Below are 121,724 nucleotides of genomic sequence, written 5' to 3'. Positions count from 1 at the left end.
TCAACCCATTTTATTTCCACCTAGCTCCACTATCCATTTTTTTATAGCCTTTTTAAACATTTTCTCATTACTAATAGCTTTAATAGATAGTGGAAGTAGGTTATAGATTTCAATTGAATAATACTCAAAATCCCTTTGTCCGAAAGTGGTATTAGTTTGTATTTGTTTAAGTTGTTTATGTGTTGAGGATCTAGTGATTATATTATTTGTATGTGATGTATTAGGGGGTTATGTCTTTCATTTGAGTAAGAGTAGTTTTTGAATCTATAAGCGAGTATTGTTTTGGCGTATAATTGTTTTGGTGTCATAAGTTGTGATTTATGGAATATTTCTTCAGTAGATGTCTGTATCGGGACTCTGAGTATTATTTTAATGATGGATTTTTGTGCGAGGGGATATTTTAAATAATAACACAATAGTTTAAATAAAAATTCAATAAAATCACTCGTCACACGGGCTGTAAGAACTGTTTTATTTAGGTGTTTTTTAAGTACGTACATGTTTTGTATATTTTTTAGATCATTAGAAAGTGAATTGTAAAAATTTATTGCTGTATACCAAAAACTGTTTCTTTTTCTGTTGGTCCTAGGTTATTCGCAAGGTAAATTATTTGATGCTCTGGTATTTATTTTATGTATGTTGTAGTTAAAATTAAATTTAATATTTGTCTTTATTTTATTCTTTTTCATCTTAAATATCATTTTTATTTTTTCTGTGTAGATCAATTCCTCTAGATTGAGCATTTTTGTTATTCTATATAAATCTGTGGTTCTAGTATATTTATTAAAATGAAATATTAATTAAATTTTTATATTTAAAACAGTTCATAAAGCTTGCATAAATCTTAATAGCTATAAATAGATATGGTAGATTAAAATATTTAATTGTTTTTTCATAGATATTTAGAACCTATCGGTCTGTGAAGCATCATCTGTATTTATTTGTAACTCGGTGTTAATAATAATATTTAGCTGATTTATATGGCGCCATTTTTGTAAAAAATCACCTCAAGGGCGCTTTACAGTTGCATACCTAAACTTACATTCTAACTAAACTAAAGTGATATATTTCCAGATTTAAAATTGAGGGTATGATAGTCTAAAGAAGTGGGATTTTAGTTGGGGTCTGAACTGACTGGGACTGTCGATGATTCGTAAGTTTGAAGGGAATTGGTTCCAGGCAGAGAGGCCGGCGGCGGCAAAAGCACGATCTCCAAATCTAGTGTTTGGGAAGCGCTGGATTTCGACAAGTTTTCCTCTTCCTGAATCAAATGCTGACCTAAGAGTAGATTTTCTTTGACATGTATTTTTCCTAACACAAAGGTCCGATAGGTATTTTGGAGCCATTTCATGAAGGGATTTGAATACTGTCCAGCACAGCTTGTATTTTATTTTCTCTGGGCTTTTTAACCAGTGCAAATCTCGAAGATGTTGTCAGAATATTTTTTACTCCCGTAATACTTTACTCCTTTTGATTGAAAAAAAATCTCTTATTGTTTTTATGTATATTTCATTTTTACTTTCTATGTTTATTTATTTACATATGTTTTATTTTTCTTTTTAATACTAGTATTTTACACGTATCTTATTTAAAATTATAAATGGTATATTCTGTAATTTATTTTTGTTCTTCAATTTTTAATTACTAACGATATATTTTCGAATTTGTATTTAAGCTTCAATTTTTATCAATATTATGTATCTTTTTTGGGTGATACCGTGTATGTTGGATTTAATTAATTTAATTACTAGTACATAAACACATACATTTCTCTATAAAACACACAGTTTTCTCTGAAGATGGCTCCTGCAATGGTAGCCGAAACGTCGGATCAAATCCAACATACACGGTATCACCCAAAAAAGATACATAATATTGATAACAGTGACCGTGAAAACCTTCGCACCTATTCAATTTTTATTATTAACGGTATGTTTTCCAATTTATATTTTTGTTTAATTTCTTTATTACTAATTTTATGTTTTATAATGTGTATTTGTGGTTCAATTTTTATTATTATCGGTATGTTTAATAATTTATAATAATTACGTCTCATTTATTTACAATGGCATATTTTCTGATTTATTTTTATGATTCAATTATTATTATTATTACTTGCATGTTTTCTAATTTATATTTATGTTGATTTTTTCTGATGTTATTATTATTCTTTGAATTTATTAAGCATCATTTAATGAAATTAAAAATTAAAAAAAACACATGAAAAAAATAAGGTCCTTCCTAAACACAGGAATTTCCTAGCTAGTCCGGACCTGAAACAAATAAACTCTGTACATTTTAAAACTGTGAAATACGTAAATAAATAAATAAGTCTTGCTGCTGCATTGAAAACAGATTGAAGTTTATTAGTTTGATATTTTGAAATTGTGTTGTGCGCAGGATCCAGGTTGCCGTGTTGCTTTGCGCATATTTACATTTTTTTTTTGTATTTAAATCTGGTCAGATACTTTTTAAACAAAATGCTAAACGAGAAAGAAATTAGTTTTAAAAATACCACTAATCGAAAATTAATGAGAAGCCGATTTGTGGATTTTCCACAGATTATTCACCTGTGGGAAATCCACAAACTTATCAACAACATTATTTTTAAAGTATTTTTGTAAAACAAATGACAATACATATTTTAGTCACTACATAATAATATTTATAAGAATATACAATTAGGGTGTGTCAAGTTCCATACAAAAAATATACAATTTTTGTTTTTGGTGTAATAGGTCTCAAAAGTTGTATTACGCGTATGGCAATAAAAAAATCTTTTAATGAAAATCGTCTTTGGCTCGCTAAAATGTATTGAAAGGTCTAAAAAAAAAAAAATATTGCTTTGAAAGAAAAAAAATATATGAAAAAAACGAGAATTTTCAAGTTTTTTTCAATATATAAACATTATTGATTGATTGACTCGTTAAAAAATAAAAATGATTAAGAAGTTCGATTAGACGAAGATAAAAAATACTAAAAATAGCATTCAAAAATTATTTGCAATTACATAACGACCTAAATAAACTAGCGGATTACTGTTACCATAACCAGCTGTTCTTACACACTGATAAATGTTTCGTTATTTCGTTCACTAGAAACATAAATAAAATTATTTTCAACTATGAAATTAACGGTAATTGTCTTGTCCGGATAAACGAGCCGAGAGATTTAGGTGTGATTATGGATGAAAAACTTTTATTTGATTCCCATATTCAAGCGTCTATAAATAAGGCTTACAAAAATCTGAGCTTTATTATACGCACCACTCAACCATTTAAAACAACCGGATCCCTCAAAATATTATTAAATGCATACGTTCACAGCCATCTTGAGTTTGCATCTGTTGTTTGGAATCCTCGATGTACAATTTATACATCACAACTAGATAAAATACAGAATAGATTCCTCAAACTTATGGATCGTAAATCTCTTACATATGTTGACTCGTATGAAGACTCTTCTTGCTTTCATAGTTTAACTTCCCTTACTAAACTTAGAAGCATTTCTGATCTGTCTTTCCTTTTCAAAATTTTAAACAATTTTATCGATAGTCCATATCTCTTGAAGCGTATTTTAATAAATTGTCCCGTAAAGTCAACACAAGTTCATTTTTTTATAATTCATTGTCCAAAAAAAATTATGTTCAAAACTCGTTTATTTATGCTTGTTATTACTGCTCCAAATTTAATTTACTTTGTCCCTATTTAGAAATTTTTAATACAAATTTTTGTGACTTCAAAAAAAAAACTTTTAAAAAAACGTCAAATGAAACATTTGTCGGTGTAATAAGTTTATGTTCTTTTTTTTTTAAAGTTTTATTCATTTAAACAAATAAGTAACATACATAATTGTATTTTTGTTCCCGCAAAGCCGAAGCTTGTCTGCGGGTTACATTACATTAAAAAAAAAATTATAAGTAAGTACTCGTACATAGTTTAATAATAATTGAAGAATAAAATATATTTATACACTTAAGTTTCACTTGCTGTTTAATAATTTTTTGACTATTTTTTAAAAATGAAATTAAGTTTTTTTCTTCACGATTTTTAGCTGGTATTAAATTGTACAGTTTTGGTACTACACTACCCATTGTTCTGTCGCCATAGTAGTTTTTCTGTCGTGGTACCATCAGCTGCTGAGCCGATACTTGTCGGGTCATGATCTGGTGGTTTATTTTGGATTTAAAATTGCAATCGAGGAAATGATCTGTCATTATCTTATATTGACACTGTTTGTTAATTGGCAAAACGTTATCAAAATCAAATAATATTTTTTTGTTGTCTTTTGCCTCAATCTTTATTTTTACAGGAACGATAGTTTTTAAGATTTGTACCTGTAAGTTCAAGACTCTATCCGCTAATAGCAGGCAAGCCAACGTTTGGGCAGGACAACGTTTGTCGGGTCTTCCAGTAGTATATAAATCTATCCAGTATCTCAAAACAGTCTCCAGCATTATTATTAGAACTAATGTTCATAATAATAATAATATTTGGCAAGAATATTTGACCACAAGTTCTGTATAGCAGCTAGGGCAGGCACAAACTCTTCCAGGGGTGGCTCTGCGTGTACTCAAGGCTACAACCCTCAGACGAAAGAGCCCCACAGCCACCAGCAAGCCAAACATCAGCTCATTTTTTAAATAAAATAATTAGATGTTAAGATAATAAAATAATAATCAAAATATTGTACGGATATAAACAGAAATGATTAGTACTAAGCATGCATGCAACAATAATTTTAAATTTAACAGACTACTGCCATGTACATGTAGATGATAGAACCATCTAGCGACATTTTAATCAAACTGTAGTTGTAGCTTAGACGCAAACCAATTCAAAGCAGTAAACACGATTGATACAAAAGTATATTTCATTTCGTGAATCCAAATGGAAAAAATATTGTAACCCTTTGGCTGCTGAGCAGTTTTTCAAAAATCTAAAATGTTTGATTATGTCCAAATGCTTGCAGACTGGCTGGATTTCCTCCCTAGGGAGTTGTTCGTATTTAAATTTATTTCAACAGAGAATGAACAAGTTTTTGAGAAGGGAATATGGAAGTCTAGGCATTTACAGGGCTTATGACCTGTCATCGGCTGGTTTAAGTGGCCACTTTACACACTGTGTAACATTCACCATTCTGCCCATGTTTGAACATCCACATTTCCTCAACTCTTCCATCTGTTGACTTTTGTGAAGTAAAAGAGCTGAAACCTTTATCACGTGGGTGAGATTCATCCGGCTGAACCAAATCACCTACTAGGCAACGCCTGGAAACAATTTTCCAATTTTTATACTTCTTCTTTTACCAGGTAGTAATACAAAAATGTTTGATTATGTCCAAATGCTTGCAGACTGGCTGGAATGGCCACTTAAACCAGCCGATGACAGGTCATAAGCCCTGTAAATACCTAGACTTCCATATTCTCTTCTCAAAAACTTTTTCATTCTGTGTTGAAATAAATTTAAATTCCAAAAATCTAATCAGAAAATCTGATATTTGATCGAATACGTTGTTTTCTGTTACAAGTATTGCTAGTTCACGTCCAATGGAAATGGAAGTCAAGATAGACTACACTTCGTCCTAGCAAGATACACTTGCCGAATACACTTGCCGAAATAAATAAAATAATTATCGTAAAAAGGTTTTAAACCCTTTCTTCTTTAGAAATAAAAACAAACCCTTTAAAATACGATCGCGCACAGCGAAGATACGAGTATATGAATATGAATATTTTTTATTTAACTGTTTTTGCAATGTACAGAAAATCATTGCTTTAAGTCCCCACTACCTGTTTCCTGTGTTGTTTATATTTTATTTTATAAGTAAATTTATAAATTGTACAGTAAAACATAAACGAAACGTTAAAAAATAAGCATAAGTACTATAGTTCACATTTGGTGTTACACAGTGTGTAAAATGTCCACTTAAACCAGCCAATGAGAGGTCATAATCCCTGTAAATGCCCAGATATCCATATTCCCTTCTCAAAAATGATTGCCCTCTCTGTTCAGCTCAAATTTGTTAATTTTTTAAAATTTGAATAAAATAGTTTATTTAAAGTCTACAGCATGAACTTAAATTAATATAGATTTTCTGAATTAAATGTTGGGCGTTTCTTAAAAAATACTTTGATAATTAATCTTTGTTCTATTTTAAGGGGTTTAATTAAAAAGGCATATGCACCACACCCCATCCAACAATACTGTAACGTACGCGTTACCACGTTGTGTTCGCCAGTTCGAGAGCCTAGCACTCAGTTCTGTACATTTACCGGGGATTCTATCTAGTTATTTACATTTTCTATCGTCCTATTTACGCGTCCGGAACAACCCTACTTTGCTCATCTAATGAGTGAACTAATAAAAATTGGATCTCGGTTTAAACAACTCTGTAGTGAACATTTGACCGACAATATCTTTAAAACATCAAATATTATTTAACATGATATAAAAATATCCGTTTTATGTAAAATAAAATTTGTTTTATATTTTAAGATTAAAGTTCATTAATTCAATTACTCTTATTAAATGACCCTTTACTTATCTACCCTGTTGTGTCAATCAATATTTCCGCATGCACAAAAAAATTTTAGAGAAATTAACTGATTGATTTTTTTAAGCTTACATTTGTCCTATGATTATTTTTTTCCCATCAAGCAACATTACGCTGAGACCTCACGAATATAATTATTGGACACAGTCCGATGTATTCAAATATGATTCTACGCTCGTTCTGGGCTATTCTTAATTCTATGATAATGGCATTGGCTACTAAATTTACTGTGTTCCAGTTAATTCCCTCAAATAGTTATAGAACAATCGTTTCATCGGCATATGATATCATTTTTAATTATACATTTTAATAAAATATGTCATTGACATGGAAAACAAATGGATGCAAATAAAGACATGTCAGTGACGGAGCAATATATTATTAATATATTAATGTATCATTTGTAATCTATAAACTTCTGCAAAAGATGAGAACGGTGAATGTTATTAGCCATTATGCGACTTAGACAATCTGTAAAAATGAATAAAACAAAATCAAGTTATCCAACAAGACAACAAGTAATAAGTTATTGCTTTTTATAGCGGCGTCAAACATTATGGTAAAAAACAATATAGGTTAGACCAAAACGAAAGAGAAAATAAAGAAAATGTGCAAGTCCAACAGAGATGCAGTATTTTGTTGTCTTGCAGTTTGGTACGCAATAAAATACGAGTGTCATTGAACGTGCGTACATTTTATTTTTTGCATAAAAAACACACAAAAACATCATCATTTTCATCATTCCCTTTCCGCACCTAATGGTGCATAGAGCACTGCATTGGTAAACAAATCGCAGCGTATCTCGATCATTTTTGTTACAAGAAGGTAAGATGATCAGTCTTACGCTTCTGATACCAGTCCAGGGACTATGAAATATTCTGGTGTAAAAAAAAAATCATATCAACCATTTATTTATTTTTTTAGGATTATTTATAAAGCTCTGTTTTTGTGGAAACCATCTCAAGGGCGCTGTACAATAAGCATCCCAACACGCTTTGCAGCTACAGAGCGCATAGGCGGCTGGGATTCTAGTTCCCTATTTCCATTTAAGAGTTAGATTACAATACGTCTTGCAGCTACATAGCGCATGGACGTTTAAAAATCTAGCTCCCATTTACGCTGTACAAAAAAAATTGTAGGAAGTGTTTTTGATTTATCAAATAGAATCTTGGTTATGGCGCATGGGCGGTTAAAAATCTAGACCCCGTTTACAATCAAAGTTAATTTTGATATAATATGAAAGCTTACATTACAAAAAGTCTTGCAGCTACAAAGCGTATCGACGAGTGGAATTTCAGCAACATAAGAATGATTTTTAAAGAATTACAACAAAAAAAACACAATAATAATACTTGGAGTAAAGAATTAGTAAGTATGACAATTTAGTGAATATGTAACAGCACAAAAAGTAAACGATAAAAAACTAAACAAAGATAGCTTTCCTATACTTATTATTAAGGTTGACAAAATGACGTAAGCGGTGACCGATACTCGAAGCCGAAGGGTCCCTGTTTTAGGTATACAGTATACAGGGTCTAGTGTCCTTTTCCTAGTACATAACTGTAAAAACATTTGGTTCACATTTGGTTGTTCCCTGGGAGATAGTAGATCACAACACATTGTCTGTCAAATACCAACCACGCTTTTAAAATAGGCAAAAGTTGACAGATTAACCATCAACATTGTCCTGCTTCTGTGTCCAGGGGGTTGAATAATACAATCCTGCGGTGAAAAGGGACGAGTGCTTTCAACTCGATAGCTGCTCTCAGGTATAAATCCCAAAGAAACCGAGTTGAAATAAGTCATTTTAATGAAAAGTTGATTTTAATGATTTTTTAAATTGAAATATTTCATTACTTCTGCCGCTGCGCCGCTTAAAACCTATCACTGATCACGTTACCTTTATGTAACAAATTATCGGATTACGCTGCATTTGGTTCACAAATGCAGCTCCCTATGCTCCATCAGATGCGGACAAGGATAGGGATAGGGCGTTTTAATAACGAATAATATTGGGCGTAACATTAGTTATACCCGTTTTTTTTAATGAAGATAACAGAGGACGCAAAAACAATACAACAATAATTTGGCAAATGCCAACAATGCATTCTCCTTCATTATTTAACTCTTGCGTAGCTGTGATGTCACACTAGTCGACATAGGATACAAGACTAGATATATCTCTCTTATTTTTTTAAATGATGAACTCGTATTTTTTGTTATCTTCAAATGGACATGTTCACACCGGATTTGGAAAGTAAAATTTATATAACTATGCTGGATGTTGATACAAAAAATATTTATCCTTGCTACGCAAAGAATGAATGTCAGCTAATTTAGCAACATCTTCGAGATTTGCACTGGTTAAAAAGCCCAGAGAGAAAAAAATACAAGCTGTGGTGGACAGTATTTAAATCCCTTCACGAAATGGCTCCAAAATACCTATTGGACCCTTGTATTAGGGAAAATACATGTCAAAGAAAATCTACTCTTAGGTCAGCATTTGATTCAGGAAGAGGAAAACTTGTCGAAATCCGGCGCTCCCCAAACACTAGATTTGGAGATCGTGCTTTTGCCGCCGCCGGCCCCTCTGCCTGGAACCAATTGCTTCAAACTTACGAATCTTTGACAGTCCCAGTCAGTTCAGACCCCAACTAAAATCCCACTTCTTTAGACTATCATACCCTGAATTTTAAATCTGGAAATATAATATATCACTTTAGTTTAGTTAGAATGTAAGTTTAGGTATACAACTGTAAAGCGCCCTTGAGGTGATTTTTCACAAAAATGGCGCCATATAAATCAGCCAAATATTATAATTATCTGTATAAGAGAGAGCAAAAAGATAAAACTCCTAAAAAGGAAGACGAAGACGCTGTTTTGTAGTGGATGTGACAGTGATGGGGTACACACGTGCGTAATATGAGCGGTGTATTTATAATTTTTAATGATTATTTTACACAGCCTTTTAAGAGTTAACAAAAAAGTCAAAATATTATAACAGAGATGAAGAACATTTTATAGAGATAACATAGAATTCTAGGCATCTAAAGGGCTTCTGACCTGTCATTGGCTGATTTAAGTGGCCACTTTACACACTGTGTAACATTCACTCTGTTGTATTCATTCTTCATCTCTGTTGTAATATGTAAATATTAACAGCTCCCTAGGGAGTTGAATCCAGTCCTTGCCTACAAAAATTTGGACAAACTCAAAATGTTGTTAAGAAATAATTTAATAATGTATTCTCCTTATTTGTTTTCTCCTTTACACTTCGATTGAACGCGAACAGAAGAAGATTTCGAAAACGCCCACTTTCGTCTGCTTGACGTTCCTTTGAAGGCTTGTAATAAAATAAAATAATAGATGCATCGTTAAAGCAAGCACAATATCTTGCAGAGCATAATTTCGTTTCGAATGTCGTATAACTTTTACAATTTTGTTTTACATTTGGTGTTCATTTTCATATTTGAAAGAAATCGGGCACAGCTTATGTTAACGCCATATGTAATCATATTATTACTATTACAATTTTTTTTTTTTATTAATCCAAATATGTAGTATTATAAATGTTTGTAAAAGGCAGATTTGCCGTTTATGTTAATAAAATTAAATAAAAAATTACACATTGTTAAAAAATCATGTTTGGCCGCCTTGATTACTCCGCATTTTCTCTCAAATTAAAGAGTAGTGACATTGAAAAGGTGGACAAATTTAAATACCTCGGCAGCATTCTAACAGAGACCCTCGACCCAGATAAAGGAATCAAATGCTGAATTGAAACAGCAAGAGCTGCTTTTAATAAAATAAAGTCCCTCTTCTGCAATGATAATCTCAACTTGAAAATGAGGCAAAGATTTGTAAAATGTCATGTGTGGTCTGTATTGTTGTACGGCTGTGAGATTTGGACTCTGAAAGTGAACATTATGAATAGGCTGGAGGCTTTTGAGATGTGGTTGCATCGCAGAATGCTTAAGATATCTTGGACAGACCTGATAACGAACTCCGAAGTCTTAAGTCGACCTAGAACGAACAGAGAACTCTAAACCACCATAAAAATTCGCAAAATTTCATATCTGGAGCATATAATGCGCGGAGAAAAGTACCACTTGCTTAATTTAATTTTGAAAGGCAAGATTGAGGGTCACAGAGGGGCTGGAAGAAGATAGATGTCCTGGCTGCGAAATATACGAGACTGGACTGGCTTCAGGACTGTGGAGCAAATTTTCCGGACAGCACAGGACAGAGAGACTTTTGCCAGAGTGATTGCCAAAGTTGGGGATACCTGACAGGGCACTAAGAGAAGAAGAAGAGAAATTAATCGTCTAAAATATTTCATTTCATTATCATTATTGCCTTTTCGCACTTGGTGGTATAGTGGTTTGCGCGTTTGGTTGCCGTGCATGAGGTTAATGTGAAATATTTATACACCGACTGCATTTAGAATAGCTTTTTTTTTACGAGAAAAATATTACAAAATTATCAGTGATTACTAAGACCCGGATGGTTTGTAGCAACGCGGTTTTTTCTAGTGCCGCGTCGTAGTGAATGTATTACTTTAAAATAAATTATGACTATTTTGTATAATTCTACTGTGTCCATTAAATACATTAATAGGTACGATAAAGACTCATTTAACTATGATTATCTGCAACTTATTTCGATGACAGAAAACATTTATTTGACATAAACGTTTTCTTAGAATTAAAAAAACCCACGATATCATAATATCTGATAATGTTACATTAATCTCCAAAGAATTCAAAAGAACTTTTTTATCCACAGAAGTTAATTCAAGCCTTAAAAGGTTAATTGATCAATCAATTAAAATTCAAATCAATCTCCTATTCAAATTGGGAATCAGATTCTTTTGACAACGTGATTAAAACTTGTATTAAAATATCTGCAAATGAAATGATACCTATAAATGAATTTTTATCATACAAATTAATAATGATACCTTGTGACATTTGATTACGCCGGATCTGACCGGGGTCGAATAAGTACGACAGACGGCACCTAATGTTGCCGACCTCGCTTACGAAAACATAACAGATAGTTTTCACGATAACTGGGACTCAATTAAGGTGCTGTTCTGTAGTTATTTCATTTGACCCCAACGTGTATACACTCTAGATGTGAGTAATTCGCGAACATTGAACTGGAGATATGTTTCTCTCATCTCGGTCAGTTAGTTCACGAACGAAAAGAGCGCCGAACTAAATGGATCTTCGTGTCATTCGCATCTTTTATATCTTCGTGTCATTTGGATCTTTAGTTCATTTAGTTAATTCATTGAACGAGATTTTGTCCTTATCTCTGTGGTTAGTAGGTAGATTAGGTATCTACATAATATACGATCTGTATCCAGTAGCGGCGTTAGGGTAGGGAGCGGTTGGGCGACCGCCCAGGGTGCCAGATATAAAGGGGCGCTTTGGCGCCCCATTTTATCCACTCGCTCATCGAGCGAGTCCAACTTACTACTCCAAAAAAGTCATTTGAAGTTGAATTTCTCTTCAGCTTTTTGGACACTACCTTAATTTCACTCCATGAAAGATTGGAAAAATTAAATGAGTACTCAAAATCTTGGTTCAATATAAAAAAGATTCCGGAAAAACCAGACCTCCTCAAACTCTGTGGTAATTTCCAATTGAAATTAACAGTAGATTCTAAATCCGATATAGATGGTTGTATGTTGTGTGATGAACTCATAAGTCTGAAATCATTTTTGCCTGATCAGAATGTGGTTAATCCTGTCATTGTTTTGAATTTTATCAAAGATCGTAACTTACAAGAACTGTACGGAAATTTACGGATAGCGTTGCGAATATTGTTTACATACCTACTTGTAACGATTACTATTGGGGAAAGGAGTAATTTTTAGGTTAAACTGATAAAAACTTATCTACGATCGACAATATCTCAATCTAGATTCACAAACCTGTAGCGCAATCACGAATAATTATCGACGTGCTTAAAAACATGCTAAGCATTTAAGCGATCACAATGAACAATAATGAACATGCTTAAGCTATCGCTGTCGTAAGTCAACGCGTGTGTAATCTCTAAGTCAACACTCGTGTCGGCTTGTTTTTTGTTTTCCTAGTAAATAAATACAGTTCACTGGTAAAATAATACAATATATTGCAATTGCAAAATAGTAAGGAGTATCTAATACAAAAAAAAGTGAAAATTAAATTACAATTACTATGGCGAGTGCTTTTCTTGACGTTTGGCTTGCCAACCGCCGGCTAAATGCAATGAGTACCATGATAAATAATAACTATATAAAAATAGCAGTTTTGGAATATTTTTTATATTCACACCGGCGAAATTCAAATATGTGATTGCGCAGCAGGATTATACGTCGCGAAACGTAAATATTTTGACATTTAATATTAGGTGTTCATGGATGTTCCATTGTGATCGCGAATACGATAAACAGCCATGGTGAGAAATTGTTGTCACGTCGCTTATTACCACGTCGATAGCTATTTGTGATTAAGCTACTGGCATCTTTGTCAATCGAAAATGAAATTGTGGAAAACATAAACTTAAGTACGTATAAAAGAATTCATTGAAATAAAGGCTAGAAAAGTAAAATTTTATTAGTATTTTTTTATTATCTGGTTATTTCATTATAAACCTTGCCTTTTTCCGTATGGGTCTGAAGGGGTGGAAGATAGGGGGCGCCGTAGAAATCCCGCCCAAAGCGTTGGTAGTGCTAAAACCCTGTCTGTATCTATAGTAGGTACCTAAATGCCTATACTGGCTGCTTGGTTCTTTTTCTTTATCGCACGCGCGCCGTGTCGGTGCCGGCCAGTAAAGGAATGGCTCTAATGAATTTGATTGAAACTCATTATGAATGCTATTTTATGAATTATTGAGAAGTAAACATTAGGTATTCATTTATCATTAATGCCCACAAATGTGAACAAGAGGTTAGTTTGTTCGCTCGAGTCTATATATTTTTCTGTTCAATATTTAAAGAAACACTTTTATTAATTTATTTATTTATAAATTCACTATAAAAACATTCATATTCACTAACCTATTATGGCCTTTTAGGCTGTGTCCGTGTTAAGCTATAATAATTAACATAACTAAGAAAAGTAACTAAAAAAAAATAGTGACGAAAATATCACAATTACAGAATAACAATCCAATCAGTAGATATAGCATTAAAAAATAATTACAAATAAAACGATGTTAAAAAGAACAATCTTATTGTGGAAAAACTTATTGGGTCAGTTATCTATTTTGTGCTAGAGACCAATTATTGTTTTTTTTTAAATTTTACATTTTTTTACCATCTGCATTTGTTTATTTTATATTATATTGTAACTGTACACGTTACAAATATTAAAACCTTATTTTTTAAAAAGTAAACCTAAATAAAAAAGTAAGGTGATTTAAAATACTTATAATTTAAAAAAATAAACAAAACATGAATTGTAAAAGTAAATAAACCTCGCATAAAATAAAACTTCTGTGTTCATTTGTTCCATGAAAAATGCCTTATGGTATAAACGTTCTTTTAGTAAATAAAATAATTTATCTGTTTTCTACAGGTTTGTGATATTATAATATCTTAAGAACAATTTTATAAAATCTATAAAGAAAATCATGCTGACAAACCAGCCAAAGGTAAGATTAGAATTATTTGATTTGTTCACCGATCAAACAAAAGAACGAAACGAACTAGAGACATGAAGATTTGAAGACACAAATGGTACCAAGATGTGAAAGATACGGTGATATGATGGCCTAAATGAGCCGAATTAGCAAAAGATACATTCGTTCAATTAAACAACTTAAAAGATTCGGTCACTTAGTGATGCAGATCAAGTGATACGTATCCTCTCGGTGACAGAGTCTTACCCACGTCTAATACACTCCATACAAAATGAGACATTTAGTGAAATATGTATGAGTTTTTTTAATGTACTCGTATCATAACAAAGTAATTAATATTTTTTCTATGCTTCTTAATGCGCAGTAGTGCATACATTAGGGTCTTTTCAAGTTTTTGTGATATTTTTTTAAAAAGCAAAAAATTACGATGGCAAAATTACGATTATTTTTTAAGTGACTTTTTTAAATAAGTTAAGTCACTTTAAAATAAAATGGAACCTTACAAGTTCATTGATATAAGCGTTAAATAAAATACCCAATGAGTGAATTTGTTTATTTTAAGGGATTTTTGTCAACTTATTTAAATAATTTGAGTTTGTCCAAATTTTTGTAGACAATGACTGGATTCGACCCCCTGGGGAGCTGTTAACATTAACATATTACAACAGCTCCCCAGGGAGTTGAATCCAGTCCTTGTCTACAAAAATTTGGACCAACTCAAAATACTGTTGATAAATACACCTGGTCCATGAAGAAGTATAGAAATTAAAATATAAAAATTTCAGGCGTTGCCTAGTATGTAGGTGAAATAATTCACCCATGAATCTCACCCGCATAAATAAAGGTTTCAGCTCTTTAACTTCACAAACATCAACAGATGAAAGAATTGAAGTAATATAGATGTTCAAATATGGGCAGAACGGTGAATGTTACACAGTGTGTAAAGTGGCCACTTAAACCAGCCAATGACAGGTCATAAGCCCTGTAGATGCCTTGACTTCTATATTACCTTCTTTAAAATTTTCTTCATCTCTGTTGTAATATGTTTATTTAAATAAGTTAAAAGTATGAATTTGTTGCAACAGAGAGGGAAAACATTTTCGAGAAGGGAGTGTGGAAGTCTAGGCATTTACAGGGCTTATGGCCTGTCATTGGCTGGTTTAAGCGCCACTTTACACACTGTAACAGTAGGCGAATGGGTTCAGCCGGTTGAATCTCACCCACGTGATAAAAGTTTCAGCTCTTCAACTTTAGAAAAGTCAACAGATGGAAGAGTTACGGAAATGCGGTGTGGAAAATTCACATGTTCATTCAGACATAATAATAGATGCAACATAAAAGCAAACAAAATATCTTGGAGAGCATAATTTTGTTTCGAATGCCGTGTAACCTTTGACATTTTGTTTTACTTTCGATGTTCATTTTCATATTTGGAAAAAGTGGACACAACTTATGTTAACGCCATATGTAATCATATTATTACTATTACACATTGTTAAAAAATAATGGTAGAAAATATAAAATTTGATTATCATCATTACCTTTACGCACCTACTGGTGCATAGGGCACTGCATTGGTACACCAATCGCAGCGTTTCTTGATAATTTATGTTACACAAAGGTAAGATGATGAGTCTTAGGCTTCAGGTGCCAGTCGAGGGTCTTTGAAATATTTTTGTGAAAAAAAAAATATTTTCATATCGGGAATCGAACCCGAGACCTCTTGCATGGTAGGCAAACGCGCTGACCACTTCACCACGAGGACGAAATGAATTATTGTACCGTGTTTTTGTTGACTTGGCTTTTTTAATTGGCTCGAGTATTGTTAAAATATTTCTACTTATTTTTTATGTAATAGCTGTAAAAACCCCGAATAAAATAAAATAAATAAATTCATGGTTTAGATGAATGTAAAATCTGAAGAACTACACATTTATTTATTTATTTACGGGCATTGTTCATTTATACAATTTATACGGATGAATTTAACTGTATAAGAATAGTTGAAAACATTATAAAATAATGAAAGGAGCATATGGTAATTTTAAAATATAATAATACCTGTATATTTAAGTTTTAAAAAAACGTACCCGTTCGATTCTTATTGGATTCTTGCTTAGCTAAAATAAACTTCTAAAGTAACGTCACAGCAATGTTGTTGGAACAGGTTTTTGTGAAGAAAGAGAACGCGATATCTACACGTTCTGTCACACGAGTCCAAACTTATAAGCTTCCCCTCAGAACCATGTTACTCAAAACTTCAGAAGATTTTCGTCCGGCGTATGGTGTGAGCGTGCGTATTGTGGTTAACGCGAGAATAGTGTTAGAGAGGCCTTGTTTTTTTTTTGTCCTGGCCCAATTCTACACTGTTAATATATATTTATTACAAACCGAAAGTATTAGTGGTCTTGTCTGTCAGAAGTTTGAAGTTCGCGACGCAAAATGGCTTCCATAATTCGATTCGGCCGCGCTTCCTTCGGCGCCGCCTTTGAAAGAACTACCGCTGTCACCGGCGTGATGGCCAACGCGGGACCTGCCGAAACTCCACTAAAGGTATATTTAAAACAAATAACTGAAAAATACATTAACACTTATTTACTCTATTCGACCGGTCATCTTTCTTTACACGTCAAATTTGAATTTAAACGCGCCGCCACGCGCATGTCGTAACAAGTAAAAGTTGTTTGACTTTTTATCGGTACGTGTCGAGCGGTTGAACAATACAATTAATTACGTTTTCTTTAACTACAAAAATATTATTTTTATACTGTTTTGTATGCAAACTCTTACAGCATATTTATTTAAAATATGTGAAGACAAACTTATTGACCATCTTGTTATTATTAATCAATCATTGTCACAGGTTATTTTTCCAGAAAAATTAAAGATCGCGAAAATAATACCAATTTACAAAGATGACTGTCGTAAAAATTACCAAAATTATAGGCCGATATCAGTCTGTTTTAAATTGTTTGAATATGTTATTAAAGATAGGCTCACAAAGTATCTAAACGCAAATGGCATCCCATCGAATCATCAATACGTCTTTAGGCATTAGATTTTGTTTCATCCCTTCAGAGTTATCTCGGTATTTTTATAGATCTCAAAAGGGCTTCGATACAGTCAACCACAGAATTTAATTGGAGAAATTAGAACATACTGGAGTGTGTGGTACTTCTCTTAATTTGCTGACCTCGTATTTTGAAAATCGAAAATGTTTTGCTGAAGTGGGAGGTGAGCGTAGTGAAATGGAGGATATTACATGTGGTGTCCCACACGGCTCCATTCTTGGCCCACTACTCTTCCTGATCTATATAAATGACCCACCACACTTGAAATTCATGGGAACAATACAACTCTATGCTGATGATACGATTATTTACTTTAACAGTCCAAACCTTTTGGATTTACAAAATCAAATGGAACATTGCGTTTCTCAGCTTATGACATGGTTAAAAATCAATAAACTTACATTAAATGCAAAAAACCCCACTATTTCATATTTGGAAATAAACTTAATATAAACTTGAATATTGCAATCGGTTCAGATCGGCTGGAAATAAAATATGTTACTTAATATTTAGTCCTAACCATAGATTCTTAACTAACCCGGGCTGGTGTTCCAAATTGGTTCAGAATAGCACCTCTGGAATGATCAGTTTGACCATGTCAAATCTAAACCTGCGCCAATTGCTGGAATCCTGTAGAGACTTCAGAACATGCTTCCAACAACACTACTTCGGGCCGTATATTTTGCCATGTTTCACTCTCATCTATCCTATGTTACCTGTATCTGGGGATTTGCGACGAAAAAGAGGATTGCGGAAATACAGGCTCTACAAAATAGAGCAATAAGAAATGTATTTCGTTTTCAAAAAGATAAAAGCGTAAAATAAATATATTCTGATACAAATATAATTCCATTTAGTGTTTCACCTTTATATGAAATAACTTGCACCTTTTTACAAATATTGCAAAATATATTAAACTCAAATTTAACGCTTATATTCAACAGAGATATACATAACCATCGTACACGATCTCATAACTGTGTACATGTACCCCCTGTACACTCTAAATGCGGATTGGGGTCTCTCCTTTACATTGCCTCTACTCAATATAACCTTCTGCCCATTCACCTTAAATCTATTTCTTACCCGTCTACGAATAATAATCAAATAATACTAAAAAATAATTTTGTAAAATTGTTTCTCGATAACCCTTGACTTATGTAAGTTAATGTTGAATAATATATTATAATTTGTTTTTTAAAAGGTGTCCGAGATTTGTCAAATTTTGTTTTAATTATGTTTAACTAAATATAATTTTATCTGATAATCTGCTGGTATTATGGGGGGTAAGATAGTTAAATTTAGGTACTTTCGAGTCACAGATTATTACATTCTCAAATGTTTTTAATGGATCCATATACTTTTAAAGTAACAGGCGCACTGTTTGAAAGTTTGTGTTATTCACTGTTTGTCATAAAATTGTTAGAATAAAGTAAAAAACTTATTTTCGAATTTTGAGTTACGATTTTTAGTTTTTTTTTTATAGAGTCTTTATTCAATAAAATACACAATATTAAAATATTAATACATTATTAAAAGAAAACAAAGTATTAAAACATATTTTGGTCCGATGAACTATTAAATAATAGTTTGTCATCGGGTGCTCAGACATTAGTTTTAATTAATAATGAAATAAAAGAGTACAGACATAATAATGTATCTTCTTCTTCTTCTTTCTGTGCCATATCAGGTCTCCCCGACGTTGGCGATCACTCTAGAGTAGGCATTCCGGTCCTGCGCCAACTGGAACAGCGCCTCAACCCCACGCACTCCCGTCCAGTCGCGGATGTTTCTCAGCCAGGACATCTGTCGCCTTCCAACCCCACGCTTTCCCTCGATCTTCATCATAATAAGCTGTTGAAGCGTATATTTGCTTCCGCGCATGATATAACCCAGATATGCGAGTTTTCTCTGTTTTATTGAGGACAGTAGTTCTTTTTTGGCACTGGCTCGTCTCAACACCTCCACGTTGGTCACTAAATCTGTCCACGGGGTTCTCAGCATTCTCCGGTGAAGCCACATTTCAAAAGCCTCTAATCGGTTCATGGAGTTTACCCTGAGAGTCCATGTTTCAACCCCGTAGAGCAGTATTGACCACACATAGCACTTGACCATCCTCTGTCTCAGTTTTAAATTAAGACTATCACTGCAGAAGAATGATTTCATGCCATTGAATTCTGATCGTGCTATTTCTATTCTGCATCTAATTTCCTTATCCGGATCCAGATCAGAAGTGATTTGACTGCCGAGGTATTAAAAGTTAGTCACTCTCTCGATTGTTTGACCATTTATTCGCAATACGGCATTATTGTGAGGGTTTCGGCTAAATACTATCATCTTTGTTTTGGCCACATTGATGTTCAAGCCCATTACTCTACCAGCTTCGTCAATTTTACTAAGAAGTTCCTGAAGGACACATGCGTTTTCAGCCAGGATAACGGTATCGTCAGCATATCGGATGTTATTGATAATTTCGCCGCTAATTCTTATTCCCTTTCTGACATTAGAGAGAGCATTCACGTATAAAATAATGAACATTTATTATTTTGTTTTTGATGCTTTGAAAAATATTATTAAGAAGAAAATAAAAAAATCCAATAAATTATGTTCAAAACTCGTTTATCTATCGTAGCTGCTCCAAATTTAATTTACTTTCCCATTGAGATATTTTTAATACAAAATTTTGTGACTTCAAAAAAAAAACTTTTTGAAACACTGTAAAATGAAACATTTGTCAGTGTAATAAGTTTATGTTCCTTTAAATATGTTTATTTTATTATGATATCAAAATTTAGAATTGGTCAACTATATTATGAGAATCCCTCTCCTCCACTCCTCCACTCCTCCACTCTATTTCCTCATCTCTTAACCTTCTTACGAGCTCTTTTTTTTTCTCATGTCTTATATAATATATTATTTTTCTCTTTACTGTGTAACATGTTCCCTCATTATATTTGTGAAAAACTTTAACTGGATGTATGTCCTATTTTTTATATTTTGTATTCTTATAAAACAACTGTCGTTTTTTCCTTAATAAATAAAAATAAAAACCAGATAAAATGGTTTTAAATTTTTTTTTTTTTTTAAGTAAGAAAATAGAGAAAAATAAAACAATTAAAATGGAAGATTAGCCATTTACTTGAATATATTTTAAACATAGGAAAAATATATATACATCCATAAATAGTGTGTGCCCATAAATGTTATCAAAACAAGATAAAAAATAAAACAAAGTAAATCGAAAATTTCAATTCTTATCTACAGAAAAAAAAAACTTAGAAAATTAAAAGTACTTATTAAAATTAAGATCTCAAAAATGTAATTAAAACAAAGAAATAAAAAAGAAGGTTCTAAGGAAATAACATAAATGTATTCAATGAGAGACAAAAAATTATTTATTTATTTATTTTATTAGGTAAACAAACAGTATGTACACATATATTGCGGCGGCCTCCGTGGTGTAGTGGTCAAGATGCTTGACTCACAGACGGAAGGTTCCGGGTTCGATTCCCGGTGAGAACACAAAAATTAAATGTGATTTTTCTCAAGCCTGGGTGTTCTGTGATGTAATTCACCGCTGTAATTGGGCCTCTTGGTCTGTTGTGGTGCAAAAAATAAAAATAAAATTTCTTTGTATATTAGTGTAAGAAACTCATGCACACACCAAAAAAATTGTTTACACTATTAAGTAATTGTACTAACAATAATTTAAATTATGTTCAATACAATAAACGTAAAAGAAACGAAATGAAAAAATATGAAGTTAAATGTCTGCTTCTCTCAAAATTTCTATAATTTTTGACCTAAATTTACATACATTGTCACAAAAAATATCAGCCTCGGTAAATATATTGTTATATTGGTCGCATATTCTAGGTATTGTAGATTGTTTAAAATAGTTTGTTGACGCGTTTTCAGTGTAAAACAGAAGATTTTGTCTTGTCGGTCTAGATGGCACACGGAATGGAAGTCTCAAGTAGGTTTGGAGAATCAATTTTAGTATTTATTAATTTAAACTGGTCTAACATTACTCTTCGATTTATATTTTACTAAAATACTGAGTTAAATAATGTTTTATAGAAATAATAAATCAATATTGGAAAGACGAACTATATTTTACGCCCAGCCGGTATGGTGTAGATACAACATTATATGAAGTGAAAGCAGGCATAGATACAACAACAACAACAACAACAACAACAAACCATCACGCCGTTTCCCCGTAGGGGTAGGCAGAGAGGATAGAACGCCATAACACTCTATCTTGGCATACAGACCTCGCTTCCTCTACATTCATACATCTTCTTATGCACGCACGCCGATTATTCCTACTTTTGACATGTCCATCTTCAAGTATTTGATGGACTTGATCGTGCCATGTCTTTCTCGGTCTTCCTCGTTTTCTGCATCCATCAACATTTGCATCGTAGATCCTTTTAGCCGTTCTTTCGCTGTCCATTCGCTCTACATGTCCAAACCAACGCAGCACCCCTTTCTTGATTCTGTCAATAATGCATGTCTCAGCCTTACACACTTCACGGATCTCGACATTTGTGCACCTATCATACATCGTTTTACCACACATTCGCCTGAGGGATCGCATTTCGACAGCATTCAACCTACTTTCATCATTATTTTTCCAATTCCATACTTCGCTCCCATACATTAGAGTTGATAAGAATACTAAAATTAAAAATTATTGCATAAACATGTCAAAGACATTTACAAACTTACTGACATTCTCCCATTTTTGGTCATACCGTATTATGAGATTGCAAAAACGGTGCTTCAAGGTTTAAAGATATTGGCCATACCTTCAATCGGGACGTCCACCAGTATAATACGCAACAGAGTCAAAATATTGACGTACCTGGATCACGCACGACGAGGCATGGTCTAAGGTCTCTGTTGTACCTTGCTTGTAGCGAGTACAACAGGCTACCGGAGTCCTATAGAACGCCAAAAAATGACTATTCATTTAAAAATTACTACCTGAGGAGGTATGTGGAAGCTGAAATTTTGTTTTAAGTTCTTCTTTTTCCTCGGATATTTCTTTCTTACAATACGTAAATATTTAATTCAAATTTTTATTATGAATTGTTTTAATTTCTTTGTATTATATATTTGCAAAACCAACAACAACAAACCATCACGCCGTTTCACCGTAAGGGTAGGCAGAGAGGATAGAACGCCACAACACTCTATCTTTGCATACAGGTCTCGCTTCCTCTACATTCATACATCTTCTCATGCACGCGCGCCGATTATTCCGACTTTTGGACATGCCCATCTTTAAGTATTTGTTGGATTTGGTCATGCCATGTCTTTCTCGGTCTTGCTCTATTTCTGCATCTATCAACATTCGCATTGTAAATATTCTTAGCCGTTCTCTCGCTGTCCATTCGTTCTACATGTCCAAACCAGCGCAGAGCTCCTTTCTTGATTTTGTCGATAATGCTTGTCTCAGCCTTACATAATGTACGGATCTCAACATTTGTGCATCTATCGTGCATAGTTTTACCACACATTCGCCTGAGAGATCGCATTTCGACAGCATTCAGCCTACTTTCATCCCTGTTTTTCCAAGTCCATACTTCGCTCCCATACCTCAGGGATGGGACCAGGACTCCTTTGTGAACTGCCAATTTTGCCTCTTGTGACAAGCATTTATTTACCAAGGTCGATTTAAGTGCACCGTTCACTCTGTTCCCGGCACTCACCCTCCTTTCAATATCTTTCTCAGTCATTCCATCCCTAGTGAACATACTTCCCAGATACACAAATTCCTCTACTTGTTTTAGTATAACTCCATTCACAGTGATTTCACATTTAGTCATACTTTCATTTCTTTCAAAAACCATCACATTCGATTTATCGACATTCATCAGCAAATCGCTTCTCTTGCATACATCGTAGACCTTTGTTACCAAGAATTGCAGTTCCTCTTTGTTATTAGCAAGGGGTACAGCATCGTCATTATATATTTGCTTGCTATCTTATTTAAGTTTCATGTACATATGAAGACCTGTAATAAAATAGGGCTTAAATACCAAAAAATAAAAAATGGCGTTGAGTATGAGGAAATGTTCTATATGCCTACGCCAATAACACAAATTAGAATTTATGTACCAGAAAAAAATATTTTATATCAATCTGAAGTCATGTATATGGGATGGAGCCTAAGTACAATACCCATTAACGCATATAAGGGCCTACGTGATTAATCGCAGCGCTAAGCATTTCATACAAAATGGCTGGACGCGAGACTTGTGATCCGGATACGCCTTTTACAACAAAGCGGAAAAGAAGTGGTTTTAATAAGTTAAGTGAAAATAAAAAGTTAAAAGCCCAAGGGAGACAATATTGTTCTACTAAAAATGTGATTGTACCAGCAATAAGTCCTCCGAATACTTCGGTAAGCCGATTTGTTTTTAAAAATCGGTTTTGACAAATTTTTGATAAGTTTTAACTAGCGTTCAGAATCTAGGGGTGTGCAAACGATGTCTGAGGTGCACAGGGGTCAAAGCACGTAGCCTGGGAGGAGAAATCGAGTGAACACGATCACCAAATAGTGAGTGATATTTTCTGCCATTTTTTAAATGAAGAACCGGCTGTCAAAAATTTTATGTTTGTATGGGGAATTCCAAATAATTGTCGGCGAATTTCGTTTTCGAATTGCACGGCGTCTGATATTTCAATTATTTTAGTATGGAAAAATATCGGCTTAAAATACAATCTTTGAGTGAATTACTAAAATTTTAAGAATAGCGGAGTATTTTATGTTCATTTGCATGATACTTAGACTTATTTATCTGAGATTTTAAAAGGATTTTTCTATATTTAAAGCTGTAATAAGTGCTAAATTGACCCCGTTATACCAAATTTTACAAATTTTATTCAAACGTTTTAAATAAAATTCATGTATAATTAAGTATGTATTTCATATATAATTTAGAAGATTAAATAGCTTTATAGCTTAATTTACAAGAAACATTGGGCATTTTCCGAATTACTCCTGCGAAATTATCAGATAGGTGGGTGAATATTTATTTTTTGGCAAGAAAGCGATAAAAATACGGCTTTTCGAAATCCTCACCGAAAAAGGGGTAATAAGAAAAAATATCGAAAATTCGATCTTGAAGACGAAAACCAAGTCATCGGGCATGTTAAATTGTTTCCACGACAAGAAAGCCACTATTCACGAGCTAAGACAAGTAATAAATTAATTAAATTTAAAAATAAATAAATTAATTGGCGATATAAAAACCTATAAACTACGCCAATTAGATTACCAAAGCCGGATCACGGACGAAAAAAAAAAGATTTACTCAACATGATCGAGTATATGCCTTCTGAAGAAAACAAAAATTTCTACAAAAATCTTTTCCAGTAGAGAGTTATGATAGATATTTTTTTCCATTGATTAATAATTATTATTTTTAATTTACATACCTACATTATAAATGATGTATTTTTTTGTTCAAACTTAATAGTTTTACGCATCCTTGAATTAAAAATCAGACATTTTAATGGATGTTGGTGATAGGCCCTATTTTATGTTTTTACGCTAGGCACTTAGGCCTGACTAATGAAATAGCAGTTGGTCTTAAGGCCTTCTCAATTACTTTGTTATTTTATACCCTTTTAAAATAATATTTAACTATATAATTTTCACTAAACTTATTTCTTACACATTTGTACACATTTTAAAGAATTAAAAAATATATGCTGTATACCAAAAAAACTGAGTATATCTTTAAACCCTTGTAACTTTTTTTCACTTTTCTGGTGCTTAGGCCCAATTTTATTACAGGTCTTCATATTATTACTTGTTACTATATTATTATTATTGCCATACCTTTATGTAAATATTATTCTGTCCCAAAATGAGTTTGTTGTAACTCCCGGGAGTACAAAAAAATGTAAGATTTAATAAACATAACTTTTAATAAACATCAGAATATGTCGACAAGAATCTTCATCGTTTTTCTCAGTTTGACTCATTTAGACTTGTGGCACTCTGGACGGGTGCGACATAAACACACACCGGCTATGTATGAAAAAAAAATCGTACTTCGCTCAGTCGTTTCATATGATGCGGCAGTTTTATATGGCTATGCAAATTAATTTATTGGCCAAGTCCATTTTATTATCGCGGTTAGTATATGAATATACAATACTTTCGCGTACGTACTAGTCTTCCCATACTGCGGGTGGCTTCCTTCGCCTTACGGTGCTGTGTAATCTTTACACACGAGAGCACAGGTGAACGAGCAAGAGCCGCAACTTGTAAAAGAACGGCACCTTTCTTCTCAGATTTCCCCCTCAGCTTTGCTAAACGCTGTATCAAACGAAATACGCAGCAGCGCTGGGAGGATCATTGACGCGCTTCTTCTACAGGCTACGGGTAAAATCACTAAACCCAACGCTGGCTGATGCAGCAAACTTCCGTCGTCATCACCAACGTACTTTCGAAACAACCATTCAAAAGAAATTTATAAGGAGCCTGGAATATCGCTTTGGAATTCGAAACAACATTGACAATGATTACGGCGCATCTTTGATTAATTTTCATATAGAATCACTACAAAAAAGGCGCCTTACATGTGATTTAATTTTTCTTTTCAAAATTCTAAATAATATAGTTATCTTTTACAAAATATTGGTTTCCGTTGTCCTCTTCGCCATACCAGATTAAATTCCCCTTTTTATGTAACAACTTGTAAAAACAATTATACCTCGAATTCATTCATTAGACGTACCTGTAGAAATTATAATGGACTCGGTATTGATGTAGACATTTTTAACCGCACGTTGCATTTATACAGAAAATTTCTTTATGGGGTCGATTATTTGGGATAGTTGCTGAATGTGCATCTCGAGTGGTTTATGCTATGTATATGTGCCGCATGTAATGTATATGTTTGTGTATGTTTTATATAATATATGCATTCATGTGTGTGCGTGGATAGCTCGGAGTGTAGATTCGGTATTTTTATTTATTCTAATTTAAGACCTCCATGGAAAACGAAAATGTTAACAATTATTCTTTTCTCACTTGAAATTCTTATTTATTTAATTTTTTTGTCACATTTAATGTTTATATCTTTTGCATAATTTATGAAAACTTAATTTGTCTTTTTATGTAAAAAAAATGTTGTTTTTAATACTTATTATGTAGGACTGTATGTTTTCTAAATAAAATTAAATAAAAAAAAAAATAATAAAAACCAAATTTTTACCGGACACGGAGCTATGGGAAGTTACCCATATGGATTTAAATTAAGGAATGATGACCATTGTCCATGCGATGATATTTCTTCACAGAGTATCGAACATCTGTTATTTCAGTGCCCATTTTTAGTTTGCAACGCCATAATCTTGAAGCAGAATGCAGGATAGATGGAATATCTTTAAAAGATATCCACACTGTCTTTAAAAGTAATTATTAAGCGCCATTGTTCTTAGGCTTTGCAACAATGGTGATTGGACTCATAAAGGTAATAAACCAAAATCAGTGATCGAACCTCCCATTTCCAGTTCCTTAGCCTTGTACATGACACGTAAGGCTACTAAAATACACGGGTTCAAATATATTAAAAAAAAAAAAAAACATCACATACGAAAAAAATGAAAATTTTTAAATCGGAATGTTATATTCATATGCAATTGCTTTAATTATAAATAAGTTTAAGTCAAAAGTGATAATGATGTAATAACTTATATTTCCATATAAGTTATTAATTTAAAAAATACTTGGTACACTTCCACTTATTTATTTTGACCAATTAGCGCTTTCACCCTCTAATGGGCATCTTATTTATTTATTTGACACTTTATATACATATACAATAAATATACATATAAGGGCGGGCATATTGCCTTAAGGCAATTTCTTCCTACCTACCCAAATCGTTCAGTTTGAGAAAATTATAAATACATGGACATATTGAATCTTACAATTTTATACAAAAATTAAATGCAAAGATGTTAATCTTGATGTTAATATTGTAAAAATAAATATTTATATAAAAAAAAATAACACTCTACTATGAAGAGAGGAGAGGGGATGGGAAGGAAAGAAGAAGGATAAAGGAACAATTTAAATATTTAGATAGTGACATTTTAATCTTGACTTAAATGTAAATAATGAAGGGGCGTCTCTAACATTAGTGGGTAGATTATTCCACAATCGAGCAGCTACTACTGTGAAAGAGGAGGCAAGAAAATTAAAGCGATGAAAAGGTATTAAAAGGGTTCTCTCGTCACTAGAACGAAGAGATAGTCCATGCTGTGATAGAGGTTGGAAAAGCTCTCTCAGGTAAACAGGCGGAGTGGGATTATTTAAAATATTGTGAAGAAGTGATAGAATGTGAATGTTTCTTCTATGCCTGATACTGAGCCAGTGTAGTTGCGTGCGATACTCGGTTATGTGGTCAAATTTGCGAAGGTTAAAGATATAACGAATACAAATATTCTGCAATCGTTCTAACTTATCAAGCAATTCAGAGTTAGCATCTGGATAACATACATCCGCGTAGTCAAGGAGTGGATGAAGTAAGCTCTGGACTAATGTTTGCTTAACATTAATTGGCAAGAAATTCTGTAATCTTTTAAGTGAGTGCAAACTGCTATAAAGTTTACGACTAACTTCATTAACCTGATGGTGCCACTCTAAATGCTTATGAATGATAATACCTAAGTTTTTGACTGAAGTCATGAATGGAATTTCTGTACCATCTATTTTGAAAAGAGGAAGTGTGGAAAAACTCATTTTTTAATACATTTGTTTACTACCAACAAGTACAATTTGGGTTTTTGTTGGATTTATGAGAAGTCCATGTTTTTTTGTCCACGAAGAGATATGGTCGAGTGCAAGTGACATTACTCTATGTGTTCAACAATGTCGACGGGCTCGAAATGAATATACAATTGCAAATCATCGGCATATAAATGGTACGAACAGGGGAGGTCATCTTCAGACTGGTCAATAAATAATTTAAATCAAAAGTGATAATATTTTAAATCTAATTGCTAAAAGTGGGTAAAAGAACGGCCCCTGACAAAAGTATAACGGAGGAATAGGTACTGGATATCTTAACCCATAATTGGTTATATTTATAGAGATATTAAAGTTATTGTTTATTTATTTATTCACATAAACACCCGGAGGGCTTTTACAATTACGGTTAGTACATAGATAAAATATATAAAGTAAGAAATAAAATATAGCATTTGGTACATTCAAATACATATTCCTACATATAATTAGTAAGAAAATAAAATAATATGATATAATATGTAAATACTGTAAGAAAAATGAACCAATCAATATGGAGTAAGAAAAACTTTTTTTTAAGGATACGCTAGTTAAAAATAAAAATCCTAATTGTTTTTTATACACAGTTGTAAGCGGAAATTAAACCATAAATGATTTAAGTCCTTAAAATATAGCTTGATTAAAATGACAGCTGCCAAACGAATGCCACTAGTGATGGGAAATTACTGATCACTGATCATGTACCGATCAAATAGATTTAGAACTGCGGAACTGGCGTCGCGGGTTGGATTCCCGCCAGTTGCAAGAAAAAAATCCCCATAGGGCGGCGCTGCATTGGTACACCAATCGCAGCGTATCTTAAACATTTTTGTTACATGAAGGTAAGATGATCAGTCCTACGCTTCAGGTACCAGTCCAGGGACTATGAAATATTCTGGTGTGAAAACACCCTTTTTAATAAATGTTTCATGTCAACCGTGAGACCTCTCGCGTGGTAGGCAAACGCGCTGACCATTACACCACGAGGCCGACAAATTTAATCTTTGAAAAGACTACAACCTCGTCCTTAATAATAACTACATTTTGCTCGACTCGAACGTCCTTCATTTTCCCCGAAAAATTTTCATTTAGTATTCAAAACGCATGCTTTTGTTTTGACAACAAAAATAACACACAAGGTTTTTGCGATAGCGGTTTTGCAGAGATAGGCGGGTTTATGATCGTTTGCCAACATTACATGTTTATCACGACAATTGCTATAAAATGTAATCATGAATATTTATTAAACTAGCCGACCCGACAGACGTTGTCCTTCCCGAACGTTGGCTTGCCTGCCATTAGCTTGGAAAAATACTTTTCATCTAGGTACTTATTTGTGATTAAATTCCAAAACTAAAAATTGTTAATATTCAAATACTGAATTTAAATAGGAACCTAGGTACTTGTTTTTTTTTGTTTTTGGAAACGTCAAACTCCGGTCTTCTCACCAAGAGAGGGGTGTACTTATGTAGGAATACGATTTTTAAAAATATATTGAATTTAATATTATTTTAGTATTACCGAAAATCCAGTAAAAAGAAATGAATGGGTGGAAATTATAAGGAATTTAAGAAAAGAATCTGATTGACATCACAAAAAAATGCTGTTTGTAAATATTTAAAAACAAACATTTTTTACACTTAAAAAACAACATCTTACAATTTTTTTGTAAATGCATTCTCCTCGAACGCAACCGATAAATAAAGCATTTATACTTATTTATTACATTTTATATTGCAGATTTAAAATCTACGAACACGCGCAGCGCTAAGATATATATTTCTCTGAAAACCGCACGTCAATCGGTTAATCCGTTAAGGAGGAATATAGTGACATCACATGCGCATAGGAATTTATATATAAAAAAAATGAGGTGATGTTTCGGAAAAAACTTAAAACCCACTTGTTCTCTAAATCATTTGAATAAATCCGTAGCATGTGACAACAAAATAAATTGTATTAATTAAATTACAAATTTAAAAGTTTCAATTAAATTTATTTAACTATAGAATCACTATGTAAAGCACCCTTGAGGTATTATATTACGAAAATGGCGCTATAAAAGTTATTATTAATAATAATAATTATTAAAGCAATTTCTGACAACACGAACATTTTGGATTTCTCTGCAGAGGACAACGACATTTTGATACTTAAGAGGATATGCTGTGGATGTACAAAATTATAATATTTTTCCTGTAACTCTATCGCATATGCCGCCCTGTAGCTCAATCACTAACAACTATCGACGTGCTTAAAAATATGGTAAGCATTTGAGCGATCACAATGAACATGCTTAAGTTATCGCAGTCATAAGTCAACGCGTGTGTAATCTCTAAGTCAACGCTCGTGTCGGTTTGCTTTTTGTTTCCACGAGGCCGACAAATATAACACGACTTGATAATATATTAACCGAGGCGTTTTTATTGATATTTTTATAAATGTCATTAACTATAATGTTTTATAAAAAAAAACGTAAAATACAAATCAATATTATCAAATTTAAATATGTGCTAACGAATCTAATAAATGTCAATCCACTAATTTTACCGTGCCGTTTAGGGTAAGATGATATGTGTGAAATAAGCCATTCTCCATTCTCGGTATCGCGCGGCTGGTTTGTTTATTTGGAAATTCTTGTAATGATGAACAGACTTGAGAAAGTATGCCTGTAGCTTAATCACAAACAACTATCGACGTGCTTAAAAATATGCTAAGCATTTGAGCGATCACAATGATGAACAATAATGAACATGCTTAAGTTATCGCAGTCATAAGTCAACGCGTGTGTAATCTCTAAGTAACGCTCGTGTCGGTTTGTTTTTTGTTTTCCTCGTAAATAAATACATTTCACTGGCGAAATATCGGCGTTTACTATAAAAAAATAATACAATATATTGCATTTGCAAAATAGTAAGGAGTATCTGATACAAAAAAGTGAAAATTAAATTACAATTACTATGGCGACTGCTTTTCTTGACCTTTGGCTGGCCAAACGCCGGCTAAATGCAATAAATTGCATGATAAATACATAAATGAAAATAGCAGTTTTGGAATATTTCCCATATTTGCACCGCTAAAATTTGGTCGGCCTTGTGGTGTAATGGTCAGCGCGTTAGCCTGCCATGCAAGAGGTCTCGATTCGATATTGAAATATTAATTTAAAAGGGTGTTTTCCCACTAGAACATTTGATAGTCCCTGGACTGGTACCTGAAGCGCAAGACTGATCATCTTATGAATGATCGTTCAACAAAAATGATCAAGATACGCTGCGATTGGTGTACCAATGCAGTGCCCTATGCACCATTAGGTGTGGAAAGGGAACGATAATGATGATGATGATGATGAAATTCAAATATGTGATTGCGCAGCAGGATTATACGTCGCGAAACGTAAATATTTTGACATTTAATATTAGGTGTTTACGGATGTTGCATTGTGATCGCGAGTACGATAAAAAACCGTGGTGAGAAATTGTTATCACGTCGCTTATTAGCACGTCGATAGTTATTTGTGATTGTGCTACTGATAATGTGCGAAAACAACCACCGCACGTCAGACCGACTATGCCTAACTAAAATCGTCGAAACTAAATCGATATTTTACATCTTGTTTAACTCTTAAAAGACTGTGGTAAATAATCCCTTTGCGCACGGTGATGTAACATCGTGTTACCACTAGTAAAAGACGGTATATTCTAAAGTTCAGACATTTGAAAAAAAATAAAAACACGGAGACATACTGCTTAATAATTCCTTTTCCATAATTAATGCAAAAAAACATATAATTTAGCCCTGTTACAGCAAAATAAATTAAAAATCACAAATACGCCGCTCATGTTACGCGCGTGCGTCCCCCATCATTGTCATTAACCGACTCATGACTAAATCTGTTTAAGACGACACCTGCCGCAGAACAGCGTCTCTGTCTTGCTTGATATGACTTATATCTTCGTGCTCTCCCTTGTATAAGGTATCTGTATAGATGTGTTGCTGAATTAGCAGACATTCATTCTTCGCGTTGCAAGGATAAATATTTTTTGTATTAACATTATCATAGTTATACAAATGTTACTTCCCAAATCGAGTGTGAAAATAACTATTTGAGGATTACAAAAAATATGAATTCACTATTTTTTTAAATAAGAGAGATATATCAAGTCTTGTGTCCTTTGTCGACTAGTGTGACATCACAGCCACACAAGGGTTAATAAAATAATCAGATTTTTTTTTTTTACTTTTGCGTTTTTCAAAATATTTTTTCAGTTTTGTATACCGTACATTAATTGATTAACCAATAAATATTAAAATCAATCTGCTATTCAAATCGGGAATCAGATTATTTTGCATATGCGGACAACGTGATTAAAACTTGTGTTGAAATATCTGCGGATGAACTGATGCCAATATAAGTATTTTTTTATCATACTACTTAATAAATGATACCCTGCGACATTTGATTACGCCGGATACGACTGGGGTCGAATTAGTACGACAGACAGCATCTAAAGTTGCCGCCTCCGCTTACGAAAACATGACAGATAGTTTTCACAAATACTGAGACTCAATTAAGGTGCTGTTCTGTAGTTATTTCATTTGACCCCAACGTGAATACGCTCCATACAAAATGATAAATTTAGTGAAATATGTATTGGAGTTGTTTTTAATGTACTTACTTGTATCATAACATAATATTTTTTATGTTTCTTAATGCGCAGTAGTGCATACATTGGGGTCTTTTCAAGTTTTTTATGGAATTATTTTATTTTATTCATTTTATTCATTTTATTCATTTTATTCATTTTATTCATTTTATTCATTTTATTCATTTTATTCATTTTATTCATTTTATTCATTTTATTCATTTTATTCATTTTATTCATTTTATTCATTTTATTCACTTTATTCATTGTATTCATTGTATTCATTTTATTTAATTTTTTTATATTTTTTAAATATTTTTTACTTATTTTATTCATTTTATTCATTTTATTCATTTTATTCATTTTATTCATTTTATTCATTTTATTCATTTTATTCATTTTATTCATTTTATTCATTTTATTCATTTTATTCATTTTATTCATTTTATTCATTTTATTCATTTTATTCATTTTATTCATTGTATTCATTGTATTCATTTTATTTATTTTATTCATTTTATTTAATTTTTTTATATATTTTTTTATTTTTTTTATTTATTTTATTTATTTTATTTATTTTATCTATTTTATTGACATAAACGGCAAAACTGCCAATTATTAACATCATATTTGGCTTAATATATATATTTTTTTTAAACATAAATTTCCTTATACCCAAGATTTATAAAAAAAAATTAAACCTAAAAATTATACAATATTTATATTTAAAAAATTAACCTAAAAATTCAGTAGAAAGTTTAAAAAATAAAACATTCTACAGTAATAAATCAACAAAATCATAAGTACTGTTTCATACAGCTGGGAAAAGTGAACAAAAAACTGTTTATATTATAAAATGCATGAATAAATAAATATAATTACCATTCACCATATTTGAAAAAGTTCGAAAGGTTTGTTCTATAGAAACAATACCCTACACTAAATATATCAGATACGTGGGAATAACCATTGCCGAGTTCATGAAGTCTATTTAATACGGCATTACAAGTATACACTGTCCGTGAATTGTTGCTACAAAACGGTGGCACCTGTCTAGTCATTCTTCCAGGCACCCTGAAATTTATGAGACATAATAGTTCAGGGCAATCCTATATTGAATTTACAATTTTGAAGAAATTTAAATGTTCTGTAATTTTTCTTCTATCGTTAAGTTTTTAAAAATTTAATATTTTTAGTAAAATCCTTTTAATAGGCAAAAAGTTACGATGGTAACAGTATTATTATTTTTTAGTGACCTTTAAGCTAAAAGTCATCTAAAAATCAATTGAAACATTACGAGTTCATTAAAATACGCTTTAAATAAAACACCCAATGAAATAAAAGGCATAAAAATTAATGAGAAAATTAGTTTAGTTTTAGAGCTTTTTAGTTCGCTGTTACGTTTAACATATAGCTCATATTATATAACAGTTCTACACTGTATTGGGCCGCGATTATGAACGGCTATCTTCATCGGTATACTGAGACGGTAAAAACTAATATCGATATTTATGTACGATGGTGTATATATTTGTATGAAAATTCATAGTATCTTTGTCGGTAACCGGTATTGAACATGTTTAGAAATTGTAGATATATTCTATTTTTCATACAGAAAACTTAATTTTACTTTGTAGATAAAATTGAAGATAAATTTTAACTTCTCATCATAATCGAGGCCCTGGTTGTTTAACTAAAGCTGGCGCGATCGCAAAACTCACACAAACGCATTTCAATATAAAGATGTTTTTTTAAAAGAAAGCCATATTAAATTTTAACAAAATGTGCTATCTTTATTATTTATCCATAAGTGTGCACGCACATTTTTTCCAATATAATTGGTACTGTGCATTTTAATAACACTGCATTAATTATTATTAAAATGAACACAATATCTTTATATAATCACTTTGTAAAGCGCCCTTGAGGTATTATATTACGAAAATGGCGCTATATAAGTAAGCCATAATTATTATTATTATTTAAATATCAAATAAAAAACATGCTTATTTAAATATAAATAAATACAGTCGAACTCGGTTAAAACGATCACTGAAATAGCGAGATTTCGGATGTAACGGGAAAACATTAGTTGTCATTTTAGTTCATGGTTTTCTCCATACAATTATTCACTGTTATAACGAGCTACTTCTTGGACGTACCGAGCAAAAATATTGTCAAAAAATACACAAAAAATCTTCAATTGTTAAAAACATCTTTCTCGAAATAAGAACCAAAGTAATAAAATCCAAACTGTCGGCTAACGTAAAAGATAAATACTGCCGGGCGTTGGGATCTGATTATGTTTATGATAGACAATATTGAAAAATGGACACACATGGTTTTAAAAAAATCCAAGCTTTGTGAACTAAGCAAGTGCCGGTTCGGCGCATTGTTACAATTTACAGCTGCTTTTGTAGTTTATGAATGACATGCTTGTTTTGGTTTTTTTTTTTAGATTTTTAATGTTCTATGCTTATTTTAATACACAATAAACATTACAAGTGGGTGATATCAAATGAGTTCTAGACCAGATCAGTTTCAACTTAACCACTGTAAAAAAATTCTGTATGAATTATATGTACACATATGTATTTACTTAGTGACAATGTGCAAAAGCGATTGTATAGAAAAACCTTTCTCTGAAATAACGAGTAACGCTTATAACGAGCAAATTCAAGTGGTCCCATCTTCCTCGTAATAACCAAGTTCCACTGAAGTGATAGTTTTTTTTACTCTAATCCACGTGAAGATACGTGGAGAAGTCTGTTGCCTACCTATTTTGTTATGGAATCTGGAGGTCGATGGACCTTACACAACGTAAACAAACTTGGCCCTGCCGCTAATGTTTGGTAGACTCGAGACGTGACGCGCCAGTTCGTTTCTGGGTCATGAAAACAACACTTTCAAAATGGCCGACGTAAACAACAACAAACTGTTGCATCATGCATTTTCCTGCTTATTCTTCTTCTTAATCTAAGAGGTGGGGGTCAGTGCTATAGTTTAAGCTCCTGACGTCACTGCGACCTGTGAAGATCTATTGTGACGGGTCTCCTTGAATAGCTTTCACCCTCCAAGCCCAGGGCCCGATTACAATAGAAAGTTAACATTTATCTACAAAGTAAAATGAGGAACTTCAGCCCTACGGGAAATTGGATACAATTTTTTTTTCTTACGCGGGGTAAAAATTAGAGCATTAAATTTTACTGCAAAGTTTCTTGAAAATGTACAGAAAAAATAATAAAAAATATTTTGATAAAAACGCACTATTTTTAATGACGTCACTGGTTCACGCGAATCAACCTATGATCTGAGAGCTATGGAAGATTTCCGGTCTGCTTGTCGCTTCTGGACCAATGGGAAGAACTGAATGAGAATAAGCGGAAATGAACCTCTGACGTTACACGCGGAGTTATTTCAGAAATACAAAACTTTGAAAAATCGTAACGCCGATAATACGATGTATAAAAATTTAATTTTTTTTTTACTTAGTTTAACAGTCTATTAACAAATATTTTTTTTTTAAAAAACTACTGAACTTCCTCATTCAGTTTTCTGGATGAAAAGCAGAATAGACATACATTTTTCCTTCTAAATATGTTCAAATATAGCTTACCGATGAAGATACTTAAAATGTTCGTGCAAATACACTTATTTTCGTACACAAATATCGATTTTTCTTTATAAACAATCGAAGATAACTTTGTTAACACTTTGAGCGCCGGCCAAATACACATAGAATTTACCCTGTGCCCGGCCCATTTTTGTGAAATTTCATACTTTGTGAAGGGTTTCTTAAAAGTGTCATAGTTATAAAAAATACTGGGTTAAATCAATTCAAACTTCTCATATTTTTTTGAAACAATTAAATAAGTCATTTTTGTATGATAGTTTTGCCAACATTGGACTTCATGGAGAGCCACATTGCGCATTGCAATGTTCGCACATATACAGGGCCTCACTCCATTTTTTGGGCTTTGTATCCCGGAGTCGTGTAAACACGTAATTATAATAACCATGTGTAGTGTCCCGGTCCCGTGTTTTCACGTGGTTTACCAGCAGCGAAAAAGTATTAATAAAAGTCACTAGATGTCAATAAAATACACTTTTTTAGATTATGGTTATATAATCACGTGTTTACACGGCTCCGGGATACAAAGTGTTAACTTTCCATTTTAATCGGGGCCCTGGCTATTTTATGCATTTTCAAACAAACTAACCATCTCGCCGTTTCCCCATAAGAGTAGGCAGAGAGGATAGAACTCCATATCACTCTGTCTTTGCATACAGACCTCGCTCCCTTCATCTTTATTCATACCCAAAACCCGGACGACTTTTAGAGACAACTCTCCTTTATCGCATCAAGAGTGTTCAATATTTTGGGAGAGCGTATTGAGCTCTCAAGGACTAAAACCATTTTCAGGAGAGGAGTTAAGAACTGGATTTTCCTTAGTGGGAAACTCCTTGATGATTTTCCGAATGTTTGGGTTTACTGTTTACCACATTGATGTGCCTTATGTTATGTTTGTTTTTTATTGTTATTATTGTGTTTCAAATCCTATAAAATATTTGTGATGATATACTCGTGTCTGTGTCAACTAATCGCTCGTCTCAACTCAAAACAGGACTTTTATTCCCATGGAGTTGGGACTTATGTCTCAAATAATGTAAAATAAACTGTCTTTAAGTAAATACATAAATAGAACCATTTATTTTCTCGCTATATCTCAGTATTGTGTATCAATAATTATCTAGCGTTCAATTTTTATTACTTTTAGTTTTGAGCATTGAAGGCCACCACTATACAATTCGATGTTAAATTTTTAAAATAATGACTATTTCGGCTAATAAAATGCCTCGCGGTTATAATTAACGGGTAACCGTGGTACATTCCGAGCGCCGAGCGGCGTCGGCAGTGCGGAGGAATATCTTTATATTATTTGTACGCGTTAAACGTCGAAAAACATGGCTACCCCGGAAACCGGAAAACTGTTGCTGGTTGTCACAACAACAAAACAACACTATAAATAATTCGACAATGTTTTGAGTATGTCCAAGTGCTTGCAGACTAGCTGGATTTTCTCCCTAGGGAGTTGTTCATTTTTATTTATTAACGGACATTGTCCATTTATACAATTTAAAGGGTTTTAATATTACAATAAAAAAATAATTAAAAACTTTTTTTTTAAATAAAAAGAAGCATTGACAATCATAAGGGACATCAAGACAAGATTTGGACTATTTATTTAGTGCTCGTTTAAACCGTTGTATACTTAATCCAATATATAATTATTCTGTACGTGTTCTGTCACTGATCTACTCCCAAACGGCTTAACCGATTTACGTGCGGTTTTCAGCGAAATGTAGATATTTGCGCTGCGCGAGTTCGTATATATTAAAATGTTTAATTATTAATCTAATTTAATTAATTAATCTTTCATTTAATTAATCTTTTTTTCATCGACCTACAAGGGTTGCATTCGACGAGAAACATGTACAAAAAAATTTAAGGATTTTGTTTTTTGTCTTTAAAAATAAGTTAGTTTTTGCACAATATTTTGAGTTTGTCCAAATTTTTGTAGACAAGGACTGGATTCAACAGGACTGGATCAATATTTGACAACAGAGATGAAGAACATTTAAGAGAAGGTAATATGGAAGTCCAGGCATCTACAGGGTTTATGACCTGTCAATGGCTGGTTTAAGTGGCCACTTTACCCACTGTGTAACATTCACCATTCTGCCTATATTTAAACATTAAGAATTGAAGGAATATAGATGTTTAAATATGGGCAGAATGGCGAATGTTACACAGTGTGTAAAGTGGCCACTTAAACCAGCCATTGACAGGTCATAAGCCCTGTAGATGCCTGGACTTCTATATTATCTTCTCTTAAATGTTCTTCATCTCTGTTGTAATATGTTTAGTTTTTGCATGTTTACAAACAACATACGCTTTTTATGAATCCCAATCAGATTTTTTCCTTACATTCATTATAATTTTTTCCCGTTTACTTCCTTTTACTGGATTTTCGGTAAAACTTAAATAATAATAACTGACATTCAATACATTTTAGAAAATCGCATTCATGTATAAAGTGCACCCCCGTTGTGAGAAGAGCCGAGTTTGTCATTTGCAAAAAGAAACTGAAATTTAATATTTAAATAATAATAATTTTTAGTTTTGGAATTCAATCGTAAACAAGAACCTAGATACCTACTTACCAATGAAAAGTATTTTTCCAAGCTAATAGCAGGCAAGCCAACGTTCCGGCAGGACAACGTCTGTCGGGTCCGCTAGTCAAAGCTGAAAGGATCAAATGCAGTCATTGCAATACAAAAATGTGCCCGCCCTAAAAATACCGTTGTTAATAGAAAAGTCGTACTATAGTGGAATAAATCCTTTGCTTGTTTACAAATGTTTAAACATACACAAAACAATGTCAGTTTGTACCTATCGTAGTAGTACGAGTAAGTGGTTTTATTTGTTTATCGATATTTATTGAGAAATATCGTCAGATGTGTTTTTGAATCAAGGTAAAGTATTGAAACAGTATTATAGTAAACACTTCTGAAGGTTATTTTCTGTAAATTACATTTATATTACACTATCTGAGTTTGTCCAAATGTTTGTAGACAAAAGACTGGATTTCACCCCCTCGGGAGTCATTAAGATTAACAAATTACAACAGGGATGGAAAATACCTTAAATAAGGCAATATGGAAGTCCAGGCATTTACAACACATTTACATATGACCTGTCATTGGCCGGTTTAAGTGGCCACTTAACACACATTCACCATTTTGCCTATGTTTGAACATACATATTTCTTCGATTCGTCCATCTGTTGATTTAAGTAAAGTTAAAGAGCTGAAACCTTTTTTTGTCGCGAAGAGATTCATCTGACTGAATTATTTTACATACTAGGCAACGCCTGAAAACAATTTATACTAGTGATTTAAATAATTTATTAGTCTACAATATTTTGAGTTTGTCCAAATTTTTGTAGACAAGGACTGGGTTCAACTCCCTGGGGAGCTGTTTATATTAACATATTACAACAGAGATGAAGAACATTTAAGAAAAGGTAATATAGAAGTCCAGGCATCTACAGGGCTTATGACCTGTCAATGGCCGGTTTAAATGGTGTAGGTGAAATAATTCAATTTGATGAATCTCACCCGCATAAATAAAGGTTTCAGCTCCTTAACTTCACAAACATCAACAGATGAAAGAATTGAATTAATATAGATGTTCAAATATAGGCAGAATGGTGCATGTTACACAGTGTGTAAAGTGGCCACTTAAACCAGCCATTGACAGGTCATAAGCCCTGTAGATGCCTGGACTTCTATATTACCTTCTCTTAAATGTTCTTCATCTCTGTTGTAATTTATTAGTAATTATGTACATAAATTTATTAGTGATTATAAGTTAAGTCATTTGTATTAGTGATTTTACGCAACCTAATACTTAATTAAAATATAAAAACCCTAACACAAGCCTATTATTAAGTGTTTCAGACAATTATTTACTAAAAAGTAAACATCATATACTTTCATTCATGAACAACAATAAATTAAGTATTTTTTATTCAATCGATTTACATTGATCAATTTGTCCCATCTCTGACATTTTTGCAAAATGACGTAACCTTGTAAGAACGTCGTTAATAATTAGGTTTATTTTAGTTTTAAAGCTGATTTTAAATGATTATGTTGATTTATATGTCAATCATTGTATAAAAAAATAAATTGACATGCCAGATACGAATGATTTTTCGTGTGTCAGTATAAATCACTCCTTAGACGTTACTACAAAGGTATGTCGTAACTTTTGGTTTTATTTTATTTTATTAATTTTTCACGCCTATAAGGCTTTCACATACATGAAAGTTATATAAAATATGAGCATATAAACAACATTAAATTAAAAAAATATAATATAAAGCAACAAAAGATAGAACAGTGTTTAGAAGTAAAGTTGGTATAAAAAAAAAGAAGATGAGTATATACTCATAACAACTTAAATTTAAAACAATACAATGTAAATGATAAAATATAGAACTTTGTTTAGAAGTTAAGTTGGTTTAAAAAAAAAGAAGCTAAAGAAATGCAGTTAAAGATTTAAACCAGCTAGGTACATAATGTTAAAAAATACAATATGAACAGAATATTAAGTTATATTTTATATGGAACATATGAACCTAACAACACTTTCTGAAAGAAGAACTATTAATGATCTCATTGTACTGTATAAAATTGTAAACTCTTTTTTTGACGCATCAAAAATACTTGAATTGATTAATTTTAGAGTACCTGCTGTCAACACTAGGAGTATTGTTTCATTGCTCCAGTACTTCTTCCAACCAACAAAATAATTCATTGATACCGAGACTGCATAAGTTAGGTAACACTTATGGAACGGCTGTCCAATTCTTTACCATCTTATAAGTCCACAATATCAAGTTTATTTGTAGCTGCTCGTCAAACTATTATTGACAATTCAATTTCATAAATTAAAAAAAAATACTTACTTGTTTATTTTTATTACCTTATACTTGTTTTTTTATTTTTTACTATTATATCAAATTGCATTGTAGTATTGGCAAATACGCATTTCATAGATACATATTTTTATTTCTTATTTTTTCGTGATAATATATGTTTGCTTGTTTATTAATTTAACTTAAAAGTGTCTTTCTTGCTTACCGCAACACTTTATTTATTGTTTGCTTTACAGAATTTATGTCATAAGCTGTGAATTTTTTGTTTATATGCTTACTGTTTTTTCTTGCATACCTTTGTTATTATTTTTTTTTTTTTTTTACTTTATAAAACTTTTTTTTTTTTTTTTTTTTATATTTGATTTAATAGCATAATTATACATTTTTACAATTTAAAAAAATTTCACTTGTTATATTTTTACTAAAACTAAAATCCCACCAAGCCACTTTTTGTAGCTTGTTGGTGAAGATTATATTTATACTGACTTAATAATATTATTTACATTTATAAAAACAATGAATAACATATCAAAATTAAAAGCCGGAAAGATCAGAATAAACATGTTTATACAAATAATAATATATAAATTTATTTTTTATATACAAGAAAATACATGAAAAAATAAAATATTTACACCTAAGCTACTATTCATATATAAACTCTTGATCGAGTAGCCACTCTCTTATTTTGCTCTTGTTACAATGTGAGTTAAATTTAAGTTCTTTTGGTAATAAATTAAAAATTCTAGGTACTAAATATTTGAGAGTTCTATTTCCATATTTATTACATACTTTTGGTACTACCAAGCCATCATTAGACGTGAAGCGTGTATTATGGTTATGTTTGAGAGGAAACTTGAATGTATTACTATTAAATTGTTCCAAAATGATGCAAAGCCACAGTAGTCCTCGAACAGGCAAAGTTTTGATTGTTTTGTACAGGAGATCATTATTATCATGTCCTTTTTAACTTATTTCACAATTTTTTTCTGTATATTCTGTATATTATTTAGTATGTTAGCATGTATTTCATTTTTATTTTTTGTAAATGCCTTTTGGGCGTCAATGAACAAAATAAATAAATAAATAAATATACATTGATATTTAAAATTTACAAGACTCACGTTAAAGACATCGATGTTGTTAGCATATTGGTTCGCGAGTACATGCATCCGTATTACTGGTGAATTTGCGCTGTAATTGGTCGATGATGGACCGCAGTAGAACAGAGTATTACATCGGGTAACTCGACCAGGCACTCGCACATTTGTGATCACATAAATGATCATTTAAGTGTGTGTTATTCATGTATTCAATCGGTATACTTAATTTATAATTGATAAAACGCAAACATTTATGCTGAACTCTTTCGATGTACTTAACCTGTAATACGGTGACCATATAACTGAGTTATACTCGAGTTGACTACGCACTAGGGCAAGATACAATGTTTAATATACAGTATCTAGTGTTTATACAATATACAGTGTTTTCTGACAACTGTCATTCTAATCAAGCTATATTTTAAGGACTCTTGTGTCTGGAGAGAAACTTACACAGTTATGTACACAGGTTACATAGTTATTAAGTAATTTGAAGTTAAATAATTTCGAATGTACACGAGAATAAAAAAATGCAGTAATATTACTCGTATTTATGAAAATTTAAATATTTCACATTCAAATTTCATTCACAATAAATATTATTTATATTCTTGAATTTATTCACCATTGAAAAAATCTGTATATCACAGAAAAACCGTTAAAAGTTAATTTTTAAGACATTTGAAATATTTGATTTTTTTGTTCGACAGGGTGTTCGTAGCAGGGGGGTAAATCTTTACTCTATGTTCTTTAGAAGCCATTCTGGATCGCCCTGTAGCTTCGTGGGGCCTATTTATGGAATGGTAAATACTTGAAAATAAAGAAAAAATTCGAAAGAAAAAATCAGAACATAGGAACTACACATTTAAAACAATTATATATGTCAACAATATTTTGAGTTGGTCCAAATTTTTGTAGACAAGGACTGGATTCAACTCCCTGGGGAGCTGTTTATATTAACATTTTACAACAGAGATGAAGAACATTTAAGAGAAGGTAATATAGTCTAGAATGTTACACAGTGTGTAAAGTGGCCACTTAAACCAGCCATTGACAGGTCATAAGCCCTGTAGATGCCTAGACTTCTATTTTAGCCCTCCGTGGTGTAGTGGTCAAGACGCTTGACTCACGCACGGAAGGTTCCGGGTTCGATTCCCGGTGAGAACACAAAAATTAAAAATGTGATTTTTCTCAAGCCTGGGTGCTCTGTGATGTAATTCACCACTGCAATTAGGCCTCCTGGCCTGTTGTGGTGCAAAAAAAAATGTAAATGTAAAATGTAAAAAAATTACCTTCTCTTAAATGTTCTTCATCTCTGTTGTAAAATGTTAATTATATATGTTTTAAGAAGATTTCTCAGTAACGAGAAAATGCATTTGTGATAAAATACTCTAAGAGTAAAATCCATATGTCAAACAAAAAATTGTATACACAAGTATTACCTATTGATTTTACTAATTCGAAGTTTTTCGTAGTCATTTTTGTTTTATTTTTGTTTTGATTAATGAATTTTTGTAGGTAGATTGGAATATTAGAGTGTAGAGCTGTACAAACTTTGTTATTTATTTATTTATTAACATAAGTCCCATGATGCCAAAAGTCTTCTATGTTCTTTGCTAATTTTTGCCATCTTGACGCCAACACAGAACTCATAGATCGTCTAGAGCGTTTGCAGAATCAAGCATCCGCTTTATTTTCAATCTCAAAAAGTATGACCATGTATCACCCCTTCGCTCATAACTCAAGTGGCTTCATTTTTATCAGCGCATAAACTTTCAATCTCTCTCAAAACTTCTTTATAATATTCTTCACAACCCTTGCGCTCCAAAATATCTTCACGATAATTTCATTTACCTGTCTGATCATGGTCTTTTGCTTCGCTCTTCTCAGGAAAGAGCACTTTCCATTCCTCGAGATACCACATCATTTTTCAGCTATTCCTTTTCTCTTGAAGGTGCTAGACTTTGGAATGAGCTACCTCTTCATATAAAAAATGTTCTTTCTCTAGCCAACTTCAAGAAACGCCCGAAACATTACTATATATCCTCAGAATCCCGAATTTCCTGTATTTTATTGTTTTTTAAAATATAGATTTTCATCCCTTTTTTCCCTTGGTTCCTCTTTCACTCTCCTTCAAAACTTATTATCTGATTCCACATTCCTCATCCTTTAATATGTAGATGTAGATGGTATTTATTTAAATATTAATAAATACGCCCAATGGGCATTTTTGAGGACATATTTATACATAGAATTTTTTTATAAAGGAAAGTAGATATATATATATATATATATATATATATATATAGTAGACTTGGTGGGAGTGAGGTGTTTATAATGAGGAAATTCACTGTCTTTTTTAAAAAAAAAAACATTTGTTTATAGAGTATTAAACTATACCATTTTTGAAAAAAAAAATATACATCGTATTATCAGCGCTATGATTTTTTAAAATTTTGTGTTTCTGAAATAACTCTGCGTGCGCCGTCAGCGGTTGTTCTATGATAGTTCTTCTTTATTTATATGTCAAGCATTGTATTAAAAAAATTAACTAACATGCCAGATACGAATGATTTTTTGTTTGCCAATATAAATCACTTCTTAGACGTTACTACACAGTTATATCCTCACTTTTTCTGACAACTGTCAATCAAGCTATATTTTAAGGACTATAGTAGCAAATTTCGTAGACTTCACAGATCCAAAATAGATATTATTTTTTGATCGAGTACTGTACTCTCTATTTATAGCGTGCTTTATGTTACTGTGCATTGAGTCGAGAGTTGTATTTAGAATGATCATCGCCAATAAAGACATCAATAGATTCATTGCTCTTCTTTCCAAATAAAAGGTAGTGAGTCTTTTTTGCATTCAAGCTCAATTTATTTCTTTTAAATTTATTTCAACAGAGAGGGAAAACATTTTTGAGAAAGGAATATGGCAGTCTAGGCATTTACAGGGCTTATGACCTGCCATTGGCTGGTTTAAGTGGCCACTTTACACACTGTGTAACATTCCCAACCCTGTAAACGCCTAGACTTCCATATTCCCTTCTCAAAAATGTTTTTTTAAAATTATTTTTTTAAATATTTTTTTTTTGTTTTTTTACAATAAACATAAGTGATACAGAGTATTAAAAAAATAAAGCATAATAACAAAGCAATGAAATACATATTAATAGTAAACAAAAAAATCCCACAAAGGCATGTCCTGTTCGTGGGTATACAAGAAAATGTTATTGAATTTTTGCTCCCATAATAAATAATGGACAGTTATAATATTTTTGTGTAACTTATGTTATGTTTCTTATGAAAGAAAAAATAAAATATTCTGTAAAAGATAACATGGTATTTTTTTGTACTAATTAAAAAAGGAAATAAAAAATATTTTTAAAAAACACAAAAATATTCCTTATTATTAAAGCGCTACAAAATAAATCATAAACAAAAAGAGTTCATATCTTTAGTTTGAATCCAGGATAGTGCATGCTTTTTAAAAGAAGTAAAATTTTGAAAGTTTGGAATCGATGAAATATCAATAAAAAAATAATTTTAAATTTTGGGCCTGTAAAATATGCAAGTCTCTGTGCGAGCCTCGTTTTACAATGTGGTATTTCCCTCTCTGTTGAAATAAATTTAAATATGAATAACTCCCTAGGGAGGAAATCCAGCCAGCCTGCAAGCATTTGGACATACTCAAACATTGTTATTTTTTTTAGTTAACCGATGGCTCTCTGCGTGAAATTATTCCAAAGTATTCCGTACCCGCAGTCCTTGCACAACGCACCTTTTCGTCACTATGCGTCTACGTTCTCTTGGTCACGCTGGCGCTGGTCTCTCCTCTCTTACTTTCTCATTAACACACGTGCGTTCGTCGTTCGTCTGCGCCGTCTAGACTTTCGCGTCCACACATGCACACACTGCATGCATGTTCATTCACACGATCGCGAAGAAAGTAGAAACATTATTATTATTAAGCAATACACCGGTAATATGTAGATATTATCGTTGTTATGTAATAGAATGATACCTCAGTATCCCAGATACCTAAGTTTATTCTAAATTTGAAATGGCGTAATCTGCCGGTCTGAAAGTAATTATATTTTAGTAACATAAAACTATAAGCATATTTTTAACAGAAATACCCTTAAAAAATATTGTTTATGTCTAATTCGTGTCTTTTTATTTTTTTATTATTGCGCGGTTAAAAAAAACATTTGTTTTAAAATGGCAAAATCGTATGATTTCCTCTTTTGCGTGCGTTTTACCCGACTACAGCCTTAAGAAATTTAATTTATGGACGACTGCGTATACAGGGTGTTCTTTAAACCCTGTCACATCCGAAACCAGGATGATCAGTATGAGCAAGAAGACATATTAGCACATTAAAATAAATTTTTAGAACGAATAAAATTTACAAAAATAAAATATTAAAAAAAACAAATGGTTGCGTACTTCTGCAAGGGAGGAGAGGGGAGGGGGGAGTCTGATACACCATCAACCACATGGACACGTTCCCCACACTTCTCCCCTGCAGAAGTAAGCAACTATTTGTTTTTTTAAATATTTTATTTTTAAAAAAATTCTGCGTTCTAAATATTTTTTTGAATATGCTAATATGTCTTCTTGGCCATACTGATCATCGTGGTTTCGGATGTGACAGGGTTTAAAGAACACCCTGTATATCATAAAGGTACGCATTATAGAGCAACGGACCTAAGTGTGACCCTCGAGGGTTATATATTTGCTTAGAGCATTTTTGTATGAAATTTTGAGGGTATTTTCATCGGAAAATACATGTTTAAAAATGGTAAAAAATATTTTTTCATGAAGCAAATTCTCTTTTACTTTGTGGACAACTTATTGAAGATAACTCTTGTCAACTTCCCATTACGATCGGAGCCCAGGAGCTCAATCACAGATGGCTATCGACATGCTAAAAAACGTGCTAAGTATTTGAGCGATCACCACGAACAATCATGAACACGCTGAAGTTAAAGCGGTCGCGTTGCAAAACGCCATAGATAAGTTCCTGTGCGAGATTCAACCAATCCTCTTGAACTGACCGAAGTTGAATTTCGTTTTGCAACGCGACCGCTTTAACTTCAGCGTGTTCATGATTGTTCGTGGTGATCGCTCAAATACTTAGCACGTTTTTTAGCATGTCGATAGCCATCTGTGATTGAGCTCCAGGGCCAGGTAGACAGCCAGTGGACACGTGCGGGTTCCACCGTTTCACGTGGCCCTTTGCACGTACGTAATTCATTGAACTGGCAACTTTGCTATCAACAACACAGTCTGTCTAACTGCCTAAATTAGGTCTGTGTAGGTGTGTAGGTAGGAGGTATGCGGTAAACATGTGTATGTGAACCTTGTACTAACTAGAATAGTGAGCATGGCGACCTAACTGCCTTGACGAAAATCATCAACATATTTTTGTTTACAGTTTTTGTTGTAAAATCAGTAAACAAACCGTTCTTAAGATTACACGATTATATTATAACTTAAAATTAAATCACACACTTATTTTTTTCCTTACAAATAGGGCATTTGCAAACGATTGTCAATGAGGAAGTTCAGTGGTTTATTTATTTATTAATATACTGTTAAACTAAGCTAAAAAAATATTTTTTTAATTTTATGTATCGTATTATCAGCGCCATGATTTTTTAAAGTTTTGTGTTTCTGAAATTACTCCACGTGTGACGCCACAAGTTCTCTTTTACTTATTTTCATTCAGTTCTGCCGATTGTTCCGTTGACGGTAAGTAAACCGGAAATCTTTCACAACTCTCTTATTATTGGTTGATTTATATGAACTAGTGACGTCGTTCAAAGTAGTTCGTTTATATTTTTTCTCACTAAGCATTTAAAAATTACACATGATCCGAACTGGGGGACCAAACGACCCCAGCGCCTACTTGTATATGACATCAGGAGAATAAAACGTTGGAAGTGTTTATGACCGTGCATTAATTTATTCATGTTTTCGCGTACACATATTTTACTCATTTGTGTATTTTATTCATTTACCTTAGTTTGCCGAATGCTTATGTACATACAGTGAAATTGACAAACTCGGTCTATGGGGGATTCGAATCCCCCCTTCGGTCCGGCTAGGTTAAAATATTTTTTAATTTAATCCTCTAATTTTTACTACGCGTAAGAAAACATTTTTAGTGTCAAATTTCCCGTAGAGCAGAAGATCCTTATTGTTCGGCTTATAAGGGCATTTTCAAACCATTGCCAGTTGTCCGATTTTGAAAAAAAAAATGTATTCACTCATGTTTTGAGTTTATCCAAATGTTCGTAGACGCGGGTAGGATTTCCCCCGATTTTATTTTCACCTCTTTGAGAGTTTTATTAAGATTAACGCATTACAATAGAGATGGAGATCATTTAAGAAAATGAAATATAAAAGTCTAGGCATTTACAAGGCTTGCAATCAGTCATTGGGTGGTGTAAAATTCACCATTCTGCCATATTTGAATCTCACCCGCATTAATAAAGGTTTCAGTTCTTTAACTTCACTAAAATTAACAGATGGAAAATATGTAAATAAAAAAACATTTAAGATTAACACTCTTTGTTTTTTTTTTTTCACAATTACATTTGGATTGTAAATTCTCAATTTCAACAGCGTGTTTTTAGCCAAATTTTAATTGCGTTGAATGGCCTATACGAAATACAAAAATTTGGTTAGTTGAAATATTCACAACTAAAATATTTTAAATAAAAATGTAAATCGATAAAAAAAGGGGTTTGAACTAAAAAAACTGTTAAAAGTATGACTTTAACTTACGAATTTAAGTTTATTCTTTAGTAAAATTCCTGTTGCAAAAAATCATTAACAAATTTTACGTAAATACTTTTTTTATATGAATACCAATGTACCTAAGATTAGCCTAAATTTCAAGAGGCGTAATCTGCCGGTCGAAAAGTAATTATATTTTAGTTATAAATTTTAAGTATATTTTTTTTATCAAAAATACCTTAAAAAGTCATTGTTTTTGTTTGGCCGTTTTGAAAAAACTTCATTATAAATTTTGGTTTTATTACTTTTTTTTAAAGAGGAATACGTGAGTTCTTATTATTTACTGAAATATTCAACTTTTCAGACCATTTCCTACAAGTTGTAAATAAGTTGTGCTGGAAAATGGAAATCGAATTGTTGTAGAGTGGGATTCGAACCTGGGACCTTTGGTCTGTAAGTCCACAATACTACCACGGGACTACAACCCGGTTGAAAATAGACAATCGTATTATTTTCGTACTTAATTGCGTTCAATATAATACTGCAATACTCATCAAAATTTTAGGTAGCCACATAACTCTTTCATTTGAGTAAGTAATTATAGACATTTTATATTAATTAGGTAACCAATATTATTATTCATTAAAATCTTGCGGTAGGTATGTAAAACTATAGACATGTATGTTTTTTGAAATTTGTTTATTTATTTATTTGGAAGTTCAACAAGAATACATACATTTTTAAAGTAAGCATTACTAACGTTCTTTATATATATTCTCAATTATAGAACTCCACCATCTTTCATAAATTATATAAAATAAGCGTGTAAAATCAATTGTAATGATAAAGATTAAGTTTAGTGAAAGATAAGAATAAAGATTGAGTTAAAGAAATAAAACTGAGTTAAAAAAACATAAAAAACTATTTATTTTTATTAAGAAAAGAAAAGAGTAAATAAAAACATATAAGACGTAATAAAATAGACTAAAATTAATTTACAAACACAAAAATAAGGATTAGGCATTTGATTTAAGACATATAGTAATATTTTTTTATAATCATTTGCTCTATCATGATAAATGTCAATGTTAACTTTTTTAAATATTTTGTTATAGAGTCTTAACTTGCATATTGCAATTCTATTTCTCATAAAATATAATTGGGCTGTGGTCCCGTGGCTAGTGTCGCGGACTCAAGGATCAGAGGTCCGGGGTTCGAACCCAAATCCCAACACAACCCCAACTTGATTCCAATTTTATGATAATGAGGTTACAACTCGTTAAAAATGCCCCCATAAAAACGTAAATATTCTTATTTTGAATGGGAAAATAAATAAATAAAACTTTTATTTGTTGGTTGGTTGTGAATCACTCGATTATTTGAGTAAATAATTGATTCAATTGTGCCTATCGTTTCGATCAGGAATTAATAAACTTAAACATAATGAGACCAATAACCTTCTATTCTGACGAATGTGGAGATCTCGAGTACTCTATAAATAGCTTTTAAAAATGTAGATAAAAATCGTTTGATATCATTATTAATATTGTTTACGGAATTACTTGCTGATCGTACTTCCGTTTAACACTACTAACGTTTAACGGTACTAAATTAACTGGAATACTAGAAGGTGTCGCCGACTTTTAAATGCTAACATAATTGGCCCTTTGTAAGGACAACGCAATTTTTGTTGCTCGGAGCGATCGAAATAAAATAGAAAAGAATCTATCAATCGAAGTGATAATTTAATTATATACCTGTCTAATACCAACTAAAATAAGAAAACCATATTTTTTGTCGGCATCTCTACAGATGGATATAGACTCGGATGATTATACCCACCGCTCACGCCTGGAAGGTACATAAAATAATAAAATGACTAATCAGTAAAATAGGTCATGGCATCCTAATCGAACCTGAACAACTTTTGAACCTTTCGACTTGATAGTTTTATATTACTGTCTTATTAGAGTCAAATCCCGGAGCAGTAAGAAGGCCGCGGTGTACGCAAATGAAAGCAAACACAGGAACAAATCATACAAAAAATGGACCCTTTGAATACGTGTCCCCATTTATGGTGTTCAACGGGACCTCCGTTGAAAACAATATTTAGAAAGTTGAAAGGATTTTTTTTCTTTTTTATTTGTTAAAAGATTAAGTTAAAAAAATATTTATTTTTATGTATTGTATTAAAGGCGCTATGATTTTTTAAAGTTTCGCAATAAGTTTTAGCCGGTGAGTTTTGCTGATTGGGAAATTGGCTTCCCGTATAACGAAAATCTATCACAACACTATCATTGGTTGGTTTTCAAGAACTCGTGACGTCATTCAAGGTAGTCAATTTTTATGAATTTTTCCGTACATTTTCGAGGAACTTCGCCGTACGATTTGATTAAATGCCTTAATTTTTGCGGCGCGGAAGAAAAAATTTTATATTTCCAATTTCCCGTGGCACTGAACTTCCTCATTGTAATATTGATATACCCGTATTTTCGTCATCATGTAATAATATATCATCATGTAGTAATATGAAAAAGTACATTATTTTTCTTAAATTAAAAATTAAATTTATATCTTCACATAATCACTTGAGGTATTATATTACGAAAATGGCGCTAAATAAGTTATCCATAACTATTATTATTATTATTATATCATCATCATTCCCTTTCCGCACCTAATGGTGCATAAGGCATTGCATTGGTACAACAATTGTAGCGTATCTTGATAATTTTTGTTACATGAAGGTAAGATGATCAGGCCTACGCTTCAGGTACCAGTCCAGGGACTACCTTTATTTTAACGGTATGTAAAGTATTCGGTTCACCGCATATAATTAATTTACCTCTCCGGTTTTGGGTCGATGGATCCGTCTTCAGGACAAAATAATAACCGACTCATTAAAGATTACAATTATTCAGTCAAATGATTCATAATAGCAGTGATTGTAAGGATCTTGGTTTGCGGTTACTCTGGCTTTGTTTACTAAGTTATTTTTAGACTAGCTAAGAGCGCATGCTATACGTGTAGGTATATCATATTTGTCAAGTCTGGAACTGCATCATTGCAATCAATGCATATTGCATTTGAAGTACACGATGGACGATGGCATACTTAATCATGTTCAGTTGCACTTCGTACGTGCATGCACATGAAAACATTGTGACAAGTGACAAACTCTTATGGAATTAGATTAGAAACATGCTTTTTTATTCATTTAAAATTATATTTGTTTACAAATTCACGAACGTACTGTGGATTTTTAGGGTATGCATGCGTTAAGCCGTACTAATTCACAAGAAAAAATATGTACAATAATGACTCGAAGTAAATATTAATTACACGTGATTACCCACTGTCCGAGTGTAAAATATCTGGGTTCTAGATCTAGACATGGAATTATGAATAGTCCAGAAGGAGCGTAGAATCACATTTAAATACATCGAACTCCGCCCAATAACGAGGAACTTCAGCCCTACGGGAAATTGGATACAAAAAATGTTTTCTTACGCGGGGTAAAAATTAGAGCATTAAATTGTACGGCAAAGTTTCTTGAAAATGTACAGAAAAAATAATAAAAAATATTTTGATAAAAACGCACTACTTTAAATGACGTCACTGGTTCATGTGGATCAACCTATGATCTGAGAGCTATGGAAGATTTCCGGTCTGCTTGTCGCTTCTGGACCAATAGGAAGAACTGAATGAGAATAAGCGGGAATGAACCTCTGACGTCACACGCGGAGTTATTTCAGAAATACAAAACTTTAAAAAATCGTAGCGCCGATAATACGATATGTAAAAATTAAAAAAAAATAATTTTGACTTAGTTTAACAGTCTATTAACAAATAAAAAAATTGAAAAAACTTCCTTATTCCTTCTCTATTCCCTACTTTCGCTGCCCGCATTTTTGAGGTCGTAGCGTAATGTTGCTTGATTAAAAAAATCATAACACAAATGTTAGGTAAAAAAAAACAATCTGTTAATTTCTCTAAAATTGTATTGTGTACGCGGAAACATTCATTGACACAACAGAGTAGATAAGTAAAGAGTCATTTAATAAGAGTTATTGAATTAATGAACTTGAAACTCAAAATATAAAACAAAATTCATTTGCTAATTACACATGAAATGTGATTGCATCCTGTTTCTTTAAGATCCTAGCAGTATTTCTACACTTTAAAAGGACACAACACGGCATAGTTGAATTCAAATCAGGAGTTATTCAAATTTGTTTAGGACATTGTCACGGATCTTGACGGCACAACTATCAAGGCCAAACACTTCGCGTTTTTCTAGTGACGTATTTAAACAAAATATTTTTTTAAATTGACATGAAAACATTTATCCATAATATCAATATTGATTTTGAAAATATAATTATTTATCCTAAATCCATTTCATATATTTTTATCAGTATTCGTAGTATGTGATATTTCCCTATTCAACTTACTTAAGAAATAAATAAAAAGTTATATTTATAATTGTTTTTTGTGTGGCATCATCATTATCTTTCCGCAATTAATGGTGCATAGGGCACTGCATTGGTATAATAATCGCAGTGTATCTTGATCATTTTTGTTACATTAAGGTAAGATGATCAGTCTTACGCTTCAGGTACCAGTCCAGGGATTATGAAATATGCTAGTGTAAAAACACCTTTTTAAATAAATATTTCATGTCAACCATATCGGGAATCGAACTCAAGACCTCTCGCATGGTAGGCAAACGCGATGACCACTGCACCACGAAGCCGACTAAGTGAGTGAGGCGTGTAGCACTGATTAAAAGCACCGTATTTTTTTGTGTAATTTATATGTTATACTGAAAATATTTACTAATTAAAAATAAAATAAACACATTATTGTAAGACGTCACTCCCCATTTTGTAGGTACGCAATAATTGTTTTTTTCTATTAAATATTATTTTTATTTTTTATTTAAATTGAAAACACATTATACATAATTTTATATAATATTCCCAAGGTGTTTTTTAAAAAAAACTAATTTAGAGACATGAAGATAACAATATTTATTCACAGACGTTTTTATATTTTAAACTACCTATAACATTGTTTAGAAAGCAGACTAAAAATTATGATACATTACAAATTAAAAGGGTATTAAAATGTTTTAAAAAATTACAAAATAAACATAATACAAGGTATGAAAATGAATTCGAAATGATATATACTTAATACAATATATATAAAAGAAAACTTTAAAAATATAAAAAGCTTTAAAATTTTTTATATATTTTTTTTTTTCTTATTTTTTCTTGAGTAGTCATGAGCAGGTCAACCCGCTGGTGCCCGCTTATCGTTGAATTTTGGGACACGTTGTATACAAGCTGAACGAGTATGAAAGTTATAATTGTAAATATATGTATTACATTTACATAAAATTGTATTTAGTTGTAATATTACAGCAATATTTTGAGTTTGTCCAAATTTTTGTAGACAAGGACTGGATTCAACTCCCTGGGGAGCTATTTATAATTACATATTACAACAGAGATGAAGAACATTTAAGAGAAGGTAATATAGAAGTCTAGGCATCTACAGGGCTTATGACCTGTCAAAATATTGTTGATAAATTACCTGGTCCATGAAGAAGTATAGAAATTGAAAAAATAACTTTTTCAGGCGTTGCCTAGTATGTAGGTGAAATAATTCAATTAGATGAATCTCACCAGCATAAATAAAGGTTTCAGCTCTTTAACTTCACAAACATCAACAGATGGAAGAATTGAAGGAATATAGATGTTCAAATATAGGCAGAATGGTAAATATTACACAGTGTGTAAAATGGCCACTTAAACCAGCCATTGACAGGTCATAAGCCCTGTAGATGCCTAGACTTCTATATTACCTTCTCTTAAATGTTCTTCATCTCTGTTGTAATATGGTAATATTACAGACCTATTTTTTTCTGAATAAACAAAAAAAATAATAAAATAAACTTAAACCAGCTGATAACAGGTCATAAGCCCTGTAAATGCCTAGACTCCCATATTCACTTCTCTAAAATGTTTTCCTTCTGCTGCAACAAATTTAAAAAATAAGAGATATGAATTATTAAGACTTATCAATATGAAAGTCGAGACAACGTCCTGCCTACTAAATTAAGGAACACGAAACATGGCGTTATTTTATGCTGAACATATCCCATTTCATTAGCAAACAGATTGCATAATTCAAGGTGTACCCTATTACATATGTTTACAACGAAAAAGTCACCTTTACAAGTCCTCAAGATTCCAGATACGTTCTTCGTTCTTCCAACCTTGAATCAATTCAGTTTTCAATTTGTAAAAAGGGTCATAAATATGATAAACATTATTTTGTTATGCATCTGACAAAACTTTTCCTCTTTTGATCAAGTTTCCATAATTTAAACACCCCTTTTAAATATATTTGCAATGCCATCCTGTTTGTTTCGAAGCCAATAATGCACTACGCGACGCACGCGATTTTTTCCAGACAGAAATTAGAGGTTCATGATTTTTTTGATCAAGAATATATACAGGGTGACTGGAACTGAACCCGCCATATCAAATTTGCATATAGAGGAGGTCATTTGCTAATTATTGGACCTTACTTTCCTTGCCAAAAGTTTTATAGTTTGGGAGATATGTCAATTTTTATATTGTATTGAGATTTTTCCAAAATGTGACCTTCAAGCATTCAGAAATTTAAGTTTTTTTATTTATTTTAGTATTTTTAAAATTATTTCTTGGTAGTCATAAACATTTGTTTAATATTTCATTTAAATTATTTATTGACAATTCTTGATGGAATTCCATTGTAATGACTTATATTTACAAATAAGTTATAATTTTAAAAATACTTGGTACACTTCCACTTATTTATTTTGACCAATTAACGCTTTCACCCTCTAATGGGCATCTTCAGACTGGTGGTTAAATATAAGTTCTTACATCATTTGTTTAAAATATTAAAATAAAATCACTTTGTTTTTATGTACCACTTATATTTTTATAATTGGGTAGAGTGGGCGTGGCTATGGAAGTAGAGAAAAGAGGGGGGTTTTGTGTGGAATTAGGGAGAGGGAACATGTTTTAAATAGGACTATTACCAAGATTTATTTGATTATTAATGATATATATATTTTTATTTACAGCCTTTCTAATCTCCAATATTTAAAAAAAATCAAGTGCGTATCTTTTTTTGTGAAACTAGTTGGTTGTCATATTATAAAAATATAAGTGGTTTTATGTAAAAACAAAGTCATTTTATTTAAATAATTAATAATAATGTTCCACAAAGTAAGTGCTTCAAACATAAAAAATATAATTGTGATTAAAATACGACGAAGCTTCATTCAAACTAGGATTAAAAAATAAATATTACGCTTTAAAAAAAATATATTTAAAAAAAAGCTGTACGATCAAATTTAACTTGAAATATAAAAAAAAAACTAGTGTTTTAATAATTTATTCTATTCTAAGTTAGTTTTCTAGTTCGTTAACTTTTTTTTTTTAAAGCGTATTTTCTTATTTTTTAACACGAGTTAGAGGGAAGTTCTAACGTTTGTGACTACCAACAAATAATAAAAAAATAATGAAAAAAAAATAATGTTCTGAATGCTTGAAGGCCAAATTTTGGAAAAATCTCAATAAAGTATAAAAATTGACATATCTCCCAAACTATAAAACTTTAGCTAAGGAAAGTAAGGTCTAATAATTAGCAAATGACCTTCTCTACATGCGAATTTGCTATGGCGGGTTCAGTTCCAGTCACCCTGTATACGGCAAAGGGCTCAGGCTCGAGGCTATAGAATTTAACCCTTTTTCTGAACTTTCCCAAGGGCATTTCTGGGCGCTTGAAAATTGTAAACAATCTATTTTTAGCCTTTCCAACCTCGAAAATTGTCTTAACGACTTTTTGGTTGTTCCTGTTTTCAGGATATATTTTACAATTTATTTATACTTAGAAAATAAATATACATATTTTCAAATAAGGAACAGCCCTCCGGGATATTGGATACAAAATAAGCTTTCCTACGCGCGGTAAAAATAAGAGTATTAAATTATTCGGCAAAGTTACTTGAAATGTTTTCTATTGTTATTTTGTATATTGTTTTGATTATTTTGCATATTTTTTTGATTACCTGTATATTGTTTTAATATGTCAATAAATATTTTTGATTTATATATCGAAGAGTCCCGACTTAACACGGAATTTTCTAACAAGTCGGGACATAAAAAACATATAATTGTGTCTATGTAAAATTGTGTATTTTGTGCATTAAATAAAATAAATAAATAAAATGTACGAAAAAATATGATAATGAAATCAAACTACTTTGAACGACGTCACTCGTTCATATGAATCAACCAATGATACGAGAGTTGTGGAAGATTTCCGGTTTACACCGTCAACGGACCATTTGACCAACGTGAGAATAACCTGTTGATATGCAGTATAAAAAGCAAGAAATATCTTCTAAATTTGAAGCGACAGTGAGCGAAGTCTAAACATTTACCGAGCTTATGACCTGTCGTTGGCTGGTTTAAGTGGTCACTTTACACACGGTGTAACATTCACCTTTCTGCCTATGTTTAAACATCCACATTTTCTCAACTCTTCCATCTGTTGACGTTTGTGAAGCAAAAGAGCTGAAACCTTTATCATGTGGGTGAGATTCATCCGGCTGAACCAATTAATATTCAAATAATAAATGAAATCCGGTACCTAAATACTTCATTATGTTCTAATTCCAAAAAGTAAAATAATTAATTTTCAAATATAGAATTATTTTTTCAAATGTCAAACTCTGCGTTTCTGACCAACAGGGGTGCACTTTTATTAAGAAATGCTATTTTTAGTATTACCAAAAATCCAATAAAAAAAAAAAAAATGCGTAGAAATTATAAGATATTTAAGGAAATAATCAGATTGGAATCCATAAAAAACGAATGTTGTTTGTAAAAATTCAAAATCAAACTTTTTTATACACAAAAAAATTACATCCTTCCAGTTTTTTTATATATGGATTCTCGTCAAATGCAACCCCGGTGATGGATAAAAAAAACATTTACGCTCCTAACTTTTTTCTACTTAATAAATTAAAGATTTTAAGAGATATAAAAATTATTGATATCTAAAGCATTAACTTTGTGGTCAAATATTTTACTTGATGTTATGAAATTTTTGTAAATAACCACTTACCGACGTTTCTATGTCTACCGGTTTCGATACTATCCGTCTCTTTGTCAGGACACCAATTAAACCAACATGCAAAACCAACATGAAACTATACACCTTCACCATAGTTGTTGCACAAAAATGTAAAACAACACGACATGCATTTTAATAAGCACATGCACTGATTAGGAAAGCTGTTAAAAATATGAATGTTGCTTTGAGCAATAAATTAACAAGGGGGGGGAGCTTTCAATATAGTCCTTTGTACGATGTTCCACTGTAATGGTCCACTCTATTAAACCATTACAGTGGAACATCGTACAAAGGACTATATTGAAAGTTTGTTTAATTATTGATCAAAGCAACATTATTTTTTAAAGCTTTCCTAATTAGTGCATGTGCTTATTAAAATGCATGTCGTGTTGTTTTTATATTTTTGTGCAACAACTATGCTGAAGGTGTATAGTGGGTTTTGCATGTTGGTTTAATTGGTGTCCTGACGAAGAGACGGATACGTATCGAAACCGGTAGACATAGAAAAGTCGGTAAGTGGCTATAAATATGCTCACAACACATTTCGCTGAAAACCGCACGTAAATCGGTCCAGTAGTTATTCAGTCTATCGAGAACACACATACGAACATTGCCTTTTATATATGTATGTAATAATAACACGATCAGGTTAACGAAGTTATTCGTAAACTTTATAGCAGTTTGCACTCACTTAAAAGATCACAGAATTTCTTGCCAATTAATGTTAAGCAAACATTAGTCCTGAGCTTACTTCTTCCACTCCTTGACTACGCGGATGTATGTTATCCAGATGCTAACTCTGAATTGCTTGATAAGTTAGAACGATTGCAGAATATCTGTATTCGTTATATCTTTAATCTTCGCAAATTTGACCACATAACCGAGTATCGCACGCAACTACACTGGCTCAGTATCAGGCATAGAAGAAACATTCACATTATATCACTTCTTCACAATATTTTAAATACTCCCACTTCGCCTGTTTATCTGAGAGAGCTCATCCAACCTCTTTCACAACACGGACTATCTCTTCGTTCTAGTAACGAGAGAACCCTTTTAATACCCTGTCGTTGCTCTAATTTTCTTGCCTCCTCTTTCACAGTAGTAGCCGCTCGATTGTGGAATAATCTAATGTTAGAGACGCCCTTTATTTACATTTAAGTCAAGATTGAAATGTCACTATCTAAATATTTAAATTGTTCCTTTATCTTTCTTCTTTCCTTCCCATCCCCTCTCCTCTCTTCATAGTATAGTGTTATTTTTTTAATATATATATTTATTTTGATTAATCTTTGCTTTTAATTTTTGTACAAAATTGTAAGATTCAATATATCCATGTATTTATAATTTTTTCAAACTGAACGGTTTGGGTAGGTAGGAAGAAATTGCCTTAAGACAATATGCCCGCCCTTATGTGTATATATATTGTCTATGTATATAAAGTGTCAAATAAAATTAATATGTAGATGCAGTTGTAGTATTTAACACACCTAATTATTATTTTGTATTTTATCATTGCACGCTACTGCTGGCGTACTGGTATAATAATATGTATTACAGTTTACTGTCCTCAATAATTCTTATCAACAGACTTCATGAAACAGAATATCGCAATACAAATAAATACGACTATTGTTTCACGATTATTTATGTTTTTTTGAGCACATGTGCATAATTTGTTATGACTTGTGACATAAATAAGCATAATGGCCATATTACACGTTTTTAAAAATTTATTGAAAATAATAGTATCGAGGGGCTTCCGAGATGAAGACATTGAGGTAATGGGGCATAGCTTATCCGATCATTTCTCTAATACCGGTATTTTTCCGATATTACAATTTGAAATATCGGTATTTCTATATTTTTTCGGTACTTTTTTTTATTTTATTTTAATTTTAATTTATTTAGGAAACATACAGTACAGTTACATAGTTTAATATTTTACACAGTTAGACTCAACTCATTAGAGTTGGTCTATTAAGACCAGTGAAGTTTCCATAGTATACAGTAATTATACAGGATGTTATTTAAACCCTGTCTTATCCGAAACCGCAATGATCAGTATGGGCAAGAAGACATATTAGCATATTTAAAAAATATTTAGGACAAAGAAATTTATAACAAAATAAAATATTATAAAAAAACAAATGGTTGCTTACTTCTGCAGGGGAGAAGTGAGGGAAGCGCGGCGCAGTATCAGACTACCCTCTCACCCTCCTCGTTTCTGCCCTGCAGAAGTAAGCAACCATTTGCTTTTTTTGATATTTTATTTTTAAAAAAATTATTCGTTTAATAATTTTAATGTGCCAATATGTCTTCTTTCTCATACTGATCATCGTGGTTTCGGATGCGACAGGGTTAAGCAACCATTTATTTTTAAATATTTTATTTTTTTAAAAAATAATTGTTTTAAATATTTTTTAAATATGTTAATATGTCTTTTTGTCAATACTGATCATTGTGGTTTCGGATGTGACAGGGTTTAAAGAACACCCTGTATACATACCTTTTGTTAATTGTACACTTTGTTAATTTAAGTAGATTTAAAGAATGTTTAGGTTAAGTATTACTCATTAATGCCAATCTATTAGGGCTTACTTAAGCCTATTGATTGGCTTAAAAAATAATAAAAATAATATTAAAAAAATAAGATTTCGGTTTATCTGATCATGCTACGTCTTTCTTGGTCGTCCTCGCTTTACGAAGTAGTAAATTATTTTGTTTACTCGACAGTATTTTATGAAATAAGGGTCTATGGACCCTTATTTCTTTAAAATTGCAATTTAAACAAACCCGATATTTCCCTATTCCAGTTACAAACAAAATCCTGCTCTTTAGACCCTAAACAAATTGAGTATTCGCCCATGTCCCGAATTGGCCGATTCGTATCTTCGTGATGAGGTCAGCCGCCAGTGGCCAGTGGCCACTCGCTGCTGATTTTATTGTACATATTTATGAAGTATATCTGAATAAATAATTATATTGGATAACGTAAATTACACGTATTTATTAGACACTTTAAATTTTATTTTATTAGAAGATCGTAGAAAAATAAATGACCTCCTTTTTTATTTAAAATTTTAAATTCGGAGCTCGGTTGTTGTGAACTCCTGAATCTCATTAACTTCAAAATACCTAATCGAGTCATTGTTTGCAACTACGAGGACATACGTAGCTACTAACTATGCACGACACTCTCCGATTTTACATTCCTTAGCCAACAAATTTACTTGTGAAATAGACATTTTTAATGCGACAATTATCCATTTTAAAACGTTCTTAAATGCACTGTTTGAAACTAATTATTAATGTCGTAATAAAACTTTCTTTTTCATACAATTCTTTCTCTGTTTTTGATGTGTATTATAATTATCTTATCTCTTTCTGATATTAATTTATCAAATATTTTTGTGTACCGTATATTATATTATTATCACATATATACTTACTGTTAACTAATTTTCATTATTTGTTTTTAACAATAATTTGTTGATACCATTTTTTTATACTTATAAGTATATGAAAATGTATTTATTTTTTTGTTTGAATTCTTTACAAGTTATTTACAATTTGCCTTTTAATTCAATTACTTTTCCTATATCCATTTTTTTTTCTTTTTTACTATGTAAAGTTTCACCTTTTATTTTGCATGGCAGTATGCTTCTTATTGTTTCTACATGTATACAAAAAAGCGTTGTTTATCTTTTTAATTTTTACGCACTGTGTTTATACTTACCTGTATATTTCTTGTAAATGCCCCTTGGGCGTATTGTAAAATTAAATAAAAAAATATATAAAAAAATATTAAACCAACGGACCCGACAGACGTTGTCCTGCCCAATCGTTGGTTTGCCTGTTATTATCTTGGAAAAATACTTTTCATTGATGAGTAGGTACCTAGGTAATTGTTAGTGATTAAGTTCCGTAACCAAAAACTGTTAATATTCAAATATTGAATTTAAGTAGGTACTTGTTTATGGTTGAATTCCAAAACATAAAATAAATATTTTTTGCTAACGTCGAACTCCGGTCTTCTCACCAACAGAGGGGTGTACTCGTGTAGGAATACGATTTTTTTAAATGTATTGAATTTAATGTTATTTTAGTATTACCAAAATCCAGTAAAAATAAATAAATGGGTAGAAATTATAAGGAATTTAAGAAAAGAATCTGATTGAGATCCACAAAAAAAATGTTGTTTGTAAACATTAAAAAACGAACTTTTTTTATACACAAAAAAACAACACCTTTCCATCTTTTGTAAATGCATTCTCCTCTAATGCAACTCTGGTAGATCGATGAATCAAACATGTATGCTCCTAACTTCTTCTTAATTTCTGACTAATTTTCTCCTTCTTTCCCAGCAAAGCGCGCCAGCCAACAGCCGGCGCTGCACGGGCGACAGCTGCCCCATCGACATGGCGCGCCTGCGCAGGAACAGCGGCGGCGAGGGCCGGGGCCTGTCCACCAGCGCCCCCGCCAACTACGGCCTGCTGCTGCGCCGCTTCAGCAGCAGCGTGGAGGCGGGGGAGGGCAAGAAGAAGAGGAACCGGCGGCGCGAGGAGCAGTCGGACTCCGAGTCGGACTCTGACTCGGAGGTCGACAGCAAGGGGGCAGAGAGGGTAAGGAAAACATGTTTATGCATACAAAATTATTATAAAGGAAAGTAGAAAGACGCAATGGTATATAGTAGACTTGGTGGGAGTGGAAGCGGGAGAGAGGTGTTTATAATCATCTTTACTTCGTATTTAACGTCCATGTATACAGCGGAACTATGGAACAATTATACTCAAGCAGCATGGAATAAATTAAGGGTCACGTATAATATTTCATTCGGATTGCCTAGGTATTGCAGTGCCTCCGAAATGTTCACAGCGGACGGGTAAACACCTTCGCTGCCAAAGAGCCTGGAGCCTATGGGAACGCCTGAAAAGCTCTAATAACGAAATTCTCCAAGCCACTGCAGGGTGGATCTATTCACCGTTGTTCGAGCGATGGCGGGATATGCTAAGACCACCATAAGTGCTGCAAATATAAAATTTTGTTTTATGTTCATATTTGTGTTTATTGTTATATATGTGTTTATATTTATGTTAATGTTTATTTGGTAGAATTGGATCTGCACTATGTAGCCATTTTACTGGAATAAAATAAATAACAATAATAATAATAATTGAATTAGATTCAGTGATCGTTTGAAAGAAGACAACTTGTCATCGAAACATTATGGGCACGCACTTACGCTGCATTTTTACCGTTAACAACACCGCGTAAGGCACACTGGAACTGCTCGACGTCAGAATCTCTATGTAGGGGCACAAATCTTCGTGTCCCTTGTCAGCTTCAGTTCAGTTACCTTTTTGCTTTATCTCTCTCTAAGACTTTCAAATACCCACATAATATACATTCGTGTCACGGTTAATTCATTCAGTTTTGTACTTAATTGAAACGTTTTATTGTATAAAATATCTGCTTCTCCCAAAATTTCTATGATTTTTGACCTAAATTTACATACATTGTCAGAAAAAATATCAGCCTTGGTAAATATATTGTTCGCATATTCTAGGTATTGTAGATTGTTTCAAATAGTTTTTTGACGCGTTATCTGTAAAACAGAAGATTTTATCTTGTCGGTCTAGGTGGCACACGGAATAGAAGTCTTTTGAATAGGTTAGGAGAATCAATTATTATTTGTTAATTTGAATAAATATAATTGGTCTAACATTATTCTTCGATTTTTAAGAGAGTTAATTCCATGGTACTGCATACTTTCAGCATGGTTAGAGAAGTTAAAATTCAACCAGCAGATTTAACAAATATTGCAAGCGTCCTCGATGATTTTTAAATAATTTCTTTATAATGGTATGCATGGTAGGCAAACGCGCCAACCACTAAATACACTACAGGGCGATTTATCTCCATTTAACCCTTTTGTAGGATTTTTTCCTGAGAGTATCTCTGTTTGAGAATTGTATTATATATCACCAATGTGTACTCACCAAATCAAATACAAGGAAGCTCCAGTAAAACTCTCCGATCGGATGAGAAGCTCCGAGGTACGAAAAAGGTCAGGAGAAACGGACGTACATAGTCGAAAGATTGGCTAAGCTTAAATGGCCATTTGCGGGACATGTTGCTAGATTGAAGGACCAACGATGGACAAAGGGTAGTTGGGTGGAGACCTCGTGAAGACTAAAACAGCGGAGGGACATATGGAGAAGTATGAGGGAGGCTTAGCTTTAAGAATAGTCCAGGAGCTCAATCACAGATGGCTATCGACATGCTAAAAAACGTGCTAAGTATTTGAGCGATCACCACGAACAATCATGAACACGCTGAAGTTAAAGCGGTCGCATTGCAAAACGCCATAGATAAGTTCCGTATCCGTAGTCCGTGGTCAAACGTCAAATCAAAAAAGTCAACACGCGTGTAATCTCGTGCCGGTTTGTTATTTCGTTTTCAAGTTACAAACAATTACTATGGCGACTGCTTTTCTTAACATTTGGCTTGCCGACCGCCGGCTAAATGCATCGAGAAAAATTGAAAGAAGGCGTGTGCGAGATTCAACCAATCCTCTTGAACTGACCGAAGTTGAATTTCGTTTTGTAACGCGACCGCGATAACTTCAGCGTGTTCATGATTGTTCGTGGTGATTGCTCAAATACTTAGCACGTTTTTTAGCATGTCGATAGCCATCTGTGATTGAGCTCCAGATGGAGCGTAGAATCATATTAGAATACATCGGACTGTGTCCAGAAATCCCACCACTCTGCCCCAACTTCGCCGCGTTGTTGCCAGATTGCGAAAAATAAAATCGTAACACAAATGTAAGATAATTTTTTTAATTTTTTTATTTCCCTTAAATTGTACTGTACACGCGGAAACATTGATTGACACAACAGAGTAGATAAGTAAATGGTCATTTGATAAGAGTAATTGAATTAATGAACTTTGAACTTTAAAAATGTATTAATTTTATTTCACCTAAAGCGGATATTTTTATGTCATGTTAAATAATACTTGATGAGCAAAGTAGCGTAAAAAAATTGACAAACACTAACGAAATGACCATTTTGTTTTCTTCGACAATCTGACAAATGAAAAAAAAAATTAAGTAATACATTTGCTACTTATACATGCATTTGCCACCTCCACGTAACATGTGATTCCATTCTGTTTCTTTTTGGTCCCAGTAGTATTTCTACACTTTAAATCGACTCAACACAGCAAAGTTGAATTCAAATCAGGAGTTGCGTACTAAGAAACTAATGGGTCAAAACGTAAAACTACTCCTTTAAGAGTAGTTTAGTCGCCTTCTGTTTGATGCGCGTATGCGGTTTCTGGACTATTCTTAATTCTATGGTGGAGGCTTATGTTCAGCAGTGGACAGGAATAGCTGTGTGATGATGGTTCTATATCTGCCTGAACACAGAAAAAATGATGCAATAGTTTTTAAAAAGAAAAGAAAATAATAATGAACAATACCAAAACAAAACACCTTGATAATGCTTTATAGCTTGATATTGCACATTGTGCATAAGGTGAAGATTATAAAAATTGTTTATAAGAGTTACTGATGTAAGGATTTCGCCCTTTCCGCAATGTGTAGTCATATTGCCATCACAACAAAGAGCCACTATCACAAAATGGAGCAACATTTTGATATATTCTGGTTTACCTTGACATGCCTATAAAAAGTACTGGTTTGAATATTAATCGCTGTTGGTGTGAATTTTAACATGTAAACAATACTTTGTTAAATAAATACTTTTGCAAATGTAATTTAATAACTATGAGTGCCTACTTATTAATTAAAATCTTTGACTTAATTTGTTTTTTGATGCAAATACTGGAAAAAAATAGAAAAAAAAGAAAAAAAATTGTTTCAGTTTTAATTTCATATTTTAGGTACCTAAGTGAACAATTGGGCATTAAAAGGTGAAAGAGAACAAGACTATAAGGAAAACAAGAAATAACAACCCCTATGAACATATTTTTATATAATAATGAAAGTTGAACTTTAAATCTTTAAAAAAAACGAAGAAATCACCATTTGAACTTTAGCTAAATTACACTTTTGACAGAATATGTGCAACTGACTTTTTCTTTAAAATTTTATCGAAAATTTTTACCCAGGTGGCGATTTTTAAAATAAATTATACTGGCTAGTAAGTATACAATATAATAAACTAGTCCCCGAGTGATAAACATGTTTGAAATCACTTTTATACACCGATTATCGGTATGTAGCAGATCGTCTACATTTGGAATTGTAGGGTTAAGATATTTCAAGCAACCTTAGGGCCATTATCAAGTTATAATTTATATCAAAACTCAACAAGGCAATACATAAATAAATTTATTTATTTATATTATTTTATTTATTTGGATAACCAACAGCTATAATTATCTCATATTTATATAACAAAACAAATAACAAATAAGCCAATTACAGGTTTTCACAAGTAGCATCACAGTAAGTTAAAAAAGATTCTCGAACATAAAATGAATAGTAATTAAATGTAAATTTAAAAGAAAAGAAAAAATACTACGAGTTATTTCGAAAGCAAACGCTGTACGTCATTAAGATTATTTGCAAATAAATCTATGTTAAATGATTTATTTATTACATTAAAATTATTAAAAGTTCGCCATAAATATGAATTTTGCCTATAATTAGATGAAACAAGAGGTATGTGAAGAAGAGGGTTATTTCTTAAAACTTAGGAAGGAACATTGATAGAAAGTTTGCAAAGTAGTTCAGGACAGTCAATTGAACCAGAGGCAATTTTAAGTAAATAAATTATATCCGCTATTTTACGACGTTTTTGCAGAGGCAATAGGTGATGTTTTTTACATATATGAATATACTGGTCAGATTTAAACTCAAACTTCAACCGGAAACACATGAACTTTACGATTTTTTTTTTAATGTTTTCAATGCGTGATATCTGCACATTGTACATATGATTCCATATTTGTGATGCATATTCTAAGTTGCTTCGCACTAATGTACAGTAAAGGATTTTAAGTGTCTTTGTCATAACAAAGCCAAGCGCACGCATAGTATTGTCAAAAGGTACTCCCAAAGGTTTGCTTTCAACCTAATGAAATATAGCCCAAACCGAGTGAGTTATTACAGCCCTTACAGGAATGCAGATTGAATTAATAAATAAGCTAGAATTGCTAGAATGAACCTTTCTGAAACTTCTAGATGTAGGTTCTGCAGTGCAGATGAGAAAACACCTGTACGCATTCTACGTGAATGAGATGGCTTTGTCACAAAAGATGCCGCATCCTGAGGGAACCACTGGTTAAACCTGGGGATGTTAGAGCGCTCGCCCCTTACCCATTAGCCCGATACTTTAAGGACCTAGGTTTGGAGGATGAGATTTAACAATATTAGAGCGCCCGCCTTCTAATCTTAAAGAGTATTTAAAGATCTAAGCTTGGAGGGCAAGAACGAAAGAAGAACACAGGTCATCACAGTAAATTGACACAGGTCCCAGTAATGTCAGGAGCTTATAATAATACATTTTATTCCCAGTAGATACTAAATTTTATTCCTAGTAGATAATCAACCTTAAAAACACGAAAATAAAATTTTTAATTTGCATAAAATGCATACAACGACTTTTTCCCTAAATATTGGGAAATTTTATTTATATGATATCACCTTTTTTAGTATGGCACCACAAAATTTCAACTGTCATTTACATTGCGGCAAAACTGTTTCACACTTTTATTTTATTTTTACATTATGTTTACAACTTCAAATAACATATTGCCAAATTTATAAACTTTCTGCATCGTAATTTATTGATGTAAAGACTTTATTCTTCCTAAACATGGGTCAACTGCATGTCACTATTTAGTAAAATGTCAAAATTAGACACTTAAACAAAATAGTCAATTACACTGCACCTACTTTGAATTTAGTTTGAGACAATAATTTACACGTTTTTTTATTTACCTCGATTTTATTCTCCATTCACGCGGCGGCGCGCGGCTCGTTGTCTTTTGACAGGTCAAATGAGTTTAAAAAAAATTTCAACGTAAAACCGGGGTTGTGAAAAACGTGAAAAACGTTAATTATAGTCCTTAAAATGTAAGATGATTAGAATGACAGTTGTCAGAAAAACTGACGACATAACTTTGTAGTAACGTCTAAGGAGTGATTTATATTGACACGCGAAAAATCATTAGTATTTGGGAGGTTAATTTATTTTTTTATACTATTATTGACATATAAATCAACATCAATTTTATCACTAATTAATTTTAATTTACCGAAAAGGACAACTCGGCAAACCTACCAATATTGTGGCAACAACACTTCGACATCATATGGTAAAAATGCAGTCATCAATAGACTTCACTCTCTAGGCAATGAGTACCAGGACGTTGGTGACTCATTTTACATGAAATTTAGTACATTTAGAACGGCTCTTCTTCTTTATTTCATTGGTAATAGTTCTAGGTAACTATTTGTTACTATTGTTACTTCTTTATTAGTGTTTTTTTTTCTTTTTTCGTTTCTTTTCTTGAATTAATTTATAAGTACAATATATTTCTCTTCGTATTTTTTTTTACATCATTATATATTTTTAAACATAAATATATACTATTTACCTAAGTATTAGTTTTAAATAATAATACATATATATATATATATTTTTTTTTTTAATGTTATTAAAAATTGTTTTCTTAGTTTTTTTTAACTGGTTCAAAGTATTTCTATAATTTTTTTTTTTTATCGATAATTCTTTAACTGATAATATTTTATTATTTTATATAGTTTATCTTTTTTAGACTTTCTTAATTTGTAAATTAATAATATTGTTTTAAATGCTCTGTATTACTTATAATTATGCTTACATGTATGTATATTTAATTGTATTTGTAACTAATATGTAAAAGGCACTGTGCCGTTTATTTCAATAAAATAAAACATAAATTTATATAATCAGCTTTAAAACTTTTTGCAAAAATGTTAGAGATGGGACAAATTGATCGAATAAAAAAATAATTCGTTTGATAATGTTCATGAAAAAAGTATAAATGTCTTATTTTTGGTGAATAATTGTATTCAACACACTATAATAGACTTGTTTTTGCGGTTTTTTATCAATTTTTGGAAACAGTTTCATGTTTGCATGAAAAAACTGATAAAATCGATTTGATCGGGACATGATCAGTGATCAGTAATTTCTCATCACTATTGATTTGAGTTTGACAGCTGTCATTCTAATCATCTTACATTTTAAGGACTACAGGGAGATACTTGAATGAGAATGTATGGAAAAAATAAGACCTAAATATTATTATGTGATTTGACACCGTTGGACTTCTTTCTTTGGGGATATTTAAAAGAAAAAGTATGCGTCAATAAGCCAAGAGCTAAAGGATGAGATAATTCGGCACATTAATGTCATTGAACCTTAGTTATGCCTCAACGTCATTGAAAATATGGACCATCGGATAGAGGTATGCCACTGAAGCCGTGGCGAGCATTTGGCCTATATTTTATTTCACACATAATTGTGTTGGTTATTATCAAAATTGGTTAAATCCTGACAAAAAGATTTTTCAGAAACAATGTTTTTCTGTAACGGATTATCGCAAATTCGATTAATTTATTAAAAAGACTAAATCTCGATGTTACGTACGATTAAAATGTATTTTATATAAACGAAATAATAACAGATTAAACTGTATCCATTAAAAATAAAGATTTATTTTAGATTTCACCAAGATTGATATAATGATTCGACTAGTTTTGTAGAAATTCAATAATAAATGTAACAAATTTTAATTGATTCCGTCATTTCTCGTCTATGTAAGGGTTGTCAATACTTATTATGTCTTTAAAAATGAAATTAAATGAAATTTAACAACAATGTTTGATTATGTCCAAATGCTTGCAGACTATTTAAATTTATTTGTTGAAATAAATTTAAATATGAACAACTCCCTAGGGAGGAAATCCAGCCAGTCTGCAAGCATTTGGACATAATCAAACATTGTTGAATTACTACCTGGTAAAAGAAGAAGTATAAAAATTGGAAAATTGTTTTCAGGCGTTGCCTAGTAGGTGATTTGGTTCAGCCGGATGAATCTCACCCACGTGATAAAGGTTTCAGCTCTTTTACTTCGCAAAAGTCAACAGATGGAAGAGTTGAGGAAATGTGGATGTTCAAACATGGGCCGAGTGGTGAATGTTACACAGTGTGTAAAGTGGCCACTTAAACCAGCCAATGACAGGTCATAAGCCCTGTAATTGCCCAGACTTCCATATTCCCTTCTCAATAATGTTTTCCCTCTCTGTTGAAATAAATTGAAATTTAACAAATTTAAAAGCAACGAGTCATCACATGCTCTCTGTCAAATGGAAACTAGCGGCCATATTGAACAAATGCGCCACTCCGATTGGCCACATCGGATATTGCTAGTTTTGAAATAAAACATGCTATGAGTGATGCTGATTTTGACATGAAATTAAAAACATTAATTACTTTAGTAAAACGTTGGATCTTTCCACTTTAGATATATCTATAAACAACCTGGGTAATTCTAATATTTTTAAAACAGAATTTTTTCCCAAAAATAGATTTTACCGATTTTTATATCCACCAACACAATTATCATAGATCTTTCTATCATAATGAAAAAAAAGATAATTCTCTAAAAACTTTTTGTTTTATTTACAATTAATACCGCGTGTTATGGTTGGAATACCCTTTATAAAAATATATTTTTTTTAAATAGTACATATATCCAGTTAAACTTTTTCACAAATATAATGAGAGTAAAAAATTATGAATTATGTCCTTATGGTGGTTTCACAGGATGAATGGATCCACCCCTCAGTGGCTCGGAGAAGCGTGTTGTTGGAGGCATTGCCATTGGCTCCGGGTTCTTATAAAGCACCGACTGTCATTTTTCAGAGTTCTTTTTCTTCCAAGAATATCATGCGCTCCACCATCCAGCAATACCATACCCCCTCTTCCTTCGTTCTTCCGATGGAGTGAGCTAATTTTGTTTCGTTCCACAGTCCGACTTCTGGCGCCGCAAGATGCGCACTTACCACGGCATCCTGGATGTGAACAAGGATGGAGTGATCTCGTTCGATGACTTCCAGCTGCTGGCCAAGAGGTTCGAGGACCTCGGCCACTTTAACGAGACAGAGGCGCAGGAGTTCAGAGACATCGTCAGGGTGAGTTCTTATTTATTTTATTTATTTATTTATTTTCTTTTATTTAGGAAGTATACAGTACAGTTAAAAAGTTTAATATTTTACACAATTAGACTTAACTCTAATGGACCAGTGAAGTTTCCATATTATAAAGCAATTATATGTAAGGTTAATTATGAAAGTATAAAAAGAGAAGGAAAAAGAAAAACATAAATGAAAGTTGTTTAAAAAATAAAATAAAATAAAATAATTAAATAAAAAAAAATAAAAAAGAAAAACATAATTGAAAGTTGTTTAAAAAATAAAATAAAATAAAATAAATTAATTTAATTATATTCTTTTTCCGTAGCTGCCAGTCCGAAAGATCTTGGTAGTGAAAAGACAGCTATTTATTTATTTCAAATTACATTTTAATACATATTCTCGAATATCATGGTCAAATTCTGAAAAAATCTCAATAAAGTATAAAAAATTACGTATCTCCCAAACCATAACACTTTTGCTAAAGGAAAGTAAGGTCCAATTAAAAGCAAATGACCTCTATATGTGAATTTGCTATGGCGGGTTCAGTTCTAGTCACCCTGTATAATCACTCTGTAAAGTGCTTTTGAGGTATTATATTATGAAAATGGTGCTATGTAAGTTATCCATAATAATAACAGTCAGCAAAAAGTGTCCCAGTATGTAACACAAATATTAAATACAGAAATGTTTTGAGTATGTCCAAATGCTTATAGACAGGCTGGATTTCCTTCCTAGGGAGTTATTTAGATCTAAATTTGTTGCGACAGAGTTGATTAAAAATAAGATCTACTCCAAACCATCAACTACGGTCCAATCGGATGTGAAATATTCAAAGTTATAATATGTGTCTATACGAGTGGATCGTATGACCACGAAAAATAAACAAGTTTGGAGTTGGTCCGGTTAGGTAAGGTTGAGTTATCTGTAATTCCAATTCTTTACGTTGAAAGTGATAATAGTCTATTGCGCAGTTTGACACAAATAATCCAAAGACACTTATTACGCAAGACATATAAACAATATACAATCTATAGGTGCTCAATGTTTACAAGTTAAGAAGTGATAACCTGCCATTATTTATATGCACACAATATACTGCCTATCACTAAATTGTATAATTATCAATTATTATGAAAATAAAACTTTGTTATTAGTGTCATACAATTTTTATTATTTTACAAGAACACTACTACAGTTTCGGGAGAGCACTCCTCTCATCTACGGGTGATTTAAAACTAATATAGTAAACACAGAATATTGTTCACAATGTCATAGAATTTAAACAAAAAATAATCAAATTAATCAGTGAAACTTAGAGCTGGGGTTTTTTTTCCACTTATTTTAAGGTGTTAGCATATATTTCAAGGTGTTAGCATATATTTCAATTTCAATTTATTTATTTTATACATGTTTTTGTACAACCTAATTAATAATCACACTTTTGTGTACATAAAGTGTAAAATAAATAAAGTCAAACTTGTAAAAGATAACCAGACAGCGGAGTTGCCGAGAAGAACAGGGCTAAGTTGGGCTGCTTTCGGCAAACTAAAATATATTTTTGAAAATAAACAAGTCCCCGTATGCTTAAAAAGACAAGTCTATGAATCGTGTATACCCCCAGTGACGACAATCAGACTAGAAACCATGTCTGTAATACAGAAAAGTAGCCAGAAACTAAAATGATCCATGGAAAGATGTTCCGTATATGTCTAAGAGAGAATAAGAAATGAAAAAATAAGGTGCCGAACCGGAGTGGCTATTATGGATCGTGTAGCAAAGTTGAAATTTTGACACTCAGCGAGGCAAATGACGGCAGGTGGACACCCAGAATAATAAAGAGGTGACCATAGGCAAACAAAAGAATTGTTTGGAAGGCCTCAGAAAAGATAGGTCGATGACATTGCCTCGATACCCAGTAAAACATGGATGATGAAAGCGGGTGATAGGAAGGAATGGAGACATTTCGAAGAGGCCTTTATCTGGCAGTGGAGAGAATAAGGCTGAAGAAGAAGAATGAGAAGTCGATTCTTTCATCTGCTGATTTTTGTGATGAGTGAGATTCATTTGAATGAGTTGTTTCACTTCAAAAACGTTTCCCATCCCTGTTATAATACAGTGGAACCTCTATTTTAGTCAACCCTTTAGAGCAGCGCTCTCCAATTTTTTTTAGGCCGCGTGCCATTTTTTCTTTAGCAAACGTTTCGGGGGCCAAAGACGATAGGTGTGTGAGTGTGAGTAATAAGCCAGCCAATATCGATTTTGTACAAACTCCAAATGTAATAAATCGTTCGTCTAAATGGTTTAATACAGAACGAAAACAACAAATAAATTTAAATTAAATTACAGTAAGCTGTTTGTCCCTCCGCAGAAAATATCAAAAACATAAAGTAAATCTGTTTTTGTAACATTCGATGCAATAATATCAATCATTCCTATATGTTAATTGGCGAAAGATAAACAAGTTGCGCACATTACATTAACAATATGACATTCATTATTTACTTTACAGATAGTCATTTCATAAATAATTACTAACTTAGATAGCATTGACCTCAGAATAACAGGATTGTTGATATTCTATTTCTGGACTGGAGATTACACATACACCTATCAATTACCATACACGAGCACATGTAGTTTATCTTTTTATCAATTTCTTTTCAATCTCATTAAGTGTTATTCTTCAGACTGCAATTAACAAAGAAGTGATCTTTCACTTTGCAGAAGAACTTTGAATGAGGGAAAGGTGATTCTTATGCACTTTTAAATGAGAAAATGTGAGAGAAATTACACGATGATAAAGAAATAACACTTCGTAATGGCGGAAATAACACATTGAAAAATAATGTAAAAGAAATAGGACTATAAAAGGCGAAAGAAATAACACTACAAAAAAGAAAAAAGTTAAAGAAATAAAACAAATTGGCAGCAAAAGATAAACAAACATGCACCTTCTCTAAACTATAAGGATACTTCAATTTTCTACCTAAGGAATAACAAAACATTAAATCTCTGACACAGTTCAAAGTAGGTTTGTGGTCTTGAATTAGCATGGAAAGAACAGATAGACACCTTTTTAAAAATAAAAAAAATATATAAATTATAAGTACTGCAAATAAATCCTGTTTTTATCAGCAAATTTTAATCTTGTTTTTCTTTTCATGGTTATGTCGTACCATATTTATAGACTTCAAACTTGTCGGCCTCGTGGTATAATGGTCAGCGCTTTAGCCTACCATGCAAGAGGTCTCGGGTTCGATTCCCGACATGGTTGATTTGAAATATTATTTAAAAAGGTGTTTTTACACTAGAATATTTCATAGTCCCTAGACTGGTACCTGAAACCTGAAGAAGACTGATCAGCTTACCTTCATGTAACAAAAAATGATCAAGATACGCTGCGATTGGTGTACAAATGCAGTGCCCTATGCACCATTAGGTGCGGATAGGGAATGACGATTTATAATATTTCTATCAGACATCTCTTCACTGCTGGAAACAGGGCACTTCTAATATTTTCCCAATTTCTTCCTGAGACAGGGATAATATCATTAGCCCATCTTTTTAGGGCCTTATATTATTGTATTTTATTTTATTTATTCATTTTTAATTTTTTTATTCAAAAAACATAGTTATATATAAAAAGTATTAAAAACAATGATTTTCTAACATAAAGAGACCAATAAAGTTTTCATAAATTATGCAAAAAGATTAAATACTAAATGTGACAAAAAAATTAATAAATAAGAAACTCAAGTGAGAAAAGAATAATTGTTAACATTTGCGTTTTCCATGGAGGTTATCATTGGTAATAAATCAAAATACCAAACGCACACCCCGAGCCATTCACGCACACACACATGAACGCACATATAAAACATACACAAACAAATACATTACATGCGGCACATATACATAGCACAAACCACTCAAGATGCACATTCAGCAACTATCCCAAATAGTCAACTCCATGAAGAAATTTTCTGTAGAAATGCAACGTGCAGTTAAAATTGTCTACATCAATACTGAGTCCATTGTGTTATGTGTCGTGTAAGGTGTTGAGGGGCACTTTGTAATGAGTAATTGAATCGCCCTCCAGTAGTCAATAAAAGGCAGCTTCGAAGATGGTATTGTTTTATTTGGTTCACTTTTGAAGATAACAAGATGTGTCCAACTACACTCGTTGGGTTTACTGTACTTATAATTTAATAATATTCAAGTTTACATTTAATAATAAATTGTCGTAGTCACGACGTACTAAGTTAGGAATCTAATTTCAATGTGTCCTCCTGGAACCAATGTATTGGGTTATAAAGTGTACATTTTCAGTAAATGGAGGGGATTATAATAGGTTAATTTATGAAAGGTTCAGTTTGGAGCATCGCAAGGTGCATCTAGATAGTCAATCCTTAAAAAGACAATATTGTCCCTCGGGACATCCGCCCCTTGCAGGTGAGAGCATTAAGATAGGTACATTATTAGACGCGTATAGACTCTAGATATAAATCGTCAAATGAGTAGAGACTACGACTAATAAATAACCCTTGGCTAAAATAAAATGTCAAGCCAAAGATCAAAAATAAAATAGTTACGATACCATATAAGTTATTAAGGTGTGGGAGATGGCAATTATCTAACAAGGGTTTGAGCTAGTATTGAATATAACAAAAGGCAAAAGGTTAGCACTTAACAATTGTAATTGCTACAGGTATGTCTAATAAATGAATTATAAAATGTAAAATAAAATGAAAAGAAAACAATTATTATTTAATTATATAAAGTTATTAATAATTAAACCCCAAACTTATGGTTCATAGTACACTGGAGTGAAGCACACAATGCAGCGTACCTGTAGCTTAATCACAAATAACTATCGACGTGCTAATAAGCGACGTGATAACAATTTCTCACCATGTTCGTTTATCGTATTCGCGATCACAATGAAACATCCGTGAACACCTAATATTAAATGTCAAAATATTTACGTTTCGCGACGTATAATCCTGCTGCGCAATCACATATTTGAATTTCGCCCGTGTAAAGTGGAAAATATTCAAAAACTGCTATTTTTATTTATTTATTTATTATTTATCATGCTATTTATTGCATTTAGCCGGCGGTTGGCGAGCCAAATGTCAAGAAAAGCAGTCGCCATAGTTATTGTAATTTAATTGTCACTTTTTTGTACTAGATACCTACTCCTTAATATTTTGCAAATGTATTTATTTATTATTGTTGTTAAATTCTTTTTTTTATCCAGAATAATGTTCCCTCACTGGGGTGTCCCGTGCCGAGGGAAATCTTTTACAAAATGTGAAACATGCCCTTAAATTAGCTATTTAACAAAGTTAACATAATAATAACAACAAAAAAACGTAATTAATCCAATTAACCTAATTATCGTTATCATAATAAACAATAAAAAACTAAAATAATCAGAAAAAAACATAACCAATTTATGTAGACCAATAGAACAAATTTCCCAAACAGTACACAATTTTACCTATTTGGCTTGATCCACTCATCGATCCGTGTGCAACCCATCTCCACTATCCATTTCTTAATAGCAATATCATATTGTGACAACTTACTAATTGTCCTTATGGATAATGAAAGTAGATTATACACTTCAACCGAGTAGTAGGCCAATCCTCTTTGACCGAAGGTTGTATCAATTTTTTTTATTTTTTTGCAGCATCAGGGTGGAGTATCTAGAAACATGTGCATATGCAATATATTGTATTATTTTTTATAGTAAACGCCAATTTTTTGCCAATGACCTGTATTTTTTTACGAGGAAAACAAAAAACAAACCGAAACGAGCGTGACTAAGAGATTACACACGCGTTGACTTATGACTGCGATAACTTAAGCATGTTCATTATTGTTCGTTGTGATTGCGCAAATGCTTAGCATGTTTTAAGCACGTCGATGGTTATTTGTGATTGAGCAACTGGACCGGCAATAGCAGCATCGGTCCCAGATGAATAATTGTTTTCTTTTCAATGTAAAAAACAATGTTTTGCTCAGTAAATATTAATTCTGCTTTTAAAGATGTAATGATTGTTTAAAAAAAAGTGTCATTACCTTGCTTTATTATGTTTTATAGATAACCTTATGAAAACCTTGTTACAACAGTTCTGAACAAATAATAAATTCTCGCGAAGCGTTTTTAGGATTGTTTTCTTCAGAAGCTTGCATTCTGATACATATGGCCTCGGTAAATCAAAAATAAAAAATATTTGCAATAGCGAAAACAAAGTCATGCAAATACAATATATTAATAACCTTTTCGTAGCGAAACTAGAAAATTTGACGCAATAGCTGCTTTGGTTGAAGCGATACAAAAAGAATCTGTTCAAACAATAAAATAGTCTTAACAATTCAATGCGAACATCTGTGTAAGTTTTAAAATACATAAGATGTTGTTAAACAATGTTTAAAAATGATTTCATTGTCATGCAACCCGATGCAACTGTTCGTAAACAGATTTTGTAGATAAATATGATTCAAACTGTAGCATCCCTTTTTTAATTTCGTTCCTTATTTTTAGTCATAGTGGTAGGGGTCAGTGCTATGCAAGTTCCTGATGTCACTGCGACCTGTGAAGATCTATTGTGACGAGTCCCCGTGAAAAATCCTCGCCCTCCAAGCCCAGGTCCATAAAGAGCCTGGCCACTGTGTGGAAGGCGAGAGTTTACATTTTGCTAAATCTACCCCTCCAAGCCCAGAACCATTACGTATCTGGTTTTAGGTAGGGGGCGAGCTCTTTAACATCCTCAGATTTAACCAGTGGTCCCCCGAGCATGAGTCTCCTTTTATGATGTAAAGCATCACATTCACATAGAATGTGTATAGAACCTACATCTAGAAGTTTTGGAAAGGTTAATTCTAGCGCAGTGTTTGTTCAATCTGCAGTGCCCTGGGCGGGCTCTAGTGATAACCCTCACTTGATGAGGCTGAGCTTTATTAGGTCAAAAGCAAAACTTTGCGAGTACCCTTCATCAGTTCTTCCGCATAGTGCTGACTAGGTACGTTTTACCAGAGCATTACACTCTGCTTCCTGGCCCATGACCTAAGCTCATTACGAGGAGCGCATTAGGCAACCTGCAGTAGAACACTTTCTTTTAGTTGTCATTGATATCAAAGAAGGGTAAGCAAATGCTTGGATTTGTATTGCGGTCAGCAGAGATTTTAATTTAATACTATCAATAAAAAAATGATATTGTTCAACGGTCAGAAGTCAGTTAAATTTAATCACTCTCTGTGCTACCCATTGTAATAAAATTTAAAAATTCCAGCTTAAATTACTCCGGTTGATAAATTTTAAATGCATTTGCATTTATCATGAATAAATATGAATTATAATCTTCTTGATCGATCAAGAAGATCAAATTCAAATTTACTTAAAATTAGTGACAGAAAAATAATATCTGATCTGTTTATTTTTTGTATAAAATTACGGGTCATCCCAAATCGTCGTGCTAGTCAAGTCATTTGCGCTGGTTAAAATGTAAAAATACAATTTAAAATTAACGCCCTATAACATTTCCCCGATAACGTGTTACCTATCTCAACGTTATAGGGGGGTTTACTATATATGCTTGGTTTGAATAATCAATTGAACAGATTTTGATGTACTATAATTTATTATGGTATGTGATTTTCACATGCACGGTCCGTATGGGCAGATATTGGGTAGAACCAATGCCTCCCTAAAAAATTGACTTCTTAACAATCAATTCCTATTTAAATTAAATGATCTTTTTAGCTATAACTTAAGTAAAATTCACTGAGTTCCATCTAATTCTGAAATAAGGAACTGCATAAGTCTGTTGGTTCCTATGAGGCGGTCGCCTAGCACTGAATTTGCAAATCCGCACATGTGCAAATTGAGATCTTTAGCAGTGCTGTGGAAGCAGTTTTAACAAACCAATCAATGTTTATTTTTCATATATTACGACAGAATGGTATTATATATTTTATTCGGGTTGTGGTCACGTGGCTAGTGTTACGGACTCACGGGCCAGAGGTCCGAGGTTCAAACCTCACTCTACCCCAAGTTGATTTCCATTTTCTAATAGTGAGTTATTTACAACTCGTTGAAAATGGCCACCAAAATTGAAATATTTGGGTAAATCAAAACATATTATTTCGCTAATATTTCTCCGTTTAAAAAAATATAAATATATATCAAACTATAAAATATACTTTTTTTAATGCTAAAATTATGGGGATAAAATTGCTTTTTAGTTTATTTCAAAGCACTTAATCAAAGTTACTGTGTTAGTAAAAGGCACATATTTTACCTATGTATCTAGTACCAAACGACCGCTTCTCTAATCTAAAACCTCACCTTACGCCCCTGGTTTTTGATGCATGTATTTCTAGTCCTATGGACGTAAGTAAATAAACAAACAAGCACCTAACAGAAGTACGACAATAATAATCCCTTATATTTTTCATTTAAATCAACAAAAATATTGCAAATATATCTGCATATTTTTAGCAGAATCAGCAATTTACAAAGTGATAACAGATCAATTTCAAAATGTAAACAAAGCAACATGAATAGACTGTGATGATAATAAAAAAGAGCTGCGTAGTTTATTATGAAATAACACAAATTGTTTACATCTAGATTTTATTTGTTCGTACATAACTCTGAATGGATATCTTACAAGAAATATTAATTTACTTATGTACGTCTGTTTTATTTTATTAACTAAATAAAAGTATTCTTTCGTGTATAGATTCAAGGTTCATTTTAATTTAAAAAACAGGAATTAACTGGTATTTTCAACTCGTCACAGTAAGTTAAAAACACTTAGAAAGTCCGTTGGAGAAAGTAAAAAATTAAGCTATGGTTTTCCTAAGAAAGCAGTACTGTTATCTACCGGCCGAAATTGCCTAATTTAAATTTAAATCAGGTGATTTTGTCATCAAATAATCAAACAATTCGTCGGCCGTAATGATCACTGCGTTTGCCTACCACGAAAGAGGTCTCAGGTTGCATTCCCGACACGGTTGATATGAAATATTAATTTTAAAGGGTGTTTTTACACTAGAATATTTCATAGTCCCTGGACGGTACCTAAAGCGTAAGACTGATCATCTTACCTTCATGTGACTAAAAAAATGATCAAGATACGCTGCGATTGGTGTACCAATGCAGTGCCCTATGCACCATTAGGCGCGGAAAGGGAATGGTGATGAATTTTATTAAATGATCACCTAATTTTATTAACTGATCACCTAATCTTATTATAACTGATCAGCTAATTTAATTAACTGATCACCTAATCTTGTTGACTGATCAGCTAATTTAATTAACTGATCACCTAATTTGATTAACTGATCAGCTAATTTAATTAACTGATCAGTTAATTTAGTCAACTGATCAGTTAATTTAGTCAACTGATCAGTTAATTTAGTCAACTGATCAGCTAATTTAATTAAAAGCTGATCTAAGGCATGTTTCACATTTTGTAAAATGTTTCCCTCGACACATTATTCCGTATAAAAAAAATAATACAAACAATTTAAAAGTATAAATAAATATAATTATACGTCTTTGCATACAATCCGCGCCAGATCTAACAGGATTTAGCATCCTGTCACAAAAGGGTCAGGAATATACATGTTTGTTTAATACGAGCATATTATTGTCACCTTCCTTGTGCGCAAGTGTCTGGTTCTTTGTGCCTACTGAATCTGCGGTAGGTCTGGCTCTGGATACACAAAAGCTTAGTAGCAGCCATTGAATTTATGCAAGACCTTTTTGAATAGATTTACTCTAGTGCAATGGGTAACCCTTTTTGTCAAGTTGTTCCAGTCCGAGACCTCGATAATGACCGTATTTTTTTTATTTCAGATGACCTGGGAGGACCAATGGGGCGAGATCTCTCCCTACAACCTGGTAACCGTGGAGCAGTATTTGACGGACATGACTCATGTCCTCAGTGACAAGAGTCTCAGGAGCCGTGTTGGAAATTTCCTGCCCTATGTATTCAAGGTAAACCATCTCTCTAATTTTATCATCCTATTTAAATGATTATATAAACGGTCTGAGCCAATTAAGGCGTATGAAGAAGAATGTATGTACACGAAACTGAACAAAAATAACATGAAAGTATGTAGCAAAGGCAAATAAGGGCAATAAAATAATGGTATAAAATTTATTTTTTTAAATATTTTAAATCTTGAAATAGGGCACACATAAACATATGCTTATGTCTGCTCTAATAAAAACAATGTACATATTATATTTCATTTACAAGTAAGTACTTTTGATTCATTTATTTATTTATTTATTCACACTCTTTATCAAAATACAATTCCATGTTCACTTTGCCCAGCTAACAAGGGTACATACCCCGTTCCAAGCTAGGCAATTACATTTTAATATATTATAATAGTTAACAAATTAATATAGAGCACAGACAAACAAAATATAAACTTATTCGGATACACATTTTGATTCATATACATACAGACATACACATATATACACACATATATATAAATATACACATGTACATACACACACACGTACATACACCCATGCGCATACACATACATACATTCATAAAAACATAGACAATTTATTTATGCGAAACTTCATGTTTGTCATCTATAAATATATTTTTTTTAAATTATTCCTTATTTAACATCAAATTTACACTCGTGTATCGATTTTTATTCAAAACTATTTTAAAAGCTTTGTTTTTTAATATGGTTAGTTTGTTTAAATTTTCTTAGATTGATAAAAATAATATGCAGCTACAGTAGTTAATGTGCCGTTCAATAATTTTGTTATAAATAATTTTGCATGAATCCTTATCAACAAATCTTCTGATTCTTCCCAAAATTGTTTTTTTTTTAAATGTAAGTTTGGAGTCCATCATTACACCAAAATATTTAATTTCACTTACTTCATTCAGTTTTTAACTATCTACTACATTCTACTATCTATTCTTTTGTTTCCTAAATTCATATATTTTGTTTTTAAACTTTTAGCCATAGAGATTCATTATTTAAAACATGATTCAATTTGTCCTTTATTGTTTTATAATTTTCACCCGATATTATTATTAACGCATCTCATATTAACGCATCCTCTGCAAAGAGTCTTATTTTAGAATATTTGAATGTCTCTACAATATCATTAATGTATATAATAAATAGAATTGGTCCGAGAACAAATCCTTGTGGTCCTCCTAATGCTATTTTTAGCGGCTCAGAAACCTCGTCATTCATTTTTGTTATTTGGAATCTGTCACTCGGATACTCTTCAAATATTCATAAACACAATCAACATATAAAATTTTGAGCTGACCCATGGCAATCCATCTTCATCCCACACTGTGTTTATGGTGAGAGATCTACAAAAAGCCAAAAGATCAATATCCCAAAGAACTCGAGAGGAAAGTATTAGGTTGATAATATTCAGTAGTGTGTTGGGGTGGGGGTCTGCGAACGGGTATGTCTCGAAACCGGTAGACCTAAAAAGTCTAAATGGATAACCATTATATAAATACTAATATTTACTAACATTGATTAAAAAAATGTGTTTTTTTTATTTATTTCAGGCAGTGGATAAGGACAAGTCTGGTTTTATTTCTGTGAAAGAATTCAAACTGTTCTTCCGGTGTCTGGGGCTAAGTGAAGAGACTGCTGCTGTTTCATTCGCCATTATTGATAAAAATGAGGTAAGTTCAATCTCCTCCATCACAACAACACAAATGCGTTGAATCAGAATTTTTAATCCGCGGGTTACGACCCCCAGGGGAGTTGCGAAGCCTCGCTTAGGGGGCCCCGGTCGCAAGCAATAAAACAATAAAAAGCAGTGCCCGCACGACAATGAAAATACAATAATTTCAGCAAGAAGGCTGTGCCTGTTTTAAACAATTTTTCAAATCGTGGTTCGAACTAAAAGGACCGTATTCTAAAAACATCAAGTGACCAAAATTTTCCAAAACTATATTACTGGATTTAAAACTTATAATATTAGAAATCGAACCCTGATTTGAGTCTACTGAACACTTTTTTTAAGTTTTACAAACATAAAAACAAAAATTTCGTGACAATTGTTTCTCCTTGTTAGGGCATTTTCAAACGAATGTGAAGATTAGATGGATTGAATGTCCTTATATAGTTATGTAATTCAAGGTACTTAAGTAGAAAATAAAAATAATCTTTTGAAGAGCATGTACATTCATCATAGTTGAAGGAAAAACCAATGGTTAAGGGCGAGGCTAAGTGTTTAATACGAGGCTAAAAATTATATAACTATATAAGGACATTCAATCCATCTAATCTTCACATTCATTCAAATGCCCTAACAAGGCGAAACAATTGTCACGAAATTTTTGTTTTAATATTTTTTTTAATAAAATCAAGTGTTCAGTAGACTCAAATCAGTGTTTGATTTCTAATATTATAAGTTTAAATATGGAGTTCTACAAAATAAACACCAAATCAATCAATCAATTACTGGATTTATTACTGTCCGTCTATGCATCCATACAATCATTCTTTCAAAAAATCAAAGGTATTTAAAAATACGGCGTTTTTGTGTCCACATCAATTTCTTTGAAAACAGCAATAATTGTCCACACTATTTGTATGAATTAATAAAAAATGTAATTTAATTAGCATTTCTACCTCTATCACTCTGTGTTCTGTATATTCTTTTATATGGTTTACTGAAAATTTTTACAAATTCAAATATGGAAAGTTCAACTGCCATACAAGTTTATGAAAAGCAGCTATTTTTATTTCAACAATTCATATTATTTTATCTTAAGTTTGCAATAAAAACCACAATGGTCCAAAGATTGTCTAAAACCAGCAAATACTAGTCACACTAACATTTTTATTTAATGTTTGAATATACATACAATGTTTATAACATTTTCAATTTCTATACAGTGTACTTTAAGTATATCTATGATTGTATTTAATGTCACAAAAACAATAGTAAAACAGTGTTATTCAGTTTAACACTCTTGTGAAAAATGGTTTGGTTTGTGAACTTTGAAGTTTTTAAAACAAGGTCTTCAATTGACTCTGTTTTTATTTTTCGTTTTTATTGTCATCATTGAAGAGAATGTTGTAAATGGCGTCAACAATTCAAAGCTCCCCTTGCCAGATCTGGATACTCTTATTTTCTCAATATCCAGAAGACATCTTATGCAAAATAAATTCAATTTTAAGCACGTCAAGCGGCAGGACCTTTATTGTTGCGAAGAGATTCATCTGACTGAATTATTTCATATACTCGGCAACGCCTGAAAACAATTATACAATTTTTAAACTTCTTCTTGGACCAGTTGGTTTCATTACAATATTTGAGTTTGTCCAAATGTTTTCCATCCCTGTTGTAATTTGTTAATCTTAAGTCATTAATGACTCCCGAGGGGGTGAAATCCAGTCTTTTATTCAGGACAAACTCAAATATTGCAATATGTTTATATGATTGGCAAATCAAGTTGAAAAATCCATTCGCCAATCGTAAATGCCCATTTGCCTACACTGGCGGATGAACAATACATTTGTAGCGAAACAGAGTCAGAAGTGATAGGGCATGTTAGTTCATTAACTTGTTAGTAGACCAGAAGACAAAGTTTGATAGGGCAAACCAAAGTCATCGCGACCCCCCACCAGCCATTCTGCATGTCAGGATAGATATGTGTGACATTCCATCCTCTCTGCTTTTGTATAAGGCTTGATGGTAGAAGTAGTAAATACACAAGTACTGAGAATTCTTTATAACTCGTTGGTGCGAAGTAGACTCGAGAGTGGCTCGATGATTTGGGGGCCGTGTGAGTTGAAGTACTCTCTTATGGTGGAGAGGGTTCAGAAGAAATTTCTTCAGTTTCTCTATATGAGGGAGTGCGGATATTATCCATGGCTTTATCCCACTGAGTTCCTCCAGGGTATGCTCGGCTACAGCAGTTTGAAGACCAGAAAGAATGTGTATTTAACCACGCACTTCTTTTGATTGTTGCGCGGTATTATTGACAACCCTGAAATTATGCGGAGCATTCGCTTTTATGTTCCGGATAATTACCTTAGACAGCGTCAGCATAGACTTTCACATTCCAATATAAAGGACCAACCTGCCAATGGTTATGATTGTTGGCAGGGATATCTCTATGTTGAACAATATTACTTTGGACATTGACATTTTTCTCATCTGTGAGGGAGTTTTTCGTTACAAGATTCTCTTACTTTTTTAACATATTATTCTCTGGATAATATGAACCTATACTAATGTGTTTTTTTTTATAAATTAATTATTTTAATTATTTCTTTATGTATGAATTAAGATACTCCATTTTATAATGTACATATATATGAATAAATAAAATTGAAAATAAATATATAAAAAAATCTTTAAAAAAACATTTGCGGAAAAGCACAGAAAATTACGCTGGGGAATTGAACCCTGCATTCCGCTTTGTAAAGACAACGAATGGTATACGTTAAGGTCTATTGAAATACAATAGACACATGTTTGGCAATTCTACAGTAACTGATAGCTTCTTAAAGAATTACCAAACTTCGCAAAATGAAGTCTCGATAGTATACACATGGACTGTCAAAGTATAAAGCGAGTGTTTTCACCATTACACGCAAAAGCTGTATTATTGATATGTGTTATACCAAATACAAATATAATTGTAACTTCGTAGAAGGTAATAATATAATCTACCTGCGCTTTACTTTAAAATACACCTGTTTATAAAATAAAATTCTGTTTTTATTTGCTGTCGGCATTCATTCTTCACCTGAACAAATCAGACGCCACAAGCCAAATGATTAATGTGATAAATGAATCATTTTAAATTCCATGTTTGTTGATCGAAAAACATTACACGCGATTGATTGAATTAACGATTTTATTGGTCTGTTCTGATCGATGATAATGATGACGACTCGTGTAATAATTACTTCTCACAAATATTCTGATAGAAAAGAGAACATGAAAAAATAGATTATTGACTTAACTACTATCGTCCAAAAAATTACGTCATCCTCCCAAGTCAGATTTGCGTCCCGTAGTTCTGACATGAACTGCCGACGACCAGTCAGCAACAGACATCCAGGACTTCGAGTACCTGATGCCTAGTGAAATAGACAATAGACAAGGGTCTTTGGAGGCATCTGCAGTATATGGCCAAGCCAACTGTATCCCCTCCGCTCGAAGACAGTTGTCACCGAGTTTGCTGCGTCCGTTTGTCAAACCACCGCGCACCCAACGAGACATTTATTCAGTCTAATCATCTTTCTCTAACTCAGTATTTTGCTGTTTTGGGCCCAGTGAGGTAGAACGATTGGCACGTGTAGAGGTGAATAGTTGTTATGCAAGCGTTCGTTACATAGGCGGCATTTGGTTCCCACTGAGGAAATATCCGATTTCCAGACAGCCTTCATACTGTTTGAATGTGACGGTGTCTGCTATTCCTAGCTGCACACCCAGTTCTTTTTGAAAGCTGGCATTTTCTGTAAGATATCATCATTCCACGTCCGCTCCTTAATTGGAGCATATGGTATCCACAAAGAGCTTCCATGCATCTCTATCAGCTGTCAACTCCTTTGCGTCCACCCAAGTCACGTTCTCGTCCCGAAATTCTGACATAAACTGCCGACGAACAGTCAACAGTGGACATCCAGGACGTCGAGAACCAGATGCCTTGTAAAGTAGGCAAGCGTGGTTAAGGCTCACAGGAGACATCCGCAGTATATGGCCTAGCCCACCGTATGGCCTCCGCTTGACGACAGTTGTCACCGGAGTTTTCTGCGTCCGTTCTCTTATTACTTCATTCCTCACAAAGTCAAACCACTGCACACCCAAGATTCTTCCGAGACACCTATTCTCAAAACCCAGAATTTTGCTATTTTGCTGGTATTTGAACATATACTCCCAGGTATTTGAAACTCTTGATCCTCTCGATGACTTGGTTTGGCAGAGTCAGGGGATTTTGGGCATCAAGGCACGAAATGTCACAGGGTTTTCGCAATATTGATTATAATTTTGAAATTATAATTTAGGTCATTGTAATTCATCACTATTTCATTTATAAATAATGCCATATAGCGCTCTTAACTTTGATGATACTTTGCATGAAACTCAACCAGGAACCCTCCCAAGGCCAACGCATTACTTCCATCCGCTATGAACTGTAGACTGACTTCTATATTTTCTACTCTCTGTAGAGATGTTTGCGTAGTATCCAAATGTTTTCTATTTCATTAAATGTTTTATTTTTGTTGTTTCCAGGATGGCAAGCTGTCCGAGGAGGAGTTTGTTAAGTTAGGTAACGACTTCTTCTTTACTGATGATGAGAAACGCGTCTCCAAGATGTTCTGGGGACCTCTCATCAACCACTGATTATTTCACAATGAAATGCCTTTGTTTTAAACAGGACCCGTGAGGTGCAAAATTTGCCCCGAACGATCCAAAAACTATATAATTATTTGAGACTAATCATTTTAATGTAAATCTTCCATTGCATTTGAGCATTATTGTAACAATTTGAATGTAAAAATTCGTTCGAATTCAGAAATATAAGGTGTTAACATAAGTTGTCTGTTTTTTCCAAATTTAAAAATTAACATCAAAAGTAAAACAAAATGGTGTACGCCATTTTCTGCTCTACGCGATATTGTGTTTGCTTTTAAGTCACATGTAATATTTTATTAGATTACAACCCTTCAAAATGGAATGTGAAGTCTACTTCCATCTATGGAAGTGACCATTTTCGACACCTCCTTCTGTGCGTGTTCGACCGAGGAATAAAGCTGCCAAAGCTGATCGTGATATTTGCGCAGTGTACGGTGAAGATGCTATGAATTGTTGCCAATTTTTTGACACAACTTATTTTAACACCCAATACATTCCAATGTCATACTGAGATAAAAAAAATATCTCTAAGGGTCTTTTCACACTTTTAAATACCTAGAAAATTACAAAGGATTTTTTTTGCGTACAAATGGCACGTATTAAGTTACCTCGCCATACTGATACACAATTATTGTTAAAAGTGCACTCAGCGAGCCATTTTGTATGTGCTCATGATTAATGAAAATTTGTTTTATATACATTGAAAGTTATATCACTAGAATAATAAAAATCCATTATATATTTAACACATTTCAACATTATTTCCGATTTGTGAAAATACCCAACTTTACACTGAATGGTTAATTTCTTATACTTATCTTTATTTGTATTGACGTCTGACCTCCAAAACATGAACCCCTTATAATTAAATTAAATTTATGATTTTGCTTGCTATTTTCAAAACTATTCCCAATCAATTACTTGTGAGTTTTGGCTGTCAAATGTCGATATATTATTTTTGTATTGTGTTATAAGCTTAAGAGAAAATTCCATAGTATTAACAAATAAAAATAGAATTGTGCACAGCTAAAAAAATTCAACTAAACCTTTATTGAATTTTCCAATTCTTTCATTCCATTAAGCTTCGAGAATTAATGACATTACCAAATAATAAAGACAGCTCATTAAAACTTAATTTAATCAATATTAATATAATGTGTTTAAAGAGTATTTTATAGCAGTTTTTTGAAAACTTACGCATACATAATAAATGTTTTCTGCAAATTCTCAGGTCCGTGCGAAAATTGCTAATCTGCAAAAAACCAACTCAGAGAAGATAAAAAAATCAATTTCTTTTAATTAGAAAGCTTATGGTGTATGAATAAATTTGTGTGTTTAATTGGTTTTAATATTTCATTAATAATTAAAAATGGATTCAGGTCCAATTCAGTTTTAGTGCTGCAGAAAAGTGTTTACATAGAATTAAGAATAGTCCAGAAGGAGCGTAGACTCATATTTAAATACACCGGACTGTGTCCGAAAATCCCTTCACTTAGCCCTACTTTCGCCGTGCGCATTCAAGTAGTTGCCAGATAAGAACAAATATAATCATTAAGGTAAAAAAAAAGCAATTTGTTAATTTATTGTGCACGCGGAAACATTGATTGACACAACAGAGTAGATAAGTAAAGAATCATTTAATAAGAGTAATTGAATTAATGAACTCTGAACTTAAAATATAAAACAAATTTTATTTTACATAAAACTGATATTTTTATGTTATGTTAAATAATATTTGATGTTTTAAAGATCATGTCAGTCAAATGTCTACCACGGTGTTGTTTAATCCGAGGTCCAATTTTCATTAGTTCTTTCGATGATTAGATGAGAAATACTTTTCTACTTTACCCTACTGGGTAAAAAAATTTACTACCCTGGCAACACTAACGAAATGTTTATTTTGTTTTCTTCGGCAGATTGTCAATCTGACAGATGGAAAAATAATTCAATTATTAAGTAATGCATTTGCTACTTACACATGCATTTGCTAATTACACTTGAAATGTGATCCCATCCTGTTTCTTTAAGATCCCAGCAGTATTTCTACACTTTAAAACGACACAACACGGTTGACAGATGGAAAATTAATTCAATTTTCAAGTAATGCATTTGCTACTTACACATGCATTTGCTAATTACACTTGAAATGTGATCCCATCCTGTTTCTTTAAGATCCCAGCAGTATTTCTACACTTTAAAACGACACAACACGGTTGAATTCAAATCGGGAGTTGAACTCTTTTAAGAGTAGTTTAGTCGCCTTCTGTTCGATGCGCATGTGCGGTTTCTGGACTTTTCTTAATTCTATGAGTGTTTATTGTATTTGTTCTGATGTTTCGACTGCCATTGCTGGAGTTATCTTCAGGGTAAACTTTTATATGTTGTTAAGCAGAAAATTATGTATTCATGTATTAGTAGTTCGTACCGTGTCACAGTCGGCAGTAAAAAAGACAATACATATGGAATGAAATGTGATCTCTTCGAAAAGATTAAAAAATGAGACCAATATGCATAATTTAAAAGGTGTAACTTTTGTGAGTACACCTTTCCAACTTTTTCGTATGGACTTAGTAATTTTTCTATTTTCATATAATGATAAAAACTGCATTTTTGCAATTAAATTTTACTCTCTCAAGACAATAAGATATTGTAAGTACGGCGGCTTCGTAGTGCAGTAGCTAAGGCGCTTCTCTCACGTACGGGGTTCCAGGTTCGATCCCCGGTGAGAATGAAATGTGATTTTCCTCAAGCCTGGATGGGTGTTCTGTGCAGTAATATACTTTGCTAATGTTGTGATGTTAATAAAATTTTAAAAATCTAAAAAAAAAAATATTATCTACAATTAGTATAATGTAGTTTTTTAAAGTTTTGATACAATAAAATGATATTTAAAAATAATTTCGTTTTCTTTCATTGATGTTTTTTAAGAAAATAAATTACTATGCTCGTCAAATAAAATGGGATAAACAATGTTTTGAGTAGGTCCAAATGCTTGCAGACTGGCTGGATTTTCTCCCTAGGGAGAACGATTTCGTTATTTTGCCGGTATCACTCTTGATAAATATCTTTTGTCCCAAGTATCGTATGATTTTTCTTGCACTATTTTTTTAATGTATGACAAATATGGTCACAGGTAGGGAGTTCTTATTTAAGAAGCTTTTTTCGCTGATTCATCTGCTCGCTCATTTTCCATGTAACGATCGTGTGCATCCATGTCATTGCAATTTCATTTTTTACATGTTCGGTATTTTTTTCAGCAAGCTCTTTAATTTTGTAAATAATTAAATGTAAGGGTTTATCATACGACCAACCGAACCTTTCACAAGAACTGACGCATTAAGAAAACCACACACAGATGTAGGTAATCAAGAGAAAAAGAGCATTTGTAAAAATTACAACAATTTTTATTGAAACAAACCTTACATGTTACAAGTATACAAACATACAAAAAATAATAATTTTTTTGAAAATCTAATTGAATTTTTTTTCCCAAAACATAGATTAAAATAATAACATATTACAACAGAGATGAATAACATTTGAGAGAAGGTAATATAGAAGTCCAAGCATCTACAGGGCTTATGACCTGTCATTGGCTGGTTTAAGTGGCCACTTTACACACTGTAACATTCACCATTCTGACCATATTTGAACATCTAAATTCCTTCAATTCTTTCATCTGTTGATGTTTGCGAAGTTAAAGAGCTGAAACCTTTAACTAAACGCAAAACTGTGCGGTGAGATTCATGTGATTGAATTATTTCAAAAACATTTTTCATTTTCATTTTTTATACTTCTTCATGGACCAGGTGGATTTGTCAGCAATATTTTGGAGTTTGTCCAAATTTTTCTAGACAAGGACTGGGATGAAAGAATTGAAGTAATATAGATGTTCAAATATCGGCAGAATGGTGAATGTTACAGTATGTAAAGTGGCCACTTAAACCGGCCAATGACAGGTCATAAACCCTGTAGATGCTTGGACTTCTATATTACCTTCTCTTAAATGTTCTTCAACTCTGTTGTAATATGTTAATATTAACAGCTCCCCATGGAGTTCAATCCAGTCCTTGTCTACAAAAATTTGGACAAACTAAAAACATTGTAGATAATAATAATTATTCAACAGTTTCAACTTGTCAAGTTTTCAAAGATTTTCCACCTTAATCTTTACTCTGACAAACAAACAAACACAACACTTTTTTTGTCAATTGTGTACTCAAGGAAAATTAAAAGAAAATGTATAATTAAAAGAAAAATACATACGACAAAAATAAAGCAAGATCTTTATTTGAACTCCAGTCATCCGGATTGCCAAATACCAAGATCGTTATCAGGAAATAAAAAAGATGTTATAATAATTATAAGTTAAAGTAAGTTTTTAATGTGATTTTATTTTGCTGTATTTCAAAAAGTGATCATAGAGTACATTTTGCATTTTCTTTCAAAACATTGCCTCAATTTAATGATTAATCCTGGATAATTGGAGTTTCACTGTGCTTTGAATTAAAACTTAAAAATAATAATGACAGTCATCTAATAAATGTTCAACTCGCTCTTGAGAATGTTAATCTGCTGGATGATTTCTTTAATTTGTTCGGTTCTGAAAAAAAATAAAACAATTAATATTGAATGTAAAAATCATCATTCACCAGTGGCGCTACGCCCGTTGTGGGCCCTGGCCTCCTCCAGAATTTGTCTCCATTCCTCCCTGCACCCCGCGGCTCTTCTCCAGTCCGTCAGTTTCCCACTTGCCACTTTCCACATTATCCAGCCATCTTAATTTTGGTCTGCCTTCCGGAGTGGTATAAAAATTTAGATGTAAAAATGCTGACTGAAATAAGTGAATTTATCAGGAGAGTCAATTAAAAATCGGATACTTTTTTCTCATAGGATCCACTCATATATTATTATATTATACATTAAAATGGTCTACTTTGCTCATGTTCGCAGTTTGCTCGAGTATGCCTCTTCTGTTTGGTCTCCACAATATGTCACACATAAAGAAAAGTTTGAGAAAATTCAATGGACATTTCTTAGACATCTTAACTGGAGATGCGGGTATACCGATCTCAATTATATGTCTTCCTGCAAAAAACACCACTTGCTTACTTTAGAAGATCGCCGTCTACTGTTGGACATGGGGGTGCTTCATGACATACTCAGTGGACGCCTTGATAGTCCGGCTCTTTTGTCGGAGTTAACATTAAATGTCCCCGGCTACCGCACCCGTCACACGTCGAGCTCTCTATTTCATGTGCCAGCAGTTCGTACGAACTATGCCCAGAACTCTCCACTTAAACGTTTTGCTAGTGAATATAATTTGAACTTTCCCCTTATTGATCCATTTGATTGTAAAAAAATAACATTTAAAATGCACGTCTTAAAACATCCTTTTTTGTCCTATACTTAGTTTCAATAATAAAGTTTTATTTTATTTTATTAAATTTTATCTCTAATTCTTCATATTTTATATATATTTATATTTTCGATACCTGACACCCTCTTTCCAATATAACACCCACACACCCACCCTCTCACTCACTTACACTCACACAAACACACTAGTATGTATTGTACGTGTATTTAATGTATTTCTGTGGATATCTGTCATTGGTTTTATTCTCTGTATATGTTATTTGTTATATTTTTATTACATGTATATTACTGTTGATATCCCCAATAAATAAAAAAATAAAAAAAAATATATAACAATGTTCTTATTTTTTTAATATTTCACTTCCGATTGGACCATAGTCGATGGTTTGAAGTAAATTTAATGATCTAAGTCACATATGACTGACGTGCTAGGAGACCTTTGTTGCTGACAGTTTTTATGGGGAAAAAGACTGATTTTCAGGAAATTGTTGACAAACTGCAGGAAAACTCAACTCATCCAGGTCTTCTTAATATTAATGAGAAAAATACTGATTATTTGCAAACAATCCTGTCCTGATCCTGATCAGCCTCTCTATAATAATTGTCAGAATATTGAGAAAGTTAACGGCTTTAAATACTTGGGAGTTCACATAACTGAGGATGATAGCGTGCACCTGCTCGCAACCTGCCTAGGAATTACTGAACCAACTTTTAACATGATGCGTGTTGTCTGGAACTCTAGTCTATACTCGGTCAACACAAAAATTCGACTATTCAACTGTTGTATAATGCCAGTACTCTTATATGGGTGTAAATCTTGGCACCTTACCAAAGCTCAAATGCCAAACTTCTGAGTTTTGAGAGTAAGTGCTTGAGAAGAATATTAGGTATAAGCTGGTTCGATTTTATAACTAACATTGAAGTCCGAGAACGGACGCAGCATCCTCCTGTGTTGAGCGTCTTGAAGATGCGGCGGTGGACCTGGCTTGGATAATTTTTTTTATTTTGAATAACACATTTTTTATTTTGAACAAATCTTAAATTTTGATTTGTGAACGGAGATATTTTGAATCGGGTAGAAGAATTTGCGTATCCGGGAAGCATGTTTACTAGAGATGGAAAAATGAGGAAAATATTGAGAGGAGGGTGAGTGCCCGCAACAGGGTGAATGGAGAACATAAATCAACCACGGATCAATCAATCAATCATGTTTGTCGCAGGAGGCAAAATAAGCAGTTTACAATGGAGTCCTGGTGCAAACCCTTATGTATGGGAGCGAAGTATTGAACTGTAACAATAGGAATGAAACTAGATTGAATGCTGTCAACATGCGATCTCTCAGGCAAATCTGTGAGATCAGTGCATTCTGTAAGGACAAGCATTATCGACAAAATCAAGAAAGAGGTGCTGCATTGGTTTGGACAACGAAAGAACGGCTAAAAGGAGTTGTGATATGAATGTTGATGGATGTAAAAAACGAGAAAGACCGAGAAAGACACGGCTTGAGCAAATTCAACAAACACTTGAAGACAGACAGGTTAAGTTGGAATAATCATCGTGACGCAAAAGATGTATAAATGTAGAGAAAGCGAGATGCATAGGCATTCTATCTTCTCTTCCTACCCCCAGGGGTAAATGGCCTGATGGTTTTTTGTTTTCTATTTAACGTGCGATTCTTTCAATGGTTTAAATTTTGTAAAACATCTTTTATGCCTATTAAAATAGGTGTGTTTGTAAAAACTCACTGTTTCTCTAAGGAGGATTTGATAATCTCAGTGTGGTTTTTCCCCAGGAGAATTTCTTTCTTCAACTTACTGGAATCCCATTCTTGCATCTACAAATAAAAAAAAAACATATTCAAAAATACATATTATACTACAATCGTCATTAAAAAAAGAGATGGCGAGTAAATATTTTCTTATTTAGATGGCAAACCTCATTATTAAAAAAAAACATAACAATATTTAGATTAGAATATCTTCTTCCTATATCAGTCTTCTGGATTGCAGTTCTTTTGAGTTTTATATAAAACACAGTAAGTTATTCATATTCAACATTAAAACATAAAAAAAGAACAACTAAGATCCAGTAAAGAATGTAAAGGTTGCATCTTGTCGCCAAAACTCTTCAACCTTTACGGTGAATATATTATGAGAAGAGTGCTGGATGGGTGGAATGGTGGTATCAAAGTGGGAGGTCAACAAGTGTCAAATCTGAGATATGCAGACGACACGACACTGATTGCCAAAGATGAAACCGAGCTAGCAGAAGCCTTCAGACGGATATAGTTGGAGAGTGAGGCTCTGGCTCTGAAAATAAATCAAAGTAATACAAAGCTAATTAATTAACTATGGATGACTTATATAGCGTCATTTTCATAATATAATACCTCAAGGGCGCTTTACAAAGTGATTATATAAAGATATAAATTTAATTTTAACTTTTTAATTTAAGAAAAATAATGTACTTTGTCACCACATGCTAAGAATTTATTCAAATGATTTAGAGAACAAGTGGGTTTTAAGTTTCTTCCGAAACATCACTTCACTTTTACAGCCTCGCATATTGAAGATTTTAAATTTGTAATTTAATTAAAACAATTTATTTTGTTGACACATGCTACGGATTTATTCAAATGATTTAGAGAACAAGTGGGTTTTAAGTTTTTTCCGAAACATCACTTTACTTTCACCTCTGCTGGGAGAGCATTCCATGCCATAGGGCCTGCAACCGCAAATGCGCGTTCACTAAATTTAGTGCGCTGTTTGCCTAGAGGTATAATAACTTTTCCTCTCGCCGTAGACATAGCTGATCTAAGCGTGAGACGCCTGTCAACTAGTTCATCTGGAATGCAGAGTTCCCTTAGATATTCTGGAGCAGAGTTGTGCAGTGACTTATACATAAGCCAACAGAGTTTGTATTCCACCCTCTGTGGAAAACGTAGCTAGTGCAATTCCCGAAGTAGTGGAGTGATAGGACTGAACTTAGAAATTCCAAAAATAAGTCTCGCTGCGGCATTCAATACAGACTGTAGGCGAGTCATTTTATTCATTGGTAGACCTGCGTAGATACCATTACAATAATCGACTCCAGACACTACAAACGCATTTATTAATGATTGTAGACAGAGCTGGCAGTCTCCTAAGGACAAGACAGATGCGAGACCTTGAACTGATAGATGACTTTGTGTACCTCGGCTCGCTTATCTCCAACAACGGCAGTTGCAGACCTGAGATTGGTCACAGGATTCAAATGGCCAAAGAAGCAATGAACCGTTTGGAGAAGATTTGGCGAGATCGAGGAATATCAATAAACACAAAAAAGCGGTTGATGGAAGCCTCGGTATTCTCCGTTTTCCTATATGGGGCTGAAACGTGAACGATGCGTGCCTACGAGAGGAAGAGGATCGATGCGTTCGGGATGTGGTGTTGGAGAATAAACTTCAGCTGAATACAGATAAAACTAAGTTTATGAACATAGGAAATAAAAAAATCCCTATTTCACCAACAATAGTGATGGGATGAAGAACTATTAAAGGAAGTGAAAGAGATAAAATATTTGGGGATTATTATGGATTCTAGATTGACTTGTTGAAATGCGATCTCTTAGACGAATGTGTGGGAAATCAATGTATGACAGGGTTACGAATGATGAAATCAGGCGAGAGTGTAAATCTAAAACAAGCATAATTGATAAGATTAAGAAAGGGTCTCTGAGATGGTTTGGTCACGTAGAACGAATGGACGACGAGAGAATGGTAAAACAAGTATATATGGCAAAAATGAACGGCAACGTTAGACGAGGACGACCAAGGAAGACGTGGCATGATCAGATAAAACAAAATCTTAAGTCTGGTCATGTCAAAAGCAGACAGAACCGAAGGGCATGTATGACAAGATGTATGAATGTGGAAGAGGCTAGGATTGTATGCCAGAATAGACGTGTGTGGCGGTCCATTCTCTCTGCCTACCCCTACGGGGAAATGGCGTGATGGTAGTAGTAGTAGTAGTAGATTGACTTTTTCCCAGAATACAAGATATGTGACAAATAAGATAGCAAGGAAGGTTTCTCTTATGGGAAGAAGCAGAAGATATCCAACTGCAGATTCGTGCTGGATGATTTATAACTCCATTATTGTGCCTCATATAAATTATTGTAGTAGTATTTTGTTTTTGGCAACTGAAGGGGAAAAAAATAAACTTACTGTTCTACAAAATAGGCCGGGCTATGAGAGTAATTTTGAGAAAAAATAAATACATTAGAATAAAGTTGATGCTGAAACAAGCAAACATTATGACAGTACGTCAACTAATATATTTTAATGTAATGTTTTTTGTTCATAAAATGATTAATAATTATACCTCAAAAGAGTTGACTCAAAAGGTTTTTTCTAATCAATGTGAACACGTATATAAAACAAGAAATAAAAACGAAGTAAGACTGCCATTTCGTAGGAAAACAAATACACAGAACTCGTTGATGCACCGAGCTGTGAGCTGTACAGTTATATAATAAGGAAATACCATCAGAAATAAGAGAGCAAAAAAATATTATTTCATTTAAATGTCCTATAAAATAAAGTAGGTCCTTGGAAAATATTGGCCATTCCGAATATAATAAACTGCCCGATGATCTAAAACACGAAAAATTGAATAAAAAATCCAGAAGTGTCGCAATCAAAAAATATTTCTTAAATATTTTTGATAGTGATAATTATTATTGAATTTTCATAGATGGTGTTTTATGTTTCTTGTATAATAATGTTTTTTTTCTATTTCGGATGTAGTAATATGTATAATTATTATGTATTGTCAAAAAAATGTTTTTTCTTATGTACGGTCCCAAATGAGTTTCTTTAATAACTCCAGACCTGGTATTCCAAATGAAATTATAGCGCGGTATAGCGCGTTTTTACGTACTAAATACGCATTATAGCGCGCTGTAAACGCGTTCGGAATACCAGCCCTGGGAGTATAATCTGTACTTTTTGTGTATGTTTTATTAATAATAAAAAATAAAAAATAAACCTGTTAGATTGTTCTTAGAATTTTGACATGAAACCTAACCTTATATCTTCCATTATATTTGTGTTCATTTTACGCCGATTTTTAAAACAAAATCAACATAATTTTTTCTGTTCATTTCCAACTGAGGTAGGAGCTCCCCTCCAACCACCAACGAAATCTTACACAGGTAATAACGGACGCCATTTCGAGGTCAATTGCGCTACTTCTAACATTGACCGAACCCAGTTTCAACACGATCTGTTTACCTTTTCCCTGTGACAGATGACCTTATAGTTGATCTTGTCCAGTTCCCTTTTGAAGAGTTTAGTTCTAAGTTCTGCCTGCTTCAGTTCTGTACTCATTTCCTTCTCAGCTAGAGATGGCGTACTCTGTTTCTGCTTGAGAGCTCTTAAAACCTTACTGCACCTGTGAAAAGCAAAGAAACAAATAACATTTTTAGCAAAAAACCATCGCTATTTAAAAATTCTTATATGTTAGGAAGAGCGCCTCAACTCATTCAAAGTTCTATACAGGACTCAAAATTGAGAACTATCATATTGAGTTGTCTCGTGTAATCACAATCTAGTAAAGCCAAGTCGCTCCTACCTCTGGTTCAGTTGCTTCTGCGCCTCGGTGGCCCTCCGGACCTTCTCGCGGAGGGCGAGCGCCGCGCCCCCGGCGCCCCCCGCGCCCTCCAGCGCGCGCGCCTCCCCCAGCTGCAGCCCCTTGAGCAGGCGCAGCGCCCGCACGCGCTTGTCCAGCTCCTCCCGCGCGCGCTCCAGCTTGCTGAAGTGCTCCGCGTAGAACACGTGCGTGGCGTGAATCAGCAGCTGCGAAAATTCGATGATTTTAGCGATTGGATGATCATCATTATGAGGGTTCACCAAATGAGTTAAAAAATATATTTCGGGTTAGTTAGTAAATACACAAGTCACACAGTGACGTCAGGAACTTATATACCACTGATTTAGATCTACAAGAATAGTTGATATGAGCAAATGGTAATTTTGTCAATATTGTGAGAATGATATTTTTAATTACACTGGGCAGTAATATAATAAACTTCCAATAGTTTTTTGACATTTCATCCAGTACTTTATATAACTCTTTCCGCTCGACACAATCAAATGCCTTGCTATAGTCAATGAAACAAAGTATAACAGGTATTTTGACCTTTTACTTTTCTCAATAATTAGCCTCATATTTTTTTAAATATAATTATTTTTTAATTTTTTAGTAAACAGTATTACTATAGTCCTTAAAATATTGCTTTGAAAGACAACAGCCGGAGGCGCGATGCAGAGGCCTGGGTGAAGATCTATGCGACATCCCAACGGTGATAGGTAATAAAGAACTCACACGAGAGGTAGTATCATACATGATCAATATAATGCAGGAAATTGGTAAAATAAACCAAAGTAGGGTACAAAATGCCGAACACTCCTCTAGTGGAACGGCAGGCCTGTTGACTGCTGCCAACAGGCCGGCTTCTCCTGAAGAGTTTTAAGTGGTTTCCTCTCCACGTGAGCAAATGCTGAGAAGTTCCTGATTAGCCCACATTAATATATCCCTCCTGATCCCAGTAGTTTAGATAAATTTTAAGATTTTTTCATTAGATTTATTGCAGAAAAATCCACTTTTTGATATATAAACCTTGTATATTATGAGCAAGGTAATAAAGCAACTCCCATATAAAAAAAATATTGCTTGATTAGAATGACAGTTGTCAGCAAAAGTGACGACAGAACTTTTAAGTGACGTCTAAGGAGTGTTTTATATTGACACACAAAAAATCATTGGTATCTGGCATGTTAATGATATTTTTAATACAATGCTTGACTTATAAATCAACAAAATTTTATGAAATCAGCTTTAAAACTAAAAAAATAAAAAATAAACATAATTATTAACTATATTATTGTTATCAAAAACATTTTTCACTTTGTGGTATGACATTTTACATTTATTTGATTATAAATTTGTTTAAACCACTTTATTTTTTTATTACACTTCGACCGGTTTCGAGGTTACTACCTCATCGTCAGGAATTTAACTAACTTATAATTACACGCGTTGCTATTTATATAATAAAATATTGTATGAAGGAGACAGAAAATTGAAAGAAAGAAGATAAAATAAATCATAACGGGAATAGTTTTAAAAGAGGACTCGAACTTAAATTTAATTGATTATTTATTATTTAAAGTTTTTGATTAATGGCTTTACTAATTTCTAATCGTTCTAAATTATCTAAACAAAAACCATTTTTATTGACGTGCAAAATTTCTACACACGTTTCTTGATTAAATTCATGGTTTTCGGATATAAGATGATTTGCGAATTCTGAAAAATTATTATTGCTCAGACATCTTATATGTTCTTTAGTTATTATTATTTATTATTCTTTTCTAAGATATATCTAGAATCAGACCGCTGGTATTTTTATTTGAATTAGTTCAAGCAGAGCAAAGCTGTCAATTATCAATTTTAAATAAGAAAATCATAGCTATGACCTACATGTAAAATTTTTATGTCGATTGATTCGTCAAAATGATGTATTACTTATTTAAATATGAGGCATCGTTTGATATATCGTTATTTAATCTATGTGAAGCTAAATGTTCCTCAATCATCATCCATTTTAACACTAGCGCCTCGTTCAGGCTCCTTCCAAAATGTGTTCTACTCTATGCAAATATGTAAGTATTAAAACTAACCTCGAAACATTCCTGAGCTTGAGGTTCAGTCTGCGTGGCCATCTTCAGTAGTGGCTGTGTAAGGTCGTGTTTCAGTATCTGACGAATGTGCATGTCAAATGGCACCTTTTGCATCTGTAAAAGAGAATAATATTCAAAGGTCTGGTGAACAATGATACAGCTAAAAAATTGCAGGTAAAAAAGATAAATTAAAAAAAAATTCAAAACATTGTTTACTGTAAATGTTTCAATTTCTATTTTCATCATCATCATTCCCTTTCCGGACCTAATGGTGCATAGGGCACTGCATTGGTAACCATTCGCAGCATATCTTGGTCATTTTTGTTGCATGAAGGTAAGATGATCAGTCTTACCAGGGACAATGAAATAATCTAGTGTGAAAATACCCTTTTAAATAAGTGTTTCATATCAACCGTGTCGGGAATCGAACCCGAGACCTCTTGCATGGTAGGCAAACGCTCTGACCATTACACTACGAGGCCATACATATCTGATATACTTTACTAAATGGTCACCCTAAACCTATTAAACTCACGCCCCTCCCTTCACCCCTCCCTTTTTTCAACTATTTCTCAAACAACATAAAATATTTTCATTATCTAATGAGTACATGTTTGTCCTAATCAGTGCATGTGCTTATTAAAATGCAGGTCTTATATTTTTTATATTTAAGGTGTAAAGTAAATTTTGCATGTTGGTTTAATTAGTGTCCTGACGAAGAGATGGGTACGTCTCGAAACCGGTAGACATAGAAAAGTCGGTAAGTGGTTATTTACAAATATTTAATAAAATTTAGTAAAATGTTTGACCACAAAGTTAATGCTTTAAATAAATAAAAAAATATTTGCATTCTTATGATTTACCCTAATATTTCATTTTCAACAAGTTGTAAATAAATCACTATTAGAAAACACAAATAAAGTTGGAATAGAGTGGGATTCGAACCACGGAGCATTGGTCCGTGAGTCCGAGACACTAGCCACAGGACAACAACCCGATTCATTTGCAATATGAGGTTGTGCGAGAGATAAATGGAGGAATTGGGAGGTTTGAGGCTAGATAGACGTCAGTGGGGTAAGATCTATCCGTCCTTAGCCCTTTTTTATTTTTCCTGTAATTTTCCTAATATTCCTCAACGCCAAAATGTTACTGTTTATTCTTCGCAATATAGTGGTGGCAACCATTTTTGTATCCATTTTTACCTCTTTTAAGGAGACCGAGAGTTGACCCCTGTGGTACTCCCGCGCAGAATGATGCGAGTCCATCAACAGTTGGCTATGTCCCGCGGTCAGGGGCCGGCAGAGCAGCTGTCCCTTGCCCAGCAGCACCCAAACCGCATGGGGGGAGTAGGACACGGCTAGTCCCAGAGGAGGGTTAGGGCTGGAACTTTTGGTCTTGGTACAGACAGAGTATTCGGCCGTGCTGGACTGGTTCAGTGAAGGAAGAAGCATTTCTATATCAGCTAGAAAATCGAAAAATATTTGAAGGTTAAGACTCTTCCATCTGTTTAAGAGTTGAGGAAATGTGGATGTTCAAACACGGGCAGAATGGTGAATGTTACACAGTGTGTAAAGTGGCCACATAAACCAGCCAATGACAGGTCATAAGTCCTGTAAATGCCTAGACTTCCATATTCCCTTCTCAAAAACGTTTTCCCTCTCTGTTGAAATAAATTTAAATATGAACAACTCCCTAGGGAGAAAATCCAGCCAGTCTGCAAGCATTTGGACATACTCAAACATTGTTGTAAATGGTTTTTGTTCTGGAACAGTTTTTGTTCAGCAACTAAGGTTTTTGTTCGGTAACATAAAGGAGACTGCCGTTGTTATTAAGGAACTAAATACAAAAAGTCAAAAATGTATGAGATACTGCCATTTATACTCCAAAACTTTCGCGTTGTCAATATTATTTTTGTTTTTCTATCCATCACCATGTCTAACTCATTTCAGATCGATGGTTGAGATTACCGTCTTTGTTCAAACATGTTAAAATGCACTAACTAATCTTTTTTACAGTGATTTTATGAGTATTTTTTCAAGCAGATGGTGTTTATCTCTCGATGCCATCCGAATGTGTCATGGATAGACAAAACCCCATTAAAGTCTGTGAATAAATAACAAATATTGAGGATTTTACCGTCGCTTCCATCAAAGAATGCTTCAATCTGGTTGACAAACGGTACAGTGACTGTGTGAACTCCTGTCTCATGAGAACAGAAATACCTGTTCTTCACTCCTTCGTCCTGAGAAAAAAACAGAAAAAATTCAAATCAAATATGAACGTTTAAACCACTTGATGGCTTTATGACACACTTACACTAGCAATTATTGGAATGTAGACAATTTATTTATGACAATCAAGGTTTTAAAAAAATATCTAAATAAATGAGAGGTACATTACACATCTACAGAGCGCTGGATATAATCAACTCCATCTGGGTGGGGCGCTTGAGGTGGGTTAGCCAGGTAATTAGACGACACCAGGACGACGAAAACCCCTGGTAGCGCATAAATCTCCGTGTGCCACAGAGACGACGAAGACCAGGAGGGCCCAACATGTGATGGATGGACTGCATCAGAGCAGATAAGGCAGTGTTGGAAGTGAGGAACTGGAGAGGAAGTGTTGCAGGCTGGCAAGGAGACTCTTGGATTCAGCCGAGGCCCACCCAGGGCTGTCGAGCTTACGATGATGACTGTTTGTGACATGTGATTTTTGTCGTTCGAATATATACCGATCTTATATTTTATTTATATTAATATATATATTATATAAGTGCACATAATATGTATGTTCATTTTGCACCAATGCACGCGTATTGTCTTACCTAGCTTGTTTATTGTTGACAATCCATCGTATGCACTGTATCTTGTGGTTCCATATTGTGTTATATTTATTTATTTATTAATGAAATCATAGTCTTTATATAAAACAAGGTACAAAAGAACAATTTTAAAAAGTAAGACCAATTACAGATTTCACACTAATGAATGCAGGAGGAGAGGGGAAAAATAATTTAATTCTAAAAAAGTAAAAATAAAAATATTACATAAAAAGTTCATAAAAAGGAGAAGACATTGTAAAGCTACTCTACTTTCCTCCCTCTCTCTCTGCTTCCATGAACATTTCAATTTAATTAAAACAAAATCACAACTAACAATAAATTATTCGATGCAGGTAGTAGATGTAGGTAAGTATAAATTAAGAGTTGAAATCAAGTAATTAAAATTAAAAGTAAAAGTTAAAATTAAAATGAAAAGTTTAAATTAAAATTATCTAATAAATAAATAAAAATTATCTTAATATATGGGACTCGTTGCACATTATTCATTCAATATGTACCACTTAAATTTTAAAATGCTTTATTTAGAATAAGGTTTTGACACTTACTATACTTTTTTAAAATACAATCAAAACATAACATTACTTAAGAAAAATATTTTTAAAAAGGTTTCAAAAGTAGGTATAAACTATTTAATTTAATATTTATTTTCTTTATAGTCAAACCTCTTACCTAATTATATAAATGTTTGGATAATCTATATAGCGCCATTTTTGTGAATATCACCTCAAGGGCGCTGTACAATAAATAAATATCCCAGCACGTCTTGCAGCTACAGAGCGCATGGACGGTTGGGATTCTAGTTCCTCGTCTCCAGTTATAATATATAACAATTATGACATAGGAGCTAGATAATAGCACGTCTTGCAAGAAATCTAGCCCCTATTTACATTTTTAATTTTTTTATTGATTTAACAGTGAAGTTTAAAGTTTAAGTGATATTTCAAAAACCAATTTATAATAACAGAAGTAAGATAACAACAAGTCTTGCAGCTACTGAGCACATGGATATGGTTCTCTCCTATACACATTTTTAATCAGTTTTTTATTTACGCACCGACACACCCTCACAAATTCATTCACACACATTCATATACACATATATGAATACAAACGTCGCACACATACAATTTTATAAACTCTTCTCTTATATTATAAGATTAATAGTGGATTTTTTTTATTGACTCTAGTATTAAAAATATATTTCTACTTATTTTTTATGTAAATAGCTGTAAGAATCCCAAATAAACAAACGAAATAAGTATTGTTGATAAGACACATGCAAATTGCTTTAAACATGGTTTTACTACGCGCTTGGGCAAACATTACAAATGAGTAAAAATTGACTGCGGGCCGCATGTAAAATACTACTCAAAGACATACATTATTTATTGTCATTAAAAGGAATTTGAATACAAAATTGACTCTTACATAACAAACAATTTATTGAGAACCTCCAAACTTCGGGACAAAAAGCCAAATAATTGTTTGATACTCACCGCAGTTAGGTAGATTGGACACGAGTAGCTGAGATCAGCGTCACTCAGACTCAAGCCAAGATCCAACTCGATAGCCTCGATGACATAAAGTGATTGGTTTTGGATTTGGACATCGTGCTGATTGCTGTTTGAGTTGACCTGGAACAATTTTTTAAATGAGCATTATTCTTTAATGCAGCGGGGAAAATCACAGACAGTGATAAACTTCAAACTTCGGTTGAGGGCCAAAAGTAGTAACTTTTTAGACCCCTTTCACTTTGATGTCTAAAAAAATTAAAAACGCTTCATACATCATCGGCATACTCTAACGTACATGCATAAATATTGAAATACGAATTTTACTTTTTCATTGTCCTGTTCATCTGGGAGTAAGACGCAGTGGTATAGAGTTCCTCCACAAGTCGCCACACACACCAAGTGGCTCCCCAATGACAGGATGGAACAGGACTCCACTCCGTAGTTGTCGTCAGCCGGTGGATACATGGGGAGAGGACCATGTACCTTACGGGATTCCCTATAAACAGAAATTCATTGAAAACACGTATATTATTATTAGTTTATTCTAGATATTTATTACAAATATTTTGCTCTAGATCAGTAATGGCAAACCTATGATCCACGCAGGCTTTTTAAATCAGCATGCTTGGGTCTACTGGTTAGACCTAAAAATGTATGAACATTCGTTCCCAATGTCTACCGATGCCTTATCCACCATTAGTTGCGGAAAGTAATGATGGTGATGATTAATAAATAATTAGGTAATAAAATATGAGCAATGTTGATTACCCTTTGTCTTCCAAGCCCACGTCCAGTAGGCATACGTCCCCGTTGCCCCGCAGCACGAGAGCCGGCCACAGCAGGGGGGCGCGGCCGCGCGGGGGCGCCAGTGCCAGGGCCACGCTGGCCTCGCCCAGCACGGGGCCGAGGCGCAAGCCGCGGGCGGGGGCGCCGCGGCGCCCGAGCGCCAGCGTACGCACGCAGCGCCCCGTCGGCGCGTCGTATACCCTGCAGCGAGAGAGGTTTGTGAGACGAGCAGAGTGGAGGAAGAGTGGAGGAATGGATGAAGGAGAGCAGGAGTTAAAGAAGCGAACAGGACATGAATTAAAAAATAATGGAGAGCAAGAATGGCGGAGAAATGAATGTAAGGAGAGTTGAAGGAAATGACCAGACGAAGAATGGGGGAAGATGGAATGAATGTTAGGACATGAGGGTTGGAGGAATAGATGTTAGAAAAAACGAAAGAAAGGTGAAATTGTCACAAGAAGAAATTAAGGAGTCGAGAAAGTAGAACAGAACAGGAACAGAGAAAGAATGGAGGAAAGGAAGAATGGAGAAGTTGATGTTTGGGAGTTGAAGTAGGAGTTGATAAAAGGAGGGAATGACAGGAATAAAGTAAGAATGGAGAACATGAGTAATGGAAAAATTGTAAGACGAACAAAAGAGGAGAGTTGACGGTAAGGACCAGAAGACGAATGAGAAGTAGAGGGAATAGATTTTAGGAGGATAGTAGAATTGGAGATATAAATGTAAAGACAAAGGGGAATATGGAGGGAGATTGGAGGAAAGGAACGAAGGAAGAACAGGGGAAACGAGAAACGGAAAGAGAAAAGAAAGGGGAAAATAAAGATTAGATTTAAGTACTAAATGAAGAATTGAAGCGAGGAAAAAAACAAAGAAATTATGAGAAGAGGAAAAGAGAAGGAATGGAGGAATATTATACTTAATTGTTTGATATTTTGGTGTGGGACGAAGGAATATTTTTTCGAAGCTACAACTGGTTTAACTATAGGATAATTGTAATACGTAAAATGTGTTGTATAACTATATCCAATGTAAATTTGTACCATTTGGAAGGCTTGCCTTGCTTAGCCAAAGATACTAATATAAAACAAAAACAGTTAAAATTCAATAAATATTTTTTTAGCTTTTCAAACAACAAACCATATCCGATGTACAATATTGTATGTTATGCAAATACGCACCTGAATGTATTATCAGCTACAAGAACGATGAGATGAGTATCCGTATTGGATCCAGGGTGCCACGCTACCTGGTAAACCTCTGACTGGGTCATGTAGAGCCTTTCGTCTAAGCTCTGAGACCTGGAAATGAAAGAAAAGTTATTTTAGAACACCATGTTTTCTCATACTGACCCAAAACCTTTATTTCACGCCTTAACGAAGATATGATTGACCCGTATGGAATTAGAAGAAAACAAGGATAAACGTAGACTTAATGGTGTGGAAATGCAATTTCTACTGTGGAATCTGGGGAAAAAATGGCTGATGAAATTGTGAAGGGGACCTTGCTCAATGAAAGTCCCTTTTTGCATTTCAACATTCAGGTGGCAATCAACTCGGATCAAAAACGACAGTTTTGTTGGTTAGAATCAGTTTTGGCGAACCTTAAATTCTAATAAGGGAATTCGATACAAAATTCTATCTGACCCTCTCCCTGGTACCATGCCTATAAAATGTCGAAAAGAATCGTCATATAACATTTTGAGTTGACCCATGCTAATCCATCTTCATCCCACACTGTGTGAATTAATGGTGAAGAGATCTACTGGATCTGCTTGTTGTATGCTGATGATGCAGTTCTGTTAGCAAGCAGCAACGAGGGTTTGCAAAAAATAGTCTCTAGAATGTATGATGTATGCCTGGAGAGCGTATTGGCGATGAACGAAAGTAATCCAAAAGTGATGGTATTTGAAAGGAGAGGTGAGGTTACTGATTGCATAATAAATGTAAACAACGAATGTCTCGAACAAGTAAAAGAATTTGTGTATCTGGAAAGCATGTTTTCAAGAGATGGAAAGGTAGAAAAAGATGTTGAAAGGATAGTGAATGCGGGCAACAAAATGAACGGCGCACTAAGCACAGTAATTACTAATAAAAATATGTCAATCGAAGCAAAACTGGCAGTGCACAGTGGAGTTTTAGTCCCAACACTTATGTAACACCCAAGTGAAACATGGAACTGGCAGAGAAAGGATGAAAGCCGAGTGAACGCGGTTGGAATGCGATCTCTAGAAATCAATGTATGACAGGGTTACAAATGATGAAATCAGGCGAGAGTGTAAATCTCAAGTATAATTGATAAGATTAAGAAAGGGTCTCTGAGATGGTTTGGTCATGTAGAACGAATGGACGACAAAAGAATGGTAAAACAAGAATACATGGCGAAAATAAACGGTAACGTGAGACGAGGACGACCAAGGAAGGCGTGGCGTGATCAGATAAACCAAAATCTTATGTCTAGTCATGCCAAAAGCAGACAAAACCGAAGGGCATGTATAACAAGATGTATGACTGGGAATAAGCTAGGAATACATGCCAGGATAGACGTGTGTGGCGGTCCATTTTCTCTGCCTACCCTTACGGGGAAATGGCGTGATGGTAGAAGTAGTAGAGATCTACGAAAAGCCGGAAGATTTATTCCAAAGAATTCCAAGTTGTGTGACGATTTGACTAATTTACACATTCTGGACTTTGGGGCATAAAAACAAAAGTCGCTCTTAGAAGATTTGAGTAATAGCAGATTTTGACTTCTGGTGACATGGTTGGGAACGAGAAAATAAATTGATTGCAACAGATAAGTATTTTGAAAATGCATATGATATCCATCTCAGTTCTACGTTTCCCCAACGAAGATAGATTAAGAGATATTATATCCTTTGTATTGGAAACTAAACCTTCTCTTTTTCCCAAATTCATCCCATTTCTTGTCAGTCTTCCCTAGAAGGAGTTTTGCACTTGTCCGAATTAACTGTTATAAAATATACAAATTATTAAACAACAAAAAAATATTGAATGCAATCTCTCTCGCGAATGTGCGCTCAAACTACGTACACATGTAGAGTTTCGTGCATTATGTAAGGATGGGTGAGATTGAGTATTACAACTTTGAGCTCCGGCCGAATAAATATAGAGTTTACCCTGTACAAGGCCCATTTTTGTGAAATTTCATGCTTTGTGAAGGGTTTCTTAAAAGTGTCATAGTTATGAGAATACTTGGTTAAATCAATTGAAACTTCTCATATTTATTTGAAATACGGTAAAACCTCTAGGGGGACTTAGTGAAATAAACTATGAATGCGGGAATAAGAGGTCAATACACAAGAAGATAAGATCGGGTAAAGATACCGCCCTGGAAATCTGCATTACCATTGGCAGGTTCAAATTCTAAAAAAGAGACAAGTTTCAGGTGTAAATAAATATATTTAAATAAAATTAGAAAACAGAACAAAAACAAAAAAAAAATAAAGTTTATTGCATTGGAAATAATCTTTTATCGACGTTTATTTTTTACCGTTTTATTCCCGTAAGTCAACATTATATTTTCGGCTTTGCAAATAATATTGTTTTCGGCATCAGTTATTGAATGTGAGTAGTAGAATGTTTCTATAAGAAGCAGAACCCCTCAAGTCTGGAACGATCGTTATTTAAGCGAACCTACCGGAAGCATAACTAAAATGTTTTTCCCTACCATTTTCCATGCCTATGATTTCAGGAGAATGCAGAATGCTGGCTACGAGCTCACCCAGATGCTTACGGGTCATGGTGGGTTTATGAGCTACCTGCATCGCTTCAAGCTCTCCGAAATCGACAGCTGCCCATGCGACGATGAAACTCCTCAAGATGTCCCTCACCTGTTGATGCATTGCCCCCTTTTCAGCTTTCAAAGACAACAGCTGGAGGCGCGATGCAGAAGCCTGGGTGAAGATCTATGCGACATCCCATCGGTGATAGGTAATAAAGAACTCACACGAGAGGTAGTATCATACATGATCAATATAGTGCAGGAAATTGGTAAAATAAACCAAAGTAGGGAAGAAAATGCCGAACATTCCTCTAGTGGAACGGAAGGCCTGTTGACTGCTGCCAACAGGCCGGCTTCTCCTGAAGAGTTTTGAGTGGTTTCCTCTCCACATAAGCAAATGCTGAGAAGTTCCTGATTGGCCCACATTAGTATATCCCTCCTGATCCCAACAGTTTAGATAAATTTAAAGAAATTTAATTGCAGAAAAATCCACTTTTGAAATATAAACCTTGTATATTATAAGCAAGGTAAATAATAAAGCAACTCCTATATAAAAAAAGTAGAATGTTTCTGATCTTTCGAAGATGGTGCATGCTTCTGAAAATGAAGGTACAGGCGGCGGCTCCTCTTCATCAACATCGACCTCTTCAGCTGTCTCCTTCGACCTTGCGTCACACGACCTCTCGATAGTGTCTATCTCACACGTTGGGATATTGTCGTCGAATGTAACAAAATTGTTGAAATTCGTCTGTGTATCAAGTCTTAGCCAATCATCTTCAGAAACCTTAACTTGTTCCAATGAGGAACTTCAGCCCTATGGGAAATTGGATACGAAAAATGTTTTTTTACGCGGGGTAAAAATTAGAGCAATAAATTTTACGACAAAGTTTCTTGAAAATGTACAGAAAAAATAATAAAAAATATTTTGATAAAAACGCACTACTTTAAATGACGTCACTGGTTCATGTGAACCAACCTATGATCTGAGAGCTATGGAAGATTTCCGGTCTGCTTGTCGCTTCTGGACTAATAGGAAGAACTGAATCAGAATAAGCGGAAATGAACCTCTGACGTTACACGCGGAGTTATTTCAGAAATACAAAACTTTGAAAAATCGTAGCGCCGATAATACGATATATAAAAATTAAAAAAAAAAAAAATTGACTTAGTTTAACAGTCTATTAACAAATAAAAAAATTGAAAAAAACCACTGAACTTCCTCATTGTCATTATATCCTTCTTTCTCTTTCGAACGTTCTGCGCATTAGAACATACACAAAATATTAAAACATGTCAAATACGCATCGTAATTCAAACGATGAATGCGATAAAATGGTGGATAGAGAATCGATCGATGCGATCAATTTTTGTATGTTTTATATGAAATTATTTCTGAGTCGTAAGAAATAAATGACACATCCGGGAAAACGATTATTCGAGGAACGATAGATAGAGGTTTCACTGTAATTAAACAATTCATTGTTGTATGATAGTTTTGCCAACATTGGCCTTTATGCAGAGCCACGTTGTAATGTTCGCACATATACCGGGCCTCACACCTTTTTTTGCGCTTTGTATCCCGGAGCCGTGTTAACACGTGATTATAATAACAACAAACCATCACGCCGTTTCCCCGTAGGGGTAGGCAGAGAGGATAGAACGCCATAACACTCTATCTTGGCATACAGACCTCGCTCCCTCTACATTCATACATCTTCTCATGCACGCACGCCGATTATTCCTACTTTTGACATGTCCATCTTCAAGTACTTGATCGTGCCATGTCTTTCTCGGTCTTCCTCGTTTTCTGCATCCATCAACATTTGCATCGTAGATCCTTTTAGCCGTTCTTTCGCTGTCCATTCGCTCTACATGTCCAAACCAACGCAGCACCCCTTTCTTGATTCTGTCAATAATGCATGTCTCAGCCTTACACACTTCACGGATCTCGACATTTGTGCACCTATCATACATCGTTTTACCACACATTCCTAAGGGATCGCATTTCGACAGCATTCAACCTACTTTCATCATTATTTTTCCAATTCCATACTTCGCTCCCATACATTAGAGTTGGCACTAGAACTCCGTTGTGAACTGCTAGTTTAGCCTCCTGCGATAAACATTTGTTTGCCAAAGTAGATTTTAGTGCACTGTTCACCCTGTTCCCGGCACTCACCCTCCTTTCAATATCTTTCTCGGCCTTTCCGTCCCTAGTAAACATACCTCCCAGGTACACAAATTCTTCTACCTGATTCAGAATATCTCCGTTCATGCTGATCTCACATTTAGTTATATTTTCGTCCCTTTCAAAAACCATCACTTTTGATTTATCAACATTCATAAGCAAATCGCTTTTCTTGCATACATCGTAGACTTTTGTTACCAAGAATTGAAGGTCTTCTTTGCTGCTAGCAAGAAGCACGGCATCATCCGCATACAGAAGACATAGACAATGCGTTGTGTCCCGGTCCCGTGTTTTCACGTGGTTTACCAGCAGCGAAAAAGTGCTAAAAAAAGTCTCCACATGTCAATAAAATGCACTTTTTTAGACAGCTGGTAAACCACGAGAAAACACGGGACCGGGACACAACGCGTGGTTATATAATCACGTGTTTACACGGCTCCGGGATACAAAGTGTTGAGAAAAGAGATCGGCGATGATTTGGACATGTAGAGCGAATAGACGGTGAAATAACGGCTAGAAAGATTTGCGAAGCGAATGTTGATGGATGCAGAAATCGAAAAAAGACCGAGAAAGACATGGCGTGACCAAATCCGACAAATACTACAGATGGACATTTTTATTTAATTTAATTTTATTGAAATAAACGGCACTTAGTGCCTTTTACATATTAGTTACAAATGCAATTAAATATACATACATGTAAGCATAAGTAATACAGAGCATTTAAAACAATATTATTAATTAACAAATAAAGAAAGTCTAAAAATGAAACACTATATAAAAGAATAAAATATTACCAGTTATAGAGTTATCGATAAAAAAAAGATAATTTGGTATTAGAAATACTTTGAACCAGTTAAAAAAAAACTAAGAAAACAATTTTGAATAACATAAAAAAAATAATATATATGTATTATTATTTAAAACTAATACTTAGATAATAGTATATATATATATTTTTTTTATTATATAAATAAAACACGAGTGATACTTTAATCCACAAATTTGGAATATCCAGTGACCGGTTTCATCGCTTTCGCGACATCTTCGAGACTGGTATCTTTATTAAAAAGTTAAATGTATTTATACAGAACAGAAGTAAGGATACACAATTCAAAGTTATATGTAAGTAAATTAAATAAAGTTATTTTTATCTTAAGGATCATTATCAACAAATTTTCTTTGGGTTAACTAATGAATTAATATAATGCTATTTTAATGAGTTTTAGTATTTTATTTTATTTTTGAACTTCCATCAAGAATTTTCACTTACAAACTTAAATGTTTTTGTATATACGAGTATTTATGTAAAAAAATATAAATGATGTAAAAAAAATGATGAAGAGAAATATTGTGTACTTATAAATTAATTCAAGAAAGAAACGAAAAAAGAAAAAAAAAACACTAATAAAGAAGTAACAATAGTAACAAATAGTTACCTAGAACTATTACCAATGAAATAAAGAAGAAGAGCCGTTCTAAATGTACTAAATTTCATGTAAAATGAGTCACCAACGTCCTGGTACTCATTGCCTAGAGAGTGAAGTCTATTAATGACTGCATTTTTACCATATGATGTCGAAGTTGGACATGTCAAAAGTCGTAATAATTGGCGTGGTTGTTAACGTAATGGTTGTTTACTACAGATTATTTGAGATATAAGTCCCAACTCCACGGGACTAAAAGTCCTGTATTAAGTTGGGACACAGACAAATGCGTATATCATCACAAATATTATACAGAATCAGAAACATAACAATAATAAAATAAAAACAAAATATACGGCACATACATACGGTCAACAGTGAACACAAACATTCGGAAAATCGTCAAGGGGTTTCCCACTCAAATCCCTCCCACTAAGGAAAATCCAGTCCTTAACTCCTCTCTTGAAAATGGTTTTTGTCCTTAGCTTAAACGCTCTTCCAAAATACTAAACGCTCTCGGTGCGGTAAACGAGAGAGTATGAATGAAGAAGGAAGTGAGGTCTGCATGCAAATACAAAGTTATATGACGTTTTATCCTCTCGGCGGGATGGTCTGTTTATTTAAAAATGTTTAAAATACCCAGGACTCTATTAAACAACTGTTTTTCAGAAGAAACCCCATTTTCCAAACGCAATTAGCGTAAAACACATTTTTTCTATGCATTTTCCATCTTATCTGAATAAAGTGCAATATATATTCGCAGCGGATAATTTGTGCATATTTTTCCGCGCTGTTTTTTATGGACGTTTGTTTTTGGCATACGTTCCATTTTTAATTTCCATCTTGTATGTCTTCCCGCCGCTGCGCCCGATCCCAGACGTCATGATAATTACGAGAACTTTTTACTCGGGGTTTTTCGCCATAACGACTTATTAATAAAACGACCCAGCGGCCACATTCGAAAGTTCAATACTATCCATCGTAATTACTCCAATTTAATCTTCTTCTTCAGCATTATTCTCTCCACTGCTGGATAAAGGCCTCGTCAAAACGTCGACATTCCTTTCTATCACCCGCGTTCATCATCCACATTTTACCGGCAATAGAGGCAATGTCGTCGACCCATCTTTTTTGTGGCCTTTTAACACTTCTTTTGTCTGCCCATGGTCTCCATTCTACCTTCATATACAAACAAAAAAATGGTCAAGATACGCTGCAATTTTTTATTTGTTTATTTGTTCATATTTTTCGCTTACAAACTATAATTAATAATAAAAATAATGTGACCTCACTGGGATTTCCCGTGCCGAGGACACTTAACAATTTAGTTTTTTTAAATTACATTTGAGAATAAACAAAGAAGACTAACTTAAAAACAAACATAATTAACAAATATTCAGACAGTTTTAAAAACAAGGTATTTATGTATATCTATATTATTTATATTACAAAACACACAATGAAAACAACAAAAACCTAACATAAGCTATACAGTTGTGGAGCAGTTGATTCTGCATTGGTATGGGCGAATGAGACAATCCATTTTACTTCTACCTAGCTCCACTATCCATTACTAATTGCTTTAATAGATAGTGGAAGTAGGTTATAGATTTTAATAGAATAATACTCAAAATCCCTTTGTCCGAAAGTGGTATTAGTTTGTATTTGTTTAAGTTGTTTATGTGTTGAGGATCTAGTGATTATATTATTTGTATGTGATGTATTGTGGGGGTTATGTCTTTCATTTGAGTAAGAGTAGTTTTTGAATCTAAAAGTGAGTATTGTTTTAGCGTATAAATGTTTTCGTGTCATAATTTGTGATTTATGGAATATTTCTTCAGTAGATGTCTGTATCGGGACTCTGAGTATTATTTTAATGATGGATTTTTGTGCAACAAATACACTATTTAAAACTGTGTCACTCGCACCACCCCAACCGATTATACCGTACTCTAAAATTGATTGGCACAATGCAAAATAAATCTTTAAAAGTTTTTGGACCCATATTCTAACTGGCTTCTTTCAAGGGTCATGTCAATATTTTTAATGCATCAACAGACTTAAACTCTCTTGATGTTCTGATAACAAAGCCTAGCCTAAAGTTTTCGTTCTACAGGCGCGATATGTTAATCATTAGGAGAAAATATAAAATACTTGAATTACTTATTTTTTTGCGAAATGGCTGATGGTTGTGTTCGCGTTCGAGAACTGTCATTTTTTTTGCTCCGCGCGGGACTTTTCCCGAAGGCGCCATTATGGGGAATTTGTTCAGCGAGCTATCGCACGCCGTAGCGAAATATTAACATATACATATTATATAACATTTCATCTAGTATTAGTAAGTCAGTATTAACAACAACAACAACAAACCATCACGCCGTTTCCCCGTAGGGGTAGGCAGAGAGGATATAACACCATAACACTCTATCTTGGCATACAGACCTCGCTTCCTCTACATTCATACATCTTCTCATGCACGCACGCCGATTATTCCTACTTTTGACATGTCCATCTTCAAGTATTTGATGGACTTGATCGTGCCATGTCTTTCTCTATAAATATCGATGTAGGTCGCCTCTACCGACATTTTGTTTTTTTCTTGTAATCGAACGATGGCGGAAAACTGGCCACACGAGGCTATTACTTGCGAACCCGGCGAAAACTAAAATCTTAAAAAAGTGACGTGTGAATTGAAACTTATTCAGAATACAATTGTTTACGATAATTTGGTGACCGATCGAACCAAGATTTTCAGTCGAAATCGAAACTTATTCGATTATTCGAAAGGCCCATTTCAAAACGCCCAAAATTTGGCGTTTTATTGTTAAGTCTTACGAGTTTGTATTCCACCCTCTGTGGAAAACGTATTCAGTGTAATTCCCGAAGTAGTGGAGTGATGTGACTGAAGTTAGAGATTCCGAAAATAAGTCTCGCTGCAGCATTTAATACAGACTGTAGGCGAGTCATGTAACAGAAATGATCAAGATACGCTGCAATTTGTGTACCAATGCAGTGGCCTATGCACCATTATGTGCGGAAAGGGAACGATGGTGGAAGGTGCGCCCAGCGTCCAGCCCGTTCTCAATGAACGATGAAACTAGCCGATTACCTCAGCTTTTTTCTCCTTTTAAGTACTAAAACATACTTGCAGATTACAAATATTATTTGGAAAATAGTATTTTGAACATTATTTCCGAAGTACTATTTGTCTTTGATAATATACAGTTGACATATTATGTATCACATAGGACATGTGGCGTTCGCAGTGGCCGTTTTTGGCATTACCGGTACCGGTATGAAGGTAATATAAACCCAAATAAGATATTGTTAGAAATTGAATATTACAACCAGAATTATCTTCTTAAAAAAATGGAAAATACAAAAAGGTTTCAACTAAAATATTTCTATAATTTTTTTTTTTTTAAGTATTACCGAAGGCATAATTTTACGTAGAAATAAAGTAAAATGTCACAAATATTTATTTATTTATTTAAATCTTAAAGTAGGGCACACATATCATACATATTGTTATGTGTGTTCTAATAATAACATTGCAAATATATTTAATTTATAAATTGTTTATCACATATGTCTTGACCATTATTTTAAAAAATGATGATGATGACTTTATGTGATTTAAAATGCGTGTATTTCTTTTAGAAAACAAAAAACATATTTTTTGACCATTTTAATTTTCAATCTACTATCTTTTAATTTTTTGTTTTTTTTTTTCAATACTTAGTTTTTATATGAGAATCGAGATACCAAAGTTTAGTCTAAATTTGAAATGGCGTAATCTGCCGGTCGAAAAGTAATTATATTTTACCAAGTATTTTTTAATTAATAACTTATTTGTAAATATAAGTTATTACATCAAATGATTTATATTTTAGTTATATATAATTTTAAAGTGTATTTTTTAATAGAAACACTTTAAAAAAAAGTGGTTTTTATCTAATTTATGTGTTTTTATTCTATATTATTTCGCGATTTAATCTCTGTTGCAACAAATAAAGGACTTTTTTGTTTTAATGTGGTACGAATGCAGTGATCTATGCACCATCGGGTGCAAAATAGGAAAACAATGACGATCAAGATTTTTCTAGCTAAACATTTTTAGTGCAATTTGCCTTTTAAAACTTAAACAATTTGTAAAACAAAGACAAGTATGTAGGTACCAAAGAAATGGTGTGTATTATTGACAAAAGTAATTTTTTATAAAATTTTGTTTTAAAAATAAAATGCAAATCACATCTTAGCCAACGCCATATAATTTATTCATACATAATAAAAACTAATACATACGGCATGTGTCCAGTAGTCCCGGCGTCCCCCTAATGGGGAGGAGTGTGTCGTCAGCACATGTAAAATGTAAAAAAAATAACACGCGATGCATACGAATTTCGTCTTAATGACGGTCCGAGTTTCTACCCAGCTTCCCCATGGAGGAGGCGCGGGACAAACGGCACACGTGCGATGGTATAATAAACACATTTTACAATTTGTTAAAAAATTAGTATGTTTTGAAATTTTATTTATTTATTCGTAAGGAACGAACCGTTAGAATTATTTTTTAAGTACATTAAAATTAACACTTAATTATTTAGTACCAACCTAGCATTATTAATTTATTCCTAAAATAACTTCAATTCAACACACAAGATGACAAGAGCAAAACAAGAGTGCCACTCAATCAAAAGTTTGTTTATTTATTTATTAACGGACATTGTCCATTTATACAATTTATAGGGTTTTAATATTACAATATAAGAATAGTTTTTATAATTTTAAAAAAATATATATTTGGACCCCTGTAGCCTTACGTGTCATCTGCAAGGCAAATTAAAATCAATACTTTTTAATCACTTTTTTTTCTAAATTATAAAAATTTACTAAGTGTAAAGCTAGGGTTTCCTAGGACAGCGGTGCCCGTATTTTAACGGCCGTAGTGAACGGTGATGCAGTGGAAAGCCGTCGTAAAGGTGATTAGAGAGTGGTTTCCTAGGAAAACGGTGTTGATAACACCGTTTTCCTATAAAACCACACTCTAGTCACCTTTACGACGGCTGTCCACTGCATCACCGTTCACTACGGCCGTTAAAATACGGGCACCGCTGTCCTAGGAAACCCTAGCTTTATACTTGTTTTGCTGTTTATACTATGATACATCGCTTCTGTTACTTCAATACATTTTATATTAAAATTCTTTATTTATTGTTATTTTGCTGCATACCTATGTTATAATTTCCTATTTAATTTTTTTTTTTTATTTCCTTATTTTCTGCTGATTTTATTTCATGTATATATTGTTTTTTTTTTTTAATATATATTTGGACCCCTGTATTTAGTAGCCTTACGTGTCATGTACAAGGCTAAGGTACTCGGAAAAAAAACGTTTTTGTTTGTCTTGGAAATGGGATGTTCGATCACTGATTTTGGTTTATTACCTTTACGAGTCTAATCACCAGTGTTGCAAAGTCCAAGAGCAATGGCGCGTGATAACTACTTTTAACGACAGTGTGGATATCTGTTAAAGATATTCCATCTTTCCTGCATTCTGCTTCAAGATTATGGCGTTGTAAACTGAAAAATGGGCACTGAAATAACAGATGTTCGATACTCTGTGAAGAAATATCATCGCATGGACAATAGTCATCATTCCTTAATTTAAACCTATACAGGTAACTTCTCATAGCTCCGTGTCCGTTAAAAATTAGGGTCGTTTCGAAAGTACTTTGGTGATGACGACGGAAGTTTGCTGCATCAGCCAGCGTTGGGTTTAGCGATTTTACCTGTAGAAGAAGCGCGGCAATGATCCTCCCAACGCTGCTGGGTATTTTGTTTTATACAGCGTTTAGCGAAGCTGAGAGGGAATTCTGAGAAGAAAGGTGCCGTTCTTTTACAAGTTGCGGCTCTTGCTGGTTCATCTGATCTCTCATTTCCTACAATACCAGCATGTCCTCTTATCCACAGAAATAGTTTAAAACATTTTTGAAAAAAGAAAAGAAGCATTGACAAACATAAGGGACATCAAGACAAGATCTTTTTTTTAAAGTTTAATTTACAGTGCTTTTAACGAGCACTCGATGAATAGTCCAGATCTTGTCTTGAGTAACTATACGACAAAGACATTGGAAAATTAAGGTCATGGATTGTTCTACGCTGATCGATGAAGAGTACTTAATGGTTTCACAACCTACGAGTTGGAATATGGAATTTTACTTGTCCCAGTAATGATGGAACATCGATTATATCATTTAGTATGCCGAACATATACATGGAGTCAATATTAGTTCGACGTTTTTGTAGACTAGAAATATTTAACATTGACTCTACATCAGCATAAGAATAATGACCTCTCTCTAGTCCAAGCATCCACGCTACTTTTCGAAGCAAGCGATGTTGGACTGATTCGATGTGATTTATGCGATTCACATAGAATGGAGACCAGATCACGGAAGCATATTCTAGAAGAGGGCGAACAATTGAGCAATAAAGAGTTTTGATTGTACGGACATAAGTAAAATCAAAGGATATAATGTTAATAAAGCCAAGTAATTTGAGTGATTTATTTACTATATGCTCGTTGTATGTCAATTTATAGTACAAAACAACTCCTGAATCTCTGATGAACTTAACTACATTTATTTTGGTTTTCGAGTTTTAATATAAATAGTTATTGAACTAACTTGGGCGTACATATTTTTATTTTTTAATGTATTTTCTTTCTCGTATTTGAAAAAAGTTAATTTGTATCCATACCTTTTGAACTTTTTCAAAGATGGTGAATGGTAATTATATTTATTTATTCATGCATTTCATAATATATATACAGTTTCTTTATCACTTTGCCCAGCTGTATGAAACAGTACTTATGATTTTCTTGTTGTATTACTGTAGAATGTTCTATTACTTAATTTTGTTTTTTACATTTATTATTGAATTATTTAATCTTTCTACTGAATATGCTGTACAATTTTTTAAATATAAATCTTGTATAATTTTAAGGTTTAATTTTTTTTTGTAAATCTTGGGTATAAGGAAATTTATGTTTTTTTTTTTTTAAATATTAAGCCAAATATGTAAGTATTATAAATTTTTGTAAAAGGCAGATTTGTCGTTTATGTTAATAAAATAAATAAATAAATACCTATAACTGATCTTTCCGGCTGCTAATTATATCGGTAAATTCATTGTTTTATAAATTTTGGTAAAATTACAAAAGTTTGTACTAATTTAAATCTCCACCAACATGCCTTAGAAAGTAGCTTGGCAGAATTTTAGTGACTGTATTTTTTTAAAAATAACTAAAATTTTAAAAGCATAAAAAATACATATAAAAAGAGATTATTCGGTGTTTGAAATACCCAGCATCTAGGGTAATTCCAAACGCTCTCTCGGCTGTAAAAAACTCTTTTATCTCGCGTATTTTGTAAGTAAATACGCGAAATAAAAGTTTTTTCTACGGCCGCAAGAGCAGTTCGGAATAGCACCACTGATGTGCTAATGCAGCGAACTGTGCTCCACCGGGTGTGGACAGGGGTGTGAAGAAGGGGATGATAATAGTAAAATTAAAAAACCTGCAAATGCTTCTTTATTTTTATGTACAAATTATAAACGAAATTTCGTAGTATATTAAAGAGAAAAAAAATAATATTAATCTCTACATATACAGCGTGTATGGTAAACCCTGTCACATATTAAACCACGATGAACAGTGTGAGCATGAAGACATATTGGCATATTAAAAAAAAAATTTAGAAACGTATTAAAATTTTTAAAAAAAACATTTGAAAACTGAATGGTTGCTTACTTATGTAGGAGAGCAGTGCGGAACTGGTAGCTATCTCTACGCTCTGCAGAATTAAGCAAACATTTGGTTTTAAAAATGTGTTTTTTTCAATTTTGAAACATTTCTAAATTATTTTATTTTTTTGAAATTTTTTTTTTTGTTTTTTTACAATAAACATAAATGATAAAACAGAGTATTAAAAAATAAAGCATAATTACATAGCAATGAAATACATATTAATAGTAAAAATGGGAAACAAAAAAATCCCACAAAGACATGGCCTGTTTGTGGGTATACAAGAAAATGTTAATGAATTTTTGCTCCAATAATAAATAATGGACAGTTATAATATTTTTGTGTAACATAAGAAAGAAAAAATAAGATATTCTGTAAAAGATATTATGGTATTTTTT

General features: G+C 33.1%; 2 protein-coding genes across 3 annotated transcripts; one reads left to right on the top strand and one right to left on the bottom strand.

Moving 5' to 3' along the window:
- Positions 1-16,452: 16,452 nt before the first annotated feature.
- CBP (sarcoplasmic calcium-binding protein) lies at positions 16,453-89,265 on the top strand. 2 transcript variants are annotated; one of them, XM_088231172.1, is made up of 7 exons: positions 16,453-16,743; positions 43,044-43,136; positions 62,657-62,914; positions 71,347-71,508; positions 81,386-81,526; positions 83,103-83,222; positions 87,800-89,265. In XM_088231172.1, exons 1-7 carry the CDS (start codon positions 16,633-16,635, stop codon positions 87,908-87,910), a joined length of 996 nt encoding a protein of 331 aa, XP_088087298.1. In that variant the 5' UTR covers positions 16,453-16,632; the 3' UTR covers positions 87,911-89,265. The 2 variants fall into 2 exon arrangements, with proteins under 2 accessions (XP_088087298.1, XP_088087299.1); XM_088231173.1 differs by lacking the exon at positions 43,044-43,136.
- Positions 89,266-91,723: 2,458 nt separating this feature from the next.
- On the bottom strand, positions 91,724-107,465 carry LOC148278592 (nuclear pore complex protein Nup88-like). The gene is made up of 11 exons (XM_088231171.1): positions 107,345-107,465; positions 106,149-106,367; positions 105,705-105,876; positions 105,363-105,500; positions 103,161-103,266; positions 102,227-102,486; positions 101,025-101,138; positions 98,914-99,137; positions 98,574-98,733; positions 95,047-95,135; positions 91,724-92,525 (listed from the first exon to the last, which is right to left on the bottom strand). Exons 1-11 carry the CDS (start codon positions 107,434-107,436, stop codon positions 92,459-92,461), a joined length of 1,641 nt encoding a protein of 546 aa, XP_088087297.1. The 5' UTR covers positions 107,437-107,465; the 3' UTR covers positions 91,724-92,458.
- Positions 107,466-121,724: the final 14,259 nt, after the last annotated feature.

The sequence above is a fragment of the Micrasema longulum genome, unplaced genomic scaffold (assembly GCF_059751315.1).
Source record: "Micrasema longulum isolate JH-2025_06_02 unplaced genomic scaffold, ASM5975131v1 h1tg000858l, whole genome shotgun sequence".
NCBI lineage: Eukaryota > Metazoa > Arthropoda > Insecta > Trichoptera > Brachycentridae > Micrasema > Micrasema longulum.
This window is presented reverse-complemented; position numbering and strand designations above follow the sequence as displayed.

Excerpts from the sequence above, each read along its gene's own strand:
- CBP (XM_088231172.1), top strand. The coding sequence starts at position 16,633 with ATGGCTTCCATAATTCGATTCGGCCGCGCTTCCTTCGGCGCCGCCTTT. Across the intron at positions 71,509-81,385 it reads AGTTCAGAGACATCGTCAGG|ATGACCTGGGAGGACCAATG; the intron begins GTGAGTTCTTAT and ends TTTTTATTTCAG. Across the intron at positions 83,223-87,799 it reads CCATTATTGATAAAAATGAG|GATGGCAAGCTGTCCGAGGA; the intron begins GTAAGTTCAATC and ends TGTTGTTTCCAG.
- LOC148278592 (XM_088231171.1), bottom strand. The coding sequence starts at position 107,436 with ATGACCCAGTCAGAGGTTTACCAGGTAGCGTGGCACCCTGGATCCAAT. Across the intron at positions 102,487-103,160 it reads ATTCTTTGATGGAAGCGACG|CTGATATAGAAATGCTTCTT; the intron begins GTAAAATCCTCA and ends TCGATTTTCTAG. Across the intron at positions 95,136-98,573 it reads TCATCTGTCACAGGGAAAAG|ATGCAAGAATGGGATTCCAG; the intron begins GTAAACAGATCG and ends TTTTATTTGTAG.